The sequence below is a fragment of the Delphinus delphis genome, chromosome 15 (assembly GCF_949987515.2).
Source record: "Delphinus delphis chromosome 15, mDelDel1.2, whole genome shotgun sequence".
Classification (NCBI taxonomy): domain Eukaryota; kingdom Metazoa; phylum Chordata; class Mammalia; order Artiodactyla; family Delphinidae; genus Delphinus; species Delphinus delphis.
This window is the reverse complement of record NC_082697.1, coordinates 84542618-84684308: the sequence shown is the minus strand read 5'-3', so window position 1 is coordinate 84684308 and position 141691 is coordinate 84542618. Positions and strand designations below refer to the sequence as shown.

The 141691-nt window shown below is 52.2% G+C and overlaps 1 protein-coding gene and 1 long non-coding RNA gene across 2 annotated transcripts; both read left to right on the top strand.

Moving 5' to 3' along the window:
• The first annotated feature begins 54921 nt into the window (after nucleotides 1-54921).
• Nucleotides 54922-69775, top strand: LOC132438908 (uncharacterized). The gene is made up of 3 exons (XR_009522241.1): nucleotides 54922-54985; nucleotides 69202-69237; nucleotides 69707-69775. It is a non-coding gene; the product is annotated as an uncharacterized lncRNA (long non-coding RNA).
• An 8806-nt stretch (nucleotides 69776-78581) lies between these two features.
• On the top strand, nucleotides 78582-140484 carry FOXK1 (forkhead box K1). The gene is made up of 9 exons (XM_060032515.1): nucleotides 78582-79167; nucleotides 121600-121785; nucleotides 132220-132376; nucleotides 132833-132979; nucleotides 133515-133708; nucleotides 134894-135060; nucleotides 135167-135451; nucleotides 136292-136516; nucleotides 137109-140484. Exons 1-9 carry the CDS (start codon nucleotides 78644-78646, stop codon nucleotides 137375-137377), a joined length of 2154 nt encoding a protein of 717 aa, XP_059888498.1. The 5' UTR covers nucleotides 78582-78643; the 3' UTR covers nucleotides 137378-140484.
• The last annotated feature ends 1207 nt before the right edge of the window (nucleotides 140485-141691 follow it).

The following is a 141691-nucleotide window of genomic DNA, read 5'->3' as shown; positions in this document are numbered from 1 at the left end:
TAATTTCAAGCTAATGTCACGATGTCACCGAACCCAGAGTTGGGAAGAGATGCATGCGATCGGCTCTCCTGAGCAGCTCAAACCAATTCCAGCACATGCCTGGCAATGAGATGCCACTTCACACAACTAACTGGCAAATCAGCAAGCCTGGCAATACTGAGTGTTTAATATAAAGATGCATTACATGGCGGTGGGAGTGAAAATTGGTCCATCCGCTTTGGTGAGCAAGTTGGCTTTATCTGGTGATGCTTGTAGTCTACAGTCCAAAAATGTTTGCAGTTTTCTACCAGATGTGTACACGGGGCTTCTTGCAGCATTGTTGGAAAGAGCAAAAAGGTGGAAACAACCTAAGTGTTCATCAGTAGGAAAGTGTATAAATAAATCATGGAATGGTCATTCAGTAGAAGAATGCCCTACAGCACTTAAAATTAATAAGCTAATATATGTATCAAGACAGCTGTATCTTGGAAAACATAATGTTGAATAAAAAATCAAGCTTTAGGATGTTATGTGGTGCCTAACATAGAACTTCTGTAGAAGTTTTAAATGCATAAAATGCTGCCCTGCAATATGGTATAGAGATATATATTCATTGAAACGTGATAAAATCATTTTAAATAGACTAGACAAATACATACCAAATTTATGATAATATTGCCTCTGGGGAGAGAAAAAGCAGATTGAAGCTGGGGATGGATACAAGGGGTACTTCATCTTTATTATATTATTCTAGCTCCTTTAAAGTTTAAAAAATAGTGATTTGAAATAAAAATGACAACATATTAATAGTTTAAATTCTGGATTCTGAGAAGTAGGGCATAGTGCTGGTTACCTTTTTCTTTGTTTTTGTTTTTGGGTTTTTTTTGCGATACGCGGGCCTCTCACTGTTGTGGCTTCTCCCGTTGCGGAGCACAGGCTCCAGACGCGCAGGCTCAGCGGCCATGGCTCACGGGCCCAGCCGCTCCGCGGCATGTGGGATCGTCCCGGACCAGGGCTCGAACCCGTGTCCCCTGCATCGGCAGGTGGACTCTCAACCACTGTGCCACCAGGGAAGCCCCTCTTTGTTTTTTTTGATATTTCAAAAACTCCTTCGAAACATCAAGCCACAATCTTTTATGACATGGGATTGTTAATTCTATCCCTGTTCACTGGCAAATCCCACAAAGCAAAATACTCAGGTGGAGAAGTACCATTAGCACATGACCCTGTGGGTCCTTTCCTAAGTGGGTGGGACCAGAGGGGAGCAGTTTATGTCCCCTTCACCAGGAAGCCCCTCTTGACTTCCGCCTCTGAGCTCCTGGTGGCGTTTCATGAATGTACCTCTGGTGACATTCGTCCCACTAATTGTACAGTAGTTAACGTTTCCATCTCTCTCTCTCTCGTTAAACGTGAGATCCTCCTGGGTGGGAACCACGTGTATTCATTTCTACATTCCTGGGGTCTTGCATGTGCCCCAGCAGGCGATGTGATTTTGAATGAAATCAGGAATGAAATCCATCTCTCTCTCTCTCGTTAAACGTGAGATCCTCCTGGGTGGGAACCACGTGTATTCATTTCTACATTCCTGGGGTCTTGCATGTGCCCCAGCAGGCGATGTGATTTTGAATGAAATCAGGAATGAAGGAATCATCTCCATTTTGCAAGACCACCTTCTACATTTAGTAAGACGGTGCTATGGTCTGAATGTCTGTGTCCCCCCAAAATGTGTATATTGAGATCCTCACCCCCAGAGGGAGGAAGGTGGAAGCATCAGTGTCTCTTCTGACTCAGCCCCAGTGGTCACAGAACACCGTGTCCACAGGATCCCCGTGGCTTCACAGCTCAGCCCTAACCATGTGGGAGGAGACCACACAAGGGTGTGAATGTGTCACCAAGTCCAAGCTTGTACTGCTCGCCACAGGACAGGCCAGTAAGTCAAGAGCTGTTGGGGTGAGGAATAGTGACTTTATCTGGAAAGCCAGCAGACCGAGAAGATGGTAGACTCGCGTCCCAAAGAACCATCTTGCCCAGGTAGAATTCAGGCTCCTGTTATACTAAAAGGGGAGAGGGAGTCAAATCAAATACTTCCTGGTTTCCATCCGCCGCGGAGGGGAGGTGTTCATTTCTTCCTCCCTGCAGTCATTCACAGGTGGGCCCGGTCAGGATGTTTGCCGTGAGCGCATCAAAGGTATTTCAGCGTAATGCTCATTACCTGGGAAGCAGGGCTCCCAGAGCTGGGCCATTATGTATCCTTTAAGCTTATAGGCAACGTCCCTTTGGTGAGTAGCTTGGAATAGAATACAGAGGTTCTTCCCCGTTACGGATGCCAGGAGGAGAGAGTCACTGGGTGCTGTTCAAGGCTGGCTGCCACAGCCTAGAGCCACAGTGTTGCGTCACTGGAAGGCCTGCTAGGGGTAGAAGGCTTGGGATGAAGGACCCTAACACATGATAGGTACTCAGTGAAGTCGGTACCCTCTCTTTCCCTTTCGTCCTGACCATGTGAGCCTCAAGGGTCATCCCTGCTGAGACCTTGTCGCTCCTTCCTCCGAGCTGACCCACTACCCCACTGCCGCGACCACCAAGTGATAAACATGAAGGTTGATCGCTTCCTCCAAGCCCCCTGTTCTCCTCTCTCCTCTGGGCCCTACACTTCTTACTCTGAAGCGAAGGAGGAGTCTTCCAGTTGTCTCCTGTGGCCTCACAGACCAACCCAAAGAGTGGCCTTTAATTTGCTTATGAATCTGGTGTTGACGGGACTCAGCTGGGCAGCTCTCGCTTGGGGTCTGCCATGCGGTTGCAGACAGGCTGGAGCTGGGGTCATCCCAAATGTTCTCTTCAGGATTTCCCTGGTGGCGCAGTGGTTAAGAATCCGCCTGCCAACGCAGGGGACACGGGTTCGAGCCCTGGTCCGGGAAGATCCCACATGCCGCAGAGCAACTAAGCCCGTGCGCCACAACTACTGAGCCTGTGCTCTAGAGCCCGCAAGCCACAACTACTGAGCCCATGTGCCAGAACTACTGAGCCCGCGTGCCAGAACTACTGAGCCTGTGCTCTAGAGCCCATGCTCTGCAACACGAAAAGCCACTGCAATGAGAATCCCACGCACTGCAATGAAGAATAGCTCCCGCTCACCACAACTAGAGAAAGCCCGCGTGCAGCAATGAAGACCCAACAAAGCCAGAAAGAAAAGAAAGGAAGGAAGGAAAGAAAGGAAGAAAGAAAAGAAAGAAAGAAAAATGTTCTCTTCATATGTCTGGGTTGGAAAGATTCAAATAGCTGGGGGCTGGGGTGCCTGGGGTTCCTGAGACATTTCTATCTTTCTAGATAGATCCACAGATGATGAAGATAGATAGGTAGATGCAGATAGATGATAGATAAATAGGTAGGTAGAATGAAGATAGATATAGATGAATGAATGATAGGTATAGATGGATGATAAGTAAATGATAGATAGATAGATGATAGATGTAAATGGAGAGATCAAGAGAGACATAGTGGGGCTTCCCTGGTGGCGCAGTGGTTGAGAGTACGCCTGCCGATGCAGGGGACACGGGTCCGTGCCCTGGTCCGGGAAGATCCCACATGCCGCAGAGCGGCTGGGCCCATGAACCATGGCCGCTGAGCCTACACGTCCCGAGCCTGTGCTCCGCAACGGGAGAGGTCACAACGGTGAGAGGCCCGCGTACCGCAAAAAAAAAAAAAAAGAGAGAGAGAGACAGTGGTATGTTGTAAATATGTCATCCCACTTCTCTAGAACCGATTGTTAAATATTCAGGAATTTTGTGAGCTGGTTGCCAGACCACTGGTAGCTTGAAATTGATAGTGATGAGAGTATTTATGTCACAGAAATAAGCTATACATCAGGTCTTTTTTTTTTTTTTTTTGAGAGCAAGCTTGTCTACATCACTGGATGTGGATAGATAAAGAAATGTTTTTATTCTCAGTTCTGTTGAAACATAGCCAGTTCCCCAGCTTTGTCCACTGAGCAGGATGAAAAGGTGAAGGGAAATAAAACCTCCTCCCACTGGCTTTTAGTGAACAGGCACCACATCACACCTGTCCCCTGAGCTCACCAGACCCGCAGCAGCTCCGAAAGGGAGCAGCCTCTGCAGTCAGCTGAGGTCACTCTACAGAGTCATCAAGGCCATCAGCCCCCCGGGAACACTCCGGGTTAGAAATATCCCACGTCTGTTCAAAGTCAGAGGAACAGCGTCGATAAAGCAATAATTGTTTATACGTCTACTGAAAAGTCTTCACTTAAAATTGAAAGAAGCAAACTCCACACTTGCAGAGAAAGTTACAGAAACTGAGCAGAAATGGTTTCCCCTTCTGTTTACCTAAACCCCCAAGGCCTTCTTTAGAAAGGACATCTTACATCCAAAATTTAAATGAAGGACTTTTGCTTTTTTTAAAAATTTTATTGTAGTATAGTTGATTTACAATGTTGTGTTAGTTTTAGGTGGACAGCAAAGTGATTCAGCTATACATACACATATATTCATTCTTTATCAGGTTCTTTACCCATACAGGTTATTAGAGAATATTGAGTAGAGCTCCTGTGTTATACAGTAGGTCCTTGTTGGTTATCTGTTTTATATATAGTAGTGTGTGTATGTTAATCCCAGACTTCTAATTTATCCCTCTCCACAACATTTCCCCTTTGGTAACCATAAGTTTGTTTTCAAAATCTGTGAGTCTCTTTCAGGTTTGTAAATATTTGTATCATTTTTTAAAATTAGATTCCACATATGAATGATATCATGGTATTTGTCTTTCTTTGTCTGACTTAGTATGATAATCTCTAGGTCCATCCATATTGCTGCAAATGTCATTATTTCGTTCTTTTTTATGGCTGAGTAATATTCCATTGTATATATATACCACAGCTTCTTTATCCGTTCCTCTGTTGATGGACATTTAGGTTGCTTCCATGTCTTGGCTATTGTGAATAGTGCTGCTATGAACATAGGGGTGTATGTATCTTTTTGAATTATAATTTTGTCTGGATATATGCCCAGGAGTAGAATTGCTAGATCATATGGTAGCTCTATTTTTAGGGGGTTTTATTTTGTCTTTTTTAAACTCTTTTCTTTTTTGTTTTTTTAAATTATTTTTGGCTGTGTTGGGTCTTCATGGCTGTGCGTGGGCTTTCTCTAGTTGCGGCGAGCGGGGGCTACTCTTCGTTGCGGTGCGGAGGCTTCTCATTGCGGTGGCTTTTGTTGCAGAGCATGGGCTGTAGGCATGCGGGCTTCAGTAGTTGCGGCACGTGGGCTCAGTAGTTGTGGCTCACGGGCTCTAGAGTGCAGGCTCAGTAGTTGTGGTGCACGGGCTTAGTTGCTCCACGGCATGTGGGATCTTCCTGGACCAGGGCTCGAATCCGTGTCCCCTGCATTGGCAGGTGGATTCTTAACCACTGCGCCACCAGGGAGTCCTTATTTTTAGTTTTTTAAGGAACCTCCGTACTGTTCTCCATAATGGTTGTACCAATTTACATTCCCACCAACAGGGAGGGCTCCCTTTTCTCCACACCCTCTCCAGCATTTATTGTTTGTAGACTTTTGGATGATGTGAGATGATACCTCATTGTAGTTTTGATTTGCATTTCTCGAATAATTAGTGATGTTGAGCATCTTTTCAGGTGCTTCTTGGCCATCTGTATGTCTCCTTTGGAGGAATGTCTGTTTAGATCTTCTGCCCATTTTTTGATCGGGTGGTTTGGTGTTTTGACCTAGAGCTGCATAAGCTATTTGTACATTTTGAGTTTAATCCCTTGTTGGTCACTTAGTTTGCAAATATTTTCTCCCATTCTGTGGGTTGTCTTTTCATTTTGTTTATGGTTTCCTTTGCTGTGCAAAAGCTTTTAAATTTCATTAGGTCCCATTTGTTTATTTTTGGTTTTATTTTCATTCCTCTAGGAGGTGGATCCAAAAAGATCTTGCTGTGATTTATGTCATGGAGTGTTCTGCCTGTGTCTTCCTCTAAGAGTTTTATAGTGTCCGGCCTTACATTTAGGTCTTTGATCTATATTGAGTTTATTTTTGTGTATGGTGTTAGAGAATGTTGTAATTTCATTCTTTTACATGTAGCTGTCCAGTTTTCCCAGCACCACTTACTGAAGAGTCTGTCTTTTCTCCGTTGTATATCCTTGCTTCTTTTGTCATAGATTAATTGACTGTAGGTGCATGGGTTTACTTCTGGGCTTTCTGTCCTGTTCCATTGATCTATATATCTGTTTTTGCACCATTACCATACTGTTGTGATTACTGTAGGAGGACTGTTGCTTTTAATTAGAAATGAATCATGTGGGAAAGGGGTAATGGCAGGCATTTATGAGCACATATTAGAATGTTCTGGAATAATGCATTTTATGCAGTTAAAGGTGCCCTAAGGAGGGAAAATGGAGAAAAGGAGAATAGTGAGACACTGGACAGAAAGTGATGCCAGGGGTCCCTGGGCCTCAAAGTCTGGAGAAAAGTGATGACCTGTAGCTCTCCAGGCCTGATTCAGGCTGTGGACCTGGATACCTGCTGACATCCGGGATCCCTGGTAGAACAAGCCTCCAAAGCTTTACAATAGATGGCTTCATCTCAAGAAGCTCTGGACTGAGGTGGTCCTCCACACCACAAGGGGGCGCCACATCATAACAAGTCTATGCAATGGAAGCTTCCAGAATACTGACCCCCCCCACATGTTCCCAAACATTTGTAAAATTTATTTTATTGACGTATAGTTGATTTACATTGTTGTGTTAATTTCTGGTGTACAGCAAAGTGATTCAGTTATACATATATTCTTTTTCATATTCTTTCCCATTATGGTTAATCACAGGACATTGGATATAGTTCCCTCTGCTGTACAGTAGGACCTTGTTGTTTATCCATCCTGTATATTATAGTTTGCATCTACTAACGCCAACCTCCCAGTCCCTCCGTCCCCCCTCCCTCTTGACTACCACAAGTCTGTTCTCTATGTCTGTGAGTCTGTTTCTGTTTCATAGATAAGTTCATTTGTGTCATATTTTAGATTCCATATATAAGTGATATCATAGGGTATTTGTCTTTCTCTTTCTGACTTACTTCGCTTAGTATGATAATCTCTAGGTCCATTTTTCTATACTTTTTAAAACATTTTTTGTCAAAAATCCCCAAAACTCTGCAAAGAGAAACAAAATAAAAATTGACTAATCTAAACGTCCTGAACGCTACCTCCACTAGGGGCAAAAATGACTTGACTCCCGTGAGATCAGGCTTACTATTTTTCCCTGGCAGTTGGAGGGAAGCTCTTATTCAGACATGTCTTAGAGGAAAGGAGAGAAGATAGAGGAGGTGTTTGAAACAGAATTTGAAATCACTCTTGAATTTTCTTTGAGTATTGTAGCTACTAAACACTCACCCTTGGCAATGAATACTAAGCAGCTCCTTGTCTTTCTGGAGGGTCTTTGCTTGTGCTTGTGTTATCTCTAAAGTCTCATAACCTCCTGAGTTAATCCTCCATGGACAGGTGAGGGGACATTAGAGTGGCCCGCACACAATTTGATCTCCTAGTTAAGCAGCCTTTTCATTTATCTCGGGAGCCCTCTCTTGAATTCTAGCAGAATTAGGAAGTTAAAGTACCAGTGACCTCTTTTGGTCTGGCAAATGTAAAGTCTAAGGGGTGTGCGGTGAGTGAGAAAGTGAGTGAGTGACAGAGTGGACTTCCCTTCTGGTTTTCTAGCTCGACACCGAAAAGATGGGGAGATGCCACAGCTCAGCAAACGACAGTGCAGATGAAAACACTTACCCTGAGTTTTCACTATTGTAACTTAAAAAACAAAAGACCTTGTCGCTGAGTTTCTGCTGTGATATTGGACGCTTTAACTTTGTAAAAGAGAGTCCCAGAAATGTGGGTCTCGGTGTGCGTCCACTAAGGAGTTCATCTGGAAAAGGTGGAGAGGAAGTTATGACTTCTTCAGAGGGAAAGGAGATCAGGAAGTTCTTAGGCAGTAAGGAGACAGCGAAGACCTCCGTCGGGAGAAGCAGGATCTGAGATACAAGCTCCGCATCTACAGGAAGGGAAATCCGAGGCAGAGAGCAGCCTGCTCGCAACGTCGTCTGGATGCAGCTCATGACCTTCAGCTCAGGGGCCAGGCCCTGGAGGAGCCATCGTGAACCACAAAGGCTCAGCCCAAATTCAGCGTCACCCGGGACATTCCGTTCAGGTAAATGTTTCATAATTTTGTCAAATCGTCTCCTTTCTAGTGCTCTCGTAGAAATGATTCTGCCTTGTTTTTTCAAAAAGGAAAACACAATTTATTTAGTGGTTAAGCATCTGAAGTCGATGGGCACCCACCCCCGTGCCTCAGTTACACTCACGCGTGCTCTGACGCACCCACTGGGTGCCTCCTTTGGTGGCACAGATGCAAAGCAGAAATCTCTTGTTCCGCCTCTCAAATCCCAAAAGACGTCACAGGTACAGGTGGTGGAGTAGATCGTGGAAAAAACTGCAGGCATTAGCAGTTCTTCAGAGAATCCAAGCGCCGCAAACTACCCGATGGTGAATACTCGGGCTGCCTTAGACACTGAAATTTCCGATCAATCCAGGAGGAAGGGGAAAAAAGGCTACCCGGAGCTCGTGCTACCAACAGGAAAGCCTGACTGTAGTGTACACAGCTTAAAAGATTCTATCCCTGGGGCTTCCCTGGTGGCGCAGTGGTTGGGAGTCCGCCTGTCGATGCAGGGGACGCGGGTTCGTGCCCCGGTCTGGGAGGATCTCATATGCCGCGGAGCGGCTGGGCCCGTGGGCCATGGCCGCTGAGCCTGCGCGTCCGGAGCCTGTGCTCCGCAGCGGGAGAGTCCACAACGGTGAGAGGCCCGCGTACCGCAAAAAAAAAAAAAAAAAAAAAAAAAAAGATTCTATCCCTATCCAAAATCATCCCTCAGAAAGCTGCAAGATGGGAGGTGAAGCACGTGTTCACTAATCTTACCGAGGTAAACGTTTCACGGTACATACGTGTGTCGAATCATCACCTCGTATACCTTAAAGCTACGCAACATTATTTGTAAATTATATTTCAGTAAAGCTGGGAAGAAAAAGAAGAAGGTGCCCAGGTCCAGGGTGCTGGTGGAAAACAGATGATGGAACAGAGAGAACTCATCAGATTACAAAAGGAACTGTTGAATCCAGAGAAAATGAAAAAATGTCAAGAACAGAAACGGAAGCATAGAAGTGTGCGTGGCCCCAGCGTGAATGATGAGAACTTAGGTCATGATGCTGCAAACACCAAAGGGAATCCTTCCTTTCGAGGTTTTGGGAAGGCGGGAAGTGGCTGTGAGGCAGGGAGGTTGTCAGAAACCTGAACTCTCATCAGGAAACAGTAGGATAAGTGTGTCATTTAATAACACGGTTATAAACACCAGAAGAAACTTCTAAATGGGTTGAAGATGGAGGGAAAAACCAGAGTGGGGTCCGGTAGAGCCAGGTGCCACTAATTTTGTTGTAAACCAGGTAGGACTGTTCCACTGTTTCAAGCATGTACGTATATGAATTTGATTTTTTTTAATAAATGTTTAAATCCCCGATCAGCTGTGTCACCTCCTCCCAAACCCCTTTGGGATTAAACGCTCCGTCTCTTGCTCCTAAAGCACTGGGACCGACCTCCCGCCATATTGAATCAGTCTGCTCATGGGTCTGACGTTTCCCCACCAAACTGGAAGTGTCTCACGCCTGACCCAGAGAGGTGCCCAGGAAGTCTTTGCGGATCCAAACAGAAGCCCGGACAAGACCCCCTGCTGACCTCCCCGAAGTGTCTGAGGTTCAGATGAAACTCCCGATAGGGGGTGTTGGGAAATCCCCAAATGGCGTAAGGACGAGCGGTGCCTGCGGGCGTCCATCAGGCGGTTCACGAACAGCCAGGAGCTGTCCTTGCAGAGGGCCTGCAGTGTGCTCGGCAGCGGGCTGGGCCCTGAGAGGACACCCACGGTGCCAACATTAGCCTCAAAGCCCCCCCTGCCCTTTGGGTGGTTCAGCCCAGCAGGGGGACGAATGAGGTCGTTTGGAAACGGCACAGCTGAACGGTGAAGGCCCCGGGTCTGGAGGGCTCTGCCCTTTCCGGCGCTCTCACCTTGGGCAAGACTGGTTATGACAGTCCTCACAAGAGAATCCACATCCCTTCCCCCGGGGGGCACTCCTGGGCCCCCGTCACCGCACGTGGAGCAGAGGTTCCTGGGGGCAAGCAGGGGAGGGAGACCCGTGGGCTTTCTGCAGACTAGGCTCTGCGTGCAGGGCCACACTCCAGACGTCTCGGTGCAGCCGGAGCTCATCCTGCCCAGCAGCCTCCTCCCCCACCGAGACATCTAAGTGAGGAACCTCAGTGTCCCACCTCCCCTGCAGCCTGGAGGACCCTCCCTCCAGGCTGGAAGCCCCAGGGCAGAGCTCGAGTGAACGTCACCCCTGACCATGGAGGCCTGTGAGGCCCACTTGCGTATTCCCAAAAGTCCCAACCCCTCCCTACACACCAGACGTCATCTTGGAGGATTTGGGAAACGATGAGTCAGTTGCCAAGACTAAACTCAAGGAGCTCGGGTTACCCAACCGGGGCTGGGAAGCCGCTGACTAAGCACTTCAAGGCATGAAGTGGGCAATCCGGTTCCCCTGTCTGGCCTCTCGTTCCGCTTTTCTGGGCTTTAATCTCTCCTAATGGAGCCCCAGAGAGTCAGACCTGAGTCCCCAAAGCACAGCAGGTACGTATGGCACAGGCCGGAAGGGAAGCCACTGTGAGTGGCGACTGGCTGCTCAGGCCAGGACCCTGGGTTCCTCTCTCACTCACTCCTACCTCCAGTCCATCCTCAAGGCCTGTCCATTCCTCCCACAGGATGCATTTCTGCTGTGTCTGCTCTGAACCACCTCCACTTCCTGAATCTTTCACCTGAATACCTGGGCAGCTCCCAGCCAGCCCCCCACTTCCACTCTGCCCCCTCCCGGGCAGTCTCCCCACTGCCCCTGCAGGGGAAGCACCCTGTGTTGCTCTCCTGCTAAAGACCCACCGGTGGGTTCCAGATGCACTTATTAAAAGTCAGCCTCCTGCCACTGGCCCCTGAGGCCCCTGCCCACCCCTCCAGCCTCATCTCCCTTTACTCCCTGCCTCACTCGTGGCCCTCCAGACACATGGTCTTCTGTTATTGTCAGACAAAGCCAAGACCTTTCCTGCCTCAGGGCCTTTGCACTTGCCGTTTCCACCACCTGGAATGCTCCTCCCCTAATTCTTCATGTCTCAGCTCAGAATACTGCCTCCTCAGGCCTCCCCTGACGCTCCGGGCTAATTGGATCCCCCGTTACTCGCCATCTCAGCACCGTGTTCATTTCCGTCTTGGCTCTTAGGTGAACGTGCAGTTACTGTATTTGTCCTCTTGTTGGCTGTCTCTCTCCCCACTAGGAGGTGGGCCCCTCGAGGGCAGGGACCCCGTCTGTCTAGGTTGACCACATATCTGAAGCAGCATTGGATATGCAGTAGGTGTTCACCAAAATTGGATGGCTACATCAAAGTTCTTGATTTTGGACTTCAGAAGTATGGAAGAATAGATGTGTGTCGTTTTAACCCACCCAGTTCGTGGTGCTTCCTTACGGCAGCCCTGGGACGCCAATACGGTCACTGTCCCGCCCAGCCAGGTCTTAGGCCTCTGATCTCCTGGGTCATGAAGGTCAAGATAATAACAACACGTGCTTCATGAGACTGTTGTCAAAATTAAATGAGAAAACACATGACCAACACTTAGCCCAGTGACTCACGATTTAAGCTCTCTAAAAAGGTGACGTAGGGCTTCCCTGGTGGCGCAGTGGTTGAGAGTCCCCCTGCCGATGCAGGGGACACGGGTCCGAGCCCTGGTCCGGGAAGATCTCACATGCTGCAGGGCAACTAAGCCTGTGCACCACGACTACTGAGCCCGCACTCTAGAGCCCGCGAGCCACAACTACTGAGCCTGCGAGCCGCAACTACTGAAGCCTGCACACCACAACTACTGAGGCCCGCGCGCCTAGAGCCCATGCTCTGCAACAAGAGAAGCCACCGCAATGAGAAGCCCGCGCACCACAACGGAGAGTAGCCATCGCTCACCACAACTAGAGAAAGCCTGTGGGCAGCAACGAAGACCCAGCGCAGCCAAAAATTAATTAATTATTTAAAAAAGAAACAATTGGCTGGGAATCCGACACAAGCAGTGTTCATAGCACAGCAGAACCTGTATCAACACCAGCATCTGAGTAGGACCTGGGCGGGTGCCTTCCAGCAAGGAAATGGTCAGTTCTCTCACCTCTGCTCAGGGGATCAACTTGTTCATTCCCATGGGGGCATTCTGTAACTAAGTCAGCCACGAGCATCCTGAGGAGGGGATGCCCAGGTTCCTGTTTGGAGGGGCAGGAGTCTTCTAGGTCAAGATAATCTCTGCCTTGTCCATCACGTCAGTGTCCCTTGCATGACACCCACCGGAAAAATTCCTTTTGTAGTTTAAAACCAGAAAAGATCTTTAATAACCAATGGACCAGCATTCTTCCCTATTAAACAGTGTAACTTAGCCCTCTTTCCCTCAATGCCCAGACCAACGGGAATCCCAGAGCTGAAGTAACTTAGTTACTTAGTTACTAAGTAACTCCCAGTAACTTAGTCCTAGAAAGAGTATATTTGTTCCTTTTTATGGTTTTGATTTATTTTTCTTTTCCCGTCATCTTATTGCATGCGTCTTTCGTTCTAAGTGGTCTTAGTATCTCTTTGGGAATCACCAAGTCTGGTCCATGAAAGCCTCGCAGTAAACGGGTTGTGGAGCCGGTTAGCGAAAATTACAAGAAAGAGAGAGTAGGCAAGTCACGCCTTGAGAAACAGTTTTAGGAGCCTTTCCCAAAGGGAAATGGGGAAGGGAAGGAAAAAGTACAATGCTCAGAGGATAATGGCTCGAGGCAGAGAAATGAAGCCCATGTGGGTGTGGAAGATTCAGGAGGAGAACCAACATTAATAAGAGGCAAAAAAATATATGAGAAAATGGGAGGGGGGGAGGGGACACAAAATTTGAGATGCACTTGTGTAATCCTAAGACATAACTGAACATTTGTGAGCTCTGAGGAAAATGGGAGCGATTTCCTGGAGAGAGGAAAATAATTATAAATATGTATAATATTTTGATGTAAAAAAGGGATTTTCATACGAAGCGTATTTTAGAGTTATAATCTGAAAAGTGTTCTGCCGGGTCTGAGGTTTAGATAAAGCCTTGTAAAAACAGATGACGGGCTTGCTCAAGGTCGCTGTCCTTGAATTTGGAGAGGGGATGCTTGAATTTGACTTTTGATAAAGAATTTTGCGAACTTTGATGCAGAGCCTTGGGGCTGAGAGCAGGGATCTGCAGGCTGTATCCTCTCTTGCTGTCTCTGACAGTAAATTTAAAGCCAAAAAGGCAGGACCGGGAGTGTGTAGCTTACCTGGCCTTCTGAATTCCGAATGAAATGCAAGGGGGGCTAAATTTCAATAACAGAATAGAGGCCTTCCTTAATGAATGGTGTATCATGAAGAATCAAGAAGGAGTCAGCCACTGAGACACAAACATGAAGATCACCGTGACCTAGGAGTAGGTGAGGAAGGGGAGGAACCTCTGGCTTTGCAACAATTTTAGCTTCAGCTAAAGGAAGGAATTGACCAATAGCCCTTCGTCAATCATCTGGCCCCCAGACTTCCTCTCACTCCTGGGTCCATGTCCACCACCGTCCCTTTCTTCTACCAGACGGCGTTCCATGGTGTGGATGACAGAAATCCTGCATCTCCCGGTGAGATGTTCATAGTCACCTCCAGGGGCTGAGCGCACGCCTCCTGCACAGGGGACCCCGACATCCGCTTCCCAGCGCCGGATGCACCCCAACCTCCCCGCCCCTCCACCGCACGTCACCTACCAGCTCCTGGGATCTCCAACCACCTAATTTCCAGCTAATTTTCCGAGGTTTTTCTGCAAAGACGTATGTAAGCTTACAAACAGGACACTCAAGGTGGGGAGGAAGACCCCATTAGCCGACCGAAGTCGTGGGCATAATCCTAAGCGGAAGTCTGGCGTCTGTGCAGCCCCGTGACTCCAGCCCGTTCGACCCAGCTGCCAGCTGGACACTGAAAGAGGACTCTTCAGGTGCTTTCCTTCTTGTAGGCAACGTGAGTGTTACTGTGGGTTGAATTGCATCCCCCATTAACATACATCCAAGTGCTAAGTCCTAGTACCTGTGAATGTGACCTTATTTGGAAATAGAGTCTTTGCAGATGTAATTAAGTTGAGGATCTTGAGAAGAGATCATCCTGGATTGTGGGTGTGTCCCATATCCGAAGACTGGTGTCCTTAGAGGAGAAAGAAGGGGTAGGTTTGAGACACAGAGAGATGCAGGGAAGATGGGGGCAGAGATTGGAGTGATGCAGCCACAAGCCAGGGGCCTCCAGAAGCTGGAAGAGGCAGGGAAGGATTTTCCCCCAAACCTTCCTGGGGAAGGTGGTCCTGCTGACAGCTTGACTTCCAACTTGTGGCCTCCAGAACTGTGGGAGAATAAATGTCTGTTGCCTTAAGCCACCAGCTTCTGGTAATTTGCTAGGGCAGCCCTAGGGCACTTATACGCGTGCCATCCATACCTACTGTGGCAAAAAGAAAATAAGAGGGTTCACATAAGATTGGCTTCCACTGGGCATCTTCTGAACTTCCTGCTGGAGTGAAGTTGTCAGAGAGCACAGCTCTTAAGGAAGAGACATGCTTGGCATCTCAGGAAGTGCCAGCTCATTACCAAAGAGCCCCGAATAACGGGAGAACCCACAGGTGAGGTCAGCAGCCCGATTCACAAGTCATATTAGCGAAACGGGGGAAGAGGAAGGAAGGCGAGGAAGGGGAAACCCCAGAAGAGCATGAGGGTGTGGGACATTCAAGGAAAGAAGAGTCATGCATTCAAAAGGCATTTCTCAGCACCTGCTCTTGCCTAACAGCCTTCAGAACTTTCAGGTAGAAAAATCACAGGAAAAAGTCTTTCTCTACGAGAACTAGAAATCTAGTTTAAAAAATATGAATACACGGCTTCCCTGGTGGCGCACTGGTTGAGAATCTGCCTGCCAATGCAGGGGACACGGGTTCGAGCCCTGGTCTGGGAGGATCCCACATGCCGCGGAAGCAGCTGGGCCCGTGAGCCACAATTACTGAGCCTGCGCGTCTGGAGCCTGTGCTCCGCAACAAGAGAGGCCGCGATAGTGGGAGGCCTGCGCGCCGCGATGAAGAGTGGCCCCCGCTCGCCGCCACTAGAGAAAGCCCTCGCACAGAAACGGAGACCCAGCACAGCCATAAATAAATAAATAAAAAATTTTTAAAATGTATTAAAAAAAATATATGAATACATTAACTTGATTAATGGTTGTTTAAAGCTAGAAAAGATATTAGAAATCAGCCCATGGTGGTCCAGATTTCTTCATTCATCAGAGTGTTTATTACCTGCCTGTTCTTTGCCATTCTCTGTGCTTGGCATTTCAGATACAGCACGAGCAACAAAGTCTCCACCCTCAAAGAATTTGTATTCTAGAGGAGAAGGTAGACGATACGCAAACAAGAAAAAATATGGCCAAGAGCAATGATGACAACAGACCTAGACAAAACGATAGGAAATGATGAGAGTAGTTCAGGATGGCTGGTCAGCAAAAGCTTCTCTGAGGAGGTCGTGTTTGTGCTAGGTCTTGGTTTTTTTTAATTTTTGTTTTATATTGGAGTATAGTTTATTAACACCTATAGGTCCTTGTTGATTATTTTATATTTACTAGTGTGTATCTGTTAACCCCAAACTCCTAATTTATCCCCTCCACCTTTCCCCTTTGGTAGCCTTAAGTTTGTTTTCTATGTCTATGAGTCTCTTTCTGTTTTGTAAACAAGTTCATTTGTATCATTTTTTTAGATTCCACATATAAGTGATATCATATGATATAGTCTTTATCTTTTTTTTTAAGTTTTTTCTTTGATGTGGACCATTTTTTTTTAAGTCTTTATTGAATTTGTTACAATATTGCTTCTGTTTTATGTTTTGGTGTTTTGGCCCCTGAGGCACTTGGGATCTTAGCTCCCTGACCAGGGATTGAACCCACACCCCCTGCATTGGAAGGTGAAGTCTTAACCACTGGACTGCCAGGGAAGTCCCTGTTTTTCTCCTTCTGACTTACTTCACTTAATATGATAATCTCTAGGTCCATCCATGTTGCTGCAACTGACATTATTTCATTCTTTTTTGTGGCTGAGTAATATTCCCTTGTATGTATGTACCACATCTTATTTATCCACTCATCTGTCGATGGACATTTAGGTTGCTTCCATGACCTGGCTATTGTAAATAGTGCTGCTGTGAACATTGGGGTGCATGTATCTTTTCAAATTATGGTTTTCTCCAGGTATATGCCCAGGAGTGGGATTGCTGGATCATATGATAGCTCTATTTTTAGTTTTTTAAGGATTCCCCCATACTGTTCTCCATAATGGTTGTACCAATTTACATTCCCACCAACAGTGTAGGAGGGTTCCCTTTTCTCCACACCCTCTCCAGCATTTATTGTTTGTAGATTTTTTGATGATGGCTGTTCTGACCAGTGTGAGGTGATAACCTCATTGTAGTTTTGATTTGCATTTCTCTAATGATTAGTGATGTTGAGCATCTTTCCATGTGCCTTTTGGCCATCTGTATGTCTTCTTTGGAGAAATGTCTATTTAGATCTTCTGCCCATTTTTTGATTGGGTTGTTTGGGGTGTTTTTTTTTTTTTGACATAGAGCTGCATGAGCTGTTTGTATATTTTGGAGATTAATCCCTTGTTGGTTACAAAGTTTGCAAATATTTTCTCCCATTCTGTGGATTGTCTTTTTGTTTTGTTTATGGTTTCCTTTGCTGTGAAAAAGCTTTTATGTTAGGTCCCATTTGTTTATTTTTCTTTTTTTCATTCCTCTAGAAGGCAGAGCCAAAAAGATACTGCCGTGATTTATGTCAAAGGGTGTTCTGCCTATGTTTTCCTCTAAGAGTTTTATAGTATCCACTCTTACATTTAGGTCTTGAATCCATTTTGAGTTTATTTTTGTGTATGGTGTTAGAGAACGTTCTAGTTTCATTCTTTTATATGTAATTAAATTACAGTTTTCCCATGTACTGGGTCTTGAATGACTGCTCAAAAGGCCTGAGTTGCCCAAACCCTGCACCTTCCAAAGAAAGGACTGGTCCTGACCAGCTCCAGGGAGATAACCTTTAAGGTCATGAAATAGCTTACCTGATAAGAGTGTCTTTGTATTGCATGGGGACCATGGGCCACACCAGACAGTTTATGCCAACAGTGTGAATCATGGTTGGGGTCTTGGGCCCTGCTGTATCAGTTTGACGTCTGGAAGGGCTGGAGACTGAAGAGCTAAAGTCAGCCACATGGACAGTCCGTGCTTATGTGACTGACTCCCAGTAACAAACCTGAAAGCCAAGGCCTGGGTGAGCTTCCCTGGATGACAATATGTCATAGGTGTCATTACACATCATTACCGGGAGAATTAAGAGCTGTCTGTACCATTCCACTGGGAAAAGACAATTGGAAGCTTGCTCCTGGTCTCTCCTGGACTCTGTCCTGTGATTCTTTGACCTTTGCTGATTTTAATCGGTATCTTCTTACTGTAATATACCATAACTGTGAGTATAACTGCAAAATTGAAGGGAAGGCCCTGTCGAGACAACCCTCAGTGTTAGACTCTGGTCATTTTACACATTCTTTCCTATTTTTCTCGTTCCCAGTTGACTCCACCTGTAGAAAAGATCACCATCTTCCCCATACCCAGTGCTTTCTCTCTTCGTCTCAATTTGGGTCACCTCCACACTCTTCTTACCACTAGATTTAGCACTACAGAATTACAAGAGTATTATTATGAAATACTAGGGCAAAATGCAATAAGGTGTTCAAATCATTGGTCAAACATGCCCTGTTGGTCAGAAAACAAAGATGGCACTGCCCAGAATGACCGGGCAGGGCCCCTGGCATGCAGTAGGTCATTTGATTGGGTGACAGATGGACGTTTGGACTCACTGTAGGGGAAGGACGTCTGTTAGGGCTGCCCCTGAGTCGTGTCCGAAAGTGGGGGGCCCCAGGAGTCAGACTTACGGCAGTAACGGGAGGAGTAGGAGGTAGAGACTGGTTTACAAGAAGATGACAACGTGTGTGTCAGCCACCCCGGCTGCTTCCCCGCATGGGTCCTGCTGGGTCACCAGCTTTATCTGTTTGGATGTTCCTGGCCACAGATGCTCACACCCACGGGTTTGCCGCAGCCTTTCCTGGTCCAGACTGGCCCCTCGGAGCTCTCCTGCCCCCGTGGGCCGCCAGTCAGGACTCCTGGCTCACCCTACCCAGGCTGGCCCTCTCGGCCAAGCCCCGAGATCAGGCAGGATTCCACATTGTGGACTGACTCCTGCTGCAGGGTTCCGATGAGTCGGCCAGAGATCGAAGGCAGAGACTGACTCTTCCTCTCCCACCAGCACTGGCTGTCTTGGGTCTGCAAGCCACGGGACTTGACACGGGAGCAAGTTAGCCTTGTTTGCCTCCTCAAGCTGCTGCTGACCAAAGCGGGCCGGATTCCACCGGACCCGAAGTCTCCTGGATTCACCCTGAGCACTGCCGGCTCTAGGGCACCAAGCTCAACTTCCAGGAGATATTTCTTTCCGACCATGACGGTCATGCTCGTCACCATCTCCTACCTTCAGCGAGCCCGAATCAGTTTCTGGGATGTGGCCATTCATCCAGCAAACATGTTCTTAGAGCCTCCTGGGCGGGGCTGCTCTACTGGGCACCGTGAGGGGTTAGGAACCCAAGAATGAGCACAGCAGAGGGTATGACCCAATCTCAAACTCCAAGGAGCATAGAATTTGGGGATTTTGAATATGAATGTAATTCATTCAGTTACCCATTGAACTATTCACTGAGTGCTGGGCACGCTATCCATCGCCGAGTCTACGGTGCACTTTTCCCGCCATCACTGAACTTGCACAGAACTAATAGGTGAACTAAAAATAGTAATAATTACAACAACAGCCGCAAAGCTGACATCTGCCGAGCTGGGTGTTACACAACCTTTATCCCACCACACCCTCACCCAGACAGGTGGTATCATTACTGCCGATTCCCCAATAAAGACACCAAAGCATGGAGAATTTAAGTATCTGTGACTCCCAGAAGTGTTTGTAAAGTCGGCCGGTGATTCATTTTTCCTTTTTTTTTTAATATATTTATTTATTTGGTTGCGCTGGCTCTTAGTTGCGGCATGTGGGCTCCTTAGTTGCGGCATGCGTGTGGGAACTAGTTCCCTGACCAGGGATCGAACCCGGGCCCCCTGCATTGGGATCATGGAGTCTTAACCACTGCACCACCAGGGAAGTCCCTCAGTGATTCATTTTTCTAACATTTGGAAATATCTGGGGACATTGTGACTTCTGATTACCCTCTTTCTTGGATGTTCCATGGCTGAATTTGACATTTCCTCGGATGAAAGTTCATAAGACGTTAGAAGTTAAACATAGAATATTGGATCATTGTCACCTATTTCCTCTTGGGCCACTAATAATAAATGAACAATTTTTTAAAATTAAAAGTCTTGCCAAGGTCACACCCCTCATAAGTGGCAGAGCCAGGCAGTGGACCCCAAGCGCTGGCCCCCAGTCTTGTCCACAGCCTGTCCCCTTGACCATGACATTTGCTGAATTAATCACATAGAGTCCGTTTGCCACTGCCAGAAGCCTGAGCTCACTCCAATTAGAGAGCACAGATTTAAAGGTGCTGAGTTCACCCTCCACCTGACTCTCAGATGATGCTGTAATGCAGTGCGATCATGTTTTTGAACAATTAACTAATGCCTCCTTTTTTCTTTATTCTTATTGAAACCCACATAACACAAAATGAACTTTGTTTTTGGAAATGTACAATCCCGTGGCATTTGGTACATTCACAACGTTGTACAACGCTCACCTCTAATTTCAAATCATAACTGGCTTTTTTCATGCCTGGTATCTCCTTTGACCTTGCTTTGTGGTGCCTCAGGGAAAGAATGCAAAGTAGAAATGCAGAAAGAAAATGAGCCATTGCTGTGGTCTGGATGTTTCCCTCCCCCCAAAATGCATATGTTGAAACCCTAACCCCCAAGGTGATGGTATTAGGAGGTGAGGCCTTTGTGGGTGATTAGGTCATGAAGGTGGAGCCCTCACGAATGGGATTAGGGTTCTTATAAAAGGGGTCCCACAGAGATCCCCTGCCCCTTCCACCACGTGAGGACTCATTGAGAAGGCTCCAGCTATGAACCAGGAAGCGGGTCCTCACCAGAATGCAACCATGCTGGCCTTGATCTCGGACTTCCAGCCTCCAGAACTGTAAGAAATAAATGTCTGATGTTATAAGCCACCTGGGCTGTGGTATCTTGTTATAACAACCTGATCAGACTAAGACAGTCATTTCTTGGTTTTTGGTTTCAAAAACCTGGACCCCAGAAGGCTAGAAAGTTCTCTCATATGTAGATAGAGATTGGGGGAATAGGATGAATAAGATTTTAAAAAGCATCCTGATCCACCCGAGGGCAGACAGCAGAAGCAAGAAGAACTACAGTCCTGCAGCCTGTGGAACAAAAACCACATTCACAGAAAGACAGACAAGATGAAAAGGCAGAGGGCTATGTACCAGATGAAGGAACAAGATAAAACCCCAGAAAAACAACTAAATGAAGTGGAGATAGGCAACCTTCCAGAAAAAGAATTCAGAATAATGATAGTGAAGATGATCCAGGACCTCAGAAAAAGAATGGAGGCAAAGATCGAGAAGATGCAAGAAATGTTCAACAAAGACCTAGAAGAATTAAAGAACAAACAACAGAGATGAACAATACAATAACTGAAATGAAAACTACACTAGAAGGAATCAATAGCAGAATAACTGAGGCAGAAGAACGGATATGTGACCTGGAAGACAGAATGGTGGAATTCACTGCTGCGGAGCAGAATAAAGAAAAAAGAATGAAAAGAAATGAAGACAGCCTAAGAGACCTCTGGGACAACATTAAACACAACAACATTCACATTATAGGGGTCCCAGAAGGAGAAGAGAGAGAGAGAAAGGACCAGAGAAAATATTTGAAGAGATTATAGTCAAAAACTTCCCTAACATGGGAAAGGAATTAGCCCCCAAGTCCAGGAAGCGCAGAGAGTCCCATACAGGATAAACCCAAGGAGAAACATGCTGAGACACATAGTAATCAAATTGGCAAAAATTAAAGACAATGAAAAATTATTGAAAGCAGCAAGGGAAAAACAACAAATAACATACAAGGGAACTCCCATAAGGTTAATAGCTGATTTCTCAGCAGAAACTGTACAAGACAGAAGGGGGTGGCATGATATACTTAAAGTGATGAAAGGGAAGAACCTACAACCAAGATTACTCTACCCAGCAAGGATCTCATTCAGATTCAATGGAGAAATCAAAAGCTTTACAGACAAGCGAAGCTAAGAGAATTCAGCACCACCAAACCAGCTCTACAACAAATGCTAAAGGAACTTCTCTAAGTGGGAAACACAAGAGAAGAAAAGGACCTACAAAAACAAACCCAAAACAATTAAGAAAATGGTTATAGGAACATACACATCAATAATTACCTTAGGGCTTCCCTGTTGGCGCAGTGGTTGGGAGCCTGCCGGCCAATGCAGGGCACACGGGTTCAAGCCCTGGCCTGGGAAGATCCCACGTGCCGCAGGGCAGCTGAGCCCGTGCGCCACAACTGCTGAGCCTGCGTTCTAGAGCTCGTGTGCCACAGCTACTGAAGCCCACGCACCTAGAGCCTGAGAAGCCCGCGCACCGCAATGAAGAGTGGCCCCTGCTCGCTGCAACCAGAGAAAGGCCTCGTGCAGCAACGAAGACCCAACTCAGCCAAAAATAAAAGTTAAAAAAAAATAATTTAAAAAATAAATAAATAAATAATTACCTTAAACGTGAATGGATTAAATGCTCCAATCAAAAGACACAGGCTTGCTGAATGGATACAAAAACAAGACCCATATATATGCTGTCTACAAGAGACCCACTTCAGACCTAGGGACACATTCAGACTGAAAGTGAGGGGATGAAAGAAGATTTTCCACGCAAACGGAAATGAAAAGAAAGCTGGAGTCGCAATACTCATAGCAGATAAAACTAGACTTTAAAATAAAGAATGTTACAAGAGACAAGGAAGGACACTACATAATGATCAAGGGATCAATCCAAGAAGAAGATATAACAATTATAAAAATATATGCACCCAACATAGGAGCACCTCAATACATAAGGCAACTAATAGCAGCTATAAAAGGGGAAATCGACAGTAACACAATAATAGTGGGGGACTTTAACACCCCACTTACACCAAGGGACAGATCATCCAAAATGAAAATAAATAAGGAAACAGCTTTAAGTGACAGAATAGGCCAGCTAGATTTAATTGATATTTATAGGACATTCCATCCAAAAACAGCAGATTGCACTTTCTTCTCAAGTGCGCATGGAACGTTCTCCAGGATAGATCACATCTTGGGTCACAAATCAAGCCTCAGTAAATTTAAGAAAATTGAAATCATATCAAGCATCTTTTCTGACCACAACGCTACGAGATTAGAAATGAATTACAGGGGAAAAAAAACGTAAAAAACACAAACACGTGGAGGCTAAACAGTACGTTACTAAATAACCAAGAGATCACTGAAGAAATCAAAGAGGAAATCAGAAAATACCTAGAGACAAATGACAATGAAAACAAGATGATCCAAAACCTATGGGATGCAGCAAAAGCAGTTCTAAGAGGGAAGTTTATAGCTATACAAGCCTACCTCAAGAAACAAGAAAAACTCAAACAATCTAACCTTACACCTGAAGGAACTAGAGGAAGAAGAACAAACAAAATCCAAAGTTAGCAGAAGGAAAGAAATCATAAAGATCAGAGCAGAAATAAATGAAATAGAAACAAAGAAATCAATAGCAAAGATTAATAAAACTAAAAGCTGGTTCTTTGAGAAGATAAACAAAATTGATAAACCATTAGCCAGATTCATCAAGAAAAAGAGGGAGAGGAATCAAATCAATAAAATTAGAAATGAAAAAGGAGAAGTTACAACAGACACTGCAGAAATACAAAGCATCCCAAGAGACTACTACAAGTAACTCTGCCAATAAAATGGCCAACCTGGAAGAAATGGACAAATTCTTAGAAAGGTATAACCTTCCAAGACTGAACCAGGAAGAAATAGAAAATATGAACAGACCAATCACAAGTAATGAAATTGAAACTGTGATTAAAAATCTTCCAACAGGGGGCTTCCCTGGTGGCGCAGTGGTTGAGAGTCCGCCTGCCAATGCAGGGGACACGGGTTCGTGCCCCGGTCCGGGAGGATCCCACATGCCGCGAAGCGGCTGGGCCCATGAGCCATGGCCGCTGAGCCTGCGGAGCCTGTGCTCCGCAACAGGAGAGGCCACAACAGTGAGAGGTCCGCATACCGCAAAAAAAAAAAAAAAAAAAAACTTCCAACAGGGCTTCCCTGGTGGCGCAGTGGTTGAGAGTCCGCCTGCCGATGCAGGGGACACGGGTTCGTGCCCCGGTCCAGTAAGATCCCACATGCCGCGGAGCAGCTGGGCCCGTGAGCCATGGCCGCTGAGCCTGCGTGTCCGAAGCCTGTCCTCCGCAACGGGAGAGACCACAGCAGTGAGAGGCCCACGTATCGCAAATAAATAAATAAATAAAATAAAGCCGTTTATAGCAGCCATCCTCACAGGCTCCCTCACCCAAAAGAGGCGGCAGAGGAGTTGAGGGGGCTGGAACCATCCTCTTCGGTTCGGTCACGTCTTGGCGGTTGGTCTATTGGCTCTGACCTCAGAAAGCCGTCGATGGAACAGGTACGGCTGGCATCTCCGCGAGGTCTCTGTGTGGCTGCTTGGGCTTCCTCACAGCATGGTGGCTACGTCCAGGCACAAGCATCCCACAAGAACAAGGAGGAGATGCACCGTAGTTTAATGACCCCGCTTTAGAAGTCACATGGCATCACTTCTCTGCTCTGTTGGTTGAGGCTGTCTTGAGGGTCTGTCCAGGCTCAGGAGTGGGGGAAGGACCTTGAGGAAGGGAAGCAAGGCTCTAGAAGAACACGTGGGGCATCTTTGGAAAACCTACTCTGCCACACCAGCTTCTACTGAAGGGTCACCTCGCCTGGCCTTAGCATGCCCAAGACAGGCACTCTGTCTCTCAACACAACTGCCCCTCCAGAAGGCACCTGACTCCAGAAAGCTGTCCAGCTTACATCCGTCTGTGACCTGAAGGAGAAAGAAACTTGCTCAAGGTTTATCTGTCGTAGCAGCTAGTGGTGCTTATGCTGACTCATAAAACCATCTAAACATGGAAGCTGTGCTTGCCTTGGTTTTCTCATGAGGTTGTAGGAAAAACACACACGACTGCAAGATTCATCGCCCTAAGATTCTCCCCCCCTTAATTCTCATAATAATCAATATGATCTCGGTTCAGTTTCAACATTTACAAAGCGCTTTTATCCCCTCTCACTAAATCAGGGTAACCACACCCAACCCAAGACTTGTTGATTTCACCACCCCAACACCTCCAGACCCCATGGGCCTCTCTCTGTCTCCCCAGGCATCCTGGCCTGGGCTGTCCTCCGCCTGTCTCCCTGACCCACTGCAGGGACCTTCTCACCAGTTTCCGCATGCACACTCTGTTCCCACTCCATCCTTCCAGCTCCCCCGCTTACAACCGTGCATTGCTTCCATTTCTCTTAAGACAGAGTCCAAAATCCTCACCATGGCTATGGGGCCCCTCTGCTCCAGCCCCTGTGGCTTCATCCCAGTTCCTCTGAAGCTGCTTAGTCACACGCACCACTTTTCATGAGCCACCCGTGGCCACTGGAGTGTATTTCCTACAAAATGACGATAAGAGTTCCTTACCAGCTGCTGTGAGAACCTAATGAGATAGGAATTAGGAACATGCCCAAGGATAGAAAGAATGCACAAGAAAATCTCCCTTTACCAAAAAAAAAAAAAAAAATTGGGCAATTCACATAATAGATTCCGCTAAAAAAAAAAGTGTTGAGGAGGAATATTTATTATGCAAAAAAGTTCGTAATATACTGCAAAGAGAAAAAGGAGACATCCAAGTATGCTGATGAGTAGGCCACTAATTTTGTAAACGTGTGTACTTTGTAGTTTTACACAAATATATAATTTTATAATTATCTATAAATCATTGACAAGTTATAAATACGTATAATTTATGTGGGTGTGGGTGGGTGTGTACATATTTTTAAAACCACAAGATCATTACCAAGATATTAGTAGTGGTTATCTCTGAGAGGCAGGATGCATGAAAGACGTTTAATCTTTGTGTTTTCTGTGGGTTGGTTGTTTTGTTTTGTTTTTGAATTTTTTTGCATTGAGCATGAGCTGTTTGTAATTCGAAGGTGAAGTTGACCATCCCCTGTGTGAGGAGAGGCTGTGCTACTTGGACAAAGGGTACAGGATTCTTGAATCTGTGGTACCTACTGAATCTGTTTAGTATTTTGAATTATAGATAAACTAAACCATCTGTTTAAAACTGAACAAAACGCTGTTCTACGTTCTATCATTTGTCTGTGAAAAGTAGTTAAGATAGAACTGATGTATCCTAATAGACGTTTGCAGGCAAGGAACGTTAGTTAAGTGGCCCTGAGTCTGATTGGCAGGAAGTTGCTTTGTGTCGTTTGTCAGTTTGGCTCTTTTTCATATGACCTGGTTTGAACGAGGCTCAAAGGGACAGTTCTACCTTGATCTTGGATTTTTGACCCGCCTGGCCTCCCAGACACCTGGTGAACCCTCTCTGCTGAGGTGGATGGGAGGGCATCCCTGTAGCGTCACAAAGATCTACCTGGAAGGGGACAGTGCACAGGTGCGACAGTGACACAGGAGAGGGGCCCAGGTCGGGGGTGGACAGGTGTGAAGGCATCAGGCAGGGGAGCCTGAGCACGGGTGGGGAGATGGTCTCAGGAGCTGCACTGGACAGAACTCCAGCTGGACAGACATCTGCTCTGAGTGTAGCCAAGATAACCAAGGAAGGGAGTGTAAGTGGAAAAGCAAGGCCAAGGCCGGGCGGTGGGAAATGCCGGTATTGTGTGGTCAAGGGTGTGAGGAGGGACCAGTGAAGAGTTCAGTGAAGCGGGAGGACACTTGAAGGACTCTCTCCCAGAAGAAGTCAGGGAGCAAGGGGGCGCAGAGACGGGGATGGGGCCCAGCAAAGCCTGGGGGGCAGGGGTGGGGGGCAGTTCCAGTGGCCCAGGGGCCGCCCTCTGCAGAAGGCACAGGTGCACCAAATCTTGAGGGGGACCCGTCAAACCATAACCGGGACCCCAAAGGATGAAGGCTGAGCAACGCAGCGTCCCCTGCAGCCTCTGCTGAAGATGTGCGCGGCCCTTGGACAGATACAACGTCCCTGGAGAAATGCCCTTTCTCTCAAACATCTTCATCAGGTACCCCAAGGGCAAAGGGTGAGTGCAAACCCCCAGGAGAGGCAGGGTCCTAGTCCAGAGCGGCCAGCACAACGAGAGATAAAACCTGGAGCTTTCGCTTTAAATGAGTGACCGTTTGGTATTTCTACTCTTAAGCTGCCTGATTCCCCCATGAAGTCAGCAGCTCTCAAGTCTTAGAGTCAAGACAGCAACGTCATCTCTCACCAGGTCCCTCCAGGACTCCACAGGTCCTCCTGGGATGCTTGGTCGTCTGAGTTCAGCTTCCATCCTAGGACCCTCATTCATACTCTATCTCATGGTCCGTTCATTCTCCTGGCAGACTCCAAGCGAACGTCAGATGCCAGAGGGATTCTTTTTCCTTCCAACACTGTGGAGGCAAAACAGATCTCCCAGATGTGGGAGCCGCCCTGCCAGTTCAGAAAATGATGGAGAAGCCGGAGTCTCAGTTCATCTGAACACGAAGGCTCAAGCCTGGCTTCTGTACTCAGTCGTGTCACCTGAGCCTTCCTGGAGCGGAAGACCACACTCGGGTCTGCAGACAGAAAACGCTGGACGTGACCTTGTCAGAGCTGGGCGCACACGTCCGCTCACCCCCAGGGGACATGAGACAGGTGCAGAGGGAGCGGTGCGCTGGACTGTTTGCTCAAGGCGAACTTGAACAGCCAACAAAAGAGGCTCTAGAGAGCACAGCTGAGGATCAGAGCCCCATCGCCGCGCTGCCCCACTGCACTTAGAAAGCCTCCGACAGGGAAGAGGCAGGCGGGCAAGCTGACTCAGCATCTTATCCTCTCGGTACCGATCACTGGTAGCTGCCCCACACCCACCCCTGCAGGGCCTCCCCGTCTCCATGACGACAACATCTCAAAGGTAGTAAAGGGAACCCGGAGACACGTCCTAATCTCCCTCTTCTTCTTCCTGATCTTTCCTGATTTTCACCGCTCCCGTCAAGACCGTCATCCGATGCCCCAGACTCCTCGCCTTCACCTCGATGATTAAGACCTGCAGGTCTGAGCTCTGCCATTTGTCCTCCACCTGCACCCACACCTGTGCCTCCGTCACACCTCCTTCTGGACCGCACTCCATTGAATCCACATCTGAAGTGTCTCAAATATGTCTCCTGGATTTGGTCATCAAGAAGTTATCCCAGGGCTTGTGCAGAACCTTCCCGGGCGCGGGGGGCCCGTAAGATGGATTGTGGTAGCCTGAGGAGTGGGCAGGAAGGAGGGTGTGGAGATGGAGCTTTTGAAGGTGATGGAGTGTTCTAGATCGTCATTGCGGGAGAGGTTCCATGACTCCCCATGTCTGTCAGCATCCACAGAAGTGCACACTGAAAAGGATGGATTTCACTCGGTGCAAATTACACGTCAGTGCCTTCAGTATACAGAAATATAGAATAAATCATTCGTGGTCATTTCAACAATGACCACTTTCCTCTTCAAATACTCCTGTGCCTTTCACTCGTCACATTTCAGAGGCCGCTCCCGTAAAAGACGGCGAACATAAATATTTCCCTCCCGCTCCGTTTTCTACTTTCTCTGCTCACCAATTTTCTCCTCATTTTCCCCTCAGCATAGATTTTCCTCGCTTCCCTTAATAGGCTCCGTTCTATAATTAGTCCGCTCTGGTCATTTTTTTATCATGTATGTTTTATTTCTAAAATATTCACTACCGCGGCTGTCCCATCACACCTGAATTCCCAATTCCCTGATCACCATTTTTACAGTCGTACAGTAGTAATAATCTCTTCTATTTCGGCGGTGCCTTTTTTTTTCTTTTTGTCTGATGAACAAAAATGTACCTTGAAGGTATTTTATATCCCTGGGAGGTAGTTAGAGAAGGAAAAGAGATTTTGCAGATGGATAAATATAGGCACAAAACGCTGTGCAGGGCACAAGTCACGGAAGATGGCGTTGAACGTTGGCCAGAGCTCAGCTCAGAGCTTCGTATCCCAAGAAGGGTGTGGCCCCGTCACCCCACTGCTCCCGCCTCTGCCCCCTCCAAGCCGGGGAGAATCTAGAGTCAGCCCCATTCACCTCTGGGTGGGAGCCAGACTGGGCCTCTCTCTTTACAAGGTGGAGCACAAAATCGGCCCCCTCCCCACTTAACACAAGAGACTCTTCCTGAGGGTTAGGGTAGAAAATGACCAAAAATGGAAAGGTCATGAGCACACAGTGCTTACCTGGAGAGAAGTAAGGCATTTCTCCAAATCCAGAGGCTCCTTTGCTAAGTCCCCTGACTATGGTTTTGTGAGCACACAGTACCCCCTTCCACCCAGGGGCAGGTCTGGAGACAAGACCCACCCTACGGGGGCACCTTTGGGCATTGTTTCCCCAGCCAACCCCCCCCCCCCCCCGCCCGCCGCCAATAGCTTTCTGGATCCAAGCCTTTCTCTCAACAAACACAGGGCTTCTGGCTTGTTGGGCTGTCCCAGATTCTCCTCTTTTCTGGAAATACGTTGTCCCAGCACACAGTCAGCACCAAACAGGGTCAGCCTTTAGAGCAACGTGGGATGCGTGGGGTACAGACCACACACACAACCGTTAAGCTGTGCAAAGCGCTCTGCAGCCGACCCGACCGCCTGTAACCAGTCCTGGTGACGCTAACAGGCAACCTGACCACTGTTCCGTGAGCTCCCCTCTGGGCTGGGCACGTCACACACGCAGGTTGCCATGGATGCAAGAAGATGCAGGTCACTCCGGGAATAAGTGAATGAGCGGGGATTTGGACCACAGACCACACTCCTTCTCCTGCCTTCTCTTTACATAAATCATAAACATGGGACCTCGCTGGGATGGGCAGAGGGTTTTCTTCCAAATCTTTTGACCCCCTCGTGTAACTACCTCCCTCCAGTGTTACGGCAGGTTTTGTTCTCCAAAAGTGGCCACAGCCGTATCTCCCATCCCAACTGCTCTTCTTAAAATATTACCTTGACACTCCTGTGGAGTGATGGGGGCCGTGTCCCTTCCCCTTGTACCTGGGCAGGTTTGAAAGACTAGACTTAGGTACTCATTCTTTTTTTTTTTTTTTTTTTGCGGTACGCGGGCCTCTCACTGCTGTGGCCCCTCCCGTCGCGGAGCGCAGACTCAGCGGCCATGGCTCACGGGCGCAGCCGCTCCGCGGCATGTGGGATCCTCCCGGACCGGGGCACGAACCCGTGTCCCCTGCATCGGCAGGCAGACTGTCAACCACTGCGCCACTAGGGAAGCCCCTCATTCATTTTTTTTTAGGGTTTTGATTTGTTTGTTTGTTTGGAGTTTTTTTGTTTGTTTTTGGTGGGGGTTTTTTGTTTGTTTGGTTGTTTTTTGTTTTTTTGTTTTTGCCACACCACGAGGCATGCGGGATCTTAGTTCCCTGACCAGGGATTGAACCCTGGCCCCCTGCAGTGGAAGCACGGAGTTTTAACCACTGGACCGCCAGGGAATTCTCCTCATTCATTTATTTTGTAAATATTTCTTGAGCACCACCTATGTGCCTGGCAGCCTCACTCAGGTTTTAAACACTTAAGACTCTACTTTTACATTTAAGGAGAAAAATTCCCCCCTTGCAGGGGGCTCCCCCTCTTCTGCCCAAGCGCCCCATGTTCTAGTCACCCAGGTGACCCTTATGCCCCCAAACTCCTTGCACTTTCCAGCCTCAGGGCCTTTGCACATGCTGTTCCTCCATCATAAATGCCGTCCCTTCTTTGTCTAATTGGGAAAAAATCATACATCCTTTAAGACCTAGTGCAATGTTACCTGGTTTCCAGAACATTCCAACACCCGCCTCCCCAGCAGGGTCGGCTTTTCCCGCATCTGTGCCCCTACAGTACTTTGTCACTAGTGTGAGTGTCCACCTCTGCCTATACTTTGGGCCCCGAGGGTTGGGTTCATACAGAAGACGAGGTATGTGATCAATAAGTGATTTTTTTTAGGGAGGAAATAAATGAATAAGCACATCCGACCTGTTTCGACTTCTGCCCCCGGGAGGGTTTTGCACACTTAGTGGCCCCCCTCCCTCCGAAGGCTCAGACGTCTCTCATTCTCTGCTCAGAGGGAAACTGCTCGTTCTCGTGGATGGCCACTCCCACACAATGCAAATAATCGCTTTCTCGTGGCCGTAGAAAAGCTTTTGTTTGAGCTGGGCTGCAGCTGTCTTAAATGGAAGGCGCCGGTGCAAATAAAAGCGAAGCAGCGAAGCCTCGGGGCGCCCAGGCCCCACGCACCTGCTGGCCCAGAAGCCGTGAGCCCCTGCAGGGTGAGCGGGGCGAGAAGCGGGGGCCGCTGGGCTCTGGAGGCGACTCCTGAGGAAAAGCCAAAGCACCCTCCCACCTGCCTCTTCCCGCCGCTCTCCTCTGTCCTCATAACGCTGGGTGCCTGCCCGGAGTTGTTCTGTTTTCCCAAAACTCTCCTGTGATCCTTACCGTACCCCCTGCGAGGGCGGAATGCAGCTCTGATCATCCCGCCACATCCCAGCTGAGCCCCAGCGGCAGGACAGCAGTGTATTTACCCGAGCAAGTGTGCAGGCGGGGGCCGCCTCCCGTGGCCGGAATCAGACACGAGCTGAGGCTCCCCGGGCAGACGGACCACGTGGAAAAGCCGCGCGTGGATCAGGGCTGCTGGCATCCACCAGTGTGACAACGGCCTCTCAGGGGGAGGGGCAGCCCGCGTCCTGATGGTGGGGATGTCATTGCTTCCCTCCTTTCTAAAGAGCTGCGTGTGCTCTGAGACTCAGCATGGCGGGGCGGGGGTGGAGGTGGGGGTGCAGAATCCGTGAGTCAGGACCCAAGCTCCCAGTTCGGGTTCCTCCACGGACGGGCCCTGTGACCTTGTACAGAGCCTCAGCCCCTGCCCCCCGGGGCCTCCTGTAAGAAGAAGATGGGCTAGCACATCGGTGGTCTTCCGCCCACGAGGTCTCAACGATCAGAAAGACCCGCATTTCCGAGAAAGACGTGACAGGGGCAGAGACAACGCACTAACATCTGTAATGGTCACAGAGCTCTGGTTTCCAGCCTAGACTATATCTGGCGCCACCCAGGAAGAGGTTCTGCTTCCAAGTCAGATGGCGTCTGAGCAGAAGCGTCCAGAGCTTGAGTCCTGCCATCGGGAAGATCTGGGCTCAAACCCAGCCCCTCCCACGCGGTGTGATCTTAGGCAAATTGTTTAACCTCTTCGGACTTCAGTTTGCTTGTCTGTAAAATAAGTCTACACGAGGGAGCTGGTAATAGTATCTGCACCAGGGCATGGAGCATCGTTGTGAAGATTAAATGAGGTGACACATGCACCCGGAAACATGTTCTAGAACATCGGTGGGCACGCCCTTTGTAAGAGTCCAAACTAGAAAGAGCTCCAGTGTCCATCAGTAATAGAAAGGATAAATAAACTGGATATTCACAGAGTGGATACTAGACAGCAACACAGATGAACCAGGATATGGACAAACCTCATGAAAGTAATATTAGGTTCGTGAAGGCCGCCACAGAAAGGAACGTCCTGTGTGATTTCGTTCGTGTGAAATGTAAACGAAAGGCAAAGCTCAGCTGTGGTGTCAGAGGTCCGGGTAGCACTCAGGGGTGCCTGGGTGGTGACCAAAAGGGCACACAGGGACTCTGCTGGGGTGCTGGTAAGGTTCCGGTGCTTGACCTGGTGGCGATGACGCCAATGGGGTCCCTTTGGGAAGTCCACTCGTGGTTTGCTCCCTTTCCGTACACGTATGAGTCCAACACCCAAGTGTCACAGCAGAGAATCCCACATGTGCTTTGGACAGGCAAGGGCTTCGGAGGCGGGAGGGGGAGGACCCCCAGGTTCCTGCATCGCCACCTCCAGGTATAACGTTCACTCCAGAACTGCCTGGAATCGCAGGTGTTGTGTTGTTACCAAGGAAAACCAGCACCCCTGGATGGGCTGTGTCAACGGGCCGATGTACAGGGTTTGGCGACCAGGAATCTGTGCTTCCCTGAGGCGAGGACTTGTGTGTTAGTCATTAATGTGGGTCGTGGTTCCCGGGAGATCCACAGGGGAGACAGAGCAGACAAGGGAAGGCAGGACTTCGGGGCAGAGTCCAGGCCTCTGGAAAGTAGGTTACACCTCAGGGTTTGACTCGGGCAAGGGAGCTGGGCTTTCATATTCTCACACCTGTCGGTCCTCGGCCGAGGGCTCACCTGGGAGATGAAAACCCCTTGATCTCTGCGTGGGCAGGCAGAGCAGCTCAGGTGCGGCCATCCGAAGCTAAGCCTCCCTTGGTACTTTCACCTCTTGGTGAAAAGAATCATGGGAACATGGGGGAGCTCGGATAGCCTCACCCTACTGCAACATGAGGACCTCGAGTCTAGACTTTGACCTCCTGGCTTTTCCCGGGTGTCTCCGTTTCAGAACTGGGGAGATGGGAGGCTGCCCGCCTCGCTGGAATCACACATCAACTTCATCTGGCTCCGGGGCATTGATAAATCGTTACACGATGTGCTGCTCGCTTTGGTTTCCTCTGGAAAACGAGGCCAAGGATGCTTTCGAATTGCCGACGCCAGCCCAGAAGACCTGGCCCGCTTGGCCTCCGGGTCTCCCCTGCAGACCTCCCTGGGACCACGACCCACGTAAATGACCTGCACATAAACCCTCATCTCAGCGTTTGCTTCTGGGGACCCGGACCTAAAACGGAGGAGAGAATGGATTCCATCAACTTGGAGCTTTGGAAACCTGAGGCCCAGAGCTGCCCGCCTCCTGCCTCCCACACATGCCTGTGGATCCGGTTTTGCAAACAGAGCGAGTCGCTTGCAACAAGCTTGCGAGAGGCTGTCATCATTTCCAGGATTTGCTCTTGCTCAAGCTGTGCTGTTTTCTTTGGGAACACAGATGTGCTCCCCCAGGCCAGACCCCAGGCTTCATTTCTAGTCCCCAGCGTGGAACTCGGATGCATCTTCCCGTAAAAATAACAGCGACGGCTAACATCAGTATCCATGCGCCACCGCTGACCACGCCCGCTCCCCAAAAACACCTTCGTATCCCGTGCATCGCCCAACTTGAATTTGTCAAGTGCTCACCTGAGTCCTTCCTCCAGTTTGACGGGGGAAAAGAACATTCTCCTCTCCTGGAATCAAGGCTCCTCTACAGGACAGAGAGTGAGAACTCACTCTGTTATCCGAATAGACCCGGGATCCAGGGCTTCCCAGCTGCCCACCCTCGGACAGGCCACTGGCCTCTGTCCTCGGTGCAACGGCCCCGAGAACACTAACCTCTCAGGATTATAGTGAGCGTTGCAGATAATACTAAATGGGACATTGGCATATGGAAAGGTGCTTCACGGCACCGACCATCCAAGAAACACCAAGAAAGATTACAATGCGATACCAGGTTGGGCAAAAGTAAACTCTCTCCCATCGCATGGGAGCACAACACGGTACAGCGACATGGGAAGTGTATTTGGTAGTGCCTGCCGGAGCTAACTATACACGTTCCCCATGCCCCAGTCAGCTCGCTAATCCGCAAGAGGAAGAAGGGCGTGGACCCACCCAAAGGACCATTCAGGCGTGTCCCTGCAGCTTTCCTTACAACAGGCAAAACCTGGAAGCAACTCAAATGTCTGTCACCGGTGACTGGGTAAGTAGCATGGGTGTATAGGCTGTAACAATGAAATACGATACAGCAGTGAGAGTGAACCAAGCCCATTCCGACACCATGTGAGCCCCACATACACCACACTGAGCACAGTTAGAGTGTATGTACTGTACGAGTCCATTCAGATCAAGTTCAAAGACAGGCAAAACTGTCTTAGTCCTTTCAGGCTGCTCTAGCAAAGCACCACAGACTGGGTGATTGTGAACGACAGGAATTTATTTCTCCCAGCTCTAGAGGCCGGAAGTCCCAAATCAGGGCGCCAGCATGGCCGAGCTCTGGTGAGGACCCTCTTCTAGGTTGTAAATGCCTTTAACTAGAATGACCACACAACCCGGCAATTCCGCTCCTAGGTAGGTACCCAAAAGAACTGAAGACAGGAGCTGAAACGAAAACGTGGACGCTAACGTCCATAGCAGCATTATTCACCACAGCCAAAGGGTGGAAACAACCCAAGCGTCCATCTATTGGTGAATGGATAGACAAAATGTGATTTTTTTTATCATCTTTATTGGAGTATAATTGCTTTACAATGTTGTGCTGGTTTCTGCTGTATAACAAAGTGAATCAGCTATATGTATACATATATCCCCATATCCCCTCCCTCTTGCGTCTCCCTCCCACCCTCCCTATCCCACCCCTCTAGGTGGTCACAGAGCACAGAGCTGATCTCCCTGTGCTATGCGGCTGCTTCCCACTAGCTATCTGTTTTACATTTGATAGTGTATATATGTCCATGCCACTCTCTCGCTTCATCTCAGCTTACCCTTCCCCCTCCCCGTGTCCTCAAGTCCATTCTCTACGTTTGCGTCTTTATTCCTGTCCTGCCCCTAGGTTCTTCAGAACCATTTTTCTTTTTTTAGATTCCATATATATGCGTTAGCATATGGTATTTGTTTTTCTCTTTCTGACTTATTTCACTCTCATACAGTAGATTTTTTTAATTGATTGAAGTATAGTTGATTTATAATGTGTTCATTTCTGCTGTACAGCAAAGTGATTCAGTTACACATATACATATATTCCTTTTCACATTCCTTTCCATTAAGGTTTGTTACAGGATGTTGAATCTCATTCCCTGTGCTCTACAGTAGGACCTTGTTGTTTATCCATTCTATGTATAAGAGTTTGCATCTGCTAATCCCAAACTCCCCATCCATCCCTCCCCCAGCCCCTTCCCCTCGGCAACCACAGGTCTGTTCTCTACGTCTGTGAGACTGTTTCGTAGATAAGTTCATTGTCATACGGTAGATTTTATTCCTCCATGAAAGGAATCAAGTACTGATACATGCTAGAATGTGGTTGAACTTGAAAACATGATGCTAAGTGAAAGAAACCAGACTCAGAAGGACACACAATGGTGTGATTCCATTTCTGTGAAATAGCGCGATAGCAAATCCATGGAGACAGCAAGGAGGTGAATGATTCCCAGGGGCTGGGAGGGCAAGGGGTGTGGGGGAGGGGGGAGGACGGGACTGGGGGCAGTGACTGCTTCATGGGTGGGGTTTCAGTTGGGGGTGATGAAAAAGTTCTGAAACGCGATAGCGGCGATGGTCTCGCGACACTGTGAATTACTTGATGCCACTGAAGTGTACCCTTTACAATGATGCAAATGAGAGATTTTATGTTGTGTGCATTTTGCTGTACCCGCAAAACGTTAAACCTGGAGTTACCATATGGCTCAGCAATTCCACTCTGAAGTGTGGAGCCCAGAGAATTGAAAACACGTGTCCACACAAAAAGCTGTCCAGGAACGTTCATAACGGCATGATTCCTCACAGCCTTAAGGTGGAAACAACCCAAATAACCATCGCATGAGGAATGGGTGTTTGGGTTTCCTAGGGTTGCTGAGAGAAATTACAGCAAACCAAGTGACTTAAAACAATAGAAACATATTGTCTCACAGATCTGGAGGCCACAAGTCAGAAATCAGGGTTTCGGCAGGGCTGAAACCTGTAGGGGAATCCTTCCCTGCCTCTTCCAGCTTCTGGTTTTGCGGACAATCCTTGGCATTTCTGGGCTTGTATCTGCATCACTCCAATCTCTGCCTCTGTTGTCACATGGCCACCTTCTCTCTATGTATCTTGTGAGGACGTTGGTCATCGTGGATTAAGGGCTCACCCCAGGATGACCTTATTTTAACTAATTCCTCTGTAACAGCTCTATTTCCAAAAAAGGTCACATTTCTGAGGAACTAGGGGTTAGAGTTTCATCTGTGCTTTTGGAGGACACAATTCAACTCCTAACCATGGATACATGAAATGTGGTGTGTCTACACAATGAGGTACGATCCAGCCGTGGGAGGGGATGCAATACTGACACATGCTACACCGTGGGTGAAACCTGAAGGCATAATGCCAAGTGGGAGAAGCTGGACACAAAAGGTCACGTAGAGTACGTACGACGCCATTTATATGAAATGAGATGCCCAGAACAGGGAAATCCATAGACACAGAAAGCAGCTTATAGAGTCTGTGGGGAAGGACAGAATGCAGAGTGACCACGAATGGGTCTGGAGTTTATTCTAGGGGTGATGAAAATGATCTAGAACTAAACAGAGACATCAGTTGCACGACTTCGCAAATATACTAAAAACTATCCAATTGTACACTTTAAAAGGGTGAATTTATGGTATGTCAATTACATCTCAATCGAAAAAAAATTACCCCATCAAGAGGGTGAAAAAAGAAAACAAGCTCCAAAGTGGGAGAAAATATTTGCAAACCATTTATTTACCAACCGACTTGTATTCAGTATCTATTTAAAAGAAAAAAAAAGAACTCTCAAAAGTCAATAGTAGGGCTTCCCTGGTGGCGCAGTGGTTGAGAGTCCGCCTGCCGATGCAGGGGACGCGGGTTCGTGCCCCGGTCCGGGAGGATCCCACATGCCGCGGAGGGGCTGGGCCCGTGAGCCATGGCCCCTGAGCCTGCGCGTCCGGAGCCTGTGCTCCGCAACGGGAGAGGCCACAGCAGTGAGAGGCCCGCGTACCGCAAAAAAAAAAAAAAAAAAAAAAAAAAAAAGTCAATAGTAAAAAACAACCTAATTAGAAAACGGGAGAAAGACATGAAGAGATATTTCACTGAAAAATATATACAGATGGCAGGTGAACCCATGAAAAGACTTCAGTATTGTCAGCCACAGGAGAAATGCCAATGAAAAGCACAGTGGGGTGTGACTACATCCAGACGGCTAAAATAAAAGATAGGGACAGCGCCCAAACCTGGCAAGGATGTGGAGAAACCGGATTGTACATGATTGCTGGTGGGAAAGTAAAATGGTACAGCCACTCCGGAAAATTGACAGTTTTTTTGTTTCGGTTTGGATTTTTAGCTGCGCTGAGCAGATTGCAGGATCTTGGTTCCCTGACCAAGGATTGAATCCGGACCCACGGCCATGAAAGCGCTGAGTCCTGACCACCGGTCTGCCAGGAAACTCCCTGTTTGACACTTTCTTACAAGACTCAATATGCACTTTTCATACAACCCAGAAATTACACTTTGGGGCATTTACCCAGAGATGAAAGCTATGGCACACAGAAACTCCTGTTCAAGCAGTTTTACTCGTAGGGCCCCAAACTGGAAAGAACCTAGTTGCCTTTAAGGAAACTCTTACATCCACACCAGGGATACTACTTAGCAATAAAAAGGAACAAACTGTTGATACACATAAGAACTTTTATGCATCTCAAGGGGATTATGTTGGGGGGAATGGAGGAGTGAGTCCCAAAAGGTTACATATTATATGATTCCATTTATATAACGTTCTTCAGATGGCAAAATTATAGTGATGGAGACAGATTAGTGGTTTCTAGGGGTTAGGCATGGGGGTGAGCGGATAGGAGGCTATAACGGAGCAGCACAAGGGAGACTTTTTTTTTTATTTTATTGAAGTATAGTTGATGTACAATGTTGTGTTAATTTCTGCTGTACAGCAAAGTGATTCTGTTTTATACATATATATGAATATATATATATACTTTTTCATATTCCTTTCCATTGTGGTTTATCACGGGATATCAAGTATCGTTCCCTGTGCCATACAGTAGCACCTTGTTGTTTATCCATCCTGTATATGAGAGTTTGCATCTGCTGACCCCAAACTCCCAATCCTTCCCATTAGGGGGATCTTTGTGGTGGCGGTGATCAGTTTTGTATCTTTTTGTTGTTGTTGTTGTTTTGCGGTACGCGGGCCTCTCACTGTTGTGGCCTCTCCCGTTGCGGAGCACAGGCTCCGGGTGCGCAGGCTCAGGGGCCATGGCTCACGGGCCCAGCCGCTCCGCGGCATGTGGGATCTTCCCGGACCGGGGCACGAACCCGTGTCCCCTGCATCGGCAGGCGGACTCTCAACCACTGCGCCACCAGGGAAGCCCAGTTTTGTATCTTGATTGTGGTGGTCGTTACGCAGATCTACACATGTGGTAAAAATTACATAAAAGTACACACACGCGCGCGTAACTGGTGAAATCTGAATAAACTCTGTGGTACAAATGTCAATTTCCTGGTTATGACGTTGTACTATAATTATGCAAGATGTTACCATTGGGAGAAGCTGGAGGTAGGGAACAAGTGACCTCTGCATATTTTTTGAAACTTCTTGTGAATCTAGAACAACTTAAAAATAAAAAGCATTTTTAAAATAGCTGAAGAGCCAGTACTGCCTGGACGCTAACCATTCTGAAGAGAGCCCAGGCACAGCCAGCGTGGTCACCCCCATACTGGCGCATATAGGCTTCTCACAGACCCCAGGATGAAACCGAATGGAGGTGTCGTGGAAGGCTGCATCCCAGGAGGGGATGCACTGAAAAGATTCAGTGCCTTTAAAGATGGAAATGAGGGAAGAAAAGGGACACACTTCCTTGGTGTCAGGCCACTAAATGGCAGAGAAAGAAGCAGAAGAAGGACTCATCTGTCCCCTTGTCCTGCCACCTTCTCCAAGGCAGTACATGAGCTCCAACAAACCTGGCTACCTGGAAAGGAAAGTTCAGAGAGTTTGTGTATAACAAAGTTTGTTTATAACGATGGAAAACTGGCGACAACCTACGTGCTCATCAATAGGGGACTGATTAAGTAAATGACGATGTATCCGTGCAGTGGCCAGTGGGAAGTCCTTTAAAATCGTTTCCCAGCTAAATCCAAAATTTAGCCAGAGGAGAGGGGCCTCGCTGGGAGGGGTCTGGGCCTCCCATTCCAACATCGATCAGAGCAGCTCCATTTTATCTATTTTGTGAACTGAGCATCCCTTTAAGATTTTATTTTTTTTTAAGCTAGAAAGCCACTAGTTAGTAGAATACTTATTAATATGAATATATTATTCATGATATTTATCTCTGAATAGTGGGATTATAGGTGATTTTGATCTTCCTTTTTTTTTAACCTGTATTTTCCCTTTTTCCCACAATAAATCTGAATGCATTGTTTCTATAAGAAGGAAAATATAGTGTGAGCCTTCTTTGGTCGAAAACCATGGAAAGTAACTCTAATCTAGGCAAAAAGAAGGAAGAATATTGGAGGCTGAGACAAAGCGCAAGACCTGCCCACCCAACGTCCATCATCTACCTCTTCCTTCCTAGCAGAAGCCTGATTTTCAGGCTAGGAATATGTCCAGCTAAATTGCACTTCTCAGTTTCTCTTAAAACTAGGCATTGTCATGTTATGGCAAATAAGATATAAATGGAAATCACTGGGTTGGAATGCTGGGAAAGCTTTTTTTTTAAGTGGTTGGCCATGCTGGCAAAGCGCTTTTGACCCTCCTCCCTTCCTTGTTTCTCCTGTATGGAATATCATTGTGATGGCCAGTGCCACAGCAGCAATTATGACCATATGAGACCTTGAGGATGGAAGCCACGTGCTGAGGATGGCTGGAGCAGAGAGGACGAGTCTGGAACATTGGTGACTCTGTGGAGCTACAGAGCAGACCTGGGCTGTCTACCTCTGACATTTAAGCCACTCTTTTTCTGCTGCCTGCAAACTCATCCCTAACCAATCCAGGGCTCAGAGGAGCAGTAGGAATCTGGAGAACCAGGCCTGGAAATGAGCAAGAACCAAGGCAGCTCAAGAGTTAAGAAGCGAGAACCATATCCGCAAAGTCATGGATGATCTTATCACCATCACATGATGATTCTCCTTCTCCAGGGAGCAGCTGGCTGAGTAAACAGTCATTGGTATGTGAAAACAAACCACACCCTTTCCTGGAAGCTAAGCTATAGGTTGGGATGAGGAGAGAGAACTTACCAGTCTATAAATTAGCCTTCTAAAAGGTCCCTCTTGGGAGATTTTGCTTGCCTACTGTTATATTTCCAGAGAGAAACTTACCCTCTCAGTGTCTCAAATAAGACAAGTGTTATGAATAGATGTGCCCACATTTCTCCACTGTGCTGAAGTGTAAGCTGTAGCCAATGGCTGGCGCCCACACCTCCACCAGGTGAGCCTTGCCAGCCCAGAGGTCCAGGATGTTTAGACAAGTTGATGAAGCCTGTCCCTGGCAGAACCGGAAGTACTACGGGGTAGATGCGAATGTGGCCTAACGTAGTGTTTGACAGGGAATGGGTGGATGGCAAAGCCCTCTGGAGTCCTGGAATTTCCATCTGGTACTTAGCAAAAGAATCAGAGTGTGACCTAACGTACAAGGGGTGGGGCCCTAACCCTAAGACAGAAGGTCCCACAAGGAGAGCCGGGGAGGATGGACAAGAACTTCACTCACTTTTATCCTCTTCATTCTTTTGCCCCAGATTCAGTTTCCAGAGGAAGAAGAGTCTAGTTGGGTCTAGCGTGGGTCACAGACTCCCTTTTTGGGGAGGGCAGACTCCTATTTGTAAACTCCACCCCGCCTCCACTGAACTGTATCCGATGGGAAAGGGATTAGCGATTCCTCAAGGGAGATCAGAGAAGATGGATACCTGGGAAATAGATATATTTAAAATTTTTTTAATACGCAAATTTTAAATTAAACTTTTAAAAAAGAAAACAATTTAAAATTTACAGAGTTCAAGTTTTCATGCCCAGATGAATCTTGAAATCAACCTGAACACCGCTGTGGTTCTCTCAGGTCACACAAAGATAAATGAAGTGGTCCCCAGCATCAATGAGTCCCTCATCTAGAGGGGGAGCAAGATATACATGGGATAAACCATAAGATGATTGCTAAGACCTATTAAAGGTACCCGACCAGAGCACCATGGGAGAACAGAGAAAGGGGGTTGTTACTTTTGACCCTCCAGATCAGAGGAGGCTTCCTGGAGGAGGTGACATTTGAGTAGAAGATGAGAATGAAGATAGAGATTTGTACCAAAGGAGGTGGAGCTTTGAATGTCATGCTGAAGTTCCCTTTGGAAAATGGAGTGTCATTGAAGGCTTTTGAGCAGAGAGATAATATGGTCTTATCTCAGCAGCTGTGTAGAGATTAGATTGCCCCGGTGGGAAAGGTTAAAAGTTAGGAGACCCGTAAGAATATTGTTGCAGTCATTCAGATGAGCAACGATAAGGGGCTGCTTTGGAGACCAGGGAAGCCGGGCTAACAACGCAAAACCACATTGCAGGGAACTAGACTGGACAAGTCTCGATGAATAATTGGATGTTGGGGGTCAAAAGGAAAATAATTCGAGATTTCTGTCCTGGGTGATCTGGTGAATGGTGAAGCTATCCACCAATCTAGGGAACTCAGGAGCAGTGTGAGTGGGGAAGATGATGAGGTTGATTGGGGTCAGGTAGGGCTTGAGATGTTTGAGAGACATCCTGATGGAAGTACTCTACCGGCAGTTGGAAATCTCAGTCAGAAACTCAGGAAGCAAATGTTGGCAGTCATTACCTCTGAGCATTGAACAGTGGATGATTTTCGTCTGGTTATTTTTAGGATCCTTAGCGTGCATGTGTTTCTTGTCTGGTTACAAAAGAGAGTATGCTGGGTTTTGTTTGGTGGTTTTTTTGTTTTGTTTTGTTTTCAAGAAGAGCAACAGCAGGAGACAGGTTGGGATGGACAGAACTCGGGAACGAGATTGCAGAATCGGAGCTTGTTCAGTTTTCAGCACAGACAACACCCTGACTGAGCACTTCTCTTTGCCAGGCTCTGGGGGCGCTGCAGCAAACAGGACAGTGACCAAGACAGATGTAGTCCCCATCCTCAGCCCCGAGGGCTGGGGAGGTGCCAGGAGAGGAGAAATGAACAGACAGCTGTCGCACTTTGCCAAAAAGCGAGGAAGGGTAGATTCTAGAAGCCGCACAGCTGGACGGCTGGCTGGGCAAAACTTCTACACTCTTGTAGGCTCTGGGAGAAGGCACAGATAGATGGTCCCTAGGAGACTGCTTGGCTCCACAGAGACTGTTCATACCAGAGGAAACTCATTCCCCTTCCCTATTCCCTTTAGGATAAGACTAAAGAGACTGCATGTCTGGGTTTCAGCCAGACATTTGACAGAGGTCCTCCTGATGCCCCTCTGGGCGGGTTAGACAGCTATGGGCCAAGGGTAGTTGAGTGAGACTGATTCAGAAGACGCTGAAGGACTAGATGCAAAGTTTTGATGAATGGGTTGATATCAAGCCAGAGAAAGGTCGTGAGATCTCATGGGTCTCCTCTTGGCTCTGTCTTGTTTATCATTTAAAAAAAAGGGGGGGGGGGGACTTCCCTGGTGGCACACTGGTTAAGAATCTGCCTGCCAATGCAGGGGACACGGGTTTGATCCCTGATCCGGGAAGATCCCACATGCCGCGGAGCAACTAAGCCAGCAAGCCACAACTACTGAGCCTGCGCTCTAGAGCCCACGTGCCACAACTCCTGAAGCCCTCGCACCTAGAGCCCGTGCTCCGCAACAAGAGAAGCCACCGCAATGAGATACTGGCTCAGGATAAAGAAGAACTTAAGCAATCAAACGTCTCTGAAAAAAGAACTGGGAGGCCCTTTGTGCTGGGGAATCCCATCACCAGGTGTGTTTGAGCAGCCCCTGGATGACCACCTTCCATGAACAGGAACACAAGAGTCCAGTCCTGGATGAAAGGGTACGACAACAGCCTCTACAATCCCTTCACATCCGCGAGCGCCCTTTGGACGTATCCATCTAGAAGCCCGCCGTCTGGCAACATGTCTACAACTGAGCAGTTTGGTTGTATGGGAGGAATGGGGTCCCTGCAGCCAGTCGTACCTGGGTTCCCATCTGTATCTACACCTGTGCAGGTGTGTGCATTTGAGACAAGGCCCTCCACCCTTCCCTCCAGGGTCAGGCTCACAGCCCCCCGTAGTCCTCTTGTCTGTACCGGCCCACCCTGCCCCCCACCCCACTAGACCACTCCATTCTCCCTCAGCACCTCCTTTCCTCTGAACCCCCAAAGCGGCCGTTTTGTAAACCGTGATGCATGGTTCCTGTTCTTTTCCTTGGTAGTTTTCAAGCTTTGCAATAAAAGCAGTGGCTCTTTGCAGATAAGAGCCCAGCTAGCACTTCTCGGGATGACCCGGGGCCACGTCTTGCGCAAGATACACACTCAGGGAGCACATGCTGATGGCTTTGAGGTCAGGGCTGGCCCCGGAGTTTGGGGCCATCCCTATAGAAGAGATTATGGTACTTTCCGAGTGACACAATGGCCCATAAACTCCCGCTTTGCTTGGCCAAGACCCGTTGTCACCAGGGAGAAGGGGAAACTGAGGAAATCTGTCTTTCGTGCAGACACACAGAGCCGTGCTTTCTGTTTTACCATCGCTGCACTTGCTTCCTGCCCAGCCCACTCCGCAGAGCTGTCTGCTTGTTTATCCCTTAGATCTCTCCTCCCAGGCAAGGTCAAAGCCCCTTCTTCTCTCCGTTCTGAGCACCGGGCGGCTCTCCTCGGTAGCACTTGTTCATAGTTTTCATGCATTTGGGTGACGCTTCATCACCGACTGTTTTCTTTGCCCTCGATCTGTGTCCCCAGCACTTAGCAGGCTGCCCGTCACACAGTAATCAATCAGTAAATGCTGGTTGAGTAACTGAATGAACGCTCTCCGGTTCCAGCCGATAAACATGAACCTCCCACCAGTGTCCGTCCAAGTCGTCCTGTTAGAGAATCGCACAGGGAGGGGTGCTGGGGTGACTCACACCCCCCACTTATCTGGGAAGCCAGAGGTCAAGGGAGGACCCCCTGGAAGAGCCCCGGCCAGTCCTGGCATTTACAGCTGGACCGATTGGCAAGAAGTCAGGGAGGAGCTGCTGCCGTTTTTTCTCAGCTCGGTCCTGTTCAATTCCCGTCCTGCAGTGCCATCTCCAGGGCACCAGGGCGCTCCGAGATGATCAAGGGTGCGGCCAACTTGGCTGGAACCGCAAAATCACCCTCATAATCAGAGCTTTTGATCCGAGAAAGGTCAGAGCGCTAGAGAAGTATTTGCTCACCGTTGCTGTGCAGTGGTGACACCCACTGCCTGCCTCCTACTCCACCAGCTGGGGAGACCACAGCGCCAGACCAGCGCTGATCCCAGGGTGACGCGCCTGGCAAGCACCCGGAATCGTGTAAAATGCAGATTCCGTGGCAGTGGCCTGGGGTGGGGCCTGAGAGTCTGCATTCCTAGCAAATGCCAGATGCTGGTACTGTGGTCTGATGCAGCAGTCCATCTGCTATATTCAAAATGTGGTCCAACGGCCAGCAGCCTCGACATCAGCATTCCTGGAAGGGTTTTGCTATTCATGATGCCGTCCCCATTTGGACAGCATCAGCATCACCTGGGAGCTTGTTAAAAATAGAGTCTCAGGCTTCCCTGGTGGCACAGTGGTTGGGAGTCCACCTGCCGATGCAGAGGACACGGGTTCGTGCCCCAGTCAGGGGAGATCCCACATGCCGCGGAGCGGCTGGGCCCATGAGCCATGGCCGCTGGGCCTGCGCATCCGGAGCCTGTGCTCCGCAAAGGGAGAGGCCGCAGCAGTGAGAGGCCCGCGTACCGCAAAAAAAAAAAAAAAAAAAAATAGAGTCTCAGGCTCCACTCCCAACTTTCTGGATCACAACCTGCATTTGAACCAGATCCGTAGATGATTCATAGACACGGTAAAGTCTGAGATGCTCTGCTCAAGAACCATGGTCCTTAAGCTCAGGTGCACATTGAAACCACCAGGGAAGCTTTAAAAAAAAAAAATTGCTGATGTGGGAATCCCTACAGACCCCGATTTAATCTGTACTGGCTGCAACCTGCATATCAGGGATTTTAAAAAATTCCCCAGGTGATTCTAATAGAAAAGTTCAAGCACTTTGCTTTCTATTAGAATACTTTATCAATATTTTATTAAGTTTTGCTAATATTTTTCTTAATATCTATTGGAGATTTTTTGTCCAGGGAAGATATACAAATAGCCAACAAGCACAGGAAAAGATGCTCAACCTCACTATCAGTAGGGAAACGCAGGAGAAAACCACAGTGAGATGCCACCTCCCACCTACCAGGATGGATCTCATGGTAACAGTGGAAAATAACAGGTGCCGGTGAGGATGGGCAGAGATTGGGACCCTCGCACATTGCCGATGGGACGTAGAATGGTGTAATGCTGTAAGACAGTCTGACAGTTCCTCCGAAAGTTAAAATGGAGCTACCATATGACCCAGCAATTCCGCTCCCAGGAATACACTCCAAAGAATTGAAAACGGGAATTCAGATATTTGCTCATGCACGTTCACTGCAGCATTATTGACAACAGCCAAAAAATAGACACAACCCAAGTGTCCACCAATAGATGAATGGATAAACGACATGTGGTCTGTCCGCACACTGGAATATTATTCGCCCATGAAAAGGGATGGAGTCGTGATGCGCGCTACACCATGGATGAACCTTGAAAACATCATAAGCTAAACGAGAGGCTAGACAGGAAAGAATAATAGCGTATGATCCCTTTACAGGAAATATCTGGAATAGGCAGATTCATCGTGGCAGACGTGTGTTTTTCAGTCTCTTCAAGAAGCCGTCAGTTCCTGGACTCACACCTTGGCTTTCTTTTGGACTATTGCAAAGTGGTCCGAGTCCTACTTAATCAGCTAAAACACCTCAATTTTGTCAAGAAAATTCCTTGTGTCTTCCGGTTTTTAAAGGGAGAAAAATCAATCATAAAGATTTTGCACACTTCTTCATTTATTCCTGGATATTTTCATTTTCGCTTCTACTGTAAAAGGGATCTTCTATTTTATAAGGAGGTATTATTTGTATATAGAACTCCTGTCGATTTTTTTTTTTTAATGCTGTGTACCCACCCTTCTTATGGTAGTTTTCCAACTGTCTTGGGTTTCTGGGTAGAGCTCACATCATGTACAAAAACTTTTAGGTGAGTTCTATGTGTGGTGAAGGACCAGGCTTCCGTCTTCTTCCCAATGTGTTTTGTAAAATAAATGACATCTACAGAATCCACTCCTGGATGTCATTAAAAGGTCAAATTGCTCAAGAAGTTTCTAAATGCTTATTTCCGGTTTCTGTTCTTTTTTTTTGTCAGGGACCAGTAAACACTGGACAGACCAGGAGTGGTCCTCAGACTTCATTTGGAGGATCATTGCTTTAGACATTGTCTCCAACGTTATTAAATGTTAGAATTCCAAACCTATACCCTACAATGTGTTCTCACATGTTCAGCAACCGAACTCTTTATTACTACAAGGTCATACTACTTATGCACGGTTACCTTGTACTGTGTGTGTGTGTGTGTGTGTGTGTGTGTGTGTGTGTGTGTAAAATGGACTTTTTCTGTTGAAAAGCAGAAAAAAGGGATACCATTCCAGGGATAGATATATACCTCGATATTGAAGGAGTTCATGGATTTTCTCCAAATTTGCGGGAGTGAGGCAGAGCCGGAGGAAACTGAGCCAAAAAATAAGGTTTAAAAATTCTGGGGCTTCCCTGGTGGCGCAGTGGTTGAGAGTCTGCCTGCCGATGCAGGGGACGTGGGTTCGTGCCCCGGTCCGGGAAGATCCCACATGCCACAAAGTGGCTGGGCCCGTGAGCCGTGGCCGCTGAGCCTGCGCGTCCGGAGCCTGTGCTCCGCAACGGGAGAGGTCACAACAGTGAGAGGCCTGCATACCACAAAAAAAAAAAAAAATTCTGAACAAATTACAATTTGGTGGGTAGGGAAGGCTGAATTTTTTTAAACAGATGCTTCAGTGAAGCTGTCTCCTGTTACTGTGGACTCGTGTCACAAGGGGCATTAGTGGCCTCACGGCTCCTGCACCAGCAGGACTGTCTCCAGGTCTGGGATCCTGTAATTACGCGTTGGCCCCCGCATGTCTTACAAGCTGTTTGTGGTACTCAGAGGAGTGGTGTCTGGGACTCTGCCAGTTGCTCCACTCTGCTGGCAGGGGGACAAGTCACATGAGGTAGGGAGACCGAGGATTTTTCCTGCCGGATCCTTGGGGCCATGGGCCCGGCCGGGCCTACCCATCCTGCTGGCCGGTGATGAAACTTGCCAACACACTGCAGTTAGACTCCCCGAGGGTCCTCTTCTAAAATCAACCATTGGTGCCACTGAGGAAGGCGATGCCACCAAAGGGTGTGGCAAGCCTCTGTCCTTTCAGAGATAAGGTGTGATGTAAACAGACACACTTTTTTTTTCTTTTTTTTTGGCCCGCTGCGGGGCACGTGGCATCTTAGTTCCCCAACCAGGGATCGAACCCTCACCCCCTGCAGTGGAAGCGTGAGTCTTAACCACTGGACCCCCGGGGAAGTCCCCAGACACACATATTTTAATAAAGACCGCTCGCAGCCATCCCCGTCGGACCCCACAGTTGACTAAAGCCCCCCACTTACTGCCTCTTTAACCCGTGACAAGTTTGGGAGAAGGGGAGAGGGCTGTCGTCAGTGGAAAAACGATCTAGTCCGCAGCTCCAATCCTGGTTCTCCCTTCCAGAGCCTTTATTTCCTATTCTATAAAATGGGCCTGAGGGTTGCTGGGAGGACCACGCTGATGTCTATATGGCTGTCTCAGGCGGCAGTTAGGAAGGCCGGGCGCACCGGCTGAGCCAACCCTGCGTTAAACCCATAGGCTCCTTGCGGGAGCTTCATCGATGTTTCTTGCGGGCTAAGGCCCGGCTGGAGGCTGCAAAGGCAGCGGTGAGAGACACACGAGGCTCCCGGGAGCGGGCGAGACAGACAATGAACCCATAATCCGAGTGATAAGGGCTGTGAAGGCACTAAATCAGGGTCATGAGCCAGAAGGCCGTGTGCTACTTGAACAGGGCAGTGTTCCAAAGGCCTCTCTGAGGAGACGTCTGAGCCAAACCCGGGTCGTGAGACTCTGATCCTGAAGCCTCCCTTCCCTGTGGCTGGAGCCGAGGAGGGTCGGAAAGATGTGGGAGGGGCCTGGCTCACTCAGCCCAGCCCTGCTCTGTCCTGTAACCCCGGGCAAGTCACTTTGCCCGGAAGCATCATTTTCTCCACCTGTACAAAGAGCTAAGATCACCTGTGCTGTGATTTTAAAACCTGGCTCCAAAAATCTTTTGACAGTCCTCTCGCTGAGAGGCGGGGTCTCCGTCCCCTCTGCTTTATTTTTTTCCCCTCTCTCCACCAACATTACGTGAGCTATTCTTGAAGCAATACTAAAGTAACACTCAATTAGTTATAGTCTAAAAGAGTAAATACATAATGCTAGATTGGGTACAGCTGTGTTTAACCATATTTGAGGACGATCAGTCCGTACGTTTCCCAGAGGGTGCTTATGGACTGGTTTGAGAATCTAGGAATCTAGGGTAGAAATGCATTCATGTCATCTTTTCTTTTTCCCCGTCTCCTTGAAACTGTGCGGGTTTCTGATTGCTCCGACCAACCAAGTATGACAAAAATGAGACTACGTGACTTTCAAGGATAAGTCTTAAAAGTCGGTGTCCTAGGGGCTTCCCTGGTGGCGCAGTGGTTGAGAGTCCGCCTGCCGATGCAGGGGACGCAGGTTCGTGCCCCGGTCCGGGAAGATCCCACATGCCGTGGAGCGGCTAGACCCGTGAGCCATGGCCGCTGGGCCTGCGAGTCCGGAGCCTGTGCTCCGCAACGAAAAAAAAAAAAAGTCGGTGTCCTTTCCACCTGGTTCCCCTGGGAACCTTGCTTTGCAAGAAAAGCACTTCATCACCGCGTGGAGGCAGCCACAGACGGGCAGCCCCATCTGAGCTCCCAGCTGACGGCCAGTGTCGCCTGCCACCCCCACCAAGCGAGAACTGCCTGGCTGAGCCCTAAACGAACTGCTGAGCCATCAGATCGTGAGTCAGATAAGTTGGTGGCTTTACACTACAAGTTGGAGGGTAATTTGTTCCATGGTTTTAGTAATGGGAGCACCTATCTCTCTGCCCTCACTTCTTTTTTTTTTTTTTTTTTGGTACGCGGGCCTCTCACCGCTGCGCTCTCTCCCGTTGCGGACGGGCACGCAGGCTCAGCAGCCATGGCTCACGGTCCCAGCCGCTCCGCGGCTCGTGGGATCCTCCCGGACCGGGGCGCGAACCCATGTGCCCTGTATCGGCAGGCGGACGCTCAACCACCGCGCCACCAGGGAAGCCCCTGCCCTCACTTCTTAAACCTCTCCCTTGCTCACCGGCTCCTACCACCTGCCCTTTTTTCAGTTCCTAAAACACACTGAAATGGTTCTGGCCTCAGGGTTTTTTCCACTAGCTTCCTCTCTCTCCCTGGAAATTCCCCTCCCTCCCCGCATCTTCCATGGCCGCCTCCTTATCTTGTAAGGTCTCAGTTCAAACAGTCAGCCCTCAGAGAGCCCCTCAGGACCACCTGATCTAGATTAGATCTCCGATCCCCAGCTGCTGTCACATCGCCAGGGGGTTCTTAAGCACTTAACCAACCATCTGATATTTTTCTGTTTGTGTTTATTGACTATGCCCTCTGCCAGATACAAAGTCTGTGAGAGGAAAGCCCTTCCCTGCTTTGATCACCTGTGTGTCCCCTGCTCCTTGTATGAAGTCTAGCACAAGGTAAGCATGGATACATGTTGATTAAACGAATGAATATACAAAGAAGGACACATCCCTGAGAGGGACAAACATTTCTGTCAGAGAGAACCGCAAGAAGAAGTGAGGAGGGTGGTGTGTTCCAGGTAAGAAAAGCACCAGGTTGAGGCTAGAGGGGTTCAAAATGACACAGGCAGGGTGAGAGAGGGCCAGGCCTTTTAAAACATGGGAAGGATATTTTCAGGCACAACGTGAACTGATGGGGGGCGGGGCTTCAAATACACGTAACATGCAATTTAGCGCTTTAACCGGTTTTAAGTGTAGATTCAGGGACACTAAGTACATTCACATTGTTGTACAGCCATCACCAGTATCCCTCTCCAGAACTTTTTCATCCTCGCAAACTGAGACTCTGTCCCTATCAATACTCCCTGGTCCCCTCCCCAGCCCCTGGCTACTTGTGAATCTGCCTATTCCAGAGATGTCTGTAAGTGGAATCATACAGCACGTGTCATTCTGTGTCTGGAGTATTCTTCCAGATCCACCCATGTTATACAGCACATGTCATACTGTGGTTAAAATATGCATAACACAGGGTTTCCCTGGTGGCGCAGTGGTTGAGTCCGCCTGCCAGTGCAGGGGACATGGGTTCGTGCCCCGGTCCGGGAAGATCCCACATGCCGCGGAGCGGCTGGGCCTGTGAGCCGTGGCCGCTGAGCCTGCGTGTCCGGAGCCTGTGCTCCGCAACGGGAGAGGCCACAACAGTGAAAGGCCCGCGGACCAGAAAAAAAAAAAAAAAAAATATATATATATATATATATATATATATATATATATGCATAACACAAATTTTACTCCGTTGCTTTTTAAGGCTGAATAGTATTCCACTGCGGGTAGATACCACATTTTGTTCACCCACTCGTCAACACGGGTGGACGGAAATGTTTAAGGCTCGCTTCAGGGCCAGGCGACACTGCCCCGAGGGGTCAGCACGGGCCAAGGACACAGCCAGGGAAGGTCAGTATTTCACTTGTGCGACCACCACCCGCCGTTCAGGCGAGGACCCGGCTCAGAGCAGGCAGGCGGCCTGCCCAGGTCACACAGCCAGGAAGGGTGGGGAAGGACCGGGCAGGGCCGGGGGCAGGGCTGCAGCCGCCTCATCCAGCTCTTCCCGGCCGCCGCCAGCCCCTTCCCGGCAGCGCGACCCCGCCCGGCGCGGCGGCCCGCCCCGCCCGCCAGTGCGCAAAAGCAGGAGGAACCGGCCGGCGCCCCGCAGGACGCATGCGCAGAAGGCAAACGGCACGGAAAGCTCCGCTCCCCCGGGCGTGAATCCGCGATCCGGGGTTTTGGCCCCGCCGGGAGTTCTGTTTATAAACACACCGCGCGGCCACCGGCAAGGGGTGACCCTAACGGTAGTGAGATTAGAGGTCAGAGGTCAACGGGGGCGCCGGCGGGGAGACCCAGCCCTTCGCCTTTGCGGGCTGCTGGCTGCGCGGCGTGGCCGGTCCGGCGACCCTACCAAAGTCCGGGGCTGCAGGGGGCGCCACGTGGTGCGCACGTGGTCCGGTCCCCGCGCGGCGGCCTCCCCTCCCCCAAGGCGCTGGCGGCCCCAGCGCCTCCTAGCGGCGGCCAGGTGCTCTGCGCTGCACGTCGCGCCTGCGCACAACGCGTCACGACGCGCCTTCCGGTCTGCGCTGGAGCGGGGCGTAGGTCCGTTGCGTCCTCGTGACGGCTGCGGGTCCGCGGCGCCCCGGTCCCCAAGGGGGCGGGGCGGGGCGAGCCTCCGGGGGCACACGTGCGGGGCTGGCGGAGGCTTGAGACCGTGCCCCGCGCAAGTGGGGCCCGCGGCCGGACGTGCACGGCAGCCGGGCTGTGACGCGCGTTGGGGGCATCCGCGCGGGCCGGCGGGGTGCTGCAGGCCGGCTGCTCCTCCCCAGCCTGAGTTTAAGTTCCCGGAGGGCGGACACCGCTGGTTTCCTATAGGCGCGCTGTACAATGCTTAGTAAAATAAATGAACGGAGGGTGAATTATGGGATTCTACGTGAGAAACACCTTTGGGCCCGCAGTAAGCAAGGAGTCTGTGGTAGTCACTGTTACGGCTGTTGCCTTTTTTTTTTTTTTTTGTCCTTTGACTTTATTCCGTTAAGTATAAAAAGATTTGAAAAGTGCCTTAAAAAAATAAACCTTTGTGGGCTTCCCTGGTGGCGCAGTGGTTGGGAGTCCACCTGCTGATGCAGGGGACGCGGGTTCGTGCCCCGGTCTGGGAGGATCCCACATGCCGCGGAGCGGCTGGGCCCGTGAGCCATGGCCACTGAGCCTGAGCGTCCGGAGCCTGTGCTCCGCAACAGGAGAGACCACAACAGTGAGAGGCCCGCGTACCGCAAAAAAAAACAAAAACAGATTTGAGCAGGGCCTTATAGAGATTGAAAAGCAAAGAAACGTTCCCCCTTTTTTTCTGCCATTTTATCTTAAAGGCTCACAGTTGCATTGCCACTGCTGGTTGCTGTGTAAAATTAGTGTTTCTCAGAAGTTTACCCACTTCCGTATTTTTAAAATACCTAGTATGTACCAGACATTGCCACAGGTCCTAAGGAAGATGGGCCACACCTAGGTAAGAGGAAACCTAAAAGTGGTTAAATTATAAAGGAAATCAGGAAGTATCTCGCCCACAGTTCAGGCTGATGGTACATGTTTAACAGCTGGTAGGGGGAGGAGTGCATATGTAGACACATTTATTATGAATTTTAACTAGTAAAAAGCATGTGCAGTACACAGCCTACCAAAAATGGTAAAACACAGTACTCTTTCTTGTAAATTCCCTGGAGCCATTTGATCCTCAGATGTTGCCATTGCTTATTTTTGCTGAACTCTTGTATCCATGGCCAACCTATGGTTAAAATTCAATCATAATCTATCAAATTGAGTTGTCTCCCAACCCACTGTTTTTCCAATAAATTTATTGTCATTAAGTGTAATATGTGATACAAACTTTGGTTGATTTAATCACATCAATGAGTGAGACAGAAATGAACCAAAAAGATATAGATCTTTATTCATCAGTGATGTGAGCAACTTCTTTGCTGTATTGGATCATTTTTCCAGTACCGGACGAATGTTTTGTGCCAGTCATAATATAATGGCTAAAAACTGGACACAATTTTAAGTTTAGCTGCACTGTTAATTTTCTCCATTATTAGGCTAGGGGTTGGGAAATGTTTTCTACAAAGGGCCAGATACATATTTGCTGGACACCAGTGGTCTCTGGCACATAGTCTTTGTTTTATATTTTATCAACCTTTAAAAATGTAAAAGCCATTCTTCACTTGAGCAAGGGCCTCACTTGGCCTTCAATCTCTGAATTGTAGCATTTTCAGAGTTCCCCAGTGTAACTATTTCTCTAATGGCCAACTTGGGAGTATCTGAACCAACTTGAAATACCTTGAATGCAGAGTTAGGGAAAGTATTTCCACCATACAGGTACAAGAGATGTGAGTAACCTCAAAAGCACGGGTTTTAGTAAAGTAATCATGAAGTGGTGAGTTTTGAGACCTTGTTTTTGATAGAATTGATTTCACTCTAAGTTTATATAATTCAATTTTTTATAACATCTGTGTTTAACCGCTAGCTCATGGAATTCCTGAATATTTAACAATCAGCTCTAACTGGCTCTAACTCCACACTGGTCTAACCTCTAAGTGGACCTGGGGGTGGGTAAGCCAGGCTTCTGGGAGGGTAGGCGATGTTCTGTTTCTGGGTTAAACTTAGACACACGGGAAGGTGAAACACCCCTGCCCCCCCATGAGTCAATGCCCTGTATCATCACCTCCCCATGAGTGTAGGCGGGGCCTGCGATGTGCTTCTAATCAGTAGAATTTGGTGAAAGGACTGTGATGTCATCCCTTCCCTGTGGGTCGCATCGTATGTAAAGGGAGTTGGATGTCACGCCCATCACTCCCAGGACCCCATGACAACTGGAGACAGACTCTCCCGCTGGCCTCTCGGGAGCAAACAGCCATGTTGTGAACGGCCCCAGAGAAGGACGCTTGGCAGGGAACCATGGAGCTTCTGGGACCTGAGGGCAACCAGCAGCCCAGAAGAAGCTGGGCCAGCACCTCAATCGTGGCCACGTGGGACCCTGAGCAGAAGACCAGCTGAGCAGTATACCGGGACTGCTGCCCCACAGACGCCAAGGTTGGCAATGTGTGTACATTTTAGCTGCTAAACTTGTGGTCCTTTGTTTTGCAGCACTGCACGTATGCGTCTTTTTGTATGTGAGTTACATGTCTCAATTTTTAAAGGTTGGGGAGGAAATTAAGTACAATAAAAATAGCAGGAAATAACTGCACCAGAATGCTCTCGGGTAGTCTGACTCTGAGGAAGGTTGGCAGTGGGTTTTAGTGGGTTTGTTTGCCCCTGTGATCTCACTGTCCTGACTCTGTGGCCTGTCTACACTGCAAAGCAGGTCTGAGGTTGAGAGCTGGATTCCAGTGCCTGAGTTTTTACCTCCTGCCTACCTGTGTCCACGAGCTTCTGTTTCCTTACCTTTAAATTGGAGATGACAGTGGTCCCTGCCTTGTGGGACAGCGTCAGGAGGTGGTGAGATGGCCCCTTTCAGTGGACCACATGGTTAAGTGGCCAGCATTCCTGTAGCCCTCACCCGTTACAGAGCCATCAAGGGGCAAGAGGTGCTGACCCCAGCTCTGGGGTGGGTCCGGTTGAGTCTACACCACGCAGGGTGACCTGCCAGCAAATGATTCTGAGTCACCGTCTGCCATTCCCTGAGCCATTCAGGAAAGATCAGGCGTCCAATTGAAACAGGCATTTGGTAGGAGTTTCCAGAGAAGGGCTCCCATCTTCTACGAGGCAGCCGTGAGAAGAAATGGCCTTTCCCCTCCAGGGGCGGTGACAGAGGATGAGCAGTGCAGAGCCTGGGACGCTGCAACCATCAGGCTTCCGGCGTCATCATCAACCGAGGAAGCTGGAGCCCTGGGTCAAGCCACACCGAAATTCCATCTGTACCGAGATCCCAGGTATGTGACTGACACGCTTCGGCATTGTTCAGACCATCCTGAGTTGGGTTTTGTGGTGCCTGATGGGCTGAACCCGCATCCTGATTCATTCGCCATGTAAAGCCATTAACCAGGTCCGTACACGGGGATGGGGACGAGGGACAGTGGCCATTGGATGCTGTGTCTGCAGCTCTGCCTAGACGTGGGCGGGCATGGCACAGGGGTGGCATGTTTTCAGGGCTGAAGCCCTTTGTGGCGTGCGACATGCCGCCTGCAGCTGCTCCCCAGGTGTTCCATCACTTCATGCTCAGAACGGCCTTGGGGGGAGGCAGGTACTCTTATCACCCCATCTTAGTTCAGGCGGCTATAATAAATGCCACAGATGGGGCGGCTTAGACAACAGACACTTATTTTCTCACAATTCTGGAGGCTGCAAGTTTGAGATCAATAGTGGTTTCCTCTGAGGCCTCTCTCCTTGGCTGGGAGATGGCCGTCTTCTCCCTGTGTCTCTACATGGTCATCCCTCTGTGCGTGTCTGTGTCCTGACCTCCTCTTCGTATAAGGGCACCAGTCCCATGGGATTAGGGTCCATGTTGTGCCCTCACTTTGCCTTACTCACCTCTGTGAAGGCCAGTCTGCAGATAAGGTCACGCTCTGAGGCACTGGGGCTCAGGCCATCAACATACGAATTTGGAGAAAATGCAGTTCAGCCACAACAAACCCCCACTTTACAGCTGAGGACGCTGAAATAGAGGCCATGCCTCTTGCACGAGGCCACGTGACTTATAAGGAGCAGGGCCAAGGCTCACACCCAGGTAGCCTTACTCCCCGCTGTGGACTGAATGTTTATTCACACACACACCCCACCATTCATTTGTTGAAACACTAATCTCCAGTGTGATGGGGCCTTTGGGAGGTAACCAGGTCATGAGGGTGGAGTCCTCGTGGATGGGGTTAGTGCCCTTATAAGAAAAGACACAAGAGCAATTTTTCTCATTCTCACCATGCAACGTGAGGACGCGGAGAGAAGGCAAGCTCTCACCAGACATCTGATCAGCCGACACCTTGGTCTTGAGCTTCCCAGCCTCCAAACTGTCAGAAATAAATGTCTGTTGCTTAAGTCCCCCCAGTCCGTGGTGTCTTTGTTACAGCAGCCGAGCTGACTAAGACACTCCCCGCATCAACCATGCTCTATCTTCTCTGAAAACATGCCGTGAAACACTTCCGTGCTACAGGGAGGTCACCGTCAGCCATGTCATCGTTTCCCCTCTGCGTTGCGCCTGCGAACGTGGTCAGGGCCGGGCACAGTCTCCACAGATGCTGCCAGGCGCCCGGCTTGAGTTTGCAAGGATGCTCCCGTCCTAATGGGGGCCTGGCAGTTGTCAAATGAATGAAGGGAAGGGGCCTGGCGCCTGAGGAAGGCAAACCTCCACAGGAGAACCTTCTAATCCCCTTGCTCCACCGCGGGGACAAATGCAACCCCAGGAAGCATCCAGCCATGTGCCCCCTCGCCGCAGGGACAATGGTTTCCAGGCCTGGGCAGGCCAGGCTGCTTTCCTTTCTGTTTAACCCGCCCCCTCACTCCCCGCCCTGTGCCTGGTCACCTTCCGCTTGTGTCCCAAGCCTGCCTTGCTTTTGTGTGGTCACAGGAGCCCCGTTCAGCCTGCCCACAGCTTAGCCGAGCCTGGCCCAGTGCCGCGTCCCTGTCCCCAGGCCTGGAGGCCAGACCGCCATGCCGCCTCCACCTAGGAGCCCTCCTTGCACCCTGCCCCCGGGAATCGGCATGTCCGTCTCCAGCCCTGCCTCCTGTCTGCTGGATTTCACAAGAGAAACCCTGGTCTCCAGGCCCCAGCGGGCCCTAGCGCTTGGCGAGGCCCAGCCACCGCCCCCTGGGCCCACCCGAAGCGCAAGCCCGGGGAACAAAGACCCCCGAGGCCCTGGAGCTCTAGCTGTGGCCTATCGAAACCTCGAGGTGGTTCCCTATTAATCACTCCCTTTGGTGCCTCCGAGGCCAAAAAAGGAGTTGAACAAAACCTCTTTTCTAAGCAGGCAGAGCTTTGTAGAGAGAGAGAAAGAGCTGAGCAGCGAGAGTCCCCAGCCCCTCTCACCAGCATAACACTAACAGGACGCCTGCCGGGGCCTCCCGCACCCACACACACACGAACAGGAGCCGCCTGGAGAGGGGTCTGGACCTCAGCCGGTGGCACCTGTGCTCCCAAAAGGCTGTGCAGGGATGGCCAGCGAGGGGTCTCACCTGCACGCAGCCCCTGCCTTGTTTTGTTTTAGAAACCAACAAGACCCAATTAAATGGTATTTTTTAAAAGTAGACGCATACTAGGAGGATGGGAGAGATGAAACAAAAATCCCGTCTGCTTTCTTTCTCCGACATAACCTTGAACCTCAACCCCTTTGTCTATTTTTTTCCCATGTTGTTGTCCTGCCTTAACCAATAACTGATACTGCATTACTCGTTCATCTATAAATAGGAAGTTTGGCTTCTCTCTCTTTTTTTTTTTTTTCGGTACGCGGGCCTCTCACTGCTGTGGCCTCTCCCGTTGCGGAGCACAGGCTCCGGACTCGCAGGCTCAGTGGCCATGGCTCACGGGCCCAGCCGCTCCGCGGCCTGTGGGATCTTCCCGGACCGGGTCACGAACCCGCGTCCCCTGCATGGGCAGGCGGACTCTCAACCACTGCTCCACCAGGGAAGCCCTGGCTTCTCTTTTTAAACAGAAGGCCCAGGCCAGAACACCAGGCAGGCATTTCCCCAGCAAGCCCTTATCCCCCCAGGAACCAGGGGGCATGTTATCTCTGGTCCCGTGTCTGTGTCTGAATTGTCCTGTTACAGAGAGAAATGGCCTTTTTATTCAGGTGCTGGGCCCCTATCAGGCAGCAGGAGCAACAGTCCTAGACATTTATGCCTCTGAGTACAGGCAAGTTCTCTTTGTTAAAATTTAATTTGAAGGAACAAAAGGAAAGGAAAAAAGCTGGCTCAAAGAGCATCGGCATGCCATCCATTTAGATTCGAGGGCAGAAGCCCGTCCAAAAGCAACGCAGAGCGTGAGCTTGGAAAATCAGATGAATAAAGAGGCAGCAGTTTATTGAAAAAGCATCAGCCTGGGCCTCGCAAGGCAGGGGTGTGATTCACGGTACAGATTTTGGCCTGCCCGGGATACGGCCTCCCTGTGCGTGCCAGTCTCACCTTGAACACGACCTTGGGCTCTGAGCACAGAAGCCTCCCACTAGCCATTTTCGTCCAGTCCTGAGCCCTTGCTGAGTTCTGGGTTCCGTGGAGCTTGTATTACTTTCCTGTTTTACAGGTGAGAACACCAGGGCTCCCGGGGGCCAAGCAGCTGCCCTGGTCTAGTCACGAGAACGGGCCGCTTAGCGGAAACCTAGGATTTAAACCCAGGTCTGTCTTGCTCCAGAGTCCACGCTCCTTCGCCTGAACTTGGCCTCTTGAATAATTTATGAGAACACGCTTTGGGACGCGGGGGAGGGTGCTTCTCACGTGCTGCCGCCCGGGAGACCAGGGGAGCACAGTCTCACATGACACCACCAACGCACTGCTCCAACCCAAGAGGGTGAGCAGCGCTCTTCTCAGAAAGAAACACCTGAGAGGCAGATTCTGCGACCTGATTTGCGATGGTGATGCCTGCTCGTGCCTCAGAGGTTAACGGGTTAAATGACTAGAACGCGGGTGATCCTGCCTGGCTCGCGCTGTAATCGCGCAGCGGGGGACATTGCCAGCATGGCGGTTAAAAAGTACTTCTGCAGCTTCGCTATCCTGAGGGTTTTTTTTTTTTTAATTAAATAAAATGACCCTCTAACAGGAGAGATGATTATAATAATAGCTCTGCAGAGCTTCCGAAGGAGCCATCACACCAGTGAAGGTAGGAAATTTAAGGTACAGCTGAAGGCCCACTCACTGTGATTCCAGGAAGTGCTGAGGCCCTTGACGGCTGACCTTTAAAAATATATATAGATGCCACTAATCATTGGAACGTTTTGTGTACTGGCTTTACGGTTTGCAGCACAAAGCAATGCATGGGCTGCCACCACAGAATTCAGAGACCTCCCTCCCACCCCGTCCCCAGCACAGGTTTTTATTTTTCCCAAACTGGAGATTAGCAAGATGCCGCACCTTTGACCTAACGTCAGAACTCAGCACGGGAGTGTAAGGAACGGCACCAAAGACGGAGGAGAGCTTAAACAAGCTTTCGTTGGGAACGCTCCCGGGCAAAGTTCACTGGTCTGAGAGAAAGGGGCCAGAGAAGTCGCGCCCGGACGAGAGTTTGGGCAGAATTTATAGGGGAAGAAGGGAAAGGGGTGTGGCGAATCCGGGAGGGCGCAGGTTATTCTTTATTTGGTGGTCTTTTCGGGTATCGTGGGGGACTGTTAGTCCCGCCCCTCGAAAGGCAGGAAGGCTGGGCCGGGTGGAAAGTCCCCAGGTCAGTTCCTGGAACTGGGTGGTCCGGAAAGTCTCCAGGGCAGTTTCAACCTGTGAGTCTGATTGCGTTCCCCTGCCTCGGGCCAGTTGGCCTTACAAGGAGAACAGTGAGGAAGGGCTGGCGCTTAGGTTCTCAACTCACCTCCTTTCCCCTGTGCCGTCCTTCCAAAGCACCAATTTATAGTGTTTTGGAAAGAGTAATTGATCAATGCCTGTGGTATGCAGTCACTTAACATGATGTCCACTAGGGATTTTTAATAACGTGGGGAAACACTGTATAAAGTGAAGGAGAAAAAGCAAGATAGGAAACTGAGCATGTGTGTGTTCTGAAGAAAATGCACCCGACTCTTAAAAGCCATCAGTGGTAAAGTCATGCCTGTGATTAGTTTCTTTCTGATACATATTTTCCTAATTTTCTGCAGACCGTATGTTGCATCGTGGCATGTAGTTTTTCTCAATGAAATTGAACAGAAACTGGGAAAGCTTTCTCCTATTCTGTTTCTCCCATATGCTGCCTTTTTCTGGTGATTGAGTTGACGGGTCCATTTACGTTCCTTTTATTTAATTCTTGCTATGGCTGCTTGTTGCTTGGTAACGGTCATTGTTACTGATGGCCTTTTCCTCATTGGTACTCTGTAGTGACGCTGAATTGCAGAGCAAATCGGTGTGAAATGATTTCAGACCAGGGCAATAAACGAAACGATCTGACCTCAATTATCCCACTTTCCACCTTAGGAGACGTGGGTACTGCTGCCAACTTCCCCGAACATTACATTTAATAAATGTACTAGAAAGAATACCGCCTTAAACATCCATGGTTCCTGGCTTTCCGCTGCCATGCCCAGCCGTGAAAACCTCCCCTACCTGTCCCTGAGATGCTGCTGGTCTCCAGGACCCTGTTCTCTCTCCTGTTGCGGCAAATGCGTTGTAGTTGCCAACCTAGCGGCCTCCTCTCCACCCTTCTGTTCTTCCTGCCGCGAGAACCCAGATTCTTGTCCTGTACCATCTTTCCATCGGCTTCAGGAGAGCTGGGGCCCAGCTCCTAAGAGAAACCCATGATCAGGCTGAGAAAAGCATGGTGGTCGCAAACCCCTTGCCTGGAAGTGGTTTAAACACAGGCATGTGGTGTCTTTTCGGCGAATGAGACGTGAGGGGAAGTGGGCTGGGGGAGGGAGGTCCTGAGAGAAGTGTTTGCTCCTAGAAAAGAGATGCACGAAGCAGAGACGGTCTCCAGATCCTGGTTTGGGAAGATGAGGGGCCTCAGGCCCCTGCAGCCGCCTCAAAATCACAAGAGTCGATCCATCAAGGACAAAGGAGCCCCGTGCTGGCCAGAAGCTGCGTCCTTCCTGGCATCCCTGAGTCACTGAGTCGGTCATCCTAGGGCTGCCCTTTCTCCTGAGTTCTCGTCTGGAAGGTCATAATCCTGCTCCGTGCTGGAGCCACGTCAAGCTGGGCTTCCTGTTATTTGCAGTCAAAGCCTCCCACGTGAGCCAGTGCCGATGCTGAAGTTTCGCATGATGGGGATCCCCTGGCCTCCCCCTTCGTGGGGTAACCGACGCATCGTGGCCCATCCCCAGCACTCGCGGTCTAAGCCGTGATCCTGGGATAATTATCACGAGGGTCCTGGTTCACTCTCCAGAGTGTCCCGGTTTCAGATGATCCGTTGTTGTTACGAGTTGAATTGTGTCCCTGAGAAATTCACCTGTTGAAACCCTACTGCTAGTAACTCGAAATGGGACCTTCTTTGGGAATAGGATGGTCGTAGATGTAATTAGTTAAAATGAAACTGTATCAGAGTAGGGTGGGCCTCAAATCCAAGATGACTGGTGTCCTTATATAAAGGGGAAAGTGGAGACAGACAGGCACACAGGAGGATGCCCTGGGAACACTAGAGTTAGGCTGCCACAAGCCAAGGAACTGCCAGCAGGTGGGAGAGAGGCCGGGACAGACCCTTCCCTCCAACCTGCAGGGGAAGCGCGACGCTGCCGACACCCTGATCTCAGACCTCTGGCCTCCCAAACCGCGCCATAATATATTTCTGTGGTTTAAGTTACTCTGTCTGTGGTGCTTTATTACGGCAGCCCCAGCCACCTCACACAGACGTCCTACTGCAGGTGTGTCTGAGGAGGAAGGGCTTCTGGCCATCACCTTCTGGCCGCAGGTGATCAGCGGTGTCGGCCTTGCAGGGGCCTTGGAGGAAGGGTAGGGTGTCAACAGCCAGGGATGCTGTGTGGGGAGAGGGCGTGAAACACCCACGGAAACGTGTGAGCCAAAGCAAAATGACAGACAACGCTGTTAACCTCATCCGGCTGTAACGATATCGGCGCAAAGGAACAACTCAGCTCGAGGGCGTCGAGCTCCTCTGAGAGGATGGATCCTTGTGCGGAGAGCGGCAGCAGAGGAGGTGACAGGGTGTCCTGTACAGCGCGGCATCCATTCCAGTACACACAGATATGCCAGTGAAACAGCAGAGCACTCGGACACAGATCCACGTGCATAAACAATTGGTGGCAGAAGTGGCACTGCAGAGGCGTAGTTTTCAATCAATGGTGCTAAGAAAACTAGGTATTCACGTGGAAAAAGAGAACGAAATGGAAGCCCTACCTCACATCACATGCAAAAATCAATTGCAGATGGATTCAGGAATTAAATGTGGGGCTTCCCTGGTGGCGCAGTGGTTAAGAATCCGCCTGCCAACGCAGGGGACACGGGTTCGAGCCCTGGTCCGGGAAGACCTCACATGCCGCGGAGCAGCCAAGCCCGTGCACCACAACTACTGAGCCCGTGTGCCACAACTACTGAAGCCCACGCGCCTAGAGCCCGTGCTCCGCAACAAGAGAAGCCCCCACAATGAGAAGCCCGCGCACCGCAATGAAGAGTAGCCCCCGGGCTTCCCTGGTGGCGCAGCGGTTGAGAGTCCGCCTGCCGATGCAGGGGACGCGGGTTCGTGCCTCGGTCCGGGAGGATCCCACATGCTGCGGAGCGGCTGAGCCCGTGAGCCATGGCCGCTGAGCCTGCGCGTCCGGAGCCTGTGCTCCGCAACGGGAGAGGCCACAGCAGTGAGAGGCCCGCGTACCGGAAAAAACAAAAACAAACAAAAAAAAAAAAGAGTAGCCCCCGCTCACCGCAACCAGAGAAAAGCCTGTGTGCAGCAACGAAGACCCAACACAGCCAAAAATAAATAAAATTTTTTTTTAAAATACTTTATTAAAAAAAGAATTAAATATGAAAGGCAAAGCTACAAAGTTTTTAAAAGACATTAAAGGAGCTCATCTTCAGGATTTTGGGGTAGGGAATGATTTCTTAAGTCATTAAAAGCATTCATCATCAAAATAGCGATAATTAAAATCAAGAAGTTGTTCATCAAAGAATGGCAACAAAGAGAAAACTGAGGTGAGAAGGCCAGTCTCAGAGAAGATACCTGCAACAAACATAACCAAGAAAAACCAGTTCTCCAAATATGTAAAGAACTTCAAACTGATAACGAAAAATAGACAACCCCATAGGAGAAAATGGGCACTTCACACAAAGGGCCAAGAAGCTTTGGAGAAAGGTGTTCACCCTCACTGGAAGTTATCCAAGTGCCCGTTAAAACTGTGAGAGATCTCTTTACCTTCCAGACCGGCAAAACCCAGCCAAGTGGTCACAAAGACAGACAGCCATGGGGACTCTAAGACAGCACAGGTGGGAGCACAGATTGGTACAGTGACTTTGGGAAATAGTTTGACATTGTCTAGAAAAATGTCCGATGACTCACAAATCCACTTCTGGATGTGTAACCTAGGAAAGTGGTTCTAACGTTAGCCGACGTCACAATCCCCCAGAGGGCTTCTGGGCCCCATTCCCAGAATGAGCCAGTAGGTGTGGGGTAGGGCTCCAGGGTCTGCATCCTTAACAAGTTCCCTCCCAGATGACGCTGATGCAGCTGACCTGGGGGCCACACATTGAGAACCACCTGGAGAGACGTGTGCTCATGGGCTTCAGGAAACACGTACAGGAACTGTCCTCAGAGTCGTAGCTAAAAATGTCCATCGACAGTTGAATGAATAAAGTGCGGCCCGTTCACACAACGGAATCCAGTAAAGCATTGGAGATGAATGAACTACCTCCACCTGCAAAACATGGGTGCATCTCCAATTCGACTGTAAAAAGCCAGACAGGATAGATCATAGGCAGTTTAATTCCAATCATTAAATGTTTAAAAACAGGAAAATCAAGCCACGTCGTTCAGGGTTGCATGGGTATGTGATAAAACTCTAAGGAAAAGCAAGAAAACAACTTAAAAGTTGGTGCCGTGGTTTCCTCCTGGGGGGAAGGGAAGGTGATGTGACCGGGGAAGGTGTGCCAGTTACTAAGTTACGGCCTCTCAGCCCCAAACCCATCGTCCTAGCCTGGGGCTCTGTGGAGTTGCGGCTGAGACCTGCACACCGCGCTTCTGTTTAGCCAGCCGGCTCCCTGGCAGGATCTGCCAATAGGTGGCGCTAGACCAAGCCTGCGAGGCAGGGAAGAGGAAGGAAAGAAGGGCTCCTCCGCGTTAGGTCTGCACCAGCTCCTTACTCCCATAAACTCTGTTCTAGCAAAGCCTCTCTACTGCTGCATCGTCAGTTCCGTTGGGTAGCAGCAGCTTCTTGTCTTCTGCTTTCCGAACGCCTATGGAAACGACTCACTGTGACCCCTCGGGACCACCAGCACAGCCAGCCCACCCCGCCTCGGGAACCAGAGTTTCAGCTCCTCTGACTTCCTACATCTCCATAATCCCAAGCCCTTCCTGTCGTGCCCCCATCACCACCACCGAATTATCCACCTCGTTTAGTCCCGACCTCCAAGAGACAGAGTTCTCTTTGTACCCTTTCCGTTAGCTTGTAACAGCTTTGGACCTAGTTAACGGTTCTTCCTGTCAAGCTCTTGCCGCTAACATAACTTGGTGGCTCTTGTCTTCATGTCTGTCGATTCATCGTCACCTCTACGATTGAGTCCACACCCCGTGCATCAAGAGGGGACGGGCAGACGGGAGCCGGCACGTGCCACCTGCCATCTCGCCTTTCACAGAGCCTTCGACTGCGATGACCAGCCGTCCCAGTTTGTCCAGGGCTGAGGAGTCTCCCGGGATGCAGGGTTTTCGTGGCTGAAATTCAGAACGTATAGGCAATGAGTTGGTCGTCCTAAACCCTGTGTCTTCATCAAATGCATTAACCCTACTTATGTCTTATGGCCGCACTTGGCTTCAAGGAAGGATGGGAAATGTAGTTTTTTAACTGGGCTCATTACCGTCCCAGGAAATATAGTTTTTTAGCTGGGCTCATTACCATCCCAGGAAAAATTAGGGAAAAGGGCAGAATGGCCATAGGGGAGGCTGCCGGTGGTTTTGCCCTTTTAACTCCAGGCTGTAACCACTAACTACCCGCGGGCATTGCCTGAGACATGGCTGTCATCAGGGTTGTGACGAGAAGCCGGTCCTCTGACGGTGGTCTCCCTTAGGGCACGCTGCCTGTTTTCCTCATTCAAACAGTGATTCCTCTCTGGCAGCCCGAAGGGGAGAATCACGCCCATCCTTCAGTGTTTCAGATCTTCAGGGGCTACTTAAATCCTATAGCCGAGGGCCTGGGCAGTGACCCCTCCCGCCACAGGAGACGTGGCAGTTTTACATAGGTTCTATTTTCCTTTCTGTGTTTACAGTCCAATAAGGCTCTACACGAGTGGGAATCGGGGTTTTCAGTTCTTACTTTTGAGAGGGGTTCAGGAATCTTGGGTCCTGTATTTCTTTTCTTTTTTAATAAATCTTATATGTATTTGGCGCTTTTCTCAGATGGTAATTATCGTATCCTAGGTTCATTGTAAATATCCTTCGGTACCTGCATTTACTACTCTTGCTAGGGAGGATTTCAAAGCCGGTAAGTCAGTACGCTGACTCACTTGAATCTCAACAGCTCGCTGCCCGTTCTTTTTGGCAACAAAAAACATAAAAAGAGGGAGGCGACATCACGTCCTGAAGTTTCGATCTTTCGATTAACTTAAACTTCGTAAGACTCTCTTAGCCAACTTGTTCTTTCCCTTGAAGCATGGGTAGGTTAAACTGCGTAGGGACGAGATGCCGCTTAGGTATCCGCAAGGTCCACCCGAAGCAGGAGGCCGCGTCTCTTCTGCTTTCCCTCACCCTAGCGCCGTGTGTGTTTAGTACGACTGCTCTTCTTACACACGGCCGGAGCAGGGCTGAAAGCTAGGGCTTCTTGAATTCCCTTGCCTTCTCTCGGATACAGGTTTCCCCATAGATGTGGGAAGCTACGTTTGCTTTTTCCTTTTCTCCGACTTCAAAACTAGGAATGTATATACCTAGAGCAGAATGAGAAATGAGCATTTCCTACCTACAGCGCACAAGTCACCAAAGCCCAGTTTCGTTTTCTCTCACTGTCTTTATTTCATCCTCTTCCCTGTTTGGAGCTCTGAAGATTTCCAGTTCAACTCCCACCCTTGGGCCTATTTGTTTCAACTTCCATTTTGTTTTGTTTTGTTTTTAAGATTTCTTTGATATGGACCATTTTTTAAAGTCTTTATTGAATTTGTTACAATATTGCTTCTGTCATGTTTCGGTTTTTGGCTGCGAGGCATGTGAGATCTTAGCTCCCCGACCAGGGATTGAACCCACACCCCCTGCATTGGAAGGCAAAGTCTTTTTTTTTTTTTAATTATATTTATTTATTTATTTTTGGCTGTGTTGGGTCTTTGTTGCACTGTGCAGGCTTCTCATAGCAGTGGCTTCTCTTGTTGCAGAGCACGGGCTCTAGGCGCGTGGGCTTCAGTAGTTGTGGCACGTGGGCTCAGTAGTTGTGGTGCACGGGCTTAGTTGCTCCGTGGCATGTGGGATCTTCCCGGACCAGGGCTCAAACCCATGTCTCCTGCATTGGCAGGCGGATTCTTAACCACTTCGCCACCAGGGAAGACCCTCAACTTCAGTTTCGATTATAAGTGTAGGTTGAACCATGTGAAAGGAACACCGATGGACCGCGTTTGCCCAGTTCTGAGTGGCAGTTGCATCTGGGTCATCCTGACACTCAGTAGCACGTGGGGAGAGCTTGCTTACCTTCTGGGCTGCGCACCATGCCCTGGACGCACGGCCCTTCTGTGGGCTGGAGGTTCGTGTGAAGAGGGGAAACTGAGACCCGTGGAGACTAAGTGCCTTGCCCAGGGCCCTGCACTTTCTAAGTGTTGGAGCTGCATTTGGACCCTAAGGGGCTCTGACTCCAGGGCCTGTCCATGCTCCCAGCACACCCACATGCCATCAGCTCCATTAACCTGAGGACACAGGCATAGTATCATCTGCATGCGTTACAGAGCATTTTGTAGAAAGTACAAAGGGAAAGCTTTTGCTTAAGTATTTTAGTAACTTCTCCTCCAATTAATTGTTTCCATCCCTTTGCAAAGAGCAGGGAGTACCAAGAGCTGGAGGGGGCTTTAGCATCGGATGGCCCGAGAGCTAAGCCTCAGTTCAGCCCGTCCCACCAGCAACGTGCCCTCAGGCAAGTCATTTCCCTTCTCTAGATCTTAGTTTCACTTTGGGGCCCTGTTGGAATGGAGCTGCTAATAACGTCTTTCACCGGCTTGCTTAGAGAATTAAATAATATACCTAAGACTCCCAGCACAGTGCCTGGCACACAATAGGTGCTCAATAAATGTCAACTAAAGTAAATTGTGACCCAGAAGGGAGAGCTGGCGTTCTGGTAGGGGAAGATCTGCTGGGACGAGCCTGGTTAATGTTTCACTAGCAGCTTCTGGGAGCTTAGATGAGACTCAAGTCTGCGTGGCCATGACAGCAGTCTCTAGTCCCCTCATGAGGGTGGGAAAGACCCTGAGAACCCTGGGCTGCAGGCCCACCTCTGCAAGGCGAGGGCACCTCACCAGTCCTGTTGGAACCTCAGCCTCCAGCCTGTAAAATGGAACTGATGACACCTCCCTCTGTGTTGGCCTCTGCAAGCAAATCAGATGTTTTTAAAAAACAACAGCAACTTTGAAAATGATAAGACATGAAGACAGGCTCCTCAAATGTCTGCGGCAGGGTGTTTCCTGATATATAAATTTGTATTTTTGTCCTCTCTGTGTTTATTTTTGAAAGTAGCCGGGCTTTGCGTCCTCTTGTTTTAGGTGAGCTTGGGTTGCAGAAGTGAAGCCTAAGTTTTCAACGAGGGGTTATACTAGGGCCTCCGAAGAGGGAGAAGGAGAGAGAAAAGTTCCCAGAAGCGGTGGCTCCCAGCCCCTCCCAGAGGAGGGGTCACAAACCAAGATCAAGGAAGGTGCCAGATTTCGGGGTGCTGTGAGCCACGGGGACCCAAGTCTTGCTCTCTTGGAGAGCCCCAAGAAGGGATCAGGGCCGCACATGCGAAGGCTGGACCCCACAAACCAGGCCTCCAGCCTTGCAAAAATTGCTGTGTCTGAATTTGGCCACAAAGCTGCGGGGTCCTTGAGCGCGTTGGTCTTGGTCAAAGGACGTATCAGCAAAGCTCAGTGTGGGCTAAAGGCCTGAGCCCTCCTGCGGGACATCTAGGCCTCTGCACACCTCCGGGTTAGAGGGAGGACTCCAGCAAGAGAGAAACTGAGTTTTGCACCCCCTCTGCACTCAAAGAATTATTTTTAAATTTTGTAGAAACACAGGGACATCCCGTAGAATGGCTGTACCTTCGTAGTCATGCATCCATTCAAACAACAGTTTGTGCACGAACTCTGTTACGGGTGCTGGGACGCCACAGCAAACAAAGACGGTCCCCGCCCTCCTGGGGCTTGGATTCGAATTCATTCTCTCACATCTTACATTTATAAATTGCTACAAAAATATAAGATATTGAAATTATTTAGCTCCTGCCGGGAAGTCCAGACTTGGAATAAACAGTGAGGCTTCAAGTAAGCCAGGAACTCCGTGTTCAAGTTTCTTGGGGTGAAAAGTCGCTCTTGTCCAGTGCCCTTCGTCACCATGGAGACCCCCAAGGCATGACGTGGGCAGTGAGAAAAGAGGGAGGGAGAGAAAACTGCTGAGATGGACCCTGATGTACAGCTGACACTTAGAAGAAAAACAGGATGCAAAGGACGTGAGTTTATCTAAGCCAGGTTTGCAACAAGCAAGGTCAGGGCCAAACGTCTCCTTTACTGGGGAGGTCTCTTCTTGGGCCTCCGAGATAAGCTGGCCAAATGTGGCCTCGTGGGGAGAGGCAGGACCACCCCGTGGGAAGCTGGTCGAGGAAGTCACCCTCCTCAGGAAGGTGCCACTTATCTGCTGGGCATTGTCCCCCTACATCTCAGACACTTGCCCGTTTGTCACTTGAGGGTGAGAGAATGGGCACAGAGGACTGTGCTTACAATCTGCATTTAAAGGCTGCTTATCAGCTTATCTACAAAACAGAAACAGACTCACAGACATAGAAAACAAACTTACGGTTACCAAAGGGGAAAGCGGTGGGGGGGGGGGGCAGAATAAATTAGGACTGTATATAAAATAGATAAACAACATAGGACCTACTTTAGTGCACAGGGAACTGTATTCAATATCTTGTAATAACCTATAATGGAAAAGAATCAAAAAGAATTGAATCACTATTCTGTACACCTGAAACTAACACAATACTGTAAATCAAATCTACCTGAATTAATAAAAAAAAAAAAGATGAATTGACAGTGGGTTGTTTTTGTTTGTGTGTTTTTGTGTTTTGTGGGGAGGTTTGGTACAGACCCGAAAGGGCAGCTAATATAGTAGGTACTTTGTTGGGAGTTATCTTTATGTTATAACAATGTTTCTTTCTCTTCCCAGCAACACAGCACTGGGGCTTGGATGATGGACACTCAGGTGAGGACCTGAATTCTGTGGTTAAAAGTTGCCTTTTTTGACCTGGAATTGGGAGTCTGACTTGTTACGTTACCTCATCAGATCCCAAAGGAGCCTACTGGCTTTTTTTTTTTTTTTTTTTAATCATTGACGTCCCCCGACAAAGAACATTGTCGTGCACTGGCTGGGTCACCAGTCAGGGCGCTGCCCCTCGAACTCCTACCACGTCCCTAATAAGGAAGAGGGAATCATGGTGGAAATTTCTCTTTCGTCTCTGGCAGGAAAAAGCCAGCTTCCTCAGAGCAATCAGTTTGTTTTCATCCTATGGACAGTGACTCTTGTAACCAAACCTCTTTCCTTCTTTGGACTGTTAGGAAGCTCAGAATTAAAACCGGGATTTATCTCTACCAACTCTCTTAAACTTTAAGCTTTGCACTTTGTGTACTGACTGTACGTGCGGCTTAATCTTGTTTTTGTTTGTTTGTTTTAGCTCAGATGAACTTAGACTCCATGAGATGCAACCAGCAAAAGTGGGAAACAGACTCTGGGAAACTTTAATGAACAAGTGACCCCGTTTTTAAAAATAAATCGAAAGGGGGAAAAAAGGAGGCGGAGGGAAAACATGGACTAAAAGAGATTAAGAGAATCCTCACTCGTTGTTGGGAACATAAAATGCTGCAGTCACTTGGGAAAACGATCTGGTAATTTCTTTAAAAGTTAAGTATACATTCGGCGTGTAACCCAGCAATTCCACCCCTGTAAATCTACTGGAGTGAAATGAAAACACATGTCAACAAGTAGTGCATAAAAGTTTATAGCAGAAGTTTTACTAAAACGCAAACTGGAAACAACACGTGTGTCTCTCAACTTGTGGACTGATTTCTTTTTTTAAACGGTGGTATATTCATACAGCAAAGCATTGTCAGCAATAACAGGGATGAACTGCTGATCCGTGCAACATGGATGAACCCCAAAACCTTGCGCTTTGCGTAAGAAACCAGACACAAAAGGCCACATAGCGTGTGATTCTGTGTATGGGAAATAGGTAGAAAAGGAAAAACCCTAGAGAAAAAAGCATATCTGTGTTTGCCTGACGCTGAAGGTCAGAGTGAGAATCGACCGCAAATGGGCGTGAGGGAACTTTTTGGGTGACAGAAATATTCTGAAACTGGATTGGGGTGGTTATTGAACAACTGTGCAATTCTCCAAAAGTTTGTCCAACTGTACGTTACAGTGTGTGAATTTTGTGGTATGTAAATTATACCTCAATTGAGGTAAATTATCTCTCAATAAGGTTGTGAGAAGATGAAAATCTAAACACTGGCCCAAAATTGTATACTGTTAAGGCAGGATTAGGATTCTTTCACGGATTATCGTGGTGATTTTTTTTAAAACCAACTCTTATCTTTTAGGGATACGCACTGAATTATAGGAAATGATATAATGCCTGAGATTGGCTTCAAAATAATACGAGAGGATTTGGGCGGCTTATAGATGAAACAAGGCTGTGTATACGGATCCCCGCTGGAGCTGGGTTTTGGGTACATGGAGGTATGTTGTATTATTCTGTCTTCTTTTGTCTATGTGTTCAACGTTCCCACAATTAAAAGTTTTAAAAGATGAGCTTAAGAGTATTTGAAAAAATGCTGAATTGGCTGAGTTCTTGGCGGGTCCCTGACGAAATCCAGTTGGAATGAGGAGGTGGACATCTATTGTTTGCCTTTTCTGTGTCCCCGCCCCTTCTGCTAACAGTAACCAGACTGCTTCGTGGACGGGCCAGCCCCACAGCATGGGCTGCATGACGCCTTCCAGGGCCGGCCCCGCCTGGTGCCTGCCCTCCTTTGGCCCAGGCCTGGGCACAGAACCTCCCTAAACCCGTCAGCTGCTTTCTCCTGGGAATTCCAATCTCCTATGGAATGATGCAAGAAAGGGGAAAGCTTGGAGTTGGTTAATCCCAGCGCGGGCATCCTGGGAGACCAGCCTTGCGGTTTTTGCAGCTAAATCCCCAGGGCTGCTCCGACTCCAGCCCTTTCTGAAAGCTGGATCTCGGCTTTCTCCAGTTCTGTGATCAACCTAGCATCATGCCAACACATTCCCTTTTTGTTGAAGTTGGCCAGAGTCGGTTTCCGTGGCAGAAAACCGAAGCACCCAGTGGCGGAGACAGTGAAGCTCACCAAGTGGTCGATGTGCGCTTTTAAATCTCTCCACCTCCCTTGTCTGATCCAGCCACAAACACAGACCCTTTGGACATTAAAACTCCCCCAAAGTGCTCTGATAACCAAAGAGGAAGGAATCCACATGATACAAAGACACCAGACTGATAGGGGTCAGCCCGAGCTCTGCTAAAACACAAACTCAGAGCACCGTCATAATTGAGACAGAAACATCTATTGGGACAAAAGAGTTACCTTGGTCTATAACAGTCCCGTCTGATAGAAGTATAATATAAGCCACAAATGTGCGGCACAGAAGTAATTTTTTATTTTCCAGTAACTGCATTAAAATGGTAAAAAGAAACAGGTGAAATTAATCTGGGTAGTACATTTTATTTAACCCAATATATCCAAAAAATTATCGTTTCAAACTATAACCAATATAAATATATAAAATGCTATGAATAACCTTTTGCCCTTTCTTTTTTTTAACTAGTCTTTGAAATCGGTGTGTCGTGTGTTTTACACGGACGGCACATCTCACTTTGGCTGGGTCCCACTTCCAGTGCTCAAGAGCTGTAAATGATAAAGCGGCTATAAATTATCCCCCTGGGGGTTCTGCGTGTATTCTGGGTCGTGAAGCCTTAGAAGGACCGTCGCTTCTGCCCAGCTGCATCCTCAGGGTTGCAGCAAAGGCTCCCGCCGAGGGCACAACCCCAGTGGCTCATCAGTCAGGGGCTGGTTTTGTCTGCAGTGGGGACCCTCCGCTGGGATGACACCACTGACTGGGCACTCGGAGGGCCTGACTTCAAGCCGCTGATTTAAAAACCTGGCGGGACCTGTTCACCGGGTACAAAGGTGACTTATGCAGCCCATCGGATGTCTCTCCAGAAGAGCGGGCCCCTGAGCGCTTAGAGGATTGAGCCTGTTTGTGGTGGAAATAACAGCACAAAAACCTTTGTGGAGAAGCAGAAACAGAGCTGCTGAATTACTGCTTGGAATGACCTCTGTTTCCATTCCTGCACGCACGGAGCTTACATTGGTCCATGACACACCGCTCCCAGCCACGCAAGAAAAAAGCTAGACGAGCTGAAGAATCAAAACTCGTCTTAGATCTGCCAGAGCGGTGAGGTCACGGGGCAAACCGCCGCCCTAGGTTGTTTGGACAGACGGACGAATGCAGAGTCACGATGCACGAAGCCAGAGAACAGGAAACGGTGGGGGGGACCCAGGGCTGGGTGGACAGATCACACACCCCTGGGGGCCCGTCCTGGGGGCCCTGACACTGCCATGAGTTTTACCACTCGAAGCCCTGCCAGGTTTTCACAGTAAAGATCAGGAAGAAACCAAATCCCCTTGAGCTTCCTTCCATCAGGGGAGGAAAACAGGCATCGCGCGTTCTTTCTATTCTCTGTGAGGCTTGCCTGGCTGAGCAGCTTCTGGGGGCTTCTGCGGAGCTGGCCCTCGGGCTAAGAGCCTTGCTTTCCTTATTTCCAAGTCTATTCTTACAAAACACTCTGCATTTGTTGAGGTCACAGGAGTGACTCTCTCAGTGTCCTCCAACAGCCCTAAGCCCATTTCACAGCAGAGGAAACTGAGGCCCAGTGGCCAAGTAACTTGTTCGAGGGCACAGAGCTGGTTAGCGGTGGGGCTGGCGCCCCTCCCCCAGCACCTTCGTTCCGCTTTGTCTTGACATGGAGAATCCTCCAGGCTCAGGCGAACGTCTGGAAGACGCAGCCCTGCCAGCGTCTCACGAGCGACCCCGAGCCAGGACCACCCCACTGGGTCACCCCCAAATTCCCGACGCACAGACACTGTGAGATGGTACACGTTGATTGGTTTCAGCTGCTACGTTTTGGAACCGTTTGCTGTTACACAGCCACGAATGAGTAACACACAGAACATCTTTTTTTTTTTCCTGAGCGCCAACACCCGAGTGTTCTGTCAAGAGTAGTTTTCACCCTGGCTTTGTTTGAACAAGTTTCCTGTGGTGTCGAAGTCAGACATGTCTTTTCCTGAATTAGCGTTTAAGAAATATGATCGGTTCTAAATGACAGGGTGGCCAGGGGAGGCTGAAAAGAAAAACAAGCCCACCTGTTCCAAGTGAGCTGAGGACACAGGGGCCATGTCTCTCTCAGGTTTTGGGGGCCTCAGATGGGTGAGGAAGTTTCTTGGAGGATCATTCTGTCTGTCTGTCTCTATCTTCTGTAGTGATACAAAAATGCGGTCCTTGTCGGGAGTGGTCAGAGGCCCATCACTGTGTGATGTAACGCCCCAGGGACTCAGTGAGCAGACAGGAAGCAGCACTGGGGATGCAGAGAGGATCCAGAAGGATATAGAAGCAGCAGGAAGTGACATTCAGCAGACAGGAAGAGGAAGGGGACGCTGAAAGCACAGAGAACGCTCTGGGCTCATCGCTCATTTGCCAGATGCACCTCGAGCTTCAGGCCCTCGAAGCTGCGAGTGTGGACCCGCCGCTTTCAGATTCTGAGGCTTCCCAGCCCATCTGCCCACCTTCAGGACCAGGTGGAGGGGTTTCCACCGGGCCCCTGTCTTGGGATGGGGAACAGCAGGCCAAGCGAGGACCCCTTCGGCTCAGGGCAGGAGGGTGACCCCATCGGCGCTTTTTGCGGAGGTCTCGTAAGGCTCTGCCCGGACCACGTTGGTGTGATTCCCTGACTTTGGAGGATGAAGGGAGGAGGGGGCAGATGCAGCCCAGCCACACCCCGCCCCCAGAGCAGCACCGTCCAGAACTTTCTGCAGTTATGGGAACTTTCTTCATCTGCGCTGTTCAGTACAGCAGCCATTGGCCACGTGGGTCTCCAGATCCAGCTCTTGGAATGTGGCTCGTGCCGCGTTTCACAAGGAAGGGTTTCATTTTCGTTAGAGTATAAGTGTAGATAGCCAGATGTGACTAGCAGCTTCTGAATTGGACGACATGGCCCTTAATCCTTGTTTTGGGTCTAAAATCACAAACTCTCTAGAGATGTATATATATATATATATTTTTTTTTAATTTTATATTAAATATACATAGAGTAAAAGGTGCATGGAGTAAAATTCACTTTTTCTGTGTACAGTTCTGCTACTTTTGACAAATACGTGGGGTCATATAATCACCACCACAACCGTCACCTCCCACCCAGGATTCCCACATGTCGTTTTGTAGCTAGCCTCTCCCAGACCTCCAGCCCCCGGAATCGCTCATCTGTTTCTGCCTCTATAGATGTCGTACAAATGAAAGCATACAGGATGCGCTTGGGGTCCTCCGTGGTGTTCTCTGTACGCGTCCTTTGCTCCTTTTCAGTGCTGCGTGATGTTCCGTCGTACGGTTGTGCCTAAGTTTGTTTTCTATTCCCCTAGCGAGGTGCGTTTGGATTGTTGGGTTGTCGAGTTTGGGGTCTTTAGGAAAAAAGCCACTACAGATAATCATGTACAAGTTTTTGTGTCCACACAAGTTTTCATTTCACTTGGATAAAGAGCTAGTGATGGGGTTGCAGGTCATTCGGTAAGGTAGTTGAACTGTATGAGAAACGGCCAGACTTTTCCAAAGTGGCAGTACCGTCTTGACTTCTGCGAGCCATGTGGGAGAACTCCAGACCTTCTCATCAGTTTTCACAGAAATCCCAGCGTGGTTTTATCCTGCTTCCTAACAACGAATGATGTTGAGCATCTTTTCCTGGGCTTGTTTTTCACGCCTATACCTTTAGTGAAGGATCTGTTCATGTGTTTTTGTTTTGTTTTGTTTTTAAGACTTCAATTATCTTTTTTTTTTTTTTTTTTGGCTGTGTTTGGTCTTTGTTGCTGCACACGGACTTTCTCTAGTTGCGGCAAGCAGGGTCTACTCTTCGTTGTGGTGCGCGGGCTTCTCATTGCGGTTGCTTCTCTTGCTGCAGAGCACGGGCTCTAGGCACGTGGGCTCAATAGTTGTGGCTTGAGGGCTCTAGAGCACAGGCTCAGTAGTTGTGGCGCACGGGCTTAGTTGCTCCGCGGCATGTGGGATCTTCCTGCACCAGGGCTCGAACCCGTGTCCCTTGCATTGGCAGGCGAATTCCTAACCACTGCGCCACCAGGGAAGTCCCACGTGTGTTTGTTTTTAATGGATTGTTTTTCCAGATATTTCATGGCCTCTTTTTAACATGGCCTTCATCGTCACCCACCAATACGGTGTGTTTTTCTTGTAAACGGTTTAGTGTCTTGTAGTGAATTTTGTTCCTTTTTGTTCCTGCAGCCAGCTCCAGAGGCTTCCATCAGGGTAAGAGCCTGCGTGTCGTGGGCTCCCAGCAGTCGACTGGGTTCTCCCTCGCAAACTTTTTCTTTTTCCTTTTTTGAGCGAATGCATCGTGAAGCAGCTTTAGCAGACCCTCTAGACCCAAGAGAGTGTGAGAAGAATTCACTTTCTCCGATTCTGGTTCTATAATGGCTTTTTATTGCCCCCTTTCTGGACCTCTCCGTTGAAGCTGTCAGTGTATTGAAGGCTTGCTGTTTAAGAGGAAAGGAACTTGCAAGGTTCAATGGGTGTCTCGGATTGCAGGGTCATCGTGAGTCAGCCCTGGGAGCTCCTACCATTGTCACGTACAGGTTCTTGCTGGTCGGGAAAAGAACTGTCCAGGTCTGTCAGTCTGCGCAGAAGTCTTCACGTTTAATATCGTCAAGCCTGAGGGCCGTGGAAGCACATATATCCCTCTTGTTCTCAAACAGACCTGTCATTAACAAGAGAGAAGTCACCCCAGATGAGCCAGAGGAAAGAACTTTGGAGGTTTTATGTAAATCTCTCTCTTTAAAGAAAAAATTGTGGTAAAAGACACGTAACCCAAAATTTACAATCTTAACTATTTTAAGTGTACAGTTCGGTAGCGTCAAGTACATTCACATTATCGTGCAGCCATCGTCATCTCCAAAACTTTTTCATCTTGCGAAACGGAAGCTCTGTCCCCATTAAACACTCACTCCCCATTCATTCCCCGTCCCTCTGGGAAGTAACCACCCTTCTACTTTTTGTCTCTATGAACTTGACTCCCCTAGGGACCCCACATAAGCGGAATCATACAGGACCTCTCTTTTCATGACCAGTTGATTTCTCTTAGCCCCATGTCTCCAGGATTCATCCACGTTGTAGCAGGTGTCAGAATTTCCTTTGTTTTTAAGGCTGAATAATGTCCTATCAGACATGTCGGTGGACCCTTGGCTTGTTTCCATCTTTTGCATATTGTGAATAACGCTGCTATGAACGTGAGTGTACAGATGTCATTTCAAGACCCTGCTTTCGGGACTTCCCTGGTGGTGCAGTGGTTAGGAATCCACCTGCCAGTGCGGGGGACACGGGTTCGAGCCCTGTTCTGGGAAGATCCCACGTACCGCAGAGCAACTAAGCCCCTGCACCACAACTACTGAGCCTGCACTCTAGAGCCCGCGAGCCACAACTACTGAGCCCACGTGCTGCAACTACTGAAGCCCGCGTGCCTAGAGCCCGTGCTCCACAACAAGAGAAGCCACCTCAATGAGAAGCCCATGCACGGAAACGAAGAATAGCCCCCCGCTCGCTGCAACTAGAGAAAGCCCGCATGCAGCAATGAAAACCCAACGCAGCCAAAAATAAATAAACAAATTTATTTAAAAACAAATAAAGACCCTGCTTTCAATTCTCGTGGGTATAGACCGAAAAGTGGAATCGCTGAATCAGATGATCGTATGTTTTCCACCAAACTGCTTTCTAGAGGGGCTGCAGCGTTCTCCATTCCCGCCAGCAATGCGTCTGTAAACGTCTTTGTCTGAGATAAATATTGCTTGACTCCCTTAACTTCTCCCCATCTCCCTAGTTCAGCCCCTGGCCTGGTCTACGAGTTTCCTAGCTGGCCTCCTATGGTCACGCAGACCCCTTTCGGATTCAGGCTCTGCCCGACAGCCAGTGATCCTAATTCCGATATGTGGGTCTGCATGTTGCCATTCTGCTTACAGCCCCTCAGTGGTTCCCATTGCTTTGGGGATCAGACCCCAATTACATGACTGATGCTGTTCAGCTGATGTGGTCACTCTCTCTTTTCCACCTGTCAATCCTGGGAAGGCACCATGCTCCGTTCCTTAGCACGTGCTGTTCCTTGGCTGGAATGCCATCCCCGGACTCCAACCCCCACTCCTAATCATCGCTGGACTTCCGTTCAAGTATCACTCCTTAGGGAAGAGATCCCTGACCCCGTTTTTGTCTTCCTCCACCTTCAAGTAGGTTCTCCCGTTACAGCTTCTTGTAAAAATGTCTCTTACTTGCCCCCCAAGCACTGATTCTGTTTGTACCTATATATTCAACCATGTGACAGTTGAGCTAATATCTGTTGCAGCCCCAGGCTGGACAGTGGGTACGAAGACAAGCTTCCCACCCTAGCCACACTCCCTACACATGTCACTGGGCAACAATGCCTCACGGGACTTGAGACAGCCGTAATTTTGTATGTATTTATTAGAATGTTACTTGATTCCTGTCCGCATCTCCCAGTGCACCGTGAGCTCTACCAGGGAGGGTCTGTTTTCTCCCGCTCAATAATTGTTAAATGATGCCAGTGTGCAGACACTACCACCTTCTTGTAGGGGCCCTGGCTGAATTAGGAATGCATGAAGCATTGCGGGATCTGAGGGATGCCTAAGGTGGCCAATTCTGCGTTTTCACAGAAGACTCCTCTGCAGGCGTCTGCCTTCCCCCATGAGACTGTAAGAGGTGTAAAGGGCCGGAGGCGACTGCACCGGGCCCTAGTATGGGACCCAGGATACTTGTCTAGATACTTGTTGAGTGAATGTATGACTCCAAAAAGGAACACAGGGCATCAGGGATCGCAAGCATCTTTAGGCAAACTTCAGTTACAGCTCGAAACCCCTTAAACTTGGTGCCTAAGTACCGCACTTTAGGGTTGGCGGATGGAGCCACTAGGGCCCCGGAGACTGCTGACGTCAGTTGTCCCTTCTCCAGTGAGTGACCCAGGATCAAAACTTTCCAGGGAGACTTTTTCGGGAGTTCCCCACCCTAGTCCCAGGACGGAGGAAGGGACAGCCCACGGCCGGGGGCGGTGGGCGAGGCGCTACCCGGGGACCGGCGAGGCTGGCCGGGCGCGGACACCGTCCCCCACCCCGCCCCGCGCGCCCCCGCGAGCACCGGCGGGCGGGGAGCGCGGCCCGCAGGCTCCGCTCCGCCGCGATCCGGACCGGGATCCCGCGCCCGCCGCGCCCCGCGGAGCCCCGCCCCCTGCGCCGCGCCGCCGCCGGAGGCCGCTTGGAGCTGTGCGAACATGGCCGAAGTCGGCGAGGACAGCGGGGCCCGCGCCCTGCTGGCGCTGCGCTCGGCGCCCTGCAGCCCCGTGCTTTGCGCCGCCGCCGCCGCCGCCGCCTTCCCCGCCGCCGCCGCCCCCGCGCCCGGGCCCGCCGCGCCGTCGCCGCCGCCGCCCGCACAGCCCCCGCCCCCGCCCCCGCCGCCGCCGGGCTCGATCGCCGGGGGCGCGGGGGGCGCGGCGGGCGAGGCCCTGGTGGCCGCGGCGGCCGCCTCGGTGCGCCGGAGCCCCGGGCCCGCGCTGGCGCGCCTGGAGGGCCGCGAGTTCGAGTTTCTCATGCGGCAGCCCAGCGTCACCATCGGTCGCAACTCGTCGCAGGGCTCGGTGGACCTGAGCATGGGCCTGTCCAGCTTCATCTCGCGACGCCACCTGCAGCTCAGCTTCCAGGAGCCGCACTTCTACCTGCGGTGCCTCGGCAAGAACGGCGTCTTCGTGGACGGGGCCTTCCAGCGTCGCGGCGCGCCCGCCCTGCAGCTGCCCAAACAGTGAGTGCCGCGGCCCCCGCCCGGCCCGGGCCCCGGGTCACCCCCGCCCCGCCCCCCGCCGGGCCTGGGCCCGAGATCAACCCGACCCCCGGGGACGGCCCCGGGAGCCCCGAGGACCGGGCCCCGAGGGTCGCCCTTGCCCCTCCCCAAGCTGGGCACCAGGGTCGCCCTCTCCTCGCCACCCTGTTTGGACCCGGGTCGGCGCCAAACGCACTCCCGAGGAGAAGGGTTGGCGTCAGGCGGTGTCGCTCCGGGAGGTGCGGGGTCCCTGGGGGCAGCGGCAGTGCCCCCGGAAGGCCCGAGCCCCCGGCCATAGGGGCCAGCTGTGAACTTGGGCCGGGAGGGGACGGCCGGAGAGTGGGCTGGGGTCGGGACAGGAAGTGCCCTCTCCTCAGTGGACCTGAGGACGCAGGTCTGGGGTCGCCGCACAGTTGGGGTTCCTGGGCAGGAGGGGAAGAGGCCGGGCGGGGAGGCAGGGCAAGGAGAGGGGGACCCGGCGCGCTTGGGGACAGGCCGCGGATGCCCCACGGTGCTTCAGCAACATCCTCGCGTTCCCGGGCCCTTCCGGTTCCCGGGGCAGCTGCTCTGCCCCAGGAGATCTTGCTTTCCGGAGATCTTTTGATCAGGAGAAAGCCTGTTTGGTTACTCGTGCGGTCCTTAGGCACTTTCTTTTTCTGTGTAGTAGTTGCTTCTAACTCCTCAGCAGTGTTTATATTTCCTCAGCGTGCTTGGGTTCCAGAGTTGTCTCTGACTAATTACTCTCGCTTTTATAAGCACCCCGGGTCCAGGGAGTTTTTGCCGGGGTGATTGCCTGTTTCTGTAACCATCTCCCCTTTCGAGCGTATTGGCACGTTTGGTTGTAAGTATTGTACTGAATACTTTTCAACATCAACGATGACTCACTGGTGTTCGGGGCGTGAGTGGGGGGGGGGGGCGTACACAGACTTTGTTTTCCAAACGTGAAAGGTGTGTGTGTGTTTCTGTAAAATCAGGACTTGGTGAATGACAGAGTTGTTTTATCCCATGGTTGCTGTTACTCTGTTCTGCCTTTTCTGTGACCTACACGCTCTCTCCATTTCTGGGCCCTTAAATGCATTCTGGGTCCAGTCCCTCACAGTGAGAAAGTGACAGGTAAACAGCGCCTTCCCCTCCCTGCCCTTCCCTGCCCTGCCTGGTGGCTCTCAGAGGCCCGTTCTGCTCAGGCCTCTTTTTATAATTCAGGTTCTGTAAGGGCATCCATCCAGCAACCTTGTTTTCACAGTTCCCTGCCTCGCTGTTGAGAGGGTGCAGCCCCGAAGAGGCCCCAGCTTACCGAGTCTCGAATGCACTAGTCTTTTCTCTAACTCAAGGGTAGGACATTTCAGCCCGAGGAGTCCTCAGATCACGTGCGAGTACCGAGTCCCTTGTTTATGAAACGTGGTTGGTGTTCATGCTGCCTTCCTAGCCCGTGTAGCCAGCAGCCCAGATGTCCCCTGCCCTCTGGCTGGGGCTTTGCCCACGGTGCGCGTCTGGCTGGGTTCAAGTTCAGTGGTGCTCTGAGCAACAGCGGCGCAGGCGGTGCTGGAGAATTTACGGGAACAGGAGAAACATGCTGGTGGAGAAACACCACGTGGATGTCCGTGTCTGCCCTCCCGGCAGAGGGCAGTTTGCTTCTGAAACCGTCAAAGCCCGTGGACAAACATGTTAGCAGTCCGAGCGGTTTTATGTTCTTTTTATTTGAGAAAACTAAGCCTGTAGGTGGTAGCATCTGTAGGACAGGCTGTTGGAAGCTGCTTTTTAGAATTAGATCAGGGTGCTTTGGCCCACCACGTGGAGAGTAATCAAGAAATGCTAATGAATTCAGAGGAAGGAAGTTGGACGTGTACATTCTTGTCACCTCGAAATGGGAGATTCAGTGCTGACTTTCAAAGAACGGTAGCAGTTATTGTCTGTTTCCTCTCAGGCGTTGGTGCACAGTTTTGCCATGAGTCTTCGAAGCTGTGACTTTCTCCACCATAAATTCAGAGCTCTTATCCGTGTTGGAATTTGGTTGTGTGCATTTTGTGGCTACAGCTGCCTGAGGCTTGGAGCTCTTCCTTGTGTTGTAGCGTTTCACCCTTTCCTGCCCTGTGAGGCCGCAGCCCCCCTCCAGCGCCCCCAGGGCACGGCTCCCCACGCCGCCCCTCCCTTTCCACGCCGGACTCAGGGAAGCACGAGGCGGAGAGGAGCCCCAGAGTCCACCCACACTTGTGACTACAAGTAAATTTTTCCAAAACTAAAATGAAATAATTTTGAAATTACTGGTAGGGAAAAAATTCCACATGACACAACTTAGAGCTGACCTTGATCCATGACTGTGGGTGCATGCAGAGGGAGGTGCAGCAGGTCCTGGTGTAGCCCCTGCTGTGCGATTCTCCGGCCCTCGTTCCCCAGGGCTGGGCTGGGCACTTTTTATCTGTAAGTGGAGACACAGCACAGGAGCTGGCTGGCGGTAGGTGCGCACAGAGGAGTTAATGTTTGTTGAATGAAAAATCCATGAGTGAATATGCAGCTTCCCCGGAGGAGAAGCAGTGTCGCCAACTTAGTGGGTTTCCGAGGTGGGTGGTCAGCAGGCCTTCCTGGGTCTGCGGGTGGACATGGTTCGTGTGTGGGACTGTAGGTCTTGATACCAGCAGATTTGGAGTTTGAATTAGATGTAATCTGTGAACTACAGGAAAAAGACCCATGCACAGCCTTGTACTTGCTCTTCCTTTCTTTCTTCCAACCTTCTTTCCTGATACTATTATAAAATGAGCATGGACTACATGAATAATTACAGTAAAAACTAGACTTCTGTTTGTGGTGGTTTCTGTGAGTGGTAAGATGTATGTGATTCTTTTCTTCTTTTTACTTTTCTTTGTGTCCCAAATTTTCTGGGATGAGCATGGCTCTTTTTTTTCTTTTCAACACTAATTATTACAGAAAGTTTCAAGCATAAAAACAGGAGTGAGTTCCACGTGCCCATCACCCAGCCTCTACAGCTACCATGTTGTGGCCAAGCTTGTTTCATCTTCGTCCCCACCCCCACCCCCGACCCCCAGGTATTTGGAAGAAAATCACAAATGTCCTATCACTCCATCTGTAAATATTTCAGTAAAAGGTAAAGATTCCCTTTTTAAAACCTAACCACAATGTCCTTATCACACCTAGAAAGTTGATAACAATTTCTTACTATCATCAAACTTCCAATGAATGTGGATTTCCCTTACCATCTCATGAATTTGTTTCTTTCTTTTCTTGCAGTGTGTTTGTTTAATCAGGAACCAAATCAGGTCCAGACACTATGATTGGTTGGCATATCTCTCACATCTCTCTCAATCTATAGGCTTCATCTCACTCTTTTTTTTTTTCTTTTCTCAATGAAGAGACAGGGTCATTTGTCCCGTACACTTTCCCACGGTCTCTTTTTTTTTAATTTGCCGTGTTCTGAATTCTTTTGGCCATTACCTACACCAGGACTTTTTTTTTTTAGAAGATGTTGGGGGTAGGAGTTTATTAATTAATTTACTTATTTTTGCTGTGTTGGGTCTTCGTTTCTGTGCGAGGGCTTTCTCTAGTTGCGGCAAGCGGGGGCCACTCTTCATCGCGATGCGCGGGCCTCTCACTGTCGCGGCCTCTCTTGTTGCGGAGCACAGGCTGCAGACGCGCAGGCTCAGTAGTTGTGGCTCACGGGCCTAGTTGCCCCGCGGCATGTGGGATCCTCCCAGACCAGGGCTCGAACCCGTGTCCCCTGCATCGGCAGGCGGACTGTCAACCACTGTGCCACCAGGAAAGCCCCCACGGTCTCTTTTTACAGATTGGATTCCCGTGGTGTCCATTTACTGCGTCCTCTCCCCTGTCGTTCCTGTAAATTAGGTTGTCGGACGTGGAGATTTGATCAGACTCGGGTTCGATGTGTTTTGCTGGAACTGCCGCACAGGCAGTGGTGCGTCGGTCTGTCAGGAAGCAGGCCCGTCTGTTTGTCCCCGTGGCAGCTTTTGATGGGCACTGCCTATATCCGTAAATCTATTATCACCTGCACTCTTTTTTTTTTTTTTTTTTTTTTTTTGCAGTACACGGGTCTCTCCCTGTTGTGGCCTCTCCCGTTGAGGAGTACAGGCTCCGGACGCGCAGGCTCACGGGCCCAGCCGCTCCGCGGCATGTGGGATCTTCCCGGATCGGGGCACGAACCCGCGTCCCCTGCATCAGCAGGCAGACTCTCAACCACTGCGCCACCAGGGGAGCCCTCACCTGCACTCTTGTCACTCATTTTGGCTGCCAGCACATGTACCTCAGCATGCTGACGCATTCTGCCCTCTGAAAGGCATGTTTTGAACGGCAGGTGTTACGGATCACGGCCTCCGCACGCGCACTGTTAATAAAAGTAATTAACAGTAACCACCAAGGCATTTTACTACATAAATAATTGTTTAGGCCTCATGAAAACATACAGGACATAGTTTCTCATTGCTGTTCCAACTGGTCATGTGAAGAATATCGAATTTGTTACTAACCATCTTACAGTAGTTCTCAGATTGAGATTATATTGAAATTAACTGGAAAATGCCCCAGACTTAGTGAAGGCAGCAGGTGTCTGCCGAATGCCTCAGGGCCCAGCGTCCCAGAAACAGCAGCAGTGTTCCTTTTCTCCCCCACCCTCCTCACTGTGCCTCCCAGTCTGCTGGGCGCTACGGGGTCCTTCCGTGACCCGAAGCCTTCTTCCTGGGTGGTTGGTTCAGGAGTGTATCTGTGTGCTGAGCTGGGGGTGCGCTTGGGGCAAGAGAGGGCATCGGATCAGTCTGTTGCCAGTGGCTGAAGATGTAGAGACCGAGATCGTGCCAGCTGTGTTTCCACGTGGAGAGGAGAGCGGTGACCAGGGGGCAGTGGCATGTGTGGGCCTGCTCGGAGCTGGGAGGACCACGGAGCCAGCCGGTCATTCAGGCCTGACCCGGCAGGACCTGCGGGAGGGTGGCCCGGGGTCTGGCGAGGAAGAGATTCAGCCGAAAGACCGTCTGATGGAAGAACGTTCTGATCTAGCGACGGGGTAGAAGAGACAGTGCGTCTGGAAGCTGGAGGGATGATAACCACGCAGAATGGAGCTGGGGGGTCAGGGGTGCGGGGAACGTGCCGTGGCGGGAACGGAGTTTTAGACTTAGGCCGCATCTGGATGTTGTGGTCAAAATGCGAAATGTGGCATTTTCTCTAAGTAAAAGCTGTCTTCTGCTGTTCTTGCTAGTTGGCGGTTACTGTGTGTCACGTGTATTTGTTCAAAGTTAGACTGTATCTTGTTAAAGACTTTCTTTAAAAAGGTTTATATTTCACCCAGGAAGACATACAGATGGCCAGGAGGCACATGGAAAGGTGCTCAACATCACTAATTATTAGAGAAATGCAAGTCAAAACTACAGTGAGGTATATCACCTCACGACGGTCAGAATGGTCATTATCAAAAAATCTACAAACAATAAATGCTGGAAAGGGTGTGGTGAAAAGGGAACCTTCCTGCACTGTTGGTGGGAATGTAAATTGATAAATCCACTATGGAGAGCAGTATGGAGGTTCCTTAAAAAAATTAAAAATAGAACTACCGTAGGACCAGCAATCCCACTACTGGGCATATACCCTGAGAAAACTATAACTCAAGAAGAGTCATGGTGGGCTTCCCTGGTGGCGCGGCGGCTGAGAGTCCGCCTGCCGATGCAAGGGACACGGGTTCGTGCCCCGGTCCGGGAAGATCCCACATGCCGCGGAGCGGCTGGGCCCGTGAGCCATGGCCGCTGAGCCTGTGCTCCGCAACGGGAGAGGCCACAACAGTGAGAGGCCCGCGTACCGAAAAAAAGAAAAGAGTCATGTACCACAGTGTTCATTGCACCTCTATTTACAACAGCCAGGACATGGAAGCAACCTAAGTGTCCATCGACAGATGAATGGATAAAGAAGATGTGGCACATATATACAATGGAATATTACTCAGCCATAAAAAGAAATGAAATTGAGTTATTTGTAGTGAGGTGGATGGACCTAGAATCTGTCATACACAGAGAAGTAAGTCAGAAAGAGAAAAACAAATACTGTATGCTAACGCATATATATGGAATCTAAAAAAAAAAAAATGGTACTGATGAACCTAGTTGCAGGGCAGGAATAAAGAGGTCGATATAGAGAACAGACTTGAGGACACTGGGTGGGAGGGTGAAGCTGGGGTGAAGTGAGAGTAGCATGGACATATACACACTACTGAATGTAAAATAGTTGGCTGGTGGGAAGCAGCAGCACAGCACAGGGAGATCGGCTCGGTGCTTTGCGATGACCTAGAGGGGTGGGATAGGGAGGGTGGGAGGGAGGCTCCAGAGGGAGGGGATCTGAGGCCATGTGTGTGCATATGGCTGATTCACTTTGCTGCACAACAGAAACTAACACAGTATTGTGAAGCAATTACACTCCAATAAAGGTCTATTAAAAAATAAAAAAGAATTTTTTTAATTAAAAAAAAAAGGTTTATAGGAGTGTAGCAAATTGGGAGCTAGTACATTAAATCTATGTTCTAGTGTTGAGTTCACACTGAGTTTTTTGGGCTTATCACCCATATAAGAAAGTTTCTATAGTATTTAAAAAATCGGTCTATGAGAAGGATGGTATTTGTCGTGTAGTATGTGTTGAGTTTATAATAAACTTATTGAGGCCTTTGTCATTGATGAAGGAATGGAATTGGTAGGTGCTAAAAGGGTATTGAGTAGAGTTTTTTTTGTTTTGTTTTGTTTTTTGCGGTACGCAGGAGAGGCTCTGGACGTGCAGGCTCAGCGGCCATGGCTCACGGGCCCAGCCGCTCCGCGGCACATGGGATCTTCCCGGACCGGGGCACAAACCTGTGTCCCCTGCATCGGCAGGCGGACTCTCAACCACTGCGCCACCAGGGAAGCCCTTCAGTAGAGTTTTAAGGGTGTGCATAGTACTTTGGAAAAAGACACAGCTATGTTTAAAATTGTGTGCTGAAATGAAAGCACTTGATTTGGAGATACGGTAATTTACTGTTTGCTGTTTTTGCATCTTGTGAATGTCAGGAGATAAGCTTGCTAAATTAATGACAACTGGAATTACAGTGATGCCTCGTTTCCATAATTAACGAATATTTAAAGGGTTTCATATTAAAATGAGAGGATTTTATAACTTGCTTTTACTTTGATTTCCTGGAAAATAGGCCCTTGCATTGTGACTTGTTACGAGATTTTGTAGTTAATTTTCATTGCTGCTGTCGCTTTTCACGAGTTTCTAGTTTTCTGGTAAGATGTTGCCAGTTGATCTAAAAAGAAAGAAAAATGTAATCTGCCTGTGTGCACGTGTTTCATGACCGTGTAAAGGGAAGCCAGGGAGGCATGCTGGGTGTTGTCCAGGGCTCTGCAGAGCGGCTGCGCTCTAGGCGTCCCGGCTGGTTTGGTGGTGACGGGCTGTGGCCGCACCCCTGAGGTGGACATCACAGGCTTTCTTTCCCTGGGTGCGATGGGGGTGAGCCAGCGCGGGGCTTGCCTCCCTTAGACCTGACGGTTCCGGCGCTAAATCCTGAGCTGCTTGCGAAAGGTGGCTTCCCTCTCCTGAGAACGATTTTCAGTCTGGACAGTTTGTCCATGACTTGGTTAAGAAGGAACTTTTGCCCTTAGTCATCCGTGACGTGTTTAACCATTCGTTTCCCCTGATGTGTGTGTGTAGAGCTGAGCTCTGACCACCCTGCTGCCCACGGCTGCTGGCGTTCATCCCTTAGCAGAGGTCCCAGCGCTTCTGCAGGCCTTCCCTTCACCTGCCACCTGCGTTTGAAGGTGCGTGGCTGCCTTTGGGCAAAGGTGCCTCTGGGCATCCCGTACCTCTACTTAGTCCATCCACTCTCAGGGTTTGGGGCCCTCACACATTACTGGGGAACCCAGAGAGCTTTTGTTTATGTGGGATTTGTCTGTTACACTTACCACATTCGAAATTAGAACTGAGAAATTAAACTCTATATATTAATCTATTCAAAAATAGCAATAATAAGCCTATTTCAAAAATAAGTTTTTATGAAAAAATAGCTCAGTCTATTTTGTACTTCAAACAAAAGAAGTTAGGATAGGGGTATTCATTTTTTGGTATGTCTTTCATGTCTGCCTTGATAGAAGACAGCTGAATTTTATAGCTGCCTCTGTTCTTAGTCTGTTGTGATACATGGTTTCAGTGAAGTATATGAAGAAAATCCAGCCTTACAGAAGTATGTAGCTGGGAAAGGGAGGAGTGTAGTAGTAGCCTTTCAGGAAATTGTGTATGCTCTTCGATGCCTCTCCAGAACTGGGCAGTAGTAGTTTCTTAAACGTTAATTGCAGGATGGAATCTGAAACCTCATCAGTGGAGTTTTGGTGAAGCTCCGTGAAATCCGTTGCTTTCTCTTGCATTTTGAATAAATCTTTTACCCATGTGTGAATTTGTAACCTCTTGCATTGGTCATTGAGAAAAATACGGATTGAATTATGTAGATCTAATGTCCATGTATCTTACTACACAAATGTTTTATCTTCGATTGGTAGTTAAATTGATCCCCTTGAACCCAACAACTCATTTTTTTAAATGTATTTATTTATTTGTTTATTTTTGGCTGTGTTGGGTCTTCGTTGCTGTGTGCAGGCTTTCTCTAGTTGCGGCGAGCGGGGGCTACTCTTTGTTGTGGTGCGCGGGCTTCTCATTGCAGTGGCTTCTCGTTGCAGAGCACGGGCTCTAGGCGCACGGGCTTCAGTAGTTGTGGCTTGCAGGCTCTAGAGCACAGGCTCAGTAGTTTTGGCACCTGGGCTTAGCTGCTCCGCGGCATGTGGGATCTTCCCAGGGCTCGACAGGGCTCGAACCTGTGTCCCCTGCACTGGCAGGCGGATTCTTAACCACTGCGCCACCAGGGAAGTCCCACAACTCATGGTTTTGAAAATAGAAATCTATGAAAGGATCAGGCTTTTTGATGTAATTTGCTTTTTAAATTTGCTTTAAAAGTTGAGTGACAGTACATTTTGTAGAAATAAAGAAGTCATAACTTTGTCATTGACCTTTATTAGCATCTGGTGGCATAATTTGGCTTAAATTTAGTATGTTTTGTATCTACAATCCTTATTTCAGGTGGAACTATCCAGCTTGTCAGTTATTTCTGTTATTTTCCCACAGCCAAGCAGGGTGCTCTGGGGTTCCTGGATGACACCCCTGCTTTTTCCCTTCAGCCGTGGGTGTGGACCCACCAGGAAACAGCAGAGTGAAGCGGGTGGACATGGAGTGACTCAGCCCTCAAGGGATGTCAGTGACAAAACGGGCTTTTATGGACATTATTCCTTTTTTGGGGTTTTTTGTGTAACCTTTCTGAGCACACTTGTGAAAAACTCGGCCCCTTTTTGATAAGGGTAAACCTCATTCTACCCCTTCCCAATCCGGTCTTTTTCTCTCTCTCTCTTCCTTCCTCCCAGTAACTCAGTATCACACATAGGATAAAACACATTTTTCGTCTGTGCTGAAAAAGCTTTGCCTTTTGTGACTCGTATCATGAAAACCAGCAGGGCTTGTTGTTTTCCAGGCGGGCGGTTGTAACATCAAATGTGCCGGGATGCCTCCCTTGCCGCCCCCACTTGCATCGCTCTGTTTCACAGATTGCGTTTGGTTGTAACATCAAATGTGCCGGGATGCCTCCCTTGCCGCCCCCACTTGCATTGCTCTGTTTCACAGATTGCGTTTGGTTGGGGAGCAGCTATAGGATTCAAAAAGTGATTGTATATCTTTCAGTTGGGATTTTGTGCCAATCGTCATGTAAGGTGGGTGGTGCTGACCTGATGTGGCGGGTGTACCTTTGCTGGGGAACCCGCAACGCTGGGTTTCGGGGTGAGCTGCGGGGAGACCAGCCTCGGGAGCTGGGCGTGAGTCCCCGCAGATGAACGCACGTTCCCGGGGCCAGGCTGTTGTCTGTAGAAAGCCTGCCCAGAAATCCTCCCTCCCGAGTGTGGTTTGGATACAGTTTACTGAGGAAATTAAGGAGCCTCCTGTGTGTTACCAGGACGTCTTGGCTGGAACTTTCCTCAGTGAAAAATAATTTGTAAATTTAGTAACTTTTTGGAGCTGATTTTGAAAGGATGTTAGAATGAAATCCGATGATACTTATGACAAAGCAGATGACAGAGCAGACAGGCTGGAGCCGTCGGGGCGACATGAAAAGGAAGATCGCACAGCAGAAGTTTGTGCTCTCCTCCACCTCCACCCGTGGGGATGTAAATATCTGGTCTGCTTGGCAGTTACGTCCCCGACGCAGGGAACAGTGACTCATCGCAGCCGGAGGAAAGCACCTTCCTTTCGGAGTGCCCAGCTCTTTGATTGATTCATGTTGACCAGGAGCGCTTGCTGCCCTGTTAGCTCCTGGCCTGCAGCATGACTCGACTGATTGTTCAACTTTCTCAGCAATTCTGTTTTTCTCTGGCGTTGCGACGTGAGCAGGTTTTCCAGGCCTGCCCACCCTTGGTTGGCCGGGCAGGGATCTCCTGGAGTCTGGAACGGCCTGCAATGATAGAAGCGGCCAGCAGGGCAGCCCGGGTCCTGCGTGGCTGTTGACACTTGAAATGTGGCGAATGTGACCAAAGAATTTTAATTTTTTTTAATTTTTTTTTTTTTGGCTGCATCGCGCGGCGTATGGGATCTTAGTTCCCCGACCAGGGATCAAACCTGTGCCCCCGACAGTGGAAGCGCCGAGTCTTAACCACTGGACCACCTGGGAAGTCCCTGAATTTTAATTTTTATTTCATTTTTCAGTTAATTTAAGTTAAACTGCCTGCATGTGCCGTGGCCCCCGGGTGCTCTTGGGGACGTGGTAGGTCCATGGGTGCCCAGGCCCAGGGGTGTGGCTGCTGCCTCAGTTTACCCGCTCGCCTCCGAGGCACAAGTCTTGCTTTCCGCCGTGCGCTTCGAGGTGCAGGGATGGGAAGGCCTGGTCCCGGCCATGGGGTCAGGCTGTGTGCGGGGCAGGCAGCCCTTCCGCAGAGGGGTCCCCTTCCCTGTCTGCACCCAGTCCGGACGGACGGTTCCGTTTTTCCCTTTGTTGCCCTTGTTCTTGACGCTAGAGGAAGGAAGTGAGAGGGTCTTAGACACGACCCCTGTGAATGGCAGGTAAAGATGGAGACAGATTTGCAGCTTTGAGGGAAATTTAAAAAAACCCTCTCCCTGGCCCTTCATAGCCCTGGGTTTACGGTACGTGTTGGTTACGGATGGATCCCCTGTGAGTCCAACTCCTCAACGCTAGTGCTTACGTTTCTGTCCTTGCAGACTTTTAATTCCTTCACAGGCGGACGTGTGCCTGTCGCGTGTCCACGTGGACGCCTGCTCGGACCGGGTGGTGCTGCCCCGTGTGCCCGCGTGGGGCCCGCGCGTCAAGCCCTCGGGGCTTCCCGGGGTCAGCCGCCGTACCGTGAGAGCGCTGGTCCGTGTCTGTCCTGCTCGGGGAGCTGGAGGTTCCGTGAGGGTGGCACTGCGTCCGCAGGGCCAGCACACACCTGGCCCTTGGGAGGCGCTAAGCGTCAGCTGAGCGTTTACCCATGTACCTGACCTTGTGTGGCCTGCAGGCAGCTGGAAGGGTCCATTCCAACAGCTTGCTCATGGAGAGTACAGAATAGGGGTTTCTGATCAGTGGTGCCGATGCCGGGAACCAGGCCGGCACTGTCCGGTGTCATGTCCCCTCGTCCCCACCCCCTGGTTAGCTCAGCCTCTGGCGGCAGTGGTGTCTACACCAGGCCTGCCGGGAGGTTGTGCGGGGGCGTGTGATGGGCTTGGGCTGGCCCCGAGGAGACTGGAGCCGCTCCGTTGTAGCCAAACCCCGCAGGCTCCCGTTGGTCAAGTCTTCTCGGTGCACGGCCGCACCCACTCATTGACCGGCTACCACAGGGCACGAGAGCCTAAGGCAGCTTGCACAGCGTGCCGTTCACCGTACACGGCCACCAGCGTCACAGCCAGCACCTTTGTGTGCCTGGTTCCCTTTACACAGAGCCCCCGTGTTTCTTGTTACGCTGAATCCTGGGCATTTTATATATTTCTTTAGGGGATGGTTAATATGCTGGATCTTTTTTCCCTCGTTATTTTCTAAAGGGTCAGTGCTCACGGGTAGGAAGGAGGGGCCTCTTTTGCCTTCGTACTGCAGTATGTATTTCCTCAGAACAAGGATGCGTCCATAACCGCCGTCCTGGCAGTGAGTTCAGGAAACGTCACAGTAACTGTGACGCTTTATCACATCCTCAGCCCAGATGCCATTTCTGCCAGTTGTCTGGCGGCCTCCTTCGTGGTTTCCTGCGCCGTCCAGGCCGGATCCAGGCTGGAGGCTGCGCTCAGGTGCCCATCCCCTCAGCCCCGCTCGTGTCCACAGGAGTTATCTTATCGGATGTCTTTCAATTTAGGTTTGTCTAATTTGACAACATCCTGATCAGGTTCTGGTGAAGCATCTTTGGCTGAAATGCTAGGAAGGGGTCGTGTGTCCTTTTGGGGGGTGTCACCCAGGCACATGGGGCCTTCTCGATGGGGTCACGTGGTCACTTGGTTTAGGTGTTGTCAGGCTACTCCACCAAACAGTTAACTGTTTTTCTCCTTGTAATTAATAAGTAATTTTTGCGGTACTGGAATAAAACGTTAATTTCGTATACAGCCACATTTACTGTTTCTAGTAACAGTTTTTAAATTCGCTTTTCAGATGTGTTTTCTAGGTCATAATCTTCATCTGCACATAATGATTATTTTTGTCTCTTTCTTCCACTGTTTCATATCTCATTGGCTTTTGTTGTCTTGTTCAGTTGGCTATAGCCTCCAGGTGTTGCTAAATAAACGCCATGATGATGGGCTCCTTCTCATTTCTGCCTGACAAGGAGAGCTTACAAGCTGGTTCAGAGCAAATGGAGCTTTGCTGCTGAGATCCACTTTCTTCTTTTCCCCAGATTTCATTAGGTTTTTTTTTTAATTGAAATATAGTTGATTTACAAAGTTCTGTTAGTTTCAGGTGTACAGCAAAGTGATTCAGCTTTATATATATACATATATATATGTACACACACACACACACACACACACACACACACATATACACACGTGTGTGTGTATATATATATATATTCTTCTTCAGATTCTTTCCCATTATAGGTTATTACAAGATACCAAATACAGTGCCCTGTGCTGTACAGTAGGACCTTGAAATCCACTTTCTCAAGGCAGCCTTCCCGACGCTTCTCTGAGTGAGGTCCCACGGGCAGCGCCCCCCAGCGCCCCAGGGTGGCCCAGTCTGAGTGTCAGGGGAGCAGGGCTGCGCTTCTGGTTCGTTACTGTAAACCCGGTACCTACCAGTGTGTTTGCCCCATAGTTGGCAGTTCATAAATTCTTGGCAAAATTAATACACAAACAGCAGAGGTCTGAATGCAAAACTGAGCCGGCCAAAGAAAGTGGCTGAAGGTTATATAGTAGCTTAGCTTTCAAAAGACCTGGCCGGCATACCTCCCAGCTGGGTGCCCTTGAACAGGTGACCTCACTCAAGCTCCCGTTTCCTCATCTGTAAGATGGGCACGCTGCCCACTTCCTGGGTCCTGAGAACTGGAAGCAGTGTGTTCACAGCCCTCGCCGCAGTGCCTGGCGCTAGATACACCCGGCACAAGCCCCCGTCGTTGTCATCGTCCCTGCTGTCCCTGTGACCAAGTAGGAGAGGGACTGTGTTTGCTTGGTGAGCCGTCTGGCGTCAGCAGTGAGATCTGGCCTGTTGCTGGGGAAGCCGTTGCCGTGCCTCAGGCTGGTCGTGCTGGGGCGGCCTGGCCCTGTGCTCTCTCACCAAGGCGCCAGTCGCTAGTGGGGCTCTGTAGAGGGCGGCCTTCGTGCATGGGCTGTGGGACGGGCTCGGCTCCACCAGGATGCCTCCCGGCTGCTAAGGTTGTACGATCAGAGTGAATGAGGAGGGTGTGTGTTCTTGTGCTTCTCTGAGCTGCTTGTCCGGACGAGGATGGGATCTCAGAGCACAGGGTACCTGGAATCAGCTTGAGTGGCCTCTGCGGGGTGCGGGGACTGGCTCACACTCGGGCAGGACACTGAGACACAGGCAGGGCCGGGCCTTGATCTCGGAGTCGCTGACATCTGGACAAGCCCACTGTGGGCTGGATCTCGTCACCGCAGTGTTTGTCCCCCACCAGCTGGGGTGCAGGGCACCTGGCAAAGGAAAAGCTGTGACTTGGAGATGGATGCCCAGAACTGATGAAACAACTCATATGTACTGCAGGGCATTTAAAAAACACAGAAAAGTGTAGAGGATCATGTAACATGTCCTTGTTCACGTCCTGTCATATTTTTTTTAAATAAGAAAAACGACACGTTACGGTTGACATTGGGGTCCTCTGAGTTCCCGAGACCCGTACCTTCCACACCCAGAGACATCTGCGAGTGATGGTTCGTTTAGTTGTGTGTGTGGCGGGGGGGGGGGGGGGGTGATTTACACAAGTCGTGTCATACAGTCTGCTTCGTTATATATGTGTGTGTTTTCTACGGCTGTAGAAAGACTGCTTCGTGGGTGAGTCTGTCAGACACATAACTGACTGTGTCTTCGCAGCCCCACCATCTGACCACAGCCCTTCCCGGCCCTGTGGCCTCCTTCCCGGCATTCCTTCCCCTGTTCTCATCGCTCTAGCCTCTCAGCCCCCGTGCACCTGCGCGCTCCCGGGCCTCAGGCGGAGCATCCCTGCCCGCCCTTCGACCCGTTGGCTCCGGCTCCTGTCCCATCCCGGGGGCCCCGGGCTCACCTGCAGCCGCCTCCCCTGAGCTCCCGGCCGGATCTAGGGGCCCCTGCGCGTCTCCATGCTGGACCTGGACGGAACCCCTGCCCACACCCCAGCGGCCTTTAGGTTCCTGAGGTCTCTGGTCTCCTTTCCTCGGGAGCGCTCCTGTGTGGAAGGCGCTGCGGGGATAGGTGTGCAGGGCGAGCAGGACACACTGCCTCCCCGCTCCCGGGAAGCAGGAGGGCGACACTGTGACCACGGAGAGCGAGTGACGGTGAGACTTCAGGGGATGCGGGCACAGTGAGGAAGGCCCCGCAGGAGGCGGGGGAGACGGTGGGTGGCAGGCCTTCCCGGGAAGCGACATCTTAACTGAGGTCTGAGTTACAAGCTGGTGACGGAGAAGAGTCAGGGCAGAGGCTCGGGGACCAGGGTGGGGTGCTCTGATGGGGAAGCCAGAGATGGAGCGGACAGCCTCGGGGCCCCCCTGCAGGTTCAGAGGAGAGAAGTGATGTGGGCACCGTCAGGGCCACCCAGTGGGACGGACCGTGGGGGCCACGCTCAGGCATGAGGACCGGGGTGCTGGCTGCGGCCGTGGCAAAGGCTCATAACCCTGAAGGCCGTTCGGGACATGGCCCACGGGCTGGGTGACGGGCTGCCTCTGAGGGTGGGGGAGGGTGGGGGAGGATGGCCCCCGGAGCCCCCAGGGGCAGCCGACGGCCTCCAGCTCAGGTCCTCAGCCTACACAGGTTCGTCCCGTGTCGCCTGACCTTGTCGTGGGGTGGCAAGGAAGTGTACACACAATGTCCGGAGCCCAGGAGACGGGTGGGTTTTGTTCATCTGAGCGCCAGAACATTGTTAGGAAGGGTTGTTTTATTCTGTGTGGTAAGACTAAAAGCATCAGTAATAAACCACATGATTTGGGGGAAGCCCCGGCCCGGGGACTGGGGCTCCATGATGTTCGGAGTGGTACCTGCTCTGCGGGAAGTCCCTCCAGGATCTGGACGTGTTTCCAGCTCATCTTTCGCGATGCAGCGCCTGTAGAACAGTCCATGATAACGGGGGAAACTACCTGACTCGTGATTCCACTTGCAGAAGGGAGTTTGTGAGAGCCACGTAAGATAAAGGTTACAGAGGCTGAAAACCCTGCTAGTCGCTGATACAGAAAGCCAGACATCGTAGAGAAATTGTGTGGTTTTTTGTTTGTTTTGAGAGTAGCTATCTAAATGTTTGGAAAATCGGCTACTACTCACTTAATAAAATAACCTGGGAGGGAAGTACTCAGACAGCGCGGCTTCAGATCCTGCCCTTGGAGCCTTTTTGACGGCAGCAGCGCTGAAAGCATCTCGCTCACAGGATTATGAGTAAACGTCCTCTTTGTTTCTGAGCCCCGCGGGCTGAGATCCAGCCCACAGTGGGCTTGTCCAGATGTCAGCGAAAAGGCTGGGGCAATGGCTGGAGCCTTTGGTCGTCCCTCAGCCCGGGTCCTAGGCGCCCTTCCTTCTACGTGCCAGGCTGTGAGGTGCGCGGCTCCCGGGCCTCTCATGGGAGGCGCGCGTGTGCACCGTGGCCCAGCCGCAGCCCCGGCAGCACGGGGGGGCCCGTCCCACCCTGGCCAGCTCCTCGCCGACTCCCCAGCCCCACGGAGACCTGGGCTTTGCCCGCCGCTTCCCAGTGAAACCCGGAGGATTTGTCTCTAGCTGCCAAGCGCCTTCTATGTGCCAGGGTCTGTCCTCGGCCCCGGTCACCGTCTACGAGGGACAGGCACAGGGCCGGCTGCGTCCACCCACAGGGGCGCTTCTTCCCGGGCCCCGAGATGGCGTCTCTCTCCAGCCCGCTGTCACACTGGGTCCCAGGAGCCCCTGGCCTGGTGTGGCGTCCTGGGGTGGGCGGGTAGGGCCATGAGGACGGACCGCAAGACAGAACAGCTTCTCCCTCCTGTTTTATATGTTGTGCTAACTTGTAAGACTTCCCCTGATGTCATTTCGATCTATGAGCTTGGATCCGCGCGGCGCATGTAATTTTTCTAAAGCAGATTGTTTTTGTTTCTTAAATGCCCGTGAGATTTGCAGTGGTATCACTGGCGGCCGTACGCAGCGGGAAGAGCACGGGCTGTGACACCGAGGCCCGCAAGGAAGTCTCTCGGTGATGCAGTGAGGGGTGGTCAGCCGGGCCCCAGGTGGGGAGGGCGCGTCGGGGCAGCGCAGGCCCCAGTCTCCTCTGGGCCTCCTTCTCCTCAGCGGGCGTCCCGAGCTCTGCCTGCCCCTGAGACTCCGTGAGGCCCCCACCTCTCCCGTGTCCCTGCCACCCCGGGCCAGGACACCCCGGGCCGCTCGTCTCCCACGTCAGCTACTCCAGAGCCCCAGCCACCCTTCTAATCGCGTGGCATCAAGTTGACCATCGTCACCGTTACTAAGCGTAAGTTCGGGGGTGTCCAGTGCATTCACACTGTCGTGCAGCCATCACCCCCGTCCATCTGCAGAATTTCTCCTCTCCCCAAACTGCACCTCGGTCCCCTCTGACCGCCAACGCCCCAGCCCGCTCCCCCAGCCCCTGGCACCCGCCCTCTGTGGGCCTGACCCCTCTCGTATCCCTGTTTGCCCTTCGCTTTCACGCTGCTGTCGGTCCAGGCGGGTACAGCCTTTAACTTAAGTGTTTCTCACACACCCATCGCTGCTGGGCCCCAGCGCCCAGTGCCTTCCCTGCCATGCCCTGCCTGGAGCACGTCCACCTTCTTCCGTGGGGTCACCCAGTGTCACTGCCTCGGGGCTGGGTTGGGGCACTCACTGTCTGCACTCTGTGTTTCCCCACGTGTTCCTGTAGTTTATAATCGTTTATTTCCTATATGATGTATTTGTGTGTCCTCCCCTCCCCACTTCCTGCCCCATTCATCTAGAAGGCCCTGAGGGCGAGGGCATATGTGGAAGTGTTTCTAAAGGTTTGTCTGGGCCTTTTCCCCCCGCTGAACACGTGGCCCTCCCGTCAGCTCACACAGAGGGGCAGTGGGTGGGGAGGGTCTCAGGACTCGGGAACCACCCTTGGAATAGTCCTTGTCAGACAGGCCGCCCACCCAGACGCTGGCCGCCCAGGGAGTGCCCTGCCCTCCCCCCCCCCGCCCCCGCCCGCGCCGCCCCCGTCCCCGCCACCGTCCCCGTCCCCGTCCCCGACGCCCCCGGCTGGCGTCTCCCGTGCTCTCTGCTCCGGCATCGCTCATTGTTTATCATCTGCAAGTAGGGGACCCCGATGAGACGTTCAGCCCGTATTTGGGGATACTTAATTCTTCAAGTTTCTTCTGATACACCTCTAGCCTGTAAGGGATTGAACCATAATCCTGACATTTGCGGAGTCGCCTGTGGTCGTGTTTCCCTTTCCTGAGCAGTTCTGCCAGTTTCTTTGTTTAACTCCTTGTACTCTTCATCTTTTCAGACTTCACCTTTTATAATTTTCAGAGTTGTAATTTCAATTTGTTCACTGTCATTTAAGCAGCCAAGGAAGTTTGACTTTTTTTTTTTTTTTTTTTTTTGCGGTACGCGGGTCTCTCACTGTTGTGGCCTCTCCCGCTGCGGAGCACAGGCTCCGGATGCGCAGGCTCAGCGGCCGTGGCTCACGGGCCCAGCCGCTCCGCAGCACGTGGGATCTTCCCGGACCAGGGCACGAACCTGCGTCCCCTGCATTGGCAGGCGGACTCTCAACCACTGCGCCACCAGGGAAGCCCTAAAGTCAGTAACTTTGTAAAGGAGCAGACGAGGGTCTCTTTGGAGAACTCTTCTATCCACAGTGACTTTTTTCCAGAGGATTCCACATTACTAACATGGTCGTTAACACCAAGTTCAAAGTCCTGAATTCTCAAGCTTTTTGGAGAGCTTACTTTATCAGCCTGCGTTCTCTAATTTTCTTAAAAGTCAAAATTGTTCAGTGTTCTTTCCGGAGGATCCAGTATTTAAAAGAAAGCAAAAAAAAAAAGGAAGAGTGCACTTTAGCTTTGATGTTACATATCTATGCCACCTTTATTTTTTCAAACTTTTTGGTGTCACATACACGCTGACAGAAAATTTGGAAAATACAGAAATGTGGGAAGGAGAAAAGCCGCGTACAGCTGCTCCTCACCGAGGTGCCCACTACGGCATTCAGCGTGTTTTCCTCGTGCCTGTTTCCTTTTAAAGAACCAGAGCAGTCACTTTGCTGAAACTGCATATTTGCAATCACTACTGCTGGGGGATCGGAATTCAATTAGCCAGGGGCTTTAAAGCACCTTTTTAATGTTAATGTCTGTGTGGCTGAGTAGGTTAGGATCCTGCGCCGTCCTGAGCTGGGAGCCCCAGCAGGGTCTTGAATCCCGGCTGGCAGAGGCCACTGGACACTGACAGCTGTGGCCAGGCCGAGTCAGGGCAGGACCTGGCTTCTGTGCTTCCCTCCCCACCCAGCTCCATCATCGTGGGCCCTAATTTCTACCACCTGGATCAGAGAATGCTCATGGTAACCAAAACCAATATGTGATTTCTAATTTTTTCTGGATTGTCTTCAGCGTGGAGAAATGTGGAAGATAAAAGATGCATCTTGTTAGGGACTTATCACGGGGTGGCATGTGTGGAAGCGTGAGGGATCTTTTCCTTTGCTGTAAGTGCCCTTGAGTCCTGTTGGACCCCGAGGTCAGGGTTGGTCCTTCCTTCGCCTGCCTGGGTACCACACCCCATACATCCTCTCCTTCCATAGGTGGCTCCTTCTCGAGGGGCCCACAGAGACGTCCCACTGTTCTGAACACTCTTTGCAGGGTCTACAAAGAATTTTGTTGGAACTGAACAAGTCACACAAGAGCTCGTTACTTGTTATAAGGTACAACTTAGCTGGTTTATACCTTAACTGAACTCCATTGCATTTTCTTTGTAAAAATGAAAATTAAAACCTAAGGGTTTCCTGCCTTCGTCCCGAGCAGATCGCAGGGCGGTGATACTGGGCGGAGCGTCAGCCTGCAGCCTCGGGGAGAGAAGGCTGTATGCCGGGTTTTCCATCCAGTGCCCTGGCCCCGTGGAGGCGGGTGCTGCTCAGACACTAAGGAGATCCAGGCCGGAGGCTGGCTGTGTCGCGAGGGTGGGTGTGTAGCCCTGAAAAGTGTCTGGCTCAGTTTTTATATCAGAGAAAACCATTCTGACGAATAGGCCGTCAGGGATAAATTGATGAGTTTGAGGCTGCAGTTTACATAACAATTAAACCAGTTTGGTTTATCCCCACGCTGCTGGAACCAGGCTTCTCCCTGCACAGTTATTCAGTGTTATTCATCTGTTTTATGACCCACTTTCCCCAAATGGATCGTTGCTTCTCCACGGGGCTAAAATACGTGCCGTTGTGGGGATCTGCGGCAGCGAGCCAGTGGTTTTAAGAGCCACCACGGAGGGCCAGCTGTTTGCTGCGGGGTGGGGGGTCCCTCCGCCTCCCCCGTCTTCTGCTCCACGCGTGTGGAAGCATATCGTCCATCAGCACCGTTTCCAGGTCTCCTGCCAGTTCTGAGTTGGGTGGAGGGAGAGCCAGGCCCCACCACTTGGACGGATGCTGGGGATTGGCTGGGGGATGTGGCGGCCTTTTCTCCCGGCCCCCCGGGACGTTAGGCATGTGCTCTGGGGAGGGCCTGAGCCAGATACAGGCCTTTTCACGTTCTGCCTGTGCCGCTCGCTGCTCGCTGGGCTTTGTTGTGCGCTTCCTCCACGACAAAGCTGGGGGTCTCTAAACAAGCCCCGCTGCTGGTTCCCGGAGAGGACCCCGTCTCCCTGAGGAAACCTGGGCTAGCTTCCCGACTCTCTGACCCAGCTTCTGTTTTATCAGTGGCCTGCGGTCAGTCGGAGAGGGTCGCAGAGAAACACCACTCCCTTGGAAAAGGTTGAAGGGGTTAAAGTCTAACTTGACCTTAAATGATGGAAAGTTATTTTCTTGGTTTAGGGTGGAATACCATGTGACAGAGCGACAGCCGAGGTAACGGAAGTGTAGCAAATTGGTGTAACGGAAACACGGACGTCTGCTCCAAATGATGTAAACTTCAACTTGCGTGTGATCTGGGAAGGAGTTTTCTCCCGGATACTTGGTGAAGCCCTGGCTGCTGGGGGTGGCCCCCGGCCCCTGGCTTCCCCCCTCTTGGGGAGTTTGGGGGGTGGTGAGGGTGGCAGCGAAGCGCTGCTCCTGGCTGGTGACATGTGGACTCCGGGTGAGCGCTGGGTGTCACCTGGAGCCTCGTCTGCGCCGTTGGGCCCCCGTGCAGCCCCGAAGCCAGCCGCCCTCCGCCTCCGCCCCGCAGGGGGTTGCCGGCTCAGGGGGCCCTTTGCTGGGCCCGTCGTCCTCTTTATTCTCTTGTGCAGCATCCACCACCTTGCTGCTGTGTCACGGGCCTCCTTGCCCAGGTCACAGGCCCCGTCTCCTCGAAGAGTCCATCATTTTCATTCTCGGGGCCCGTGCCGGGCCAGCACTTGCTTGTCAACAAGCGCTCGGTACCTGCGTTGGTGAGTGAAAGGCTGAGCGGACGCCCGGTGGACCAGACGGCCCTGCCCGGGCCTGGGGGCCCGGGCCTGGGGACCTGGCCACCGGGCAGGCCTCACCCACGTCCTCCCCACCTAGAATACTTCTTGCTTTTGTGACAGCACCTGTGGCCTGCGAGGCATGAGAGGGCAAAGTTTCAGAATTGAACTTTGGTTAATTTTGCCACCATAGAGTTCAAGTTACCCGTTAGGCCGTTGGCCCGAGCACTTGAGCAGTGAGATTCCTCAGTGCGATGACAGCCCCTTGCCTGTGGGTGGGGACAGGGGACAGCAGGGGCGAGGGCCCGTGCTCCGGTCAGAGCTGCTCTGAAGCCCAGTGGCAGCACAGAAATGACTTTTTAAAATAAATTGCGTGGGGGTGGTTGATTCAGCAGGAGTTTTTTATGGTTTTATTGTCAACTTTGTTTCACAAAATCCAGTTTCTTTGTTTCATCCTCTGAGGAGTTAGGAGGTCAGAGCTTGCACAGGAGCTGCCCTTTGCTCTCTGGGTGACTTGGTGACTTTGGAGGAGTGACCTGTACCTCTTAGCCATGGTGTCCTGTCTGCAGAGCAGCGCAGATGCCGGCTTCCCTCTGAGATCACGGCCGCCTCAGTGAAGGTTCTGTTTAAAGGAAGTTTCCTTCCAGGACCCACACGTTGGCTTCAGGGACAGTGCGTCCATCCGGGTTTTAATCGGCATTTGGATTAGGGGCGGAGTGCTGGGAATCTGTGTCGACGACTGTCTCATGCTCGTAATGAAAACATCGCCGTGGCCCTGGTTTCTGGCACCGCAGGCTGTCTGGTCCTGACCGTGGAGGGGGGCAGCACGCGGGGGCCAGGCTGGCTGCTCTGCGGCGAGAGGGGCCTGATCTGTCTGCGCGGCCGAGGCTGCTTTTAATAGAAACTGAACTCAGAGCCTCTTCTCTCCCCCACGTGGAGTTACGCGTCTCAAGTTTCTCCCCCTTCGTTGTCTTCCATCTGTCACTGGAGTTACTTATCGCTGTCCTGGTCTCACTTCTCCTGTTCTGTGTCGTTCCTCCTCGGTGGTGGGTGTGTGTGTGCCTCAGTGGATGTGACCGACGGGTGCTGGTTGGCCACTGCCCTCGCCCTTGGGGTGTATGGAGAGCAGGTCGCGATTCCTGGACCTCAGGGAGTTTCGGAGCTCAGAAGGGCCCTGGAGAACACAGAGCAGAGGCACCAGGACCCTGACCCATGAGTCGGTTACAGGTGGCAAAGCTGGGACTGGACCCCACATCTCCTGACCCTTAGTCACCATGGCTTTTTCTGCTAAAACAGCCTGTTTCTTTGGGATGTTATGCCTAAGACAGTTTATTCTAGTTCAGTGTAAGAATCATTGTGCTGGCATATGTCCTGCAGGTACCACCAGAAACGCGAGGGCAGTGAGTTCCCACCCCTCTGCATAGGGCAGCTCTGGTAAAGCAGGGGTGAAGGCTGCTTGTGGTCTGTATTGTGATGTATCAGTCAGGGAGGCGAGGGGGTCGTAACAAATGTACCAGCGGCTCGAGCACGGAGGAAGTAAGTCGCCAGCTCCTTGCAGGTGGTACAGGGAGGAGGGCGCCTTCCCACGGGGCCGGAACAGGAGCGGGCGCACTGCCTTCCTCAAGCCTTGGCCCAGAGATGGTTCGTATCCCCCGCTGACATTTCCTTGGTGAGAACGAGCGTCAGGGAGGCACAGAGCCACGCGGGCTGCTGAGAAATGTTTAGCTCTGTGCCCCGAGCAGCTCGTGGTCACTGTGGCGAGGGGGGTGCTGTGGATGTTGCCGGGGCGGGGGTGCCCCCCGTGGGCCTCAGACAGCTTGGCAAGCGGGAGGGTGGAAACGTATGCTCCATCCCAAGGCCAGTGGGGGACCCCTGGAGGCGTCATAGTAAGCAAGCGACGCGATTAGCCCGTGTTTCGGGAACGGAACCCACGTCAGCACCAGCCTGCAGATGGGAGCGTGGTGAGGTGGGCGCGTTGTGAGGAAAGACCTGAACACCAAACCTGTAGGAGAGCCATGAGGGCGACGGTAACTGCGTGTGTTTCCTGGCCCTTGGCTCGTGCCCTGCGCGCGTCACACGCGCTGTCTCACGGTTATCGCCGTGGCCCCACGAGGTAGGTGTGGTGTGTGTCCCCGCGCTTGACAGAGGACGGGCCTGGTTTAGAGAGAGGAAGGACCTTCCCGAGGCCACACAGCTCTGGATCCCCAGCGAGCAAACCTTCAGATGTGCAGACAGGACTGCTGGGGCCCCAGGGAGCAGGGGCCAGGCCTCAGGGCTCAGGGCTGGAGACGCGAGCTGGGCCTCACTGAGCTGGTTTTGGTTAAGGTGGACTCGGGGTGTGCGTGGGGCAGGGACCCAGGTGACAGGGAATCAAGATGTGCTTTTGGAGGGAGGTCAAGGTGGGTGGGACTAGAGCCAGAGGGCTGGTGCACAGAGGCGGGACAGTGGCAATGGTGGGGGGGGGGCTCTGGAATTCTTTCCCAGTGAGGCCGAAGCCAGGCACGTGGTTCTTAGATATTTGAGGTAGATTGTTTGTGCTTATTTGTTACTTGCCCTTACGCGTGAGACAGGCCAGGAGAGTGGGGACGAGGTCCGCGCCGGCGTGTTGCGTCACGCGTGGTCCTGCGGGCTGCGGCGCCCACTCGGGTCACTCCAGCGTTTGGTGCCTGCCCATAAGTGTGGTCACTTTATTTATTTGTTTGTTTATTTATTTTTGGCTGCGTTGGGTCTTCATTGCTGCGCGCGGGCTTTCTCTAGTTGCGGCGAGCAGGGGCTACTCTTGTTGCGGTGCGCGGGCTTCTCGTTGCGGTGGCTTCTCTTGTTGTGGAGCACGGGCTCTAGGCACGCGGGCTTCAGCAGTTGTGGCTCGCGGGCTCTAGAGCGCAGGCTCAGTAGTTGTGGCGCACGGGCTTAGTTGCTCCACGGCATGTGGGATCTTCCCGGACCGGGGCTTGAACCCGTGTCCCCTGCGTTGGCAGGCGGATTCTTAACCACTGCGCCACCGGGGAAGTTCCAAGTGCGGTTACTTTAGACAGAAACGTGTGGGGTGCTGTGAGTAGTGTCTGCTTTGTGTGTCGTTTTGATCGCGCTGGTTTTGAATAATACAGGCTGAGGACTGAGCCGCCCTCTGGAGAGTGGGGCTGGCCTTCGCTAGGGCTTCCCAGCACCACTCGCCCTGTGTGTACAGAGCAGCATCGCCCACGGCAGACGGGACAGCTTAAGGTCAGTCTGATCATTTACCATCGAGGGATAAGCATTTCTAAGACACAGTGAAACCCATCTGTTCTGCCTTTCATACGTCCTTGGGAAAGAATACTGATAGTTGACAATCAAACTGCCACTCTGTGGATTCTGGATTTATTCTTGTAATCTTGAAAATGGTCCTGTTGTCTGCCTTGGATTTAAACATGCCTGCTCCCTGGCTTCTCACTGTGCAGCTGGGGTTTTCTGTCCTCTCACCTCACTAACCTGCTCCTCTCCTGGACGGGTGACAGACGCTTAGTTCTGTTTATGCTTCTGCGTGCGTTCGCATCCATTTATGATTAAACACTGTTCAGGCATTCAGGGGGAGATGTATCGACGCAGAGCAGGGCTGCTGAGGATGGGGGGCGGGGGTGTGCATTACTTCTCTCTTTCATTTTCAGTTGACAAGAGATGACATTTATTTATTTATCTTTAAATTGTGCTCACAGCTCTGTGACTTCTGCAGAACTACAAACAAGATTTCATTTTAAAATTATGGTAAAAAAACGGACAATGGTCAGTACCTCTGAGGGGCAGGCCAACTCCCTGGCCCCCTTTGGCTGATAAACTTCACATCCAGATTCATAATCAGATGCCCAGGTAATTTATCCAAGTAAATTTGTGACTTAAAACAAAAATTTGGGGGGCTTCCCTGGTGGTGCAGTGGTTTAAGAATCCGCCTGCCGATGCAGGGGACATGGATTCGATCCCTGGTCCGGGAAGATCCCACATGCCGCGGAGCAACTAAGCCCGTGCGCCACCACTACTGAGCCTGCACTCTAGAGCCCGTGAGCCAGAACTACTGAGCCAGCGCTCTAGAGCCTGAGAGGCACAACTACTGAATCCCACGTGCCACAACTACTGAGCCTGCGCTCTAGAGCCGGTGAGCCACAGCTGCTGAAGCCCACGCGCCTAGAGCCCGTGCTCTGCAACAAGGGAAGCCACCGCAGTGAGAAACCCGTGCACTGCAATGAAGAGTAGCCCCCGCCCGCCGCAACTAGAGGAAGCCCGCGCACAGCAACGAAGACCCAACGCAGCCAAAAATAACTTTTAAAAAAAAAGCTTATTAAAAAATTCTTTTCCTACCCAATTAATTTGATAGTCGCTTACATTTTTAAATAGTCAACAGAGAATGTTCATAACCTTTAACTGTGTAAACTATAAATAGTGGGAAATGTTTTATATAATTAGTTCAGCACTGTTGAGTGCGGGGCCTTGAGCTGGCCCGGGGTCAGGACCCCTGGAAAAGCCGAGGCGGGAGAAGAATCAGGAGACGCGCAGCCCACGCAGCTGCTCATCCTAGGAAAGCCCACGAGAGGTCGGCTTCCTAAACAGAAGCGTGCTGGGAGCCCTGTCCTCTGAGGTCTCAAGCGTCGCTGAGAGGATGCTTCTGAGTGACTCCCAGACCTCATCACAGGGACGGGACGGGGGGCGGTGGGGAGTCGTGTCTGCAGATTAATGGTATCCTCTACCCTCTTGCTCTTCTCACGTTCTGTTCTAATAAAAGTCGGGGTGCTGTTTGTTTAGTCTCTAAGGCACATCTCAAGTTCTGATGTAAGTACGTTTTGAGGAGGTGATTCACGGCCGCAGCTCAGAGCTGCAGATGTGCGGTCACTGCAGCCTCCGTCCTACAGACCCGCCCAGGTGTCTCACCCGGGAGGGGCTCCGTTTCCCCGGACACAGCCGCAGGTAGCATGCGTTCTCACCTGCCCTGCGGGAAGTCTGTGTGCCGTGGGGGCATGCGCGGAAGTGCACGGGAAGCGCACGCGGGGGCGCGCGTGCAGAAGTGCCCGGGGAAGCGTATGCGGAAGTGCAGGTGGAAGCGAGCGCACGCGGAAGCAGAACGCAGTCAGAAGCGCGGCACGCGGCGGTAACCAGCCTTCCCCCGGGCAGGGAGGGGAGCTTCTCTGGTCAGCTGAGTCTCCTGGCGGAAAATCCTCAGAGGGAGCTTAGCTGGGATTGCGCTGTGTGTCTGGGTGTTTGATCTCAAGGAGGGATCACGACTAACAGCTTCCGTCTGCTGGCAAAGTGTGTCTCCGGGCGAAGCCATTAGTGTCAGGCCCACGTGTGCCACGGGCCCGGCTCCGGGGACGTCTGTGTGCCCTGCCGGCTCCGCTCTGCCTGCGCACTGGCCGGGACGCGGGCCTCCTCCGGCCAGGGGCACAGGCTACGAAGCCTGACCTACGAGAAGCCGTCTGTTTATCAGCTTTTGACTTGAGCAGAGCCAAGTTCAGGATGAATGAACGGGATGATGTGAAATACTCCGGTGTTGTGAAACAGGAAACTGCCGGTTCTTTGTTTCTCGCTGTAACTGACCGATGGGATCCAGGTCTTGCCAACTGGCTGAGCAGGGCATGTTACCAAGTTGGGAGCCTGGGGCGGCTCACAGATTCCACCAGCAAGAGCGCCCACATCCACAGCCAGTTCCTGGAAGACGAGAAATGTAGGGAAAACAAGATGAGCGAAGGCAGTGCCTCCAGTGGCTGGTCCAGGGCGGGATTGCCAGACTCCAACCTAGACCCCGCCGCCTGGAAGCTGTAATTAAGGGGCCAGGAATGAGGGCCGCAGATTAGCGTGTCTCTGCAGAGCTCCTGGGCCGCCATGGTCCGTGTGCTAGCAGGCTTCCCACATCCCGGTGGGCTGGGCATTACTGGGCATGTGCTCGGTCAGAACGCGCAGCCCAGTCTGTCCAGTTCCCGGGGGGAGGGAGAGGAAGGGAGCCCGCCGCGTCGTTGGACGGGGCGCCCCGAGGGCAGGCCGGCTGTCCCTCCTCGTCCTGGAGCCCCAGGCTCCCATCAGGCGTGTGTGTGCCTTCCGCAGCCCGTGTGTGGGAGCGTGGGCATCTCCATCTCAGAGGTTCGCCGCTGGCTGACAGAGTTGAGGAGGAAGGACACCTGCGGGGTTTAATTTTATGTATCATTTGAAGCTGATTGCTTGATTTTTCTTTCTTTTTTTTAAGTAAGAGTTAAAGCCCATAATCGGTTTATGTCTGATTTTCTTAGTGAAGCCCCTCTACAGCCAGAGGGGAGGTTTGCAGCGCATGGGACCCGCGTGCTGTGACCAGGCACCCTGGCCCAGAGGCGAGGCCCTGTGCCCACCCCTGACCCCTGCTGCCAGCTGGGCCTGGGCGGCCCCTTCCTCCCCCCTGGAATGCATTTCCTCATCTATAAAGGCAAGTGCTTGAGCCACATGGCTAAGTACTGTTGATTCTGAAGCATTATTACGCCAGTGCATTTGTAGTTATAGGATGTTGGTCCACGTTCCCTTGTAGAATGGTTAAAATTCCTACAGGAGGTGAAGACCGCAGCCCCCGAGTTGATAGTGTGCTTCGCGTCAGGTGTTGTTTTGTTTCTTCTGTCGCAAACGCGGTGGATTATTCAGCATCTTTACCTTCACCTTCTCTTCACGAGCGTCTGCAGACACTGTTTTATGTGAGTGAACCAGCTGTAAGGTTTTTTATTCCTTCTACATGATAACTCAGTTTTGACATAAAGGGGAGCGAATGCCCTCCGCACGTGTTATAGTCCAGGGTGGAGTGTGGGTTGCTGCCCATGTGAGACCCCGTCGTTACATGGCTTTCCACAGTGGGCTTCAGCTCCACAGGTGCACTTGTTACTTTGATAGGTTCACAGGAAGTTCTAAGCACGTTCCAAGAGGTCCCCTGTATACCTCACCTGCTTCCCCCTACTAGTTACAGCTTACATGACTGTAGGACAGTATCAAAGCCAGGAAACTGACGTTGGCACGAGGTGTGTGTCCTTCTTTGTCATGTTACCGCACATGTAGATCTGTGTGATCACCACCTCCTCCAAGACACATGGCTTTCATCCCACCACCCAGTTCTCCCCTGCGCTTGTCACACCTAACCGCCCCCCGCCCCGAAACCCCTGGCAGCCACGAATCTGTTCTCTGTCTCTGTGACTTTGTCATTTTGAGATGTGACATAAATGGGAGTTTGGCTTTTCCAGGCTTGGCATCATGCCTTCCATCCAGGCTGTGTGGGGCAGTAGTTCGTTCCTTTTTATTGCTGAGTAATCAGTATCCCACTGTGTGGGTTCCACCTGTGTTTCCTGAGGGACACAGTGGCTCAGCCCAGTGTTTGGCTCCTACAGATAGAGCTGCTTTGAACAGTCACGGGCAGGTTTAGAGTAGACGTAATCTGCCTTTCTCTGGGATAAATGCCCAGGAGTGCAGTTGATCAGTTGCATCATCAGGGTATGTTTAGCTGCTAACTCATCTCCCACGGGGGCTGTGCCGTTTTCCATGCCCAGCCCCAGGGCAGGGGGGACCCGGCTTCTCCGCATCCTCGCCGGCATCTGGTGGTGTGGCTGCTTTCTATCTTCGCTACTCTTCTAGGTGCGTCGCCATCACTCTGCACTTCCCGATTGGCTGGTGGTGCTGTGCACGTCTGTCCGTGTGCTTATTTGCCATCTGGGTGTCCTCTGCAGTGAAGTGTCCCTTCGTACCTTTTGCCCACTTTCTAACTGAATTGTTTGTTTTTTACTGTTGGGTTTTGAGAGTTCTTTACACATTCTGGATGGTCCTTTGTGCGATGTATGGTTTGACATTCCTTCCCTCAGCTGGAAGCTTGTCGTCATCCTCTGATGGGCTTTTTGTACAGCAAGAGTTTTTAGTGTTGACAAAATCCAGTTTGATTTTTTTTCTTCTTTTATAGATCATGCTTTTGGTGTCATGCCTTCATCAAGCCCTAGGTGCCTTTTGGTGCCTTTTTTTTTTTTTTTTTGAATTTTGAATTGTTTTCCTCCCATAGATAATATATCATTTCTCTCTGGCTGCTTTTAAGACATTTTCTTTGTCTTTAATTTTCAAAAGGTTGGTGTGGATTTCTTTGAGTTTATCCTGTTTGGGGTTCAGTCATCTTCTTGAATCTGTAAGTTTACATTATTCCCAAATTTGGGGAATTTTCAGCTATTTTTTTTACCCCACCCAGTTTCTGTTCTCCTTCTGGGACTTGGATAACATGAAGGTTAGACCTTTTGTTGTAGTCCCGTGGGCCCCTGAGACTCCAGTCATTTATTTCAGTCTCTTTTCTCTTTGTGGTTCAGGTTGGGTAATTTTTATTGTTCTAGCTTTGAGTTCACTGATTACTTTCTCTGTTCTTTTCATTCTGTTTGAGCCTAGTCACTGAATATTTGTTTCAGTTATTATATTATTTTTTAGTTCTAAAATTCCCTTTGGTTCCTCCTTATATCTTCTCTTTACTGAGATTTTCTGTTTCTTATAATTGCTCATTGGAGTTTTTATGATGGCTGCTCTAAAGTCCTGGAAAGATAATTCTGACACCAGGGTCACCCTGTGTTGGTGTCTGTTGACGCCTTTTCTCATTTTGTTTGAGATTTTCCTCGTAATTGAAATCTGCACATTTGGGGTACAATCTTTGAAGACTTTGGATCTTATTTAAATCCAGTATTTTACTAGCACTCCTCTGACATGGCTCTGGGAGAAGGGGGGACACCCCCTGTTATTTCCATGTGGCTACCGCCGATGCTGAGGGCGAACGCAGGTGCACCCGTGTTGCTCCCGCCCTTGCTGCTGGCTCTCTGCACTGGCCTGTGTGTCCCCGAGTCCTCAGTGAGAATGACATGTGTCCTAGCCCCTCAGCGGGCACAGCCTGTGTCCCCTGTCCTTGGCGTGGACGGCATGTGTTCTCTGGTCCTCAGTGGGGCGGTGTGAGCCTCCTGTCCTGGGTGGGGACATACTGTGTCCCCGCCCTCCGGGGGGGGGATGGTGCGGTTGGCGCGGGCTGGTCTCCACTGCGGCTTGGTGGCTGAGCCAGACCTCGTGAATCAGCCGCCTCACTCGCCGTGGTACCACCTCATCCTGCCACCCATTTCAGCGCCCTTCCTCCCCGCCAACAGGATTAGACAAACCTGCTGTAAACTGTTACAAGCTGTGTGACCTGTCTTCCCATTCAGGTAGGTCTTTTTTTGTCCTTTAATTAAGTTTTATAATTTTTCTCCATAGAGGTGTTGCATATCTGAGACTTACTTTTTATTCTGTTGTCATCATTGTTGCTTTCAGAGTTGTCCATTTAATTAACAGCTTTCTGCTGTGAAACTCCGGGTGCTGTTATTGCTGCCTTGAAGTAGGTCTCTGTCGAAATCTAGCTGTGCTTTATTATGAAGCCGCCCCAGATTAACACGGGGTCCTCGGCTCTGTGGAGGCCTTGCATAATGTGTGCTGTTGAAGTGGATGGAAAATCCCACCAGAATTTCCCGGGAGGCCCTTGCGGCTTCATGGCCTCTGACGAGGGTGTAACCCCCTCCAGCAGCCTTGGTGAGACGGTGGCTGGGAAGATCCCACATGCTGCAGAGCAACTGAGCCCGTGCGCCACAACTCCTAGCCCCCATGCCACAACTACTGAAGCCCACGCGCCTAGAGCCCGTGCTCCGCAACAAGAGAAGCCACTGCAACGAGAAGCCCGCGCACCGCAACAAAGTGCAGCCCCCGCTCGCTGTAACTAGAGAAAGCCTGCGTGCAGCAACGCAGACCCAACGCAGCCATAAATCAATAAATCAATAAATAAATCACATAAAGAATTTTCTTAAACTTTGAGAGTGAGATTGATGCCAGCCCCTGACCTGCGAGTCTCTGCAGCTGGTAGCTCAGAGGCAGTTTTCCTGTCTCTCCGTCTCGCCTCTCCTGGCATATGACAGCCAGCAGGAGGCCTAGGCCCTGTCCTGGGAGGGAGCTGCCTGAGTGCCCCGAGGGAGGGCGGAGGCCTGCTGTGCGTCAAGGTCGGAGGCGACCTCTCTGAGCGAGGCCACTAGTGCCAGGAGGCCTGGTGAGGGGGCACGGGAGGGAGCAGGGTGGCATCGGAGAGGCTGGTGGGGCCCGAAGTCTGCATTGTCTCCCAAGAGCTGTGGGCTGTTTCTAAGCTGAGCAAGGACCCGGTTTCTTGTGGGGTTTTGCCCAGTCTGTCCTGCTGGCCTGGTGGCGGGAGAGGTGGGAAGCGGCAGAAAGTCCTTGAGGCTGACCTGTCACCCGGGAGCAGAGTCCACGGGGTGCAGGAGGTAACATCAGAACTTCCATTCGGTTATTGTTAATCTTCTCCTTTTAAAGTGTATGTGTCATGTTTCATCAAGTATATATTAGCAGACGGCATCATGAATATAGTTCATAAAGAAGTAAGCAAGTATGCGTAATTAGGTGGTGATGCCAAGACATTGTCCTGATGGGCGATGCAGGCAGAAAAGTTTAGTGATGAGAATTCCTGACCCACAGGTGGGCTCGTGTGCTCCAGCCCAGCATCTGGTGAACGTATGGGTTTCTGCACGGAATTTAATATTGTTTTAATTTTTAGTTGTAAAAAAGCCTCTGAATATTTAAATCTTCCCTGAGTTGGCCCTTAGAAAAAAGAAAACAACTTGCTTCCCATCAGTAGACTACCGCGGAGTCCTTGCAGGATGGCTCTCCTCCTCGGCTGCTGCGTCCACGGCACACCTAGGATCAGGCCTCTGTGTTGCGTGGTCTGTTTCTTCTCCCTTTGAGTAGTGACCCACGTTCAAGGTCGTGAAAGTAATTGACTTGAAAAGGTGTGAGTACCGCAGCTCACCTTGGACTTTGCGGAAGAGATGGACTGGATGCTCCCCTAGATTTCCGTTGAAGGAGGACAGGAAAACTGGGGAACAACTGAAAAATAAGGAGGACGATGAGAGCCGTCCGTTCAGTTTTCATTTCAGAATTAGACTTCTTAAACAGCAACGCAGCCCTTTCTCCTGCGGGAGCTGGGACCTGCGCGGACCCTCCCCAGGGGAACTGAGCTTAGCTGTGAGCTGTGGCCGCTCTGCCGCCTGCGCCCCCATCCTGGCTGACAGGGACCTCGTGGGAGAGGTGACCTGGGTTAGGCCCTGGGCCTGGGGCTTGGTCGTGTCGGGGGGGGGGTGTCCGAGTGAACATTTGATGTCGCCTCCGTTGCTGCCCGAAGACAAGCCCCACGAGGTGGGCTGCGGTCTGTGTCCTCTGTCCTTCCCAGTGTCCCTGCAGCAGGGACTGTCCAAGGTGTGTGGTTCTAGGAACCCTGGGAAGCGGTGCCCGGGTTCTCACTGTAGCCTCTGACGTTCGTTGGCGGTACTTCCTTAGTGAAGGGAGTGCTCTGTGAGTAGGTTTTCCCTGAAATCTCGGCCGGAGGACGTCTGGAGCACCCAGTGGTGACTGTGCTGAGAGCAGGGCCACGGTGCTGGCCGTGGGCAGACTCAGTGTCGTGTGGGGAGCTGACTGACGGCCTGGAGTTCGCTCATTACAGCACAGGAGGTTTTCAGGGGCCTCCCTCAAAGACCTGATTTACAAGGAAGTTATGGAAACTCGCCTGGCGGAACTCCGCTCACCAGCCTTCCCCTGGCGGCCCCGTGATCGGCTCCCCCCGTGAAGCCCGGGTTCCTTTGGGTGTGGGAGCTGCCCTGGGGAAACACCCCCAGCTCCCCGGCAGGGAGGCCCTTGGACCCCCGCCCCGTTGGGGAGGACAGAGGGGAGCTGTGTGTTGACATCAGCAGGGCTGCCCTGGGAACGAGGGCGAGGGCGGTGGGCTTCCATCCCACTCGGCCTCGGCCTCGGCAGGAGGCAAGGTTTTCTCCACTTCTGTCGACTGCGATACCTCCCCGGGCGCTTCCACAGCTTTCACGGTTTCGGTTCTTCAGGGAAATGGGCTGGACGCCTCATGCGGTGCTCGGGGGATGGGGGGCAGGGGAGCCGCCCGCTCTCCCCAGCCTCTGTGCAGGGCCGCTCCGTCCGGTTTCCGAGGGTGCCTGTCGGATTTCCCAAATTAGGAAGGGGGGCCGAGCCGGGCTGCACACACGGTTCCTGTTGTGTTCCGACAAATGGAACTTTGTTCCCTTCTTTTTCCTTAACAGCAAAGGCTGTTTGCTCTCTTTGGAGGCGGAGCTGAGGTTTGTGTTTGGGGTCCCCTCTCGAGCTTTGCTGTATCTCCGAGGCTGGTATCGAAAGGAAGGTCTTGGTTTGGGCGGTAATGCCTGGGTAGGAGGCTCGTGGGTTTGCCTGGAGCGGTCCACTCAGGAAGGACGCGCTCCCCCCCCCGCCCCCCCACCCTTGCGGTGGGCGATGGCAGTGGTGGTGGCCACACCTTTCTGGCAGCGCGCCCGCCCCCCCTAGCGGTGGGCGGTGGCAGTGGTGGTGGCCACACCTTTCTGGCAGCGCGCCCGCCCCCGCCCCCCCACCCTGGCGGTGGGCGGTGGCAGTGGCAGTGGTGGTGGCCACACCTTTCTGGCAGGGCCTCCTGGGCTCTGCCTTCAGCTTCTGAAGCGTTTCCTTGGCCGAGTTTAACAGAATTGAACTCGGGCCTTGCCAGGACCCAGAAAATAAACGTGCAGAGCAGATTTCTGCTGCCTTCTTGTTTCTCCCCCACCCCCACCCCCCAGTGCAACAGCCGCCCTGTCCTGGAGCCTTTTCTTTCTGCCCCTCAAATTTATAGGCGCTGTGTTAGCGCAGAGCCCTTACCGTAATGTCCTTAAAATACACGTATTTAAATATATCTCGAGTGTCCCGAGAAATGGAATATTCTGGTTAGTCGATATACTTAACCTGCTCAGTGCATGGCTTCCTGGCACATGTGATAAGTAATAGCCAGTGCTACTTTTTAATTATTATTGTCATTACATTGTGTTGTATTATGTTCTGTTATTGAATTTCACGTTGATTAACGTTTAGGCAATAGACTCTCAGTTTTGCAGATTGGGTAACTGGACGTGTTAACGCCCCGGCAGCGGCTGACAGCCCCGACCAGTCTGAGGTTCCTCATGCCACTTCCGCATCCTCTCACAGGAGGGGGCGGTCCCTGACCTGAGGTCAGCACGTTACTGCTGCTCTCTGGGTGGAATGTTTAAGTGTAAATGCGGTTATTACTTACTTCATGCTAGTCCTTGTTGCGTCACACCTGGCTCTTTCCTGGGTCTTCATGTTCGTGCTTAGACACCCCGTCCCCGTCCTCGGGAGAGAGAAGCTATGTGTAATATGGAGATAATCTTGGCATCTGACTTCAGATCAGGTTAGTGTCGGAATGGGCCAGTGTTCATCACTGCACAGACCACTGTAGTACCCGCCCCACCCATCTTCAGTGGCACTTGACCTGGTGGCCGGCTGGGCTCTGCACGCGGAGTGTCTGCAGCTCGCAGGTGGTGGTCGGGCTGCCAGCAGACGCTCCCATTTTCACACGAGTCTCTCTCCGTTAAAAACCGTGGACGTGGATTTGAGCGGAGAAGTCAGTGGCCCCCGCCCTCCGTGTGAGATGGAGGGATGCCAGCTGTCCTCTGATTCTCTGGCTGAGTGATTCTACTAAACACAGAGAAGGCATGTTGTCAATGTCCTTGCAAGGTTAACCCAGGGTCAGAAAAGTCTGATCGTTTCCCTGTGGTCTGGCCGCTGGGTTTCAGCTGACACCCTCCGGGGGTGCCTCACCCATGTGGAAGGAATTGCTCTCCTGCCTCACACCCGCCTTTACCTCCCGATAGACTCTTAAGTTACACAGAGACAGGGAGCGTGGTGAGCTCCTGGCCGTGTGCACCAGCGTGTGTGTGCGCAGCATGGAGGGGACAGGCAGCGGCAGAGGTGACACTTCCCTCTGGGAGCCTGTGGTCTGGGAAGCCCGGCGGGGATAAGCAGGGGCCCTTGAGGTGGGCTCCGTACAGGGGGTGGCCTTTGGGGACAGAATCTTGAAGAATGTGGGTCTGCTGGTACGAGGCCAGGCGCTATGCTTGGTGGCAGCCCGTCGCCCGCGAGCTCTGCTGTCGCCGTGTCCATCCCAGCGGCGGTGCTGTGTCTGAAGCTCCATCCCTGGAGAGCCCGGCCTTGTGGTCCACAGTTGAGCCACCCAGTGCAGGATGTCCCTCTGCAGTGCCCGTTCATTTGGCAGTGAACCTTAGGAAGCCGGAACAGTTGAAGTGGAATTGTGATCTTTGTAGTTCCTCCATTCACCCAGCTGGGTAACCTTTGATGTTTTTCAGGCAAATCTGGAAGGTATTTGCTTTTTCAGATATATTGGACTTTCTGCCCCATTTGAGTTTCCAAACTGTAAAGCTTGGGAGCTCGACTTCCACAGTCATTTTTTGTTTGCTTGTCTTAAACCTAATGCTTCCCCACTGAGGGATAAGAGTGTCCCTGGGCACATGGCTTGGGTTCCTCCCCAGGGTGCCTGACCCTGTGTGGCTCTGCTGGGACCCTCTGTGTCTGAGGTCCAGGCTGAGGGTAGCCTTGGTTCGAGGAGGGGGGACGAGGGCCTCTCAACACACCAGCACTCGTCAGTTTTTTTTGGAGTAGGATGACTTCAGGTTTTGCTGTTGTGTCTGGGACCCTGCAGAGCTGCTGCCTGGTCAGGACGGTCATCGCCCCGCCTTCCCGGGGCCTGGGCTCCTGGCTTCGTTCCCTCTTCCTGGCTGGAGCTTGTGTTTGGATCACGTGCTCACCCCTCGCCGGTCTGCACGGCTTCCCAGCACAGCAGTGAACTATGGCCTCTGCAGCCTCCAGCCTCCTCTGCTCGGTTCTGTTTTTGGGTTTTGTTTTTTAAAGACGTTCTAGCAAAATGTATTACGTTTTTAATAGAAATAGATATTTTAGGTTAAAAACACTTAAGATGATCAGAATCCTTTGATTTGGGGACTGTGTATGTAAAAGGTTTTTCAAAACCATTTCCTGAACTGTCTTATTGTTCTTTGGAGTTCTTACAAAACTCAGAGCCTCTGGTGTGCCAGTTGCAGACCTTCTGTAAATGAGGGTTGCTTGTTGTCGGGGGGCCCACCCGGAAAAGCCGCCAGCCGGCCTAGAACATGCCTGCGGGGGAGGGCGGGGCCACTGGCTGTCAGCTGGCCCCCGAGCATGACCATTTTTCCACTACTAGGTTGTGGTTATTTTCAAAATTTGAACATACTGGTCATCAAATGTGTAACAGCTTTTCCCCCCTATTCTTGAGTCTTTCACTTCTTAAAGGACACGGTTACAACATTTAAAAAACATTTTGAAAGACTCGAGGTCTCCGGCAATACCACTCTTACCCCGGGGATGTTTGCAAGAATGACTGAAGCCGGTGTCATCGCCGCTTGCTGCGCCCGCCTCGCCTGCCCCAGGGCTCCTGCTGCGCCAGGCCTGCCTGTCTGTCTCTGGTTTACCCGGGAGGGGCCTTACATTCAGCCACTCGCCCCAGGTCCCCCACAGCGTCCCAGCGGTGTCCCAGCGGCCCATTCTCAGACCAGACCTGTCTGATTTCAAATCCCAGGCCTTTAGCCGCACTGCCGGACCGTTTAGTCTCTGCTGTTTTCACTTGTCATTGTGTCGTCAGCATTTTTAATGTTCCTCCGTGGGCCCGTTTCCGTGAGTGCTTATTGCCTGTGAGGTACTGTGTGAGCTTCTAACTACTTTGCTTATTTCATTTGATACTCACACGTCCTGTGTGTGTACCCTACACAGTAGGGTACCCTACAGAGTACACACCATGAATACCCCAATTTTCCTGATGAGAACAGATCAGATGCATTAAGAGATTTGCCCAGAGACAAACAGTCCTGGAAGGCGTCCTTTCAAATGGCTGCGTGATACTCCTCCATGAATGTGCACTGTGGAATTCAGCTGTTCCTCACAGGGGAGCTCTTTAGCTGTTTAGAATTGGAACAGAGGTTTGTTTTTTGTAACGAAGGTCAGGAGAGCAAGGGAGGTGGATTTCTTTTGGGTATAACAGTCCCAGTGTAATCTGATACGGCAGCTCCAGGCTCTTCTGTCCTGTTGCTCTGTTACCCAGTGTCCGTTTTACGTCCCACCATGGCTGCTCCAGCTCCTGCCATCGCACCCACATTCTGGCCATAGGAAGGGAAGAAGTGAAGAAGACACTCTCTTCCTCTTAAGGGCACGAACCCTCGCATCCCGCGAACCAGCACAGTCTCGTGGTTTCACAAGAGGCAGAGAAGCGTTGTCGGGCAGCCGTGTGTCCAGCTGAAACGAGTTCAGTGTCGAAGCAGAAGAGGGTGCACGTCCAGGGGACTAGCCATCTCTATCGTAGTCTGCCCTTTCAGCCCCCCACGTGGTTGTGACCCTCATTCTGACATAAAAACCACTCATCCCCGTCGTCAAGGGAGGCGGCCCAAGTCCCACCTGGTGACCGCATCGCGGAGGTCCAGGGTCTCTGTTACGTGTGCGTCCCCGCATCAGGGTGCCCCGAGTGGTGGATCTGTGAAGCGCTGTGCCGAGGAGAAGCAGAGGAAGGCGGTCCCAGCTCCTGTCTGGAAAAGGGAGGAGTGGACGCACACTCACTGGTCACAGCCGCCCTGCTCTCAGAGGCACTCCCCAAAGGGGCAGGTTCCGGGGGGCCCGCCCGGCGGCCCCCGTGTCTGCACGTGGAGGATTCTGTGTCCGCCGGCCTCCTCCGAGGTGCTCCGGAGACGACGCTGCCGTGCTTCCCAGCGGTGCCCCAGGCCGGGCAGGTGGGGGAGGGATGGTCACGCCTCCTCGCAGGCCAGGTTGGGGCTGCTCCGCCTCCGGAGTCTCCGAGCATGTTGTCTCTGTCACATCCGCAGGTCAGATGCACAGCAAGGGTCTCTGGGGGCGGGTTTCTTGTAAACCCTGCTCTGGTCTTTTCTGCCGTTGGGCTGGGGCCTCTCTGCCTGTCTCACCCGAGTCATGGCTCCTTTGAGGCCACTGAGGCTGCAGGCTCGGTGGCATCGTTTCCTGCCCCGGGCGCCGGTCCCCATGGTCCCCCTGAAGCTTGTGGCATCCTGGGCACACAGGCTTCGCTCTTGGGTATCTCGGGGGACCGCTGGACCCAGCACAGGGAAGGTGACCAGATTTCTAGCCTGCAGCACTCCCATCCTTGCCCTCTGACGAGGCAGCGCCCTGTACTTCAAACTGTGTGACCGCCTGGCGACTCCTGGCCAGCGGCAGTTCTGTGCCGGCCACGAAGCAGGGTCCCGGGCCGCCCTCCCCGTCGCTGCCTGAGGAAGGGCGTCCTTTGCAGAGTGATTCTCCCTCCTGGACTGAGCCTCCAGAGTTTTCTTGTATTTTCTTGGTCTTTTCCGGGAGATGTTTTCAAGCCTGTCACCCAGCCTTCCTTGTGAAGTTTTCTTTTGTGTCACATTTTCTTGTCCAGGGTCCTTGTTTTTCCCTGGAGGTGCCTTTTGGGGCTGCAGCCCGTGGGTGGCCACGGTGGCGCCCCCTCCCGTCCCGGGGACACAGGTGGTCCATGTCCTCTCTGTGAGGACTGAATGACGACAGGGAAATTATGTTTCTTTTCTGACAACTTCCTGTTGGTGAGGCCGGTGGGGGCTTCCTCCCTAAGGACGAGATGGGAGTGAAGGTGGGTGACAGCCCGAGTCCCTGAGGCTCATGAGTGGCCGAGCAGGGCCAGACCAGCCTTCATGCAGGGATCTCTGAGCTGATGCTCAACAGGGCAGCTTCACAGGAAACCGAGGCAATACCAGTTTGGCCCAATTTCCAGGAGCGCAGGCTTCTGCACGCTCCCAGACTAGAGCGGGCCTGGGCGTAGGAGCTTCAGGGCAAGAGCGTTTGAAAAAACAGCTTGATTCCACCGCAGTGAGAAGCCCGCGCGCTGCAGCAAAGACCCAGCGCAGCCAAAACTAAATAAATAAATTTATATGAAAAAATAAAAACAGCTCGATTGGGTGCAGCTCACACACTGCACGCAGAACCCACTCGGATCGTCCAGGCCAGCGGTTTTCAGGAGACCCGGGGAATCGTGCAGCTGCTGCCAGCCGGTTGGGCGTTCGCATCGCCTCCGAAGGAAGGAAGCCCCGCGCCCCCGCCGGGCAGCCACCAGACTACTGTCGCCTCTGCAAAGCAGCGCGAGAACTCTGTGCAGAACTCGGGTGCTTGCGCGGAGCCTCCCTTGGGCTGGTGGGCGGTGGTTTCCAGCGCGCATCCCCACCTTCGGCAGGAACCCCGACGCACGGGCAGAGTGCGCTTGGGTCCAGCCTGAATGTGGAGCGCCTTCAGGAGAGTAGCTCTAATTGCAGAACACGCTCATTAAAGCTCCAGCCAGGGCCCTAAACCAGAACGAAAATGTTCCAGGGAGAGAAGTAACAGTTGGCAAACTCGGTGGGCACCCTGGGGAGGCATCTGTTTAAAATTAAGCAGCTTCCTGGTATTCTCTCCTCCTCCTGGGTAGATCAGCTGCCTCAGGATAATTTTTGGAAGAGTGAGTCAGGAGATGCTTTTGAAATAGCTGTTGCTGTAACTAATGTGAAAATGTTCATGGTTAAACCTTAGTTGGAAAATCACCGTTCCAGTAGGAAACTGTCCTGCTGCTATCAGTTGTGGATGGCAGTAGACTTTGCCACTGATGACATGCCCAAATCCCTGACCTATAAAACGCTGTGCTTTGTTTCACTGAAACCCCAGTCTGTGTGCATGTGCTGTCTGTCTAGCGTCTTGGATTTGAACCGGAAAGCGTCTTGGAGGTGATCTCCTGCCCAGAGCATCCAGGGCTGCAGAGGGGTTACAGCAGGTGGTCCCACAGCAGAAGTCAGGCTGGGAAGCAGAGGGAAGGGGGCCTGACGATGCTCCCCGGCATCTTCCCCCTCAGCCCAGGGCCAGGCAGGCACTGACCCCCGCCCAGAGCTCTTCTCTCCGGATCTCGTGCCTTTTCTCGTCTTCACCCTAAACCCCATTTTCTGAGATTCCCTGCCTGTCTTGTGACCTCTGTCAGAGGCCAGAAGCCACAACCTCTTTCTAGCTGGTATTGACAGTTGTAGTTGTAACATGATCTTGAGGTTGTAGTCCGATCTCATGTTAACACAGGGACTTGTACCATGCAGGAAGTCAGAACTCCACGCGCCTCTGGCAGAGAGTAACACGTAGCTTGTTTTGTTAATTTGCAGCAGTTGAAGGAAGAGACAAATGGTAAAGGGACGTAGAAACTCTTTTTTAACTGTCAGCACTACTGCCTTCCTACCTAGCACTGGTGGAACAGGTGTGTGTGCGTGCGTGTGTGTGTGCGCGCATGTGTGTGTGCGCGCAGACCCCCCTGCTGTTCAGCCAGTCCTGTCCTTCACAGGTGGAGCTCCCCTCAGCCACGCTCTGCTCACCTGTGTGAAGCCCTCAGCCAGTTCCCAGGCTCGGGGACACTGGGCCCATCTCGGACCTGGTGGGGATGCACGTTGACTCTGACTTACAAAAGCTGACCAGCCTCTGGGTCTGGAGAGACCCTCGGCCTCAGAAAGCATCTTAGGCATATGTGTGACGTCACTTTTTAGCCAAAAGACTGATGGAGGAAATTTCCATTGGGTGGTGGGGAAACTAAAGAAAGTGGAAAGGACAGCAAACGTTTCTTGAACTGGCTTACAAGAAGGAGATGGCGGGCGATTTTTAAATAGCCTGGGGCGGCCCTGTAAGCAGAACCGGAGGGAAGATGTCGCCATTCCAGACCTCCCCACCCGCATCCCTGACATTTTGGTGTTTAGGCGGAATTTCCCAGAAGCAAAACAGCATCAACAGGAAAACAGCTTCTGTTGCACAGTATCAAGATCCCTCTGTTCTGCTTTTGGATTTGGAAATACAGACCGGGTAGCCGGGGCTCCCGGTGTCTTAGTGCCTCACTGCCTGCTGCAGGGCTCCGCCGGGACAGCCACATGCAGCCGTTCTCTGCTTGGTGTCTCTGGAAGAATCTGTACTGGCCAGTGAGGCCAGCTGGAGTTCCTGATTTTCCCTGTGAGATGCAGGCAGGGGCTCTCAGAGTAGACGCTCGTGCTGCTGAGTCATTTCCTGAGAGGTGGGTCTCCCCGGCGGAAGGCTCGCGAGCACCCCCGCTGGGTGCTGGGCTGCCAGGTCACCACCTGCCATGTCCCAGAGCCTGTTCTTCAGTCTTGTTTCTTCAAAGTTTTTTTTGTTTGTTTTGTTTTGTTTTTGTTTTTGCGGTACGCGGGCCTCTCACTGTTGTGGCCTCTCCCGTTGCGGAGCACAGGCTCCGGACGCGCAGGCCCAGCGGCCATGGCTCACGGGCCCAGCCGCTCCGCGGCACGTGGGATCCTCCTGGACCGGGGCACGAACCCGCGTCCCCTGCATCGGCAGGCGGACTCTCAACCACTGCGCCACCAGGGAAGCCCCAAAGTTGTTTTAATAAGACAGAAGGGAATTGGATTGAAGCAGTGCTTGCTGTGTGGGTGGGAGGTGGGAGGTAATTGGCTACTTAGACAGTGAATTGAATTGAATTGAATTGAATTGAATTGAATGGACCAAATATCAGGGACTTTTCGGTGTGCACCCTGTGTCTGCTAGCCACAGTTAGCAACTTGTGGATAACTGGTCAGTTTAGAAGGTGTGCTTGACAAGTAATGCCCCGCTTTACAGGTCAGAGTTTGTGGGAGGGAGATGAACCCTGGGTTCCTGTGCGCACACAGGGATGGACTGGGGTCTGCAGTGGCCTGGTGCGGGCGGTCCCCTGCCAGTAGAGGAGACGAGGCTCGGGGCTCGTGAGGCCAGAATGGACGGTGAAGGCAGCCAGGACCCTCGGGTTCCAGGCGCTTCCTCCGAGACCCCCGCCGGCACCTCTGCAGGCAGCGCTCGCTTTCCATCTTCTGGGTGACGGGCATCTGTCATTAAAAAGCTGCCCTGGAGGTGACCGTGGCGTTTCGGTTTCCCAAGGAGCGTTCTCTGCGAGGTGCTGGATCCATGTGGCGAGTGTGGCGGACAGGAAGCTGGCTGGCCATCTGGAGCCCGTGTGGGAGGGGACACCACGGGACCTGTCCGGGCTGGAGGTCTTGCTGTCGCACGCACGGTGGAGGGAGCCCGGTGCCCTCGCCGGCCTGTCCCGAGGGAAGCGGAGATGGTGTGGTTTGGGCGCAGGTTTGGGTACGTGTATGTGCGCGGCGTAGTCAGAGAGCACACTGGCTGGTGACGGCGGGCGGCGTAGACACGCCGGGACACCTCTCCCCTGCTGGACCTAACGTCCCGCTCCCCTCCCGTTGCAGGTGCACCTTCCGCTTCCCCAGCACGGCGATAAAGATCCAGTTCACATCGCTGTACCATCAGGAGGAGGCCCCGGCATCCCCCCTCCGGCCGCTCTACCCGCAGATCTCCCCGCTGAAGATCCACATCCCGGAGCCGGACCTCCGGAGCCTGGTCAGCCCCGTCCCCTCCCCGACTGGCACCATCAGGTGAGTGGCCTGGCCCCCTCCTGCGGTTGCCTCTGCAGAAGCCGCGGCCCTGTGCTCTAGAACGCGGCCGAGAAAGAGGAAAGTGGTATGCGTGTTCTGTGTTTCATACGATATCAAGTATGTTTCTGGAAAATTGCCCATGGATGGAAGTTTTGAAACTATTTTAAGTGCATTAAGGGACCTGAGGGCTTAAATAAACTCTCTGGAGATTTCTTTTATAAAGTGAAGAATCACTACTTAATTAGTCACTTTTCCAGTTTGAAATTTTATAGACGAGGGTCTTTTAAAACAAACTTAGGTATCAGTTTGTAAAGACAGTGGAACTATTTAAGAGGAGTATTTGTATACCAGGATTTGGTGGACTAGGTTTTTCTAAACTTTATTGGTAGAAATCCTTTGCAAAGTTTTAGAAATTAATCTAGATTTTGAAGAAAGGGAAGTCCTCGAACTTTCTCATCCTTGGCGTGTTATACAGAGAGGGTCCCTGGGGGCAGGTCTGAGGGTGAAGTGTGTAGCCAGAGACTGGGGAGGGCACTGGTGAGCTGTCCCCTCTGAGGGGCACGAGTACTTTTGCGACAACAGGGGTCCTATGCCTTCTTCCCCTTTTGTCATAAAATGTGTTGAACGACATGGACTTGAGGATCGAGATTTAATAAACTTTAAATAGTTTACCGCTTCATTGAGGACATTTTAGAACAAAGCTGGCCTTTGCCTTATTGGTGTGTGCGGCCTTGGCGATGCCATGAGCACCAGTGCATTTGGTGCTGGGGCCTCGGTTCCTGCCACGCACTGCGCTCGCCACCGCGGACGGGGCATCGTCAAACGTCAGCCCCTGGAGGAGGCCGAGCGTGTCTCCGTGTCGCCACGAAGCCAGTTTCGGCCTCACACGCCCCCTGAAATGGTCTCGGGGCCCCGGGGTGCCTCTGGGAACCACACTCCGAGAAGCACTTCTCAGCAGAGCTCGAGCTTTGCGTCCCTGAGTCTTACCAGGTCTCTCCTCTGGCTGACCAGCCAGGCTCGTGGTCCCTGGTTTTGCACCTTTAAGGGTTACACTTAGAAGCACAGATGGGTTAGTCATGGCATCACCATTGGTTTCCCTTTTGCCTTTTGTTTTCCTGCCATGATGTGTGGAGTCATTTGCACTGAGTTGCTGGGAGTCAGTTTCCTCCCGGGCCAGTGAGCGGGCGGGCGTGTTTCTCTCACGGAGAGAAGGTTCAGGGACGGCTTTGAAATGCCACGGACCTGCATTCTGCTTCTGGCCGCATCTCCAGTTGGTGGGAGGACTGGGGGCAGGTCCCTGCAGCCTCCTCGGGCTTCGTTTTCTCCCTCAGTGAATCCCTCCAACATCGCAGATGTCTGGGACGCCAAAGAGGAGCAGTGAGTGACGGAGACCCGCTGTATGCCAGGCCCTGCGCTCAGCCGCTGGACGTGTGTTATTTTATTTAGTCCTTAGGGATTTACGAGATAGATTTTTTTCTTTAGTTCTTTTCAGGTTTCCAGCAATAGCTCTGTTCTCAAACCCGAAATTTAGCACGTCATCTCACTGTTTTTTCAGACGTCTACCTTGAAAATAATCTAAAACATGAGCGCTCCACTGGAGTTAACGATGAAGTTGTGCTATGAAAATGCTCTTGCACTTACTTCCATGTGTATAATTTATGCGTAGATAAAAAATTTGTGTAGTAAAATGAAGCAGCCACTTTGGAATACAATCTGGCAGGTCCTCAACGTGTTCAAGGGTTACCTTAACCGCCCAGCAGCTCCCTGGGTCGTGAGGTCTCCGTGGAAACTCATCCACAAGGGTTCATGGCAGTGTTATTCATAGCAGCCCCCAAAGTGGAAACAGCTCACGTGTCCATCAGCTGCTGAGTGGAGAGAAAATGTGTTACAGCCACAGGGAGGAGGCTGATCCCGGCGTAAAAAGGGATGAAGTGCCGACACCTGGTACAACGTGGATGACCCTCGAAAACATGATGCAGAGTGAAAGCACCCAGTCCCCAGGGACCACACATGGTGTGATTCTGTTGATATGAAATGTCCAGAACGGGCAAATCCTTCGAGAAAGAAGATAGGCTGCCAGGGGCTGGGGGTTCAAGGGAGTGGGCTGCCCACTGTCACGGAGTTTCTTTCTGGTGGTGGAATGAGGTGATGGTCACACAAGGCTGGATGCACTAAAAACCACTGAATTGTCCACTCGAAACGGGTGAATTGTGTAGTGTGTGAAGTCTAGCTCAGTGAAGCTGATAAAACTTGTATGCGCTGACACCTTTATCCAGTAGCACCTCAGAGCGGCTGCAGGAGCAGTGGCCAAGTGTGTTTTAGGTGCCATTGGGAGCCAGACAGGCGTGTGGGCCTCCGGGTGGGCCTCGGAGCCCTTACACGCCAGGTGAAACCAGAGCCCAAGGTCAGCCTTAGCGTGGCCTGGGTCTGCGAATAATCAGTTCATGATCCAGCCACATCGACGCTTTTTTTTTTTTTTTTTTTGGCGACGCTTTTTAAGAAAGAAAAATGTTTTGGTTTGTACCTGGAGGTCTTCATAAAATAGATATAATTCCCAGTAACATTTTGAATAAAAACAGTGGCCAGCAGGCTGAGCTAGTGCAGCAGCTCCACGTGCTGCGGCCGCCTGTGTGTTAGGAGGCGCCGGCGGTTCTAAAGGGGCGTAGATGGTGTCACTGAGCAGAGTGAGGCGGGTGTCCCTGCGCAGTTCTGGGAAGTCGCGGCCATGTGACTGTGGAGACCCCGGGCCCGAGTGGGGTTGGGGCGCCGGGGCACTCGCCTCTGGTCTTCGTCCGGTAGAACAGCTTTGCGGGGAAAGTAGTAACTTTGAGACTGGCTCTTTCACTCTTGGGCCTTTAAGTGTCACAGAAAAGGATTTCTGTTTACATCCGTTTATCTTGGCGCCGCGCAATCCGATTGCCCGCTGGAAACCTCAGAGGCCCTTGAGGTTTTGCTGCCCAGATCGTTTTCCTGCGCGCCTGGCGCAGGCGCGGGGCCGGCGTGTTTACAAACAGCTGCCTCCCCCAACCCCGCCCGGGCACCCTCCCTGCGCCCGTCGCCCATAGCAGGTCCCCGGGGAAGCGGGCGGGCTGGGAGACGCCGGCCGGCAGCGACCCGCGCCCCGGTCCCCGTCCGGGTCCCCGTCCCTACGCCCGCCCCTTCCCCGTGGCCCCCTACGCAATCCCCGCCCCGCCCCGCCGCGGTCCCCATTTGGAGCGTCTGAGCCCGCTGCCCGGTTGGCCCGCTCTCCCGGCGGCTCAGCTGCAGAGGCTCGCAGGCCTCGGCCCGGGTCGGCCTCCTCCGGCTCTGCGCCCGTCCTCTCGAGGTGTGGGGAGCGGCTGCACCTGTAGGAGCGGCCCCGCCCTCCCTGCTGACTCGCCCCCGCCCTCCTTCCCCAGGTGGCCGGGCGGGGGCGGGGGCGGGTTCTGCGGGTTTTTTTCCCTGCCCTGAAGTCCTCCACCCAGAAAATGAATGAACTCTCTTGTTAAGAAAAATGCTGAAATTCAACCAGAGAAAGGGAGCAGCACAGAAAGAGAGCAGCTAATTTATACTAAGTTTTTAGAAGCTATTTCTTGAGGAAGGCGTTTCTTAATTTTTGTAATATAGAGATCAAAACCAAAAGTAATTTGTTTTGTGGAATTTGGCCAAGGTTTGCGGAACCCTGTAGGAAATAAAAATTAAGCAACCAACCTCAGAACCTAAACCACTTTTAACCATGACCTTCCAGCCCAGTCCTGCTTCACTGCTGCGCGAGATTCAGCCCTAACTCACTTTGCAGTGTTAAGTGCCTTGAGTTGGGAGGTTGTCGAGTTGGCTGTTGGAAGGTCTTTGTGTTTCTGGCAAACTTTGGATCCTTCCTTGAGAGTGATTTATTCTGTTGCGAAGTTTCCAGCTGCAGCGTTGCCTCAGTTCCCCCGAGTGACCCAGAGAGGAGGGTGCCTGCACAGTGGGGAGCCCTGCCTGGCTGGTCTGGGAGACCCGCCGTCAGTGGGTCCCGCACCTGTATCTGCACCCGTGGCCCTCGCACCCCCCCAGCCCCACTCACACCCACCTGGTCCCTTTCCCCATCTGAAAACTTGGGAGAAATAAAAATTGGTTCATCTACACAGAAGGGTGCGGCCCTCCGTGTCCTTTATAGTCTCCTTCTGCCTGCATCCGTGCCCGGGTGTTTTGGGGCTTTAAATTGTTGAGGGGAGGCTGACTGGGCTTGTGCTTCAGTCTCGTGTGCATTGGGGCAACTGTTGCCCTGCTCTCGGGCACGTCTTCGGGGGATGGGCGCCGTGTAATGTGTTCCGGGGTGTGCCTTCTGGGCGAGGCCCGGCCGGGTGCCCTGCCCCCGAGAGCCCTTCCTTTCCAGATTGCTCCTCTGGGTTTCCGGAAGCAGGCAGAGCCTGGAGGAAGACCTGAGGGAGGCATGGGCCCCCCGCCCGGATCTGCCCTCTCCTCAGAGGGAGATGCACCTGGTACTTCTGGGCTCAGGCCTGTTCGCTTATTGTTCTCACTGGGACAAGGTGTGTTTCATAAATGAGTTAACCTTTTAAAATAGTGTCCTGGGATTTCACAGCACTGAGTGTCTCTTAGTGAGCACAGGTGTTCTTAAGAGACTGGCCTCTCTTTCCCTTTATTTTCCCCCGGATTACAGAAATATTACAATATACGTGCACTCTACAAAATTGAAATGTTTCAGAAAATAAAAATCGTGCAGTGACATTCTTGGAGAGAAGTCCACGTTTGCAGGTGCATCTTCTCTGAACGTGCCCGAGAGCTTGTCTGATGGGTGTGAGTACTTGTGGCCCCTCCCCAGAAAGGTCCCTTGGAGCTCAGAATGTCCTGCAGCTTGCTTTTTCTCCTGTCCCTCTGTGTCTCGGGCTCCTTTCTGTGTCACTGCATCGCTCGTGGCTGCACAGTGGACTGTTTGACGTGTCCTGTATTTGATTGACCAGTTCCCCACCAAGGGCTAGGCAGCTGTTTCCAGTTTCTTAGTCTCCTGGGTCTGAAATCGCCTCTCTGAAGTGTCTAAACGGTCCGTGCTGAGGCCGTGAAACCCTCAGGTTTGATTATTTGGGTTAAAATACACTTGTTAGGGTCGTGAGCCACAAGATTTTAAGAACAGTGGTAAAAATAGAGCTGTGGGCTTCCCTGGTGGCGCAGTGGTTGAGAGTCCGCCTGCCGATGCAGCAGACACGGGTTCGTGCCCCGGTCCGGGAAGATCCCACATGCCGCGGAGCGGCTGGGCCCATGAGCCATGGCCGCTGAGCCTGCGTGTCCGGAGCCTGTGTTCCGCGGCGGGAGAGGCCACAACAGTGAGAGGCCCGCGTACCGAAAAAAAAAAAAAAATAGAGCTGTTTCTGACATACACGCCAGACCTGTGCGGTGGGCTGGGAGCTCAGTACATCCGTTCACCTCCACAGTGGTCCTGTGCGGTGTTGCTGTGTGGTGTCACAGCCTTGCCATCCCCACTTTGCAGATGGGAGACGGAGGTTCTTCTCCAGCAGAGCGGGTAGAACGGCTGGGCTGCGCGTTCAGCAGGTGCCCACAGGGAGAGAGGTGGTACTGATTTCATTCGTGTTTTTTAAAGGTTTATTCATATCAAAGTAATATGTGCACGTGATCTAAGAAAGCGGAAGATTCTGCAGGGCTGGTGAGGACAGAACAGCCCCTGGCCACGCCCAGCCTGTCCGCACGCCCCTCGGCACCTACTCACCTTCTGGTGTCTCAGTTTCAGGTCATCATACACTGACTTCCTGTGGGATGGAGGACTTGGCTTTTCCTCCCACCCCATCAGCCCAGCGAGGCCACATCAGAAGTGTTGGTTGATGGCCTCAGTGCGGCTGTGTGACGGCTACACTGCTCAGCCTCTCCCCGGCCTGCGCTCCCGGGAGTTACAGTGGCCCCTTCTCTGTTTGGTCTCCTGGTACCTGGGCGACTGGCACATCCTTCCCATTTACATCGTCACCTGGGACCCAGGCCTCCTCCCACCTGGCCCCGAGGTGCGGGGGGCGCCTCTGACCCTGGGATCATCTTCCACACCATCCTGGGCATCCCCTCTCTCCCAGCGCCCCAGTCTTCCCTTTCCTGATCTGCTCCTTCCTTTTATTGGACAACATCTTCTAGTCCTGAGGAAGGGGACAGGAGAGGCAAATTTTTTAATAAAAACTTCCGCATCTGGGCTTCCCTGGTGGCACAGTGGTTGAGAGCCCTCCTGCCGATGCAGGGGACACGGGTTCGTGCCCCGGTCCGGGAAGATCCCACATGCCGCGGAGCGGCTGGGCCTGTGAGCCATGGCCGCTGAGCCTGCGCGTCCGGAGCCTGTGCTCCGCAACGGGAGAGGCTACAACCGTGAGAGGCCCACCTACCACAAACAAACAAACAAACAAACAAAAAAACTTCCACATCTGAAAATTATCATTATTCTCCATTCACACTAGGTAGATGTTTATCTTGAGTAGAGAGTTCTAGGTTGGAAACGTTTTTGCTCAGAACTGATGTCGCTTTCTAGCTTGGAGCGTGTCTGTTAAGAAGTCTGATGCTCCTGTGATCCTGGCCCTTTTGTACATGGTGTGTCCCCCTGGGAGCGGTGGAGGGGGGGGCTTGGGTCTCCGGCATCCGCAGCACTGGCCCCGTCTCAGCGGGGTGCCTAGGAGGGGGCTGGACGTTTAATGGGACCCTTTGGATCTGAAGACTCACTTACTGCATTTCTAGGAAGTTATCTTCTTCTGTGGCGTTCCCTCCCCCTGCGTCCTCGTCTTCTTTTCCCACCTTGTTCTTCCTCTGTCCGTCCCTTTCTCTTTTCTGCTTTTCTCAAGTTTCTCCTTCCACCCTTTATTGAACTTTTATTTCTCCTCTTTTTAAAACTTGTACGAGCATTTCCTCGTCCTCCAGATGTTCTAATCGTGTCCTGCTGTTGCGAGTGCAGCCCCTTCACCTCTTCGGGGCTGTGATCTGTGATCCTGCCGCTTTGTTTCGCCTTCTCCCCGGCAACCCCCTCCCCGCTGTCTGGCGTCCTCCGCGAGCCCCTCCCCTGTGTGTTCCCCGTGTCCTGTCTGGCCCAGCTGCCCTCCATCCAGGCAAACGAGGCACAGGGCCAGGGTGGAGGGGCCGCGCTGCCCCCACGCCTGGGCGGCCCACGTTCCCACCTCCATTTCAGATCCATTCCCACTTCCTTGTTTTTTTCAATTATAATTTTTTTCTGTTGAAAAACCCTTCTACAGCTTGGAATCGATTTGAGGCAAATTGTGCCATGAGCAGATTTTCTTTAAGTGGCTGAAGCGCTTTATGAACAAGTAACAACGAAAGAAAATGTTTCTGGTGCGGGACCAGCAGGACTTCCTTCCCGGGAGGCTGGCTCGGGAGGGGCAGGACCCAGAGCCTCCCGCCTGCGCGCTTTGCTGAGGCCCAGCCGGAGCCGGACCGCCAGGCGTCTGAGCGGGGCAGCAAGGGCCACGCCGTGGGCACGGCAGGAGCCCGGACGAGGCTCAGCGCGTCTCTGGGGACAGTGGCCTCTGGTCAGATCTGCTTTTCTCAGCTCAGGCTCTCACCCTCGCAGTGGGCCTGGGCGCTCTCTCTCCGTCAGGCTGCTGTGAATACAGGGTGCAGAGTGGTTCCAGGTATGTCTTGGGCGGTCACAGGAGTCATGTTCTGGGCCTGGACTGTCCCAGGGCCCGGCATGTTTGTCCTGGTGAGACAGTGGCCCAGATGCAGGGCAGCCACTGGCAGGACAGGCCAGCCATGAGCCATCTCCACTCCTGACCCGAAGCCCTTCTTGCCTGAACGGAAATGTGACTTAGGAATTGTTTTTCCGTAAAAGGGGGGTTGGGGGGGGGTCAGTGACTGACGTCCTAAAGTGCGTCTCCCACGTCGTTACCACTTTCAACCTCAAGGTGGGAAGAACGGTGTTTATCATGTGACGTCGGGTAGTTCCAGGCTGCTTGGCCGCTGCTGCTTTACCCCGTCCGCAGATCAGACTTCCCCACCCCGGGCACTTGGGGGGCCCCTGCAGCGGGCAGCTCTTTGCTGAAGCCTGGCGTCCCAGGGGGCCCGGCATTTCCTCTCCCCCACCTGTCTAGAGGTAACGTGTGTGTTTATGCTGTAGGAATCTTTCCTATTTTGCTGATTGTCAGGGACTTTGCAGAGGACTAGGAAACTCCCTCGGGGGACACTCAGTGTCTTGGTCGGTTTCCCAGGGTGGGACACGCCCCCCAGATGCCCAGACACCCCCCCCCCCCACACACACACACACACCCACGAGGCCCGCCTTTGACTTGCGTGTTCTCAGCCCAGAGGCGTCCTGCTCACCTCCTTCCACCTCTGCTCCTTCCCTCCGGGCGTGTGACGCCAGGGTGGCTGGGTACCAGGCACAGCCCTCTGGGCCGAGGCCAGCCTGCAGTGACGGCTGAATGGGGTTTATTGAGGTCTGTGCGGTGGTGTGCGCGAACGCACGTTCTCCAGGCTGGGCCTGCTGGGCCCTCTGGGCATCAGCGGTGCCCTGTCCCCGCGGACGCTTCCCCAGGAAGGGTTTGTCAGCACAAGCTGGCGCACGTCGTAGAAAGTGGCGTGGAGCTGCCCGGCCTCTCCTCCCGTTTGCGAGCCCGCTGTTCATTATTTCCACTAGAAATCATTCTGTGGGAACGACAGACTTCTCTCTGGGTTTTGCTTTCTGAGAGTTAGATATAAATGTTCTATGATCTTTTCCAAAATATGGACTTGGGACAGGCCATGGCTCCCCGGTGCCCAAGCCCAGAAGTCGCTGTCTGTCGTCTGCACTGGTCAGGGTGCCCCGTGGGTCACACAGGTCAGATGTCAGCGAGGTTTTCCCAGATAAGCCCTGCACTGTCTGTTTCCACCAACCTGGACGTTTCCTGATCTGTCCTGAGGCCAGTGTGTTTTCGGGGGACGGTTCTCGCCCCCTGTGGTCAGAGCATGGGCCAGGCGTGGTGTTTCGGTTCACTTGTGTGCAAGTCCAGAAGGGGCGCTGAACGTGTCTGGGCCTGGAGCTGGCGACCCAGCGCTTCTGTGCTGGCACGTCGTGCAGCACCACGTCGCTGGAGGAAGCAGGGCAGAAAGTCTTCAGGGACCCCCTCCCCCCAGCCCCCATCAGGGTTGCACCTTCATTGAACCACCGTGTGCCATGGCATTTGGTCCCCAGGTGGATGCATTTGGAAGGCCTGATGCTGAGTGTGTGAGCATGTTACTAGTGAGACGCTCCCTCTCCCTCCGACCTTACTTTATAAGCTGGGGGTTTGTATGTTTCGTTCAAAATGAAGTTCAGAAAGAGCTGCTTTTATTACTGCATCCTACCTTACGGTCGTTGGTTAAAATTTCTATACTCACAGGACTTACTGTCTCCATGTTTGGGGAGTCTAGGGGAGAAGAGAACAAGAATTCTCAAAAAAAAAAAAAAAAAGGTTCCTTAAAATTTCTACATAGGTTGCAGATTCCTGACCAAAAAGGGGTAATTACTGACTGGAGTGAAATTCACCATTCAGGTTTCTCCCGGTCGCAGTGTTTTATTTTTTCATTCTTCCCTTGCCGTGTTTACTAACCATCTCCTGAGCCCCTCCTTCAAAGCCACAGACAGCTCCCCCCTCTGAGGAGCTGGGCAGGGAAGCCAGTGACGGCAGCCCAGCCGGAGACGAGGCTCTGCGTGTGTGTCCAGGAAAGTGGCACAAAGAGCTTTCACATGAGCTTGACTCGTGGGGATTTGGGGGGCGTCTTGTCATTCGGACAATGGCGGGAATGTCTGGGCACGTTGGGAGCATGGAGGGCGACTTCCGGGGGTGCTGGTGGATGCGGGCAGGCGGGGATGGGCAGAAGGAGGGGGGCAACCCCGGGCTGTCTGTCAGCTCTCAGCAGGGACACTTTTTACCTGGGTTTGGGACCCACTTTCAGAGCTTGTGAATACTTGTAACTTACAGAATCAGAATTCCGACGTGGCTTGAAGGCCGCGGTCCACCTTGTTAGCAGGAACTGGGCCACGCGCGTGGCTGGCGGGCCCCGCTGTGCCAGCTGCAGGGCAGCGGGCACAGACCGCAGACGGGTCAGGCCGTGCGGGCTGAGACTGGGAGTGGGAGCCCCGATGTTTCCCGCCCACCGATTGGTCTGCAGCTTCCAACCGGAGAGGAGCTCCCCTCCCCCCGCCCCGGGACCCGTGGGTTGAGGCGGCGACCGTGAGGGTGGGCGCCGCGGGCCTGGGAACCGGTCGGGGAGGCGGGCACTGTGCTTCCCCGCGTCCTGGCCTCTCCTCGGGCGCCATCGTGTGGCCGCCACCTGCCCAAGTCCCCTGGCCGCCCTCGGTGCGGTGTCAGGACAGTGGGGATGGGGCAGTGCCATGAGCTCCGGCCACCCGCGCCGTCCGGGGGTCCGCGCGTCCTGTAGCACTGGGCCCACCTCCTCGGCTCAGGGTCAGAACTCAGGATGTGTCCTTTCTCTCCGCAGCGTCCCCAACTCCTGCCCGGCCAGCCCCCGAGGGGCCGGGTCCTCCAGCTACCGCTTCGTCCAGAACGTGACCTCGGACCTGCAGCTGGCGGCAGAGTTTGCCGCGAAGGCCGCCTCGGAGCAGCAGGCCGACGCGTCCGGAGGGGACAGCCCCAAGGTCTCAGCCCTCGGCGCGTTGGCCAGTGACCGGGCGTGGGGTGCTGGCGTCCCTGCCCCTCCCTCCCTTGTCCTCCCCTCGTCCCGTCCACGGGGACGGGATGGCTCCGAGCGTAATTACAGTCTCTGAGAAGAATGTCAGGCTCTCGCCTTACAGCCTTGTCTTAGTTCGTTCCCATCTGACAGCTGTTTTTAAATCAGTTTGCGGAGGAGGTGAGAAATTTCAGAATTAAACTATGAGTAAGCCTAACTTGTGCCCCCATGAGGGAGACACAGCTCTTCCTAGCTTAAACCGCATGGATTAAACCAGAGGAGGTCGTGGGGACTGGTTTTAGCGGATACCCTGCAGATCTGCACACTCACTGGAGGGTTTTCTCTGTGAGCAGGTGGCCTGGGGTGGGGGAGGTCGGACCAGAAACGTCTCTCCGGGCTAACCCCACGCTGGCTGTGTCCTCAGGACGAGTCGAAGCCGCCGTACTCCTACGCACAGCTGATCGTGCAGGCCATCTCCTCGGCACAGGACCGGCAGCTGACGCTGAGCGGCATCTATGCACACATCACCAAGCATTACCCCTACTACCGGACGGCCGACAAGGGCTGGCAGGTGCGGTGTGCCTGGGCCCCGACTCCACGACCCCCGGGGGCTGGGGGCTGGTTCCCCGGACGGCCGTGTCGTGTCCAGAGTGAGCACCCTCTTGGGTCCGGAAACGTTCCCACGCTGGGTGCACCAGCTTCTCCTGAGCTAACTTGGAAACACGCTGTCCCCGCTCTTTCCAGACGGTTTCTTGTGTGGGTTCACAAGACCGTCACCGGCCTTGGCCACAGCCAGCATGTCCCAGCCGCTCAGGCCTCCTCCGTGGCCACTCTGTCCCGTTGGCTGGTTGGTTCAGCACGAGCTCTGAGCTGGGCGTCTCCCAGGCCAGCGTTTGTCCTTACGTTTAGCTTCCTGTGTAAGGGGTGGTCGTGAGCCTGTGCTGAATTTTCACAAGAAAAACCACTGTGAAACCCCTGTCCTTCCCCAGTGAGCGGCCCCCCGCCCCCGAGGAGGCCTCTCCGGGCCGGACCTGGGGCCGTGCTCTCCCGGCTGCTGTGCTCGGGTCTGACCCGCCGTGACCAGACTCCCTCTGCTTTGCCCACAGAATTCCATCCGCCACAACCTCTCTCTGAACCGCTACTTCATTAAGGTCCCTCGCTCCCAGGAGGAGCCCGGGAAGGGGTCCTTTTGGCGGATAGACCCCGCCTCCGAGGCCAAGCTCGTGGAGCAGGCGTTCCGGAAGCGGAGGCAGCGGGGCGTCTCCTGCTTCCGCACCCCCTTCGGGCCGCTGTCGTCCAGGTAAGTCCCCGCCCGTCCGCCCCGGGGGATTTTGGGGAGACCAGCTCAGACCCGGCCAGTCCTGTGACAGGGCGTGAGCCGGCACGGCAGCTGGCCGTCCACGTTGGCTCTCGGACGCTGATGCACGGTGGGAATGGGGGGAACGGAGGAACGGAGGCGGACGAGGGCCCCCTCCCGCTCACCTGACTCGACCACCTCTTACAGGCCCTGTCCCCAAGGAAGGCCCCCTTCTGAGGCCCTGGAGGGTAGGACCCCAGCATGTCTTTGGGGGACACAGTTCAACCCCGTGACCAGCACTGCTTGTCACGTGTAGACAAGCCTGCCGGCCAGCTGGGGATAGTGACGGGGCCTGCGCTGTGTGTCCCGCGCTGCCCAGGGAACCCCGCGTAAAGAGTGTCTGTAAGGGGGCCGTCCTCAAGGTCACACTGGCCGCTGGGAACCTGCTCTTGTGCTGGTAGAACTTGCACTGGGGCGGGTGGGGCTCGGGCAGGGAGCCCCCAGGCCAGGAGGAGAGCTCAGCCGGAGCTTGGCACGCGCCACGTCTCAGGGAGAGAAGGCAGGGGTGCCCGTGCTGCGGGTGGAGGAGCAAAGCCGGATTAGACAGGCCCCGATGCGGGGGTCGGGGCCGCCACAGACGTGAGGGCCGGAGAGTGACCCGGTGGCCGCCAGGTTGAGCGTCAGACCAGTCAGGTGAGGCCGCTAGGCCTGCGTCGGGGACAGTCTTGCTGTCCAGCCCATCCCGGCAGTGCTCTGGGCAGGAGCTGGACAAGATGCTCGATTTTAGACCCAGGCCAAGTGCTCTGTGGATCACTATCTGTGCGAGACAGAACGGCTGGGCTCCCAGCGTGTGCTTTGCTCTCCGGGTGTCGATTTGTCCCGGGGGAGGTTGGTGCCCATCCCAGCAAAGCTGCTGGTTTTCACCCAGAAGCCCGAGCCGCTTTCCTGGGAGGCCGGCCCGGGCCTTCAGGAGGTAGACGCTCTGGATCGTGGCCTCCGCTGGGCCTTCAAACGCCGGGCGGAGTGCCAGGGTCGGAAGTCCCTCGCGAGGACAGAGGAGCATCAGGAAAAGTTGGGCAAAGGCAGCACGTAGGGCACGGGCGTTGAGACGTCTCCTGTTTTGATAAGTGCAGTCTTCGTTTCTTGTCGTATGTACTCACTGCTATGGTCCTGTCTCCCCACTCCTAGGAGCGCCCCAGCTTCACCCACCCACCCCGGGCTCATGTCCCCGCGTTCCAGTGGCCTGCAGACTCCAGAGTGCCTGTCCCGGGAGGGCTCACCCATTCCGCATGACCCTGACTTTGGGGCAAAGTTAGCTTCTGTTCCCGAGTATCGGTATTCCCAAAGCGCACCCGGTAAGAAGGGTCTTGTCCTCTGGTCTGATGTGGCGGAACTCGGCGCCGCGCCCCACGCAGGAAGGGGCACGCGGGGGTCTCCGCTGACCCGCATCCTCCTCCGCAGGCTCTCCCGTCAGCGCCCAGCCGGTGATCATGGCCGTGCCGCCGCGACCGCCCAATCTGGTGGCCAAGCCCGTCGCCTACATGCCGGCTTCCCTAGTGACGGCCCAGCAGCCCTCGGGCCACGCCATCCACGTGGTGCAGCAGGCGCCCCCTGTCACCATGCTCAGGGTGGTCACCAGCTCCGCCAGCTCTGCCAACGGCTACATCCTCGCCAGCCAGGCCTCGGCGGGGGCGGCCCACGAAGCGGCGGGCACGGCCGTGCTGGACCTGGGCAGCGAGGCGAGAGGTAACGCCGCCACGCAGTCCCTTGGCGGGGACGTGGGTCTCCGGAAGGTGGAGCCGTCAGCTTGGGCCAGGGGGGCTGCGGAGCCCAGGCGTGGGGCCCAGGCTGTCTCTGGGGGACAGTGGCTCCCGGGCTGCGGCCTCTCCGCCCCACTCCTGTTTTTCGGGAAGCGCGTCCTATGAAGCAGCACTGATTGTCCTCTGAAACGCTGCTCCCTGTGCGCAGCACCTCAGATGCCCAGCGCCCCCAGGTGCCCCTGAACTAGGTACGGGGCCTCAGCTTGGGATCGGAGGAAGAGTCCTGTAGAACCCCCAGCAGGGGTCCTTAGGAGGCGTTCAAAGTCAAAAACAAAGTCCTGAGTTAGAAATCTGGATCCCAGGTAATTAATGAGGTAAACGTTGAAAATGCAGCCAGTGCTGTCAGAGACCCTCGAGGGAGCGCTTTTGAATCAGGCGGCACTACTGACCCCTGATGGCTGAGCTCAGCGGCTGCATCTTCTGTAAGACCGTCCTAACGACAGACATGTGCATTTTGGGGAAAGAAAACTCAGTTATGGCTCCCAGTGCAAATCCTTTCATTCCAAACGATACGCTTTTTTTCTTAGATTAAACTTGCTTTGGTTAAAGCGCAAGGTATTTAAATTTTTTCCTAAAGCCCTGTTACTTGTTTTTCTCTTGTTTCATAACATTCCATCACTGGAAGTCTTCTGTTGAGAACCAGGGTCTTTTCCCAGTGTCCCTGCTTCAGGGCCCCCTTCCCCACGTGGACAGGCTCAGGCTGAGACGCCTGTGAGTGCCACCGCGGGTGCCATGAATGTGGCTCTGACGCACGCTGTCCCCGCAGGCTTGGAAGAGAAGCCCACCATCGCGTTTGCCACCATCCCTGCCGCCAGCCGAGTGATCCAGACGGTGGCCAGCCAGATGGCCCCAGGGGTCCCCGGACACACGGTCACCATCCTGCAGCCGGCCACACCAGTGACCATCGGGCAGCACCACCTTCCGGTCCGGGCCGTCACTCAGAACGGCAAGCACACCGTCCCCACGAGTAGTCTAGCCGGCAGCGCTTACGGTGAGGCCCTGCCCGGCGTCCACTTCCTGGCCTTAAGCTGTGTGGTTTGACCAGGGTCAGTGCAGCAAGAACGTTTTCCCAGTTAAGGCAGTCATCCTTTCAGTTTATCAAGCACCTGCTGTGTGCCGGGCCCTGGGGTACGATGCCAGGGTAGCCCCGAGGGAACGGGCAAAATCCCCAGCTCACGGGGCTCATGCCCTGCTGGGGGGATAGAGGTCAGAGAGGGAAGTGAAAAGGCACTGGCACCCTGAGCGCCACGCAGGAGGGTGTGGGGAGGGCTGGGGAGAGCTCCTGGTGCAGGCAGGCCCTGCCAGAGGGGAGGCGGAGCCAGCGGGGTGTCTAGAGGGATCCGCACACAGGCAGCAGCGCGAGGAGGAGACGGACGGAGGCCCCGGGGCGGGGAGTGGGCCGGGGTCCGGGAGGGGCTGGCAGCCAAGCGCTGCTGCCGGCTTTGCCCAGAGGCGCCCAGCGTGCCGGGGAGCTGGGCCCCTGCGTCCCTCGGCCCTCGTGTGGCCACGCTGGCCTGTGTTCAGGACAGACGGGCGCCGCTCCCAGCCGGCCTCCCAACGTGACTCTTTCTCCTCCGCCCTAGCCCTCGCCAGCCCCCTGCAGCTCCTCGCGGCTCAGGCTAGTTCGTCCACCCCGGTGGTGGTCACGCGTGTGCGCGAGGTGGGGCCTGAGGAGCCGGCAGCAGCGGCAGCAGCGGCGGCCACCAGCACCGCCGCCACCGGCGCCTCCGCTTCTCCCCCCGGGGAGCCCGAGCTCAAGAGGTCCCGAGTGGAGGAGCCCATGGGGACTGTGACCACGCAGGCCGGGGCGATTGCGGCCGCTGGCCCACAGGGCCCCGGGACCGGGGAGTGACGTCGCCGGCGTGGAGGTGGAGTGGGACACACGCCAAAAGGAGTTCCGGAGCTGGGCCAAGGCGGCCGACACCACCGCCGCTCGGGACCGAGATGAGAGGGCTCCACGCGGACCGAGCTCGGTGCCAAACGGGCAGGACGCCTCCGTCCACGTGCACCCGGACACACTCATCCTCTCGGCGTCTTATCTCCTGCCCCTGCTCTGGTTTAAAACAAAAACCCATAAAAACGTTCAGACAGCTGATTGTACGGTTCTGGGAATTCTTTGTTTTCGTTTCTTTCTCCCCCCAGCAGCACCTTTTCTCCCCATGCCTTTCGTCAAGGGCGTGGGGAGAAGGTGGTAGCTCAGCGTCTCCGGGACCACGTCCAGGCGGCCCCGACCCCGCACAGGAGCCAGGCTCCCAGAGCAGCCTTCGCCCCGAGGACGGGACAGAGATGCAGCCTGGTGCAGACGGGCCTGCAAAGGAGAGCACGGGCCTGGGGATCCAGCCCTGTTTGCAGAGATTGGGAAGAGCGAGAGAAAGGCAGCGCCGCCCGATTGCAGACTGTCCTGTGGTTTCTTCTCCTAAAGTGACGTAGAAAGTATTGGCATTAACGGGACGGAGGGGAGGGGCCTGGTCTGGCTTTGGGCCCCAAGTGTTTCTGGTTTTGTTGAAACACGGAATTCAGGCTTCGTCGTCAACCTGAGACAGACACAGAAGGGATCATCTGTTTTCACGGTTTTCATCTGTAGATAGTTTAGCGGCCGTAGGTCTGGGCTTCTTACTGGCATTAATCCCACGGAGAGTAAACCTGCCGCTCTGTCTGTTAACTTCAAGAAAGACTGACGGCCTCCCGGACTGGTGTTCCAGGCAGAAAGCTGTTCACACGAAGGTCCACCTGAGCCGGCGGCTGCAGCGTCTGACCTGCGTCCCGGCCACACGGGGGACGTGCGGCCACTGGTCCTTGGGGGAAGGAGGTGGCCGCTCGACAGGAGGACTGTCACGTCGAGTGGCCCCCGTCTCCCAGTGGCTCTGATGGCCGGCTGCCACGCGGCCGCTCACCAGGCTTTATCACCAGGTTCCAGTGTCTTCACTGCCCGACAGCCTGCCTGGCGTTTCCCATCGGAACCGTGTCTGCTGCCCGCGGCGCCGGAGGCCCAGGGCTCGGCCCACAGCTCGCGCCGGCTCGGTGGGACCCCCTGCGCCCCCCCGGAGACGTGAGCAGACCAGGGGGAGCCCGCAGTCCTTTGGCTTCGCTGGGAGAACGTTCTCAGGAAATGTTACGCACGTCTCTGTGAAAAGTGGCTTTCAACTTGGCCTGGCGCCCCGCGTCGGACCTTCCGCACGAGCTCCAGGGGCCCCGGTGGAAACGGTTCCTCCCTCACGGAGCGCCATCCGCATCAGGGCCCCGACGGCAGCGCCACCGCAGGGCCAGGTGTGGCCAGGTGCTCTAGCTGTCGCGGTTGTCCCTGCATGCCTGGCCCGGGAAACGCCTGGTCCGGCATCCGCAGCACTGAACCCCACGTGGGAAGGAGCTCTCCTGTGACGTGGCCAAGACGGGGAGGGGTGGTGCCTCGGCCCTGTTCCCGCCCGGTGGTGAGAGGCGCTTACGACCCGCTGACGTTCTGTGTTGTGTCGCGTGGACTGTGTCTTTGGCCGCGCCTGGTGTGTGTGGGCGAGTGTGAGAGCGAGTGAGGCCGAGGCGGCGCCCCGACGCCGGTGGCCTGGCCCCCGTGGGTCCTCGGCCAGGGCTTCGGGGCGACCATCGCTTCCTTCCCCTTCGTTGCTGCTCGGTCCCGGGGCCGCGCAGGCCTCCCACAGGGGCCTTTTGCTCGCAAGCGGTCCTCCTCGGGAGAGCTGGCGCCCCCCACGGAGGACAGACGCCCAGGACAGCTGAGGCCACGGGACGCCCTCAGCCCCGGGCCTCGCTGCTCGGTCTGGCCAGTCTGGCCCTGACCCTGTGCTTTCCTGACTTCTGAGCTGCTTTGGTTTCTGTCTGTTATCAGCGGCGATCCCACTGTTTATTCTGGCCGTGGTTCAGGGAGAAGGGAGTGGAGGGGGGTGACTGGAACCGGAAGGGAGACAGGACAGGGTATCCTTCGGTGACATTCTGCCACGTGGAGAGCTTGCTCCTTTTTTGCTCCTTCTGGGAAGGAGAAGAAGGGACCCTGTGGAGCCTGGCCTCGGGGGACCTACCACTCCAGGTTCACGGTATGCTTCCGGATGGGCCTTTGGTCACCTGACCAGATGGCATGCGTGGCTCCTGCCAGCACTTGTCCTGGGGCTGGTAGCCAGGGGGCCCAGGAGTGGCCAGCTCCCCAGGGAAGACGCATGTCGCGGCCGGAAGGGTCGCCGATGTCCTCAGATGGTTCCACACCCCCTCCCCCCGCCAGACCCGTCCAGGGGAGCAAGGGCGGCAGGCCAGAGCGACAGCGGAGCTGCCGGCCTCAGGGCCCGGCGCCGTGGCCCGCCACAGGCACGCGCTGCGGTGCGTGGGCTGAGCCAGCTGAGACTGGGACAGGAAGCGCAAGCAAGTCGACCTGGCCTGATGGTCGTGTCACTGCAGCCTCAGGGCACCCAGGGGCTGGGGTCTGCGCAGAGGATCAGCCAGGCGGGTGCAGCTCGGGGCGGGGCACTTGGGCCCCTCTTGTCACAGCGGCTCCCTCTCTATCCGGGTACCTGGGTCCACCTGTCGGCTGTGCTTGACGGGTCAGCACCGTTACCAGTGCCAGATACAGGGGAACATGCTCTGCACAGGAAGGAAGTCACGAAATCACTGCTCTTAAACAGTTGAGCGTCTCCCCCAAGACAGTTGGGTCCAGCGTCGGAAGTGGGAAGGGCTGCACCTCGGAGCTCATCAGCTGCGCCGGAGTGAACACCGAGTGTCCCTTGTCCGCCACCTGCAGCTCTCTCCACGTGAAGCTCCCAGTCACACAGCGCCGTGGAGGGCAGAACCTGTGATCAGTGTTCAGACAGTCTATCCAGCTTCACTTCTTCTTAGGTCCGTAAAGGGTACACAGCCTGCATTCCCCATGAGATGAGAGTCGTGCTGGGGGGCGGGTCCCTAGGCCGGGCACCGTCGTCTCTGCCTGCATTCCCCATGAGATCAGCGTCGTGCTGGGGGGCGGGGGGGCGGGTCCCTAGGCCGGGCACCGTCGTCTCTGGCTCGCTCGCTGCAGGGGGCCTCCGGTCTCCCTCCCAGGGCCTGGCTGGTTCATGTTTGGGGTTTGCTGTTTGTGGGAGTTTGGTGAGAGTGGATTTCTGTGTTGCCAAACGTGCATCGGTGATTCTCAAGGTGGAAGGGAATGGGTTTGTGGGGGGCCCCCGGGCTGCCTGGCCCCTTCTCTGGACCTCACTGGTCCTGGCGAAAGACTAGTTCAAGGTCGCAGACATCGTTCAGCTAATGCTCTTACTTCCTCTAAAGGTAGCTCTGCGTGGACCATTCCGAGTGAGCTGTGCATCTCCTGGGGCGTGTTGTGAGATCTCTGTGGACAGAAACCCCTTTCTTTGGCTGCTTGGAGTTCAGAAGGAGGAGAAAGACTTTTTTTTTGGCTTGTTACTTTGGTCAGTTTCTTCCTTTATGCAGACAAAGAACAGACCAAACGTGAGAGCGTGTTAGAGAAGAGAGGTTTGTTCGCGGGGCTTTTAGGGTTTAGACTTAACATCCAGTTGATGCAGGGAAATGAGCTGTTTTTCTCCAAATGCCTCAAGTTCTGCTCTGCCCTGGGATGGCTTCATCTGGGATGAGGGACCATCGTGCCCCCGGGAACGGGCTTCGGGCGCCACAGACCATGGCGGCCGCCCCTTGCTTCAGTGCCGAGTAAACAGTGCGCTGCTTGTTCTAGAATAAGTTACCCAAGATGATCATGAGGCTCTGCAAGTAGAAACGGCCAGAGTCGCTAAACCGAGGCCCCGTCCCCGCGTGGCTGACAGTGAAAGTGGCTTCTCCACGGCTGCTCGAAGCCGCCCTCGTGATACCTCTGCCAAGAGACCATGGTGTTTAATAAGAGCATCATTTAAACCATTCACACGTGCTGCTGTAAAGGCGGGAGGGCCCGAGAGGGAGGGAGGGCGGCCCGGGGCTGGGGTGCGGTGGGCACAGCGGTGGTTTCTGTCCGTGTCCTCAGGTTGCTGCCCCATGTTTTAGAAACTACTCTCATCTCCCAGGTTCCTTTCTCGAGGCCTTGTTTCCCACGTTAGGGTTCAAAGTGCTCAGGACACAGCTCCCGCCATTGCGTGTGTGCCCGCCCTTCCTGCCGGGGCCCCGCTGCTTGGCTTTTCTTTTACCAGGAGAAGCTGCTCCCTCTGGGTCCAAGGGCGGCGGGTTTGGGCCC

Bases quoted from the DNA above. Each gene is read 5' to 3' on its own strand.
- FOXK1 (XM_060032515.1), top strand. From the start codon at position 78,644: ATGGCCGAAGTCGGCGAGGACAGCGGGGCCCGCGCCCTGCTGGCGCTG. The intron at 121,786-132,219 runs GTGAGTGGCCTG...TTCTCTCCGCAG, and splicing joins TCCCCGACTGGCACCATCAG to CGTCCCCAACTCCTGCCCGG. The intron at 135,452-136,291 runs GTAACGCCGCCA...CTGTCCCCGCAG, and splicing joins CCTGGGCAGCGAGGCGAGAG to GCTTGGAAGAGAAGCCCACC.